Source organism: Diadema antillarum, unplaced genomic scaffold (assembly GCF_040938485.1).
Source record: "Diadema antillarum isolate AM-2024a unplaced genomic scaffold, OU_Dant_1.0 seq00000533_RagTag, whole genome shotgun sequence".
In the NCBI taxonomy this organism is placed as follows: Eukaryota; Metazoa; Echinodermata; class Echinoidea; order Diadematoida; family Diadematidae; genus Diadema; species Diadema antillarum.
In genome coordinates, this window is record NW_027271484.1 from 1,886,217 (window position 1) to 2,030,395 (window position 144,179).

At 38.9% G+C, this 144,179-nt stretch overlaps 3 protein-coding genes across 3 annotated transcripts; 1 reads left to right on the forward strand and 2 right to left on the reverse strand.

The window, feature by feature from the left end:
- Nucleotides 1–4,914: 4,914 nt before the first annotated feature.
- Nucleotides 4,915–22,691, reverse strand: LOC139734593 (uncharacterized). Its single transcript, XM_071645379.1, has 11 exons — nucleotides 22,182–22,691; nucleotides 21,628–21,933; nucleotides 20,890–20,953; nucleotides 16,915–17,169; nucleotides 13,083–13,137; nucleotides 12,048–12,178; nucleotides 11,656–11,813; nucleotides 11,065–11,275; nucleotides 9,853–10,915; nucleotides 8,451–8,511; nucleotides 4,915–5,795 (listed from the first exon to the last, which is right to left on the reverse strand). The coding sequence occupies exons 1-11, from the start codon at nucleotides 22,245–22,247 to the stop codon at nucleotides 5,790–5,792; spliced, it is 2,376 nt and encodes a 791-aa protein (XP_071501480.1). The 5' UTR covers nucleotides 22,248–22,691; the 3' UTR covers nucleotides 4,915–5,789.
- Nucleotides 22,692–62,859: 40,168 nt separating this feature from the next.
- LOC139734575 (constitutive coactivator of peroxisome proliferator-activated receptor gamma-like) lies at nucleotides 62,860–117,490 on the forward strand. The gene is made up of 6 exons (XM_071645351.1): nucleotides 62,860–62,976; nucleotides 65,390–66,787; nucleotides 67,689–67,969; nucleotides 69,209–69,415; nucleotides 80,576–80,708; nucleotides 117,213–117,490. The coding sequence occupies exons 2-5, from the start codon at nucleotides 65,440–65,442 to the stop codon at nucleotides 80,672–80,674; spliced, it is 1,935 nt and encodes a 644-aa protein (XP_071501452.1). The 5' UTR covers nucleotides 62,860–62,976; nucleotides 65,390–65,439; the 3' UTR covers nucleotides 80,675–80,708; nucleotides 117,213–117,490.
- A 13,219-nt stretch (nucleotides 117,491–130,709) lies between these two features.
- LOC139734621 (mitochondrial import inner membrane translocase subunit TIM50-like) lies at nucleotides 130,710–140,673 on the reverse strand. Its single transcript, XM_071645405.1, has 9 exons — nucleotides 140,277–140,673; nucleotides 138,794–138,825; nucleotides 138,574–138,654; nucleotides 137,801–137,920; nucleotides 137,048–137,155; nucleotides 135,299–135,397; nucleotides 133,265–133,421; nucleotides 132,081–132,217; nucleotides 130,710–130,811 (listed from the first exon to the last, which is right to left on the reverse strand). Exons 1-9 carry the CDS (start codon nucleotides 140,671–140,673, stop codon nucleotides 130,710–130,712), a joined length of 1,233 nt encoding a protein of 410 aa, XP_071501506.1.
- Between the last annotated feature and the right edge of the window lie 3,506 nt (nucleotides 140,674–144,179).

The following is a 144,179-nucleotide window of genomic DNA, read 5'->3' on the forward strand; positions in this document are numbered from 1 at the left end:
AGTTGAACACCTATATCTTCTCTGAAGAAGGGATATTCAAAGTCAACTCGGCTAAAAAAAAAAAAAAAGTCCTCTTGAGATAAAAACGTAGGCATCGTTTGCCAATCTTTAAATATTTCTTTGAAATGTTTATTTCTCACCAAGGAGTGTGCTCAGTAAAATAAAAATTCAACTTCACTAGTAATATACAGGTCCGCCAACTTCGGCTCTTACATTGTATTTCAGGGATGAGCTGAGTAGAAATCTTATAAAGGGCAATTTCGGACCAGTTTAATGTTCATCTAAAAAGAAATAGCAAAATTTCAGAAGCCCAACAGGGTAAAGTTGATTAAAATCTTTTAAAAATTAGGGAAGTTGTGAAATGATAAATTTCGCGAAAATTTTCAAAACAGTTCTCGAACAGTTGATATATGAATATGCAAGAGAGTAGCTGATTATGACATCACCTCCCAGTTTCTACGTTGATCGTGTGCATAAGTATAAAACATGCTGTGTTATTCCTAAATATATATATTCACAATAATTAAAAGGCATGCAGATGTATTAGGATTTGAGACTGGGAAATAATTGCATTTGAACCAAAAAATGAAAGTTTCAAGATTTTATGTTCAAATCATATGGCAAATCGAGTGGGGATGACGTCATCAACTCATTCATTTGCGTATTCTACTTGACTATTCAAAAAGCATTTTCTGAAAATTAATAAAACTCATCAAAGTCATAACTTTCTTAATTTTTATCCGATTTTGATCAAACTTTCACTATTGTGCTCATAGAATTTTAGTCTTTCTTATGAGACCAACTTTTGACTGCTCCAGAGTTACCTATTATTGCCCAGCGTGTGGAACTGAAGAAGAGCCCAGATCTGATGAGAACATGATCTCATGTCCAGTGTGAGACTGTGATCCCAGACTAGCCCCCTGACTAACCCTCTCCCTTCCGCTACATTCCGCGCGCGCTGTCGCCCTTCGTGATCGTCCTATCATCTGAGGAGGGATGAAGGGCGGGCTCTGTGATTTATCGCGCGCGATAGAAATTGAAATTACCCGGCTTTGCGACCCAATTTCCGGTGCTCGGACAGCAGGAATAAACCTGCAAGTTTATGATACACCTTGCTGTTGGACTGATGGAGGGATGAAACGCGAAAATGATGTCTGTTCTTCCGATTTGGCGTGAAGTCATCTGGTTCCTCGACGCTGATCTCTCACAAACACCCGTCTTGCGACAGCTTTATAATGTAAACACGCCTGCTATATTTAATCAAAAATCATGCGGTTTCTATCTTTGCAAGCTACATGAGAGTTTTCACAGATTCAAATGTAGGAACCAGCAGCAATGACATGGTTCGTTCAAGAATGTGAAATGGAAAGTATAATCATTAACTCAAAGTATATTGCTACGCTGTCCAACTTTGGACCAAGAGCTTTATCAGTAGCTTCATCTTTTGACATAGTAGTACCAAAGAGTGTGAAGTAGCTCTTTGGTAGCACCTACCCTTATAGAATCGCAGAGTTCAAAAGCAAGAAAAAATGGCAATGTAGATGAATGTGGTGAAAAAAGGGGAAAATGTCATGGGCCGTTGTTTCTCCATCAGAAGCCTATTCCGACATTGTATTCGCATGACTGTTCTCAGAGCATGTTCATTAGGATTATTCTGGTGTGCAGACGATCTAATGACATTTGGAGCGTTCTTTGAAAACAGAAAAGTTTGCGCTGGAGCATGATGCAGATCTGGTGATGTAGTGCAACATGGTGGTAGTATATGTGCAAGATTTAAGGATTTTTTTTTTCATCTGCACAGATGTAACATAATATGATACAACAAAGAATCCTGTTTTTGATCATTGAAAAAAAAAATTGCTTCCTGGAATTACCCCTTTTTCAGGAAGTCTGTAGTAAATGAATATCATAAAGATTTCAATTTTACTCCATGATCGGACTGTATATAATTTGTGAAGGCAAGAGCTGAATTAGATGTCGTTAGGGTGGTGCGTGTTGATGACATTTATAATTCTTACCGAAAAGAAAGAAAATAGTCGTTAGATCTTGTCCCACGATACGTAATTACGTTGGGGCCTTTTACATTGTCTCTCGTTAGAACGACTTTATGATTTACTTAATTTCACTTAGCTTTGGATTCTCTGAATTTGAATTTCATCCAAGTGTTATGATAATGTAACATCTGTAAACATCTCTTCCGAACAAATTAAACGTGTCAATGTAAAAGATACTATCGATTCACCACTAAGCATGCTTCATATAGACCCCAAGCTGAAACAATCCGAACTCTGTGTCTTGTTAGGGATTGATATAATTGTTTTACAGTATTGTCATACAGTATTGTTTTACAGTAGTTTTGATGATGCAAATCTTATGATGTAATTCTGTTAACTGCAATGGCATTATTTGATTTGGCAAAGGAATCACAGGGGCATTGTGCGTCCATTTAAATCCATTTAGATTTCATATTTTGGCGATAAAACTGATGGAGCAAAGATTGTTGCCGGTTTAAAAGTTACCTGCTATGTGAGATGTGAGATGTGAGATGGATGTATTATGTTAAAATCGAATGCATTCTGTCGATTTTATGACTCGAGGCACAGACAACGAACGAAACAAAAAGGAAGAAACAAAGAAAGACAGAGAGAGAGAAGCACAGGTAGTACAGGTATCCTTGGCCTACGACGTGGTATAGTGTTAGATCTTTTATTACTAACGTCGCTTTCGATTTTGTATTGAGCGTCGTTCGGCAACCCGCTCTTCCTACAGGATAATGGTAATGAGTCGTGTCAGAGTATCTGACTTCAATGTTTCTTCTTCTCTGTCGATAATTAATTGCCTATGGTTCGGTTCAATGCAAACGATTACAGGCACTAAGCAGGTAGCATGGTACCGGACAGTTTGTTTGAAAGGTCTTCAAAGGCCCTGTCTTTCTCCGTCACAGTCATAATTGTTAGGTTGATGGATTCCTCCCCCCCCCCCTCCCCCGCCACCCATTCCTTCATAAACTAGTGAAGAAGCGTGGGAAATTTCTCCAGAAAACATCCCTTAGACTTTGCCATCAAATCAAGACTTTTTCTTTTGAAAAGCGTTCCGCCATTGCCCGCAGAAAAAGTTGTATCCTCCTTTGTGTCTCCTGCTATAGGATAATGGGGTATCGAAGACTGGCAGGACATAAACACACAAAGGGGGTAGGAGAGGTTTGCCTGGGCCCTCGGAGGGTGTAAAGCTATTCATAATGACCAATTGACAACTTGGAGGAGAGGGATACGGGCAATTTGAGTCGGATTGGAAACGGGAGATAATCGCCTTTTGTGACTGCCAAAGCACAGTGTTTCTCTTTTCTTCTTCTTCTTCGCATAGGCCTGTGAACAATCCCAAGATACGAGCTATTTTATGCAGCTCTCTCGGACGATAACCATAATTGAGGCAGGACTGAGATCTCTGCCCTGTGGATTGACCTGAAGTGTATTTTTCAAGTTGTATAGATGTTTGCAAACGCAAGTTGTGATACGAATGATAATATAACATGTTAACTGATCTTAAGACTAATCTCGACCCTATCTCTCTCTCTCTCTAGAGTTTCATATTTCTATTAAATTTTCTCAATTTTCATTCTCTTGCTCTTCAATTCCATTCCTCTCCAAAACCTATTTCGTTGACCGTGTATTGTATTGACACAGAGTATGTTACTGGCAAACAGACGTAAGTGGTATCATCAGCAGTCATTAAATCATTATTATACATGTATCATAATTATCTTAGTCCTGTCTTCCAGGAGGCCAATATATCTTTCTGCTAGTTCTCTTCCGCTCTTTCTCTCTCTGTCATAAACTTACAGTAAACACACACTTATATAATGTGTTTTATATATATATATATATATATATATATATATATATATATATACAGCTGTATATATATATTATATATATGTATATATATACATATATATATATATATTATATGTATTATATATATATATGTAACACACGCATACACACACACACATCAATTCACGTTCCCACTTTTACTATGTGATCATTCCAATGCGCTTAACATATGCGATTATTATACAGAGACGAAATCCACACTATTCTTGTTTTCGGCGGTAACTTTTTTGCGTTTTCTTTATTCGATTTATCCAATGGCAACAACAGTACCAAGAATAAGTGTTCAACGTACGACAAGAGTTGTTTGAAGTTGAATTAATTTGTTGTTTATCCACATTATGTACAAACTGTACACTGTCTGAGCTATAGAAATATACATAGCATATACAAAAACGACTTTAACAATGTGTATTAAAATTGGCCAAGAGCGTGAACACTTTTTTTTTCCAATCAGAGTGAGATTGAATTAACCTCTGAAACATTTAAATAGTTATTTGAAATGATGAGTTGTATTTGATAAATCCGTAAAGCTAACAATAACACGACTGCTCGAAATATGAGCACAATAAATTACATTTTGGTCCCTCTGCATAGCAAAAATGTTAAGTTACAAAGTGAATAAGTATAAGAAAACCTTCTGATTTTCTTATCAGTTTCGAACAGAAGCCTATCGTTAGTCAGTTTTGAGTTAAGTTGCCACATGTTGGTAGCGGGCACTTGGTTTTGCTTCACTTCTATAAACTGAATAATGATAAGTTGCTATAGAAACCGCACATCTAAATCATACGTCACAAAAGTACGATTAAACGTATGCTTCACATCATAACTTTTGCTTTAAATAACAGAATCAAACGAAAATTCCGAACTCACAAAAATATATAAAATATCTCAAGAAAACTTTATATCTCAATAATTTAACACATCAGTAGTAGTAAATAGTAGAAGTAGTACATTTTCTACATCGTGTACTTTAAAAAAACTTTTCTTATTAAATCTTTTTTTTTTCATTTTCTTTCTCATATTTAATAAATATAAGTAGCAAATTTGGAATACAAAACAAGACTGCTACTTCTGCTGACCTATACAATGAGTGAACGTCTGTCCTGACGGCATTGAATTGAGTCCAACATAACAATGAATCTTTCTACACTGGAGTTATGAATGAAATTGGCAAGAACATTGCCCCCATATGTCAATTCCACGAGACAGCTCAACGCACGGAATGCTAATATTCTAGCCTACTTTGTATGAACTTTTTTTTTTGCAGATTGTACATTGTGTGTAAATGTACATTTTTTTTTCAGATACAGCACAGAAGTGTGAAACTTTGTACAATATTATGTGATATTGACTGAAATCGTGAAATTCATCCTTTTGGTTTGGATCGTTGACGTCGGTCTGGTCTATATGGTCTGAGAAGATTGGGTGATCTACGCGCCTTGTTTGTCCAGTTATGAGAGTACCATTGTAGTTATCATCGATTGTGATTGACAAGTAACAATAACAATCAATTAAATATTGCTGCTTGTAAAAGAACACAATAATTTAAATTTTATCATAGCTCTCCTATTTTCTTTCCAAAAAGGCACACAATGGCTTTTTATCTCCAAAAATTGTAGACAAATGGATAAGAGCTGCTACAGCCAAGTGCATGGCTTGGCATGAAAGATTAAACGATGCATAGAATTTGGTGGCGATAATTTTTTAAAGATCTTTATTTAGATTCATTTAGATTACGGCGCCCTTCATATTACTATTAAGTCTCTCTCTCTTCCGCTCCTCTCTCTTCCCCGGCTTGGGCGTACATCTCGGGTGGCGCTGTACCAATGGCAGTGGGCGATAGCGTTGAATACATAGCGCATGAAGAAATAATATTGCAACATCTCCATCCTCTTTTCATACCTGCACATGGAAGACAAACGATGAAATATCGGTGAAAATTAACTGATATCCTCTAGAATGATGCATTCACAATGTGCTTGCGAATGTGTTTACGAAAACAGAAACCAATAAAAATCAGACTTCGCACTTGACATCTTTACTTAGCAAAAAATGGTAAATACAGAAGCGAAAATGGTAAATACAGTGTAGTGTGTGATAAAGAGTGCCCCGTGGTATGTGTATTTCACTAGTGTATGCAGAAACAGACGGTACTGCGAACCCGGGAGATGATTTATCAGCCTATGGTGGCCTCAAGTACAGGATAACGCGGGGGCAATGTCCGCTTGAGTCCAGCTTCACAGAAGTCAACTGTGTTTGTGATGAAGCAATCACATCATGTCATATCGCTTTGATAACTCGCAGTCTCGCTCGATGTCAGCCGTGGGTTCACGAGCTGAATAAATTGCGGGTAACAGTGAGCACACGCTGGGCGGTGTGCGGGGAGGGGGAAGGGGTGATAGATGGGCACAATTTGTGCATTTCTTATAGTGCACCTTCGCGCTAAAGTCACAGACAGCGGAGAATTAAGACACATGTATTATGCGAGAAACACTCTTACCAGATGTGGCTGCCTTCATGATAGCAGTTTTACTAAAATTGCGTGTAAGTTAATTCACAGATTTGTCGCTAAACTTTCAACAGGCCTACGAAGACTTAGATTGCTATTCATTCCAACAGATACACACCATGCCAAACTGAAATACATTTGGTCGAATTCAAGTGCTCATGGACTGTGATTATAATCATATTGTAGGATGACACGGGGGGGGGGGGGGGGGGCGTGACAATACATATCTCATGTGAAATCACTTTTTGAACAATTTTGGCGATCCTGCTGATACTGTTTGTTTCGCGCGGATTCATCAGTCTACTAGCCGGTGGGGGAAAAATATGGGGGGAAAGGGGAGGGGGTAGAGGGGATTCGTTCCTTTTATGGGCGTATGAATGTTGAGAAAACAAACAAGCGTGCCGCGCCTGCAATCGTCTGTGTATCAAGCAACGTGATTGGTCGAGAGCGCTTGCACCTGCATTTGTAAAACCACGTGATCAAAACAGTCTAGTTTCATTGTGCTGCTCGGCACATTCACAATAGTTGCCCATGACACATCTCCCTTTGGTCGCGCCTACCCCTCGCTATTTAAATAGCACGGCTCTTTTTCGTAGCATCTTGATGAAAGCCCTACCATTATGAAGCCGCGCATATTATGAAATATCAAGTTTTCTGTGGGCGGAAATAGCGTACAATACGTGAAGTTGGTGGATTAACTCCCTGTAAAAAGGCAAAAATGCTGCAGCGATTTGAATTCTGGGCTGATTCGTTGCAAAGAGTAACTTGACCTCCTCGCATGGTTGCTTTACTCTTCTGTGTGTTTGTTTTTTTTTTCGCATAATATATAACCAGTTATGAGCCCCTTGATAAAGAAGAAACAAAACGAGTTTTGAAGGCTGAACGATGTCGCTCATTTCACAAATTTTTGTGTCTTTTGACGACTTATTAAGAAATGCGTCGCACAAATTTCTGAACGTCACTGGCATACCCTATCTACCCCAACCCCTTTCTCCCCCCCCCCAAAAAAAAGAAAGAAAATAATCTTATATAACATTGAACACACATGAGAAGTTCATTCTGATGACTATCTGTCCTACCAAATTACAGAACATTTCGTATCGAATAGAAATGAATATCGGTATGATCTCAAAGTTTGTTCGTTTTTGTTTTGTTTGTTTTCGTTTTGCTTTTTTCTATAGATTAATGATTTATGTTAAACGCTGTCTAAACAACCCAATCGGAGAACCCATTTCCCCAAATCCCTGAGTATCCCGTCGGGTCGCTGCCATCTCAGCGACCCGCATTCCCCGCGTGCCGCGAAAACTGTTCTCGCTATGAACGGCGCTTCTCAAGTGCAATCCCACACGACTCGAAAATATCTATACCGTATTCCTCACGACATGGAGTCGCTGCGCTATCTAAACGCACATGGATATACACCAGTCTCAATGGCAGTCATACATGACCGTATCTACAGCTCCGTCCATGCACAATATATCATAATCACGTGACGTTTTTAAGCGACACTAAACCTCCACAAAGGAGAATCTTGGTAGTCGACACCGCCAACATACACTAGTGAGATACACTAACACTAATTGGGTCACAATTCATAATGGTGTACCTGCAACCATCACTTAATTATATTAACCCCATCTAATATATCCGACACCACGGGGCAGATCATATCACATACACACTACATTGTAGTTACCTGCATACATCCCAAATCCAGTATTACTGTAACATCGTTTTCCAATTAAGATGAAAATATATTTGTTGAAAAGCTCTGTGATTAAATATATATGGAGGACTGGTTATTTCTTTTCTATGAATGAACGTTGTTTTGGAAGTACAGAGGCAATCGAGGGCATGACCAACATGTAATATTTACCCCTTACCAGCGACAACCCAGCCCTAAGAATACGTGGTGTTGTGACATCCTCACCCGTTCTCCACCCCACCCAAACCGTCTGAACTGAAGCTAGCTATAACCCAACCTAATGGAATCGTATTGATTGTTAAAATGGCAAGATCAATTGCGGCAAGAAATGGATGATAATTACCTCAGTTGCGTGTAACGTGACAGGCTTCTGTGGCGTCAGGCCCCTGTCTTCTACCACAGCTCTGCATGCCGCAAGAGAAGAGAAAAGAAATGGAAAGATGGGAGAACGTGATATTAGATCACAGTATTGACACCGCTTCAAACCAAGGGAGAATAGCGTTGCGATATGGGTACACAAATCACCGCGATGAGTCACTTAGGTTGTAGGCTGCCACTATAATTTTATTCAGTGTGTACTACAGTTAATATACTGTACCTCTCATATCGTGTTTTGGTGGGAATTCACCGACTGTGATATCAAGAGCCAGATAACTTTCGGCATTGTCCAAATCACATGCACATAGACAAAGTCACATGCGAGTAACATTAACTACGTTTCTTCAACTGGATCGATGACTGACAATGATTATTGACCCACAATGGATGCTTCTTACAATCATGAAATGATAACACAACATCACACAGACATGACGTGCATCGCCATCAAAGTCACTCTGCTTTTATCACTCATCAGCATCTACACGTTTGCAAGTACATGTAGAGTTATATTTTACTACCAAATAGATTCACAGAGCACCATTCCACAGTGTATTGGTAATGGGTAATGACGACATTGCAATCTCCATTATTTGAAATGTGTGTGGAGCTCAATGTTTCTCCCTCTCTCACTCTCCTTCTTCCCAAAGAGCACTCTAAAAATGCATCTCTGGAGGAATACTCAGCCTTGCCGCTACTCGAGGGATAACGATAGAAACAAATGCCTGGAGCGGGCACTGAAATTAACAGCCTTCACTATAATTGAAAATTTCGATAAATCTACGTCTGAAACAACAACCCTTGCAATGGAAATGTGGTCTATAATCGCGTTTCGTTTCTGTGGTTACAGTGGTTACATCAACAAATTGTCTGACGGTGATGATCACAGGCTTTCATTCAGAAATTAGTGCGCTAAAGCTGCAGGGCCCCCAGCTGGTTCAAGGGATACATTCAGACAAAATCGCATTTGTTCAAAGAACAGTTACTCCAAAGTGGATTACTACTATAATTGGTTAGCCTGTCTATTACACTTATAGTGAAACCTCATCAAGGCCAGAAAAAAAATTCTCCCCTATCATGTCTACTTGGGAAATGATTAAGCTCTGTGGATTACCATGTACCTTGCAGTCGACTCAAGGGCCTTCTGCCTAAATACTTGCTCACCTCATCACACATGCCCTCATCACACATAACAACATTCTTCGTCCTATTCACTTAGAATGCATTTCAACGATCAGTCCAATCGAGTGCATCCACGATGTAACGGCAAGGTGACAATAGCAACAGAGTAACGCGGGACACAACTGGAGATAGAATGAAAAGGACAGGCAAATAAACAAACATTTAAAAACAAATGTAATACTTACGATATTGGTAAAACAGGGTAGTTTCCCGAATGCCTCGGTGTACTTTGTGACGATGAAGTTTGACTAGGTGTTTGCAAAGAGTCTGTTCTCTTAAGTTGCACTGGATTTTCCTCATAATAATAATATCCTTCAGAGTCATGCCTCGGGTATGAATGTCTTGCTTGAGGCATATTATGCATACTTGCTGATGATGTAGGAATCACCATCAGTTGGTTCATTGAAGGCGGACCTTCAAAGTCTTTAATAGGATAGTCTTTGTGGTGATTTGTTTTATGTTGTGATGCTGTATTAGCTTTGCTAAATGTGTCCTGCTCTTTGTTGCACACTTTTTCACTAATGCTCAACAGAGGCAGCACTTTTTCCTCCTGCGAGAAATTGTCTTTATATGTGAGCTTATTCCTGTTATTAGGCGTTGACGTTGTATTTGATTCCAAATCCTTTTGTCTCGGTTCCGGATGGTGCTGTTTCCTGTACACGACAATTATCAAAATGATCACTAGCGAAATCACGAGGAATCCGAACGCGACGTAGATCACCAACTGCGTGGTATCCGATAATCCGAAGTTTGTGGAAGGCGATTTGGTCCCCCTGCTTGGCTGCTGCAACTCCGTTGAAGGTTTTGGTGTCTGCTGATCTACCAAGGAGACGCTGCATGTCGTGCCTCTCCATCCCTCCGTACACTCGCAGCGGAATCCTCCCATGACATCCTGTAGGCAGGAGCCTCCGTTCTCGCAAGGGTTGTCTCCATCGCACGGCCTGAAGTGGTCACTGCAGTTGCGTCCGCCGAAGCCGAAGGCGCACTCGCAGCGGTAGTCGTTCAGCAGGTCGATGCACGTCCCACCATTTTTACAAGGCTTTGCGAGGCAGTCGTTGATGTTGTTCTGACAGTGATCTCCATTATATCCCAGGGGACAGTCGCAGTGGACAGAGTCGGATTCCGCGCGGCAGGTACCGCCGTTTTCGCACCCATGAGCCGCACAGAGGTCTTCCTGGCACTGGTCACCTCGGAAGCCATCAGGGCACTTGCATTGGTAGCCCACATTGTTGTTGATGCAGGTTGCTCCTGTGGAATATAAAAAGGCAAAAATTATGAACTATGGTGTACTCCTTACAACCTGCACATAAATATCTGTCTATTTAAATTTTGGTGCATGGGACTGTTGTAACAATTGTTTTCCATAAGTTTTTCATAATGCGTTGAGGGATTCTTACCGTTTTGGCAAGGAGAGTTGAAGCAGTGGTCGAAAATCTCGCAATGGATGCCGCTGTATCCGACAGGACACGTACAGCGGTAGCCATCATTAGCGTCCTGGCAGGTTCCTCCATTCATGCATCTCTGGACATCGCATCGAGGCACTGGGTCGTCGCAGGTCTCGCCCGTGTATCCTGCTGGGCACAGGCAGGTGTTACCATTCGGACCATTCTGAGCGGGAAAAAGACGAAATTATTGACATTACAGACCAGAGGTTAAACCAATCTTCGTACATATTATTGACCTCTGTTAACATACAAAATTGGATGCGAATAGTGATAGTCACAGCCCCAACTGCAAGAAACTCCAGCTCATTGAAGGAGGCAGACTTAAGTAGAAGAAGAAGAAGGAGAAAAAGAGGATGACGAAGAAGATTGGGGGGGGGGGGGGTAACTTAAGTTACGTGCTTAATAGCAGTGATAATTTTACAGAAATAAAAGCATACTGATCTTTGAACCTGACTGACGATTCCAACACGATGAACTTTGCTACGGTTGTTTAAACCTTGTAGCACATTACTTGTAGGATAACCACTAGGTAGAAATACTCACTCGGCAGGTTCCACCGTTTCGGCATGGACAAGCTTCGGCCGTTTCGCAGTGAGTCCCGGTGAAGCCTGGCTTACAATAACAGCGGAAGCCCAGAGGTCTCTCGTTGCGGCACGTAGCACCGTTCTGGCACGGTTGGTTGTTTGTGCAATAGTTGAGATCTGAAGACAATTGAGACACACAAGAAAAGAGACGTGACGTGAAGAATCATACCAACTCACACCAGCACAGATGCATCACAAATTATTGCACTTGGGAATGATATTTCTACAAGAATGAAAACTTGTAATAACTTTGAAGTTCAGGCATCAATGCGCTCTGAATAGAAATAGCCCCATACGTCTACGTCAACTGAAGTCTTCACCCCATCTCGGGTTATCTCAGTTTCATCTTACCTGTGTCGCAGAGCAGGCCTCCCCAGCCGGGTAGGCAATTGCATTCGCCAGGAGCATTACATGTCCCGTGGTCGCATCCTTCGTAAAGGTCGCATTCGTCACAAGCGGTTCCCCCGTAGCCAGTGTCACAACTGCATCAAGGAAAGTTAATGATAACGATGTATTTTGATACACTGCAATACAAGTAACGATGAAAACATGTACACGAAAGTTGTCATTCTGTGTTATATGCAGAGTGAGGGGGGGGGGGCGATCCCTTTACAATTCGTTATCGAGTGCTTAACAATTTTGAGGTGAATTTTGAGGTGAATATCGAGTGACGTACGCCACATGTATCGAATTACCCACGTTTAGTCTCAATTCATTAACTCTGAACAGGATTTCCACTCACTTAATAAGTGCATATTACTATATCATGCGTGACAAGATCATTTAGGGCTCCTAGCAAAGAAAGCCCTGAGATTCCAATCCGCACTTCTTGAGTGTTTAATGAAACAAGGCACAGAGCTTTCGGCCAACACCACGGTCTTGCTTGTACCTTGTAATTTAATCAACAGCGACGCATCACCGTGGCACGCGTGTACAATCTTTCGTCTTAACGGGGTAGAGGCGTTCGCATTTCACGGATTTTATATTCGTTTTCCAGAGCTCAACCCTACAAAGCTGCTAACTGTGATTCGTAAAGGCAAGAAGGTCATGTGTGGAATATCTTTCCTGGCTTGTCATCAACAGAATAGTATAAACAATCCTTTCGGGACCTGCATGCATTTTGCCATCTGACTGAAATTTTACCTTGTTGATGATTAATACACTTTTTTTTCATCATAATCAGGATAACAATGAAAACATGTTTAAATAACATTTCTCCATAAAATGATATAAAATATGACGACAGTAAGAATTGAAGCCAATAAATCAAAAACACATGTCATTTATTTTCTCATGATATGAATCATTCATTAAAACGAGAGAAATGAGGGAGGGAGGGTGGAAGAGATAGATAGAGAGAGAGAGGGGGAGATATTTTGCAATTACCTGCACTTGTTGGGGGCAATACACGTGCCATGCACACATCCCTCTGGACACTGGGCTGTTGGAGATAACGAGAAAGAGAGATGGGCGAATGAGATGAGAGACAAGCATTTCGAGTTGATGAATGAAATAAATTGCGAGATCAATTGTGCATTAGCGATACTGAACGCCATCAAGCGAGCAAAGGGTTTTGCGCAGAAAATTTACTGCGCATGCGCTGATGTAACAGCTACCGACCCTTGCCTCTTGCCTAGCTACCCTGGTAGTCAAATAGAGAGGTTATGCAAGTTAGATGTATGCAAGGAAAGACTCGCGCTCCCGATGCCATGTTTGTCTGCGGATCATGTTCACTGAAAGCTGGCTCTCTGGGTGCGCATGCTCTTCGCATACTCTCGGGATGCCATGTTACATTAAAAGGGACACCATTCACACTTAGGACTATTTGAATTCGTCGCTTTTCTCGATGTGCGATCCCCCCCCCCCAATAAAGGCACCCTACCAAGGAGGTATCACGACGTAGAGCTGTCATCCTAACGTTTCCCTAAAGACTGAGTTACTCGGATAGGCAATACGACATCCGCATGTCAAGGAAGACAAGAGACGGGTAGCCCTCTTGCGATATCCAACCCTATGGATTTCAGCTCTTCCTGTTAAAAAGCGATAACCTTCTCGTCACTTTTATGCTCAGCTGAATTGGAATCGCGACAGTAAGATAGGTTTTCGCGGTTCTCAAGCTCGAAAGCAGCTCCCCTGATTTACACATACACACACACACACACACACGCACGCACCCTCTCTCTCTCTTTCTCAAGAGTGTCCCTTTATATCCAGCTGCAGGGGGTTTATATGTTAATAAGGCTAGGATTCTCGCCTTTCCCATCAATGAATCAACTCCCACACATCGCGTGGAGAACGTGTGTACACGTTTTCTCCTTACAAATACAAACACCAGCTCAACACAGCTTGCACGATCCCTTGTTGCTTACCGAGGCATCCCGGTCCTAAGAAGGGTAACATAATTTTCTTTCATGACGCAGGGCTTTGGTGTCAAGGGAAAAAAAGTTTTAGTCCAATAGTAGTAATTAATGGTGTGAATTCACTAATCTATTGGAAATTTGTGGATCAGTTCTATCAAATCAGAGTTTTTGACGACATTCGATCACGTCGTAAAGCGAAGAAAACAACATGACAAAAATAATAATGGAAAGTTACAACGCCTCATTATGCTAATAATATGTAGGCGGCAAAGCCGTGAGAATGGCGGAGTTGAAATGAGCATACAAGCGAGCTGCGCGTGCCGCTCCGACACGGGTCGCGAGCCCATTTCGCGCCACGCGGGTTTCTGGTACCCCGTGCGTCCTTTTGATTATCATATACATGCTGCCACGAACCTGGACGTATGGAGGTGTTAGTGTTCAAGGTCCACTTGAAGAAATTGTTCTCAACTGAACACAATCTTTATTGGCATGTGGTAAGGTAAAGTGAGTTTCTCTCGTGTTGACGACTACATTATCCTACCTCCCGTAGACCATTTCCTTCACTCAGCATCGGCACACAAAATCATACAACACTTACTCTTTTCAGGCAAAGCGCTTTATCTTCTATGTAGCATAAAACTCCTATCAGGCAGTTTCATGGTTGATTTATCTTTTCCTTCTCTTTTTTTTTTCATGGTTGATCCCAGCGTGAGGGTACATTCTGAATTTCTGGCACGGTGATCATTATCATTTATTACCAAACTCCGTTTATCAGCGTTACAGGGGGTAGCTGTCTGGAAAGACTGGTTTAGCTCATGTCTCCGGCTCTCATTACTTATTTGCTACCACGATCTGGCTCTTCAACGAACATGATACGCATGATCAACCATAAAAGGGATTCATGCCACACGAACCGTTCTCCTCAACTGAGGAGATATACGATTGATGGATGAGCAGAGTTTGTGCCATTTAAGAAGGCTGTCTCATGCTGGCCACTACAGCATCCACCAAACAATACCATTCATCAGCATTACCCGCTTGTGTCAAAACGAATCTAGAGGGACTCCATGAAAGAAATAAGTTGGTAGTGGAAAATTATGGCACATTCTGGCAGAGCCCCGACCCATACACTGGATGACAATTACCTGAGTGATACACTGTATGCTTCAATGTAATCGCCCTGACCTGTCCCTTGAAGCTAATAAAATGTACACTCGGCAAATGCGACTATTCAGCTCGTGAATGGCAAAATTGCTTTATACCCGCCACGACGCCACAAGTTTCCCCCTCCCCCACCCCTCTACCCCCAGCACCTCATTCACATGCCCGTCACTCGCTTGTAAATATCACAAAGGCGAGAGGGTCCAGGTGTTTCGGCGCAGCAGCGCAGATGCGCCCTTACAACTCACGACATTGAATGAAGATTCGAGCACACACACACACACACATACACACACACATACACTACTACCCAGTCATAATTGCTGTGAATGATAAAACCGCTCAGCGACTGATGTCAAAAGCACAGCTATTATGAGGGGAAAATGATGGGTAATATTCTGACAAACACATATACACACACATAAGCGAGCTTTTACTGCCTGCGGCGATGGCAAACCGGGTAGCGATGCATTGAGTAGCGGCATTTTATTTGAGCGCTTTTTTTTTCACGATTTGTACGATGCCTAATCGATAAGACTTATCCCATTTCATCACTGGCTTAACATGGAGCGACATGTGTGGAAGGCATACACAGAACCTGAAAATGTAAACAGTGGACTAGTGAAAGTCAGCGCTGAACGATTTGTTAAGATATCATTGCTGCTGCGTTTTAAAACATGTCTTGGTATGCCCACGTGAAATATTAATTTCAGGGATTCCAAAACGAAATATCACTGCGCTGATGATTTGTTACTATATGCGCTTAACAGTTAAAAGACTCTTTTTGCTGATGATTACCACCTAACTTGACATTCATCAGCAATCTAGTTGTAAGCGTGTATTTCAAAACACGATCATGTCATACACCGTGTCGATGACGCTTGTTTTATGTCACTCGTGTGCCCCTGTTGGTCTGGATGGGCCGGTTTGAGATGGGATGCGCTGGTAAATTGACTTTGGCAGTTCGCGGATAGAACTCGTGATAGGAAAGCGGTATGGCTATGCACTGGAATCCTACCTACGATCGGCGATTTTATTTCAATCTTCCTTGACATCCGCCCAATACCCCTTGAGATTTGGACAAGGATGGCATCCCACCGTGATTGGGGATAGGAAGAAAATAATCTTCCTGAGGAGAAAGGAGTGGTGAGAGCAGTCGCCTCTGCGAGTGGATATGGTCTTAAAAGTACGATGTCATGTTTTCCGTACTATTAGTAATAACATGAAAGACTCGGTTGAAGATTTTGCACTACCACCACCACCACCATCACCACATCATGACAAAAACGAAGTAGCAATCCTTCCTCGCCAAGACAAAACAATAATACAGTCAAAATTACAAAGTCTCGTATGGTGATTGTATGGTGGTGTCATCTCAACGTCTGTGAACAGCCTGGGACGCTTTATCTCTTTCACATAAACTTTTCCATAAAACAAAACAATTATTTTCCGACAAGACCCATGATACTAGATAAGAGAAGCGATGACCAGTGATTGTCACTTTCACTATCATTGACATGTCTGTAGCTTGCCCTCCCCCATGTTTGCTTTGATAATGATAATCAACGAAGTGACTGAATGATTGTCCCACCCTTAAACAAAAATAAAAAGTCGATTTGGTTTGATTGCAGTTGTGTAAGCAGTTTCATCAACATCTTAAGAATGAGAGTGCATGGAAGGACTCCTATGATTCTTACCTTGGGTACACCAGTCCCCTCTCCAGCCCTCAAGGCACACCCTCTCTCCCTGGTTATTGCACCTGTAGTGGCCGAAGCTGTCGTTTCGTGGTATACACTCCCGCTCGCACTTCGACCCGTAGAAGTTCTGCGCGCAGACGACCCGGTACGAGTAGTCCAGGGTATGGCTTGGTGTGGTGTAGGTGAAGTTGGACCACACCGTGCTGACGTTCAGCGACCGGTGAGTGCGCAGTCTGGCAAGAAGGCGACGATTTTCTGTCAAAATCGATGAAAGTACATTCCAAAAATTTTCAGTTAAAACCAGGTTAATAATATAAAGGTAATTTGCCTATGACATTTCGTCTTCGTGACGGTTCATATTCTGAGGTCATCTGTCAATTCAATCGTATATACACGTAGACGTCAAAAGTACACGGACAGAGTGCATACAAAAGTGCAGGTATAATACTAGACTACTATAAGCTTGTGATATGCACATGATGATGGGCATGAAGATAGGGGAAAAATACTTTAAATGATCACTGTATCATCCTTGTTTACTTCCATTGATTTATTTTCCCAGCTATGTGCTGGGGAGGAGGCAGGGCGGTGAGCTTTGTTTGAAGAAAAAAAAAATAAAAAGCATAAGACACTGGATGGAGACAAGCCACGAACGTGTTGTATTGGTGGTACGTGACAATATCATTCTCATCCCATGGGGGTCGGAGAGCTATATCTTCGAGAGTGTTTACCGATGACGGCGATAGGCTGTATCGACTACAGTGTATACCCGTAGAGCAATACAACTGTAGCAAGGACGACTGTGCAAGAGTTACTCCATGTATCGGGTGGGGCGCGTGGCTGTCGCGTGGTATACGTGCTGCATTTTACACCTGTCTTCTCATATAACCCCGGTCCCACCATCTCGATAACCTTGACCTCTGTTTGACCTCATTCCACTTGTCCGCTCACGATTCAATACAATGTACTTGGATCTCGACGAACAAAGCAACTTCTGTCCATTATCATTAGGTTGGATCAGAAAAGGAGTCTCTAAACAAATCGTAGACTAGGAGGCTTCATTATATTTCAGTACCATAAAATCCGATTTCTATTCTTAGCTCTGTCGCAGAAATTGCCTTATATGAAGAGAAGGCTCGTGGAGGGCAGGCAGTGAATGTATTTTCATTACAAATAGGCGGCATTCCAGCACAAGCGACCCAGTAGCAGTAACCAATCATACCAAGACCAGCTGCTTCGCATTGGTCGACTAGAGGGCCGTAAATCTAGCAGCTTCAGGATCGGACTGCATCTTGCCTCCATACTCACTCGTAAGGGATAAAAAAAAAGTGAAATCGGACCGAACGCAGCCATCCCCAGGCCGCAAGAGTAGTACCTGGCATGGGGGCTATCGCTGGCCAACCATGCAGAGATGACAGGCGATAGATACGTAATGCCGAAGTGTCGCTAATAACACGTTCCCACGGTTTTCCTACGAATTTTGATTACCGCGTTTTTGCCTCGAAATTTTCCCATGTCCTTCATTTCAGCCATTCGACACCGTAATTTATCGAGTAGCGCCATTTTCTCCCCCCATTCGTTTATGATGTGGCAAAACGAGTTCATGGGGGTGAAGGATAGAGGGAGCACATAGCAAATAATTCTATCAGCTCAAAAAATGTGGCTGTCCGAAGCAGATGGTCTCATTCCCATGAACAATAACAACTTGAGTACTGCGCATACGACCAGTCCCCTCCATTATTTATGGATGCATTTGCTGTATAGCTACAGACAAACTGCTGAGGATAATTGATCCGTCGAAATTAATGGATAATGCATTATTTGCTGGTAATTCGATTCTGTCCTTACGGAATTCTCTTTTCAGGATCCTTCTGACTGAAGAAAGGCATTTTCTCCAAAACAGTCCGATATTTATGACAGATGGATTACACCATGCAGCATGTAGCTGAGAGAATTAACCCCCCCCCCCCAAAAAAAAAGAAACAACTCTCGTGAATAATAGTTGCACACAAAAGAATAAAATCAATCATAAATAATGGATGATAAAACCTCCCTTTTTTATCTACAATTGTAGTTCATAGTTGTATATAGAAGGTCAACATTGGGGGCATATTACAATAATGTGATGCTTGGAAATGGTCTTTAATTAACGTGGTTGTTTGAATAACAATTCGAAGTTCGTAATGCCTTTAACCAGTCCCTTTCTATTCTAACACAGATACACTGCCCACTGCCCAAAATCCACATGTTCCCCTCTGCTTCCAACTGCGTTACAAGCTTCTATAGTATTTGGCTAGTTAACCATTGTGAATGCCCATCAGTACACACCTTGACTAGAACTTTTTTCCGTCTTCTACAGCAAATTGCTCAACGTCTTAATCATTTCACAGAACAAAATCAACAAATCCATGTGGTAGGATGAAGAAGTCAAACATCCGGTAAATTCCCACTGCAACAAGTTTGGACATGATGGTGGGGCTGGGGGTCAACCGGGGGGTACCCGCCATGTGTTACCAGAAGTATTACCCCTCGCAAAAGGGGTGACCAACCCCACCACTCGTATCACCGCAGGCGGAAGTTGTCCATAAACGTTGCGAAGAGCTTAGTGTTGAGAAGGAAATACGAGGGGTCATTTTACGAGAGGAATTACTTGTAAATTGCCCACCCTCTCCCCATGAATAGGGAGGAAACGAACCAACTACTGGAAGACAATTGGAAGGCTGGAAACACTGGATTTCCTTGTACATTCTAGTCATATCAGAGATCTTTTCTGGCTCGTAAGCATCCAGTTGGAATGCGAGTGATGCGAGGTGTGATTCCTCCTAGCTAGTGCAATTTTAATGGCGTATTAATCCAATCATACTCCACGTGTGCTCCTATTCAAAGGGAATGCTCTCCTCTGTATGGTGCTACATAATGTACAATGCTGATCTAATGATGACAGTGATGATAATCCAAAAGTGGGGGTACGTGTGATGCTGTGGCCGTGTCTCTGACATGATGGCCACTGAAAAACTCAAGACTCCATTATACATGAACTGCGGTCGCCTCAAGGCAGGGACTTCCCACGTTGCACAATATCCCCATTGGCATAGCACAGAAATAGACGGGCATTCATGTATTCCAGGATGGCGTATGGATCCACTGATGAATGGTGAAGTGTATGACTCCTCCTGTTGTACACACTCTCAGGTATGGAAAGGCGACGAGACCGCGGCCATATACATGTGGTACGATGCAAGGTGTATCGGATATCCGACAGATCCCAGAGTATTGCGATCAGACTGTAACAATTATGTTATGGACTATGAATGATATTCCATTAGTGCCGTGAGTCAGATCAATATAATCCAGGGGTTGAAAAACAAGATTAAAAAAAAAAAGAAGTTCGCTGAGCATACACTGATGCTGCACATACGCGTTAAATCCATTTGAGTAAACTGAATGCATAAAATACGCTCATTGCGTCTTTCATACAGTATTACAACTGCATTGTAGATTCACAAGGACACAGACATACCAAATGCAAAAATGAGTATAAACAAACAATATTCGACTATCACTGAGACAATAGCTTGGGATAATTCATAAAATGTGCATTAAGGCTACTATACAGTTAAAAACCATGTAATATTTGGAGAAAAGAAACACATACAATGTAATAATGTCATGTTTAAAATGTCACAGATATTCATTATGTCACATTAACAATCATTTTACGATGAATAAAAAACGTTGCTGCTAATGAAGGTTAAAAATGTAAACACTGAACATTGTCAATAATTAGTAACTGAATAATGTGAATAATGATTTATATCAATTCAATGGGTACATCAATTCAATGGGTACAACGTTGTAACACTAAAACATCGAAACAGATCTACTTCTTCAAACATACTCGAAGGGGGTGTGTCTTGAGTATTGGGTGTTGCGTACTATTTACATTGTGATACAGTAGAAGTGTATCATGCTCACCATCATCAGGAAGCCCCGTGTCGCTATCACTATGCCAAACATCCAACGCAAGAGAAAAGTCTCCCTGTATGCAAGAGATACAAATCGTCATCACCTTGTTACAAGACCACTGATTAAATGTGATAAGTGGCGAGAATCTGCTTTTCCAAAATAAACACTGATGTCGACAATATAACACCATTATATTCCTTATGCAATGTACACATTCCATTCACTTCGTCAATCAACGCTCTGTCACATAGTTAGGCAATTCTATACAATAACATTTTCAGAATAGTCAGATTTAGTCGACGTATTTCATTAAAGGGGGGGGGGGGGCTGTTTAAAATTAAATGGGATTTTGCAATGAACGAACGCGTGTGTTATTGAGGACCTACCACGCCACTACTCGTAGGGGAGAAGGCAGCCTTTCCTGCCCGTCGCACACGGGTTGCGCCCAGCAATAAACGCCTCTATCTCTCCATTCACATATCATCGTCGCGGTTAGCAACGTAACGGTGAACATCATAATGAATCAAACATTTACAACATCTGCATATCATTCAAGTTTCACGCAATTTATACAACTGAATACCAGGTGAATGATTAAAGTAACCAATTTCCTTCAAAATTGAACAGCTTTATCGTCAAACACCAAGACTATAACTGTCTAAACTAAAGACACGCTCACAGCAACACTCGAAATGTAATAAATATTTGAAAATTTGAAGGTGTAGCGAGTGGAACTTCAGTACTTACCGGCCAGTCGATATCAAATGAGACACTTATTAATCCATTGGGCACATCAAATGAATTTTCTCCCAAAATTGACGTGAATTCATAGTCAAAATTTGACAATGTACACTGTCCGGGTGGGAGTTCGTCAGGGATATCGCGAAGAAACTGAAGGAGGCACAAGGAGAAGAAGGTTCTACATGGTCCAACACACTGATAAGTACTTCCACTTGAAGTGGTATTTCCACAACATTGTCCACTGAAATCCACGGCTCGGTCGTTACTGAAGGAGTTCAGACGGAGTTCGTAGGTACCTGCGGCTGACGTAACCTGTATAAAAGTACAAGAAAAGTTACATTAATCGTCACTATTACCGTATATTATCAGTAAAAAGAAACTATAGTTTACATGTAACGACATAACAGTGCAATGATCGAACATCCCGCCCGCCTGGTCAGGTAGCGGAGAGGCGTCCGTTACTCTACTACCTCCGATTTGTTTACAACGACATCAGTACTTCCAATTTCATTTCCACGCAACAAAATTATTTTAAATTCCTAAGAGTCTTTTCAACTTACCTTAGAAATAATTCCTATCAAATGCAGGGTATATATCACCGTGTTACTCCACGTAAAACGCCCCATAGTTGTCACAGAAAACGTAGCACGCCAAGACGGCAGTGCAGCACAGACTTCGCCGTTTCCCTTTCTTTTCCAGTCACGCCGAATCTGCGCAGATTACACCAACTGCCGAGCAGACACAACTTTGGCCGATTCCAGTCCCTTTGTGCAGCTCAGTGAGCTTTTTCTCTCCTAGGCTCCGCCTCCAAAGAAAAAGCTCCAATCAAAATGAACCTCGCTTTGATAACGCGATACCACTAAGGCGAGAGCACTGTGGATACTACAACCACATGAGGGCGATAGACTACTTCTAGTGACGATGGTCAAGAGCAGCACGGAACTGTGGAACACGTGCACGATGTTCTCGGACTGATGTTCGACCCAGTTTTCTGCGATTCACAGTGCACGAATGTATCACAACGATTTAACTAGACAAAAATCATGGTCGGTCATCCATAGTGTATGTATATTTAGTAGATCGTCCTACGTGAGTTAAAACTGATATTTTGCAGTCGCGGCCCCGTTTAACTTTTACTACGAAGCGTCGGGATCGGGGCGATTCGTGACGGTGGGTTTTCAGAGGTATACTACTCGTTGACTGAAAGACGCTCCGCTTTTATACCAAAATCGTGGCTCGTGCCGCTGTTTAGCATATGCATAGATTAACGACCCTCCACGCGCGGAACAGGTTGTTCTTGTGTGTTTTAATCCGGATTATCTGCGGGGCACGGTCCAATGTGCTTCTTCGCCTTGCCTCCTGCAAACAAACCAGGCTTATTTCAAGGTCTTTATATTCGAGTAAACTCAGTTTTCATGCTAATTGCAAGCCAGCGAGGCTGTTTTTCTTTTTCGTTGTTTGCTCGAGCGAGGGACAAGAAGAAGATTAGTTCGCGTGCCTCTTAGCAAGCATACGATCGATGAAACGATTTTCAATTTTCGCGTGGGTTTCATCTGACCCTTGTTCTTAAAGTCAGGGGAAAGAAAGAACAATCTGAATGATCATGATATTTATTATACTGAAGGGAATTTCGATCCTCACAAGCACATTGAAATGTAATCATTTCATTTTCACCTTGCGGAACGATTGCAGATAGATTATATTCTTGTTCAATATTCTTATAAGAATTCCATCAGTCTCTTGGACTTTGTAACAAAGACTAGGTATGGCAACGACACACGCTAGCAGTTGCCGAGTCTTTATTCAACTCAGCCAGTCTTTGCCTACATTGGCCCCCCTCCACTCGAGCCACTCTTTTGTTTGGTCAGACCCTACCCGAACAGCAAGTGTGCGGCTATTGTGTGCGACGCGTGCCCCATGTCAATGGGAACAATAGCTCCACGAGAGCTCCTTTCTTAGCGCCTTCTTTCACTCTATTCAAACTATGTGGTCAGCTGTGTGCTGGCAACTTGCTTGCACCTGCGCACGTCGCTATTGTTTGTCGTGTTTTTATTCCCGCTACCCTCCCCCCCCCCCTTCTCCCCCCCCCCCTCTCTCTCTCTCTCTCTCTCTCCCTCTTGCTTGCTTCCTCCCTCCCTCTCTCTTCTTTTCTCCATCTCAATGTCTGGGTTTATCATTGACTAAAGCCCCTGACCCAACATTTTATATGCACGTGTGTGTGTATTTTCGTGTGTATGTGGCAGGTCGGTGGGTAATACTACGTGCTTCATTGACGCCTCATCTGTCCAATCAACGAGCCGGCATGGTAGTCGCGCGGTAAAAGCCGGAAACCCGCGTTGCTACGAATGGCAACTTCCTCAGACCATGACACAAACACAAATGTGTAGTAGCTCACACGTAGGTTTTCAAAAGTTGTCGTAACAGTTGCAGCAGTTGTTGTAGTAGTTGCAGTAATACAGTAGTAGATACCGCAGCAATCCTGTAGCAGAGTATTGATTGTTGTTGCAGCAGAAATGCTATGAATAGCAGTTATAGTCGTAGTAGGGGTAGAAGTGATAGTATTATTCTTAATATAGTACAATGTAATTGTGATGTTTGCATTGCCGTTTTTAGCAGTACGTATAGCTATATTGATAGTTACTGGGATCTGTCGGCATTACAAGCCGAAGAGGGAGGCATTTAGATAGGCTAAGGCAGCTCTAATGGTGTGACAACAACAATCACGACAGAATTAAAGGAAGAAGCAAGGCAGATATAACATAATGGGAGTATACGGGGGAAGGGGGGACCCGATAACATGGCTAGATACTATATCTAGTATGAGATGACGCGTGACAACTGAAGCTCATTTGGCAAGTTCAAAGTGCGCCAAACAAAATGAAATATTCAATATCATTCACTGTGAATATCCAGTTGTGGAGAGAATGCATTTAAAACGCAATGTACATAATGCACTTAAGAACAAACACGTGACCCTCTTAATATGCAAACTTCGAACTTCAGTTGACTTCGAGTGAAGACAGACATAGAGAGAGGGGGGGGGGGGCGGAGGGATGTACGATATAGCTCCTGTCTGATAAAGTCGTTGTCTATCGTCATACCACTAGCCTTGTGTATTGCGTACTGTAAATAATCATGATTATGCACCAACCCATGTTATTGGCAATAACTACATACATGTATGAATATTGGACTCTTTATCATAACCACTAATCCCATAATTGTAAACTTGATTTATTTATATAGGCCCTATTCCCTTGATTTTTTTGATCAGCGAATGATCAGCCAATCAAAGCAAAGAAAATGAACGTTAAATGTGGTAGTATCGAGCCTGGGTTTGAAGGGTGTCACAACAAGGACAGAGAAATTACAATAACAACAATGAAAATACCATTTCAAGGCGTCACAGTTTGCTGTTCTTGCATTCATCTTGATGTCATACATTACCCCCTTTACACAAATTTGTTCACCATTGACGTTGCCTTGTATGACAGATGTGCAGGTTAAAGACCCCGGTAAGGGAGAGAACGTTGACCCGATTGAACCGGTCATCATTCGCTGCCCGTCGGGATAATTTCGAAAACCACGACTAGCGCATAGGCCTGCTAGAATAGAATTGTCCCTCAGCGAATAATGTGCATAGATGCGTATGCTCATCAGAATGTCCAAAATAATTGTAAACGAGAACGTAGTTAATGGTAATATATTTAGATGTATAGATGTTGTAGTTGCTGCATTTTTTACAGAACTGGGAAGTTTATATAAAAAGAAATTTTTATAAGCAAACCAACATGAGAACTGCGGTAAGATGACATCGATAAAATTTTATTTTCATGGCTGGTTGCTATTGAGAAAAGTATTACTACTAGTATTCCGTGAAAATTACTATTGAAAAAAAATAAAATTGGTACTGTTCCCCTTGTTTGATCTCAGTTTGTCTGCACACCCAATATCTTTTGAATGTGTTTGTGTGTGTGTGTGTGTGTGTGTGTGTGTGTGTGTGTATGTGTGTGTGTGTGTGTGTGTGTGTGTGTGTGTGTGTGTGTGTGTGTGTGTGTGTGTGGTTCGTCGGCATTTACAGAGGTACGCCTTTGTGGTATTTTAGAGCGGCCACGCGCCAGGGAAACAAGTGCCTCGTTCTCCCTCATAGCTATATCCTAAACTGAAGAAATTTAAATGACAATTAGGGGTCTCCCTGCCCCTTATTGGTAGACGGAGCGGGTAGTAGAATATAATGTCGGTCGTCGGTCTCTTTGATGTTATTCTTATATGGAGGGGGTATCATCTAACCCTCCGCCTTTGTTATGAATCATGAATCGCAAGCACCAGATCCCCGTTGCATAGAAAAAACAACAACAGCAACTAATAGAACTTGCTGTAATTACAACTCCCACACCAAAAGCCAATCAGAACCCTTATTTTTAGTTTTCCACGCGAATGAAATATATCATTATGTTGCATTATTATGAATTAACACAAATGAACAGCGTTTCTCAAACTTGCGAATGATCATTATTGTATCGTTAACAACATGTCTGGAAGTGTTCAATGCGACCCAATAGTCATTGGCATATCTATGCTCTGGTATTAATTATTATTCTCTGATTTAAAAGATACGAGTTGTTTCCTCGTGCAAGCCCTTTTGTGTCTACCCAGAGGTAATTTTAGCACCCGATTTCTATCTGTCGTTTCTTGGCTGTAACAAATGTGTATGTATGTTTGTATGTATGTGTGCGTGTGTTGTGATGAATTTGAAATTTTAGTATCTATATTATTTTCATCCAATTAACGAGGGGAATCCCTATGGACCGAGAGTCCTAATAGTCCGATGATCCGACAGACTGTATATAAAAAAGGGTCCGACCCGAGGGTTCTATATAAAATAAGGAACAGCCCCTGATGGACAATGTATGTATTACATCAGGTTTGTTTCACATCACTGATATTAATTTGTATAGATGACAATTGGACAGTTTGCAAGAGAAACTGCAGCAATGTAAACGTGGTGACTAAAAGTGTGTATGCACAATATCATTATTGATATTGCTTCTTGTCAACTTACCTGGAGGGTACATGATGAACTGTCAGAGAAATTTTAAAATGATGCCGATGTCTAAACTTTGTTAGTTTAATTCTACATGCGTTTTCACTTTTATGATGTCTCAAATATTATATACACTTATTGAACCCTGTATCTAAAATTGTGCCCCAGTTACCGCGTTTTCGTCACGTAATCTTTATTTCTTTCATACAGAGTTAGCGATTCAGAGTTTTAAAGTAAAAACTATAAACAAAACAAGTAAACATAGGGCGTGTTTATTTTTCAAGAGCCATTTCAATGTTGACATTCTCTATGTAAACGCGTGGTCTACTTTTGTGAGTCATTCACATTAGGGAACAGGGGTCAGATTCTATCGTAATATCCGTTTTATGGACCTGGTGGCCTTTGACCGTTAACCTTATTTGCACAATTTCAGACTCGATAAGTCCGTAAATTGAAGCAGAAAAAAAAAAGAGAGAGAGAGAGAGAGGGGGGAGAGCCAAGGAATGATTTACAATCCATCGACAAACAAACATTAAAATTTCAGTCATAGTTTTGGGTGTTGAGTTTGTAGTGAAACTATCCTTATATGGTCGATATAAGGGGGGAAACACTAACAAACATTCAGAATACGGGGATAACAGCATAGCTCCCCATAGCGTTGGGTTTTATCGTGTTGGAGGTTACTAATACTGTAAGAGAAGTCCTAAAGCTATGGAAATGGGGCAGGATGCAAGACTGTTATAATTGTCCAATTTGTTACACGCACTTTGAAATATGGTTTGTTTCAGCTGTTCATGGAAACTATCACTTCAAGTTGTTAAGGGTCCTGCTCGCCCGTAGACATGGTTTAAGTTCAAGTTGCTTATTTCATCTCAAACAAAATATAGATACAATTGAACATTTGAATATGAAACGAAAGCAGCACAACAGTGTAATGAAAAAAGGCAAAGAAATCTAAACTGAGATACAAATATCATGTAGTAAGTTTTGTGACAAATTCTGAAACAACATTATTGGGAATGGAGGGGACTGCTAAAAAGCAGTGTTTGTAGTATGCAGTTCCCTCATTAAAAAACAAACAAACCTAATTGCAAATATCTAATTGCAAAACTAACAGAACTGGGCAAATTTATGCACGTGCTGTAGCTCCATGGTGTTTGTTACTAGTTTACTTCCGACTCCCCATTTCGTCATCATTTCATCCAGTTTTTAAATTGTGTTTTCAAAATCTGAACGGACTCTCCGGATTGAGCGAATGCTCTTATGAAAAAAAAAAAGTGTCATTCATTTTCGTTCAATGTCACCCGTTTTCGCCAGTTGCAACTCCAACCTGTCATTGGTATCAATTTTCGTCAAAATTTCACTGAAAGATTTATGCGGTATAATGCAGCAATCATTGCCTTAATCGAACTGTTTATTCTCATCACTCAATGGAGTCGCTTTAATCATACATCAAACACATTTGGCTTTCACAGCACTCACCTTCCGATCGACACACAGACTTATGTTCACATACTATTGACACAACAACGTAATTGAAGCAAAGTGACAAGAGAGGAAAATAAACACTAAAGGTCTGGTTTATCCTCAGTATAAAGGCCCATATCATCATTTTGACGAATTTGAATGACAAAACAATGAATTTGTTTGAAACAACATAGCTTTTGATCCCAGCTTTTCTAACTAATCGCTACGCGGCAAAAACAATTAATGTCACTGACAATATCTAAGAGTATGAACGCTTGTTTAATTTCATATTCGATTGAAAAAAAAAAGAATGTGAATGTAAATTTGACGAAATGAAGCCTAGGATTTTAACGCAGTGCTCTCTTCCAGACAAAATTGAATTGAAAGTCGATGAAATTGAATGACAAGGTGACGAAAAATGGATGGAAAACTTGTGCTGAGTTGGGTTTCTTGTACCGGTTATCTCTTACTAGTATTCCCTGTGGTAAAGTCCTGTCAGAATAACACGTTTCAAGCTTAACGTGTACAATATAATTGGCATCTGTTCCAGAGGGATTATGGCACCTTTTCGAGCTGTGTGTTGTCAACATTATCAGACATCATGTTGGGCGTGTATGTGCAAACAACAACAACAACAACAACAGCCATCCCATTGTATCTGTCGGCCATTTTGGTTCGCACCTTGGTCTACGGATCATCCGCCCTGTTGTAGAAGTTCTTCAATTTAGACACAACAAGACCACCGGAAGTCTATTGTCATGCGAAGAGGGACAAACGAAACACCCAGCCGCCACCATCTGGCGCGTGCGGAAAATAATGGCAGCCCATAATAGGCGCACTAGAAGACCCCAAAAGAGAAGGTAAACACAATGAAAGAGTAATTATTAGCAAGAGGAGAAACGGTGCAGTCAGTCGTTGTGAAGTGGAGTGGAGTAGTGTGCTAAAAAGAGATGAACACTTTGAGGTATACCTCATGAAGGCATTTGGCAACAGGTCTGATGCCGTGAAACAAAGTGGAGAAATAAAAGGTTTTCTGATGAAACGACTTCAATTAAGCAGATTTTCTTTGGTTCCAATGTCAATCACACATCATCAGATTGAATGATAATCTAAAGAAGAAAATACTAACGCAACAAAATGAATCATAAAAGATAAACCATCAAGCCCAGACATCACGAATTATATGATATCAATATACCCCACCCCACCCCGGCTTTCAGCTATATCAACGTTTTCTTATTTTTCTTTTAGATGTCATTTCGCTTCGACGCGGTACACCCGTATATCTTACCCCCGCGCACAGCGTGTGACAACAGGAGTAGAAGGTAATTAAAATGCGAGTTTGAGTGTGCCGTTTACCAGTAGATGGATCATAAAATATTGAACGCTACCCCGCAGTCCCTCGGTGTAAATTTCACATCGGCACGCGACATGCGCTTGCCGTTACCAACGAGAAATTTACGATCACCGCCTCGACCGAACTGTCTAGTGGATAAGTTGCTCCCATTCCTTGCTTGTATATTGTTTAGAGGGCGTAATAAACGTAAGCTAGTACTGGCGTTTCTCTCGCATGTATGGAAATATTTCAGAAGTGTGGCCTTTTGTACATGTGGTATAATCGTCTTTGACCGATGGTTAAAAAAGCAAAAACAACAACAACAACAACAACAACAATAGAAAAGAGCAACATGCAGGAAAAGGTAAATGATGACGATAGGTATGATGACGAAAACGATGATGACGTCGGAGTATCGCTATAACTAAAACAAAGGATCATTGTTTTAAATTTGTATTGTTCACCTTGACAAATGACTTTCGGAATCAGTGAAATAAATCGATGCTTGGGCTATTTTACACAATTTTGTCTGAAAGTCCGAAGCTAGTTTAGTACTTAAGGTATTAAGGAGAAATATGAGGATTTCATCATGATTCATGGATATATTGATGGACTCATCGACCCTACGGTAACTTTGAGAAAGGATTTACAAATCATTTATTGTACTAGTTAAAAAGCCGCTAGGAGTATGTTCAGATGTATCATTACTTTTATTTGGATTTCCCGAGTCCGTTGATGTCTTGTGCCACTGTGCCTCTGACCCTTCCTTCATTCTCCCTTTAACATAATCTCCTTCTTTCTTTTCTTTGTTTAGATGGCAATCCTCTGTTGTTGTTATTGTTTTGTGTTTGTCTTTGCATTACTATCTCTCCCTAATGGTGCAGTGATGCTCTCTTCTGGTGTCTGTCCACGAAAGGCGCAATTCACTGCAAATTTGGGCGGGAACTTCAAAACTCGGATTTCGGTTCTTCTCGCAATGCATTCCTTCACAATAACAAATGGGCGGAATTAAGAGTCATACTCCATGGCTTCAACACCATGCCGGTTTTTTTTTAAGGGCTTCAAACAACATCATAGTCTTTAACACCATTTGCAACCACGCAGCTGCCCTTGCTCAGAATTTTTATTTTTTTTCTCCGAGTTATCCTTCTTCAACTGCAGCGGAAAATTCCTGACCAAAAACATTATCATCATGTACGGATTCTCATTGTAGCGAACACAATCGGCTTTTAGAGGATGAGCAGGGTATGTCACGCTGAGATGACTTCGGTGCTTGAAATGTCCTGTTTTTATCTGTCATGAGCATTCAATGATGCGCATCGCGAGCGTAGCGAAACTAATTCACTGATTAAGAGAAAGGGGGGGGGGGTGTCATTCTATCTTTCTCTCTTTATTTTCGTTCATATCCAGCTGTCACTTTTACGAGTCAAAGAAATAAAAGCCCGTTTACGATTTTCCCGCCATCTCAAAAACTCTGATATCTGTTCTTCTCTGTCTACTCTGGTGTAAACTTCTTCAGTTGAAACTCTGTAAATTTGTAACAGTAACTTTGGACAGAAAGAGGTATAGAAATACCCACGAGGGAGGGAGTGACGAGTAAGAGAGAGGGGGAGAAGTACAAAGAGAGCGGTTATATTAAGAACAAAGTAACATATTATGTAACGTATGTACCCTTGTCTATCTAGAACATAAGTATACATACATATATATATATATATATATATATATATATATATATATATATATGAATACATATACTATATATATATATATATATATATGTATATATACTATATATATATATATAATATATCCATTACAACAACAAAAGGTTGATATCAGCACTTGTCTCTCAAGAAAAGGAGTCATCTCTGCTGATAATAGTACAACACGAACACACACACACACACACACACACACACACACATACACATACGTTAAGCATTCATTTGTTTGTTGTCTTTTTCCCCTTGGCATTCCGTATACATGCGGTAATAATGATGATGATGATAATAACAATAATAATAATAATAATAATAATAATAATAATTACGATAATTTTTATTATTATTATTATTATTATTATTATTATTATTATTATTATTGTCATTATCATCATTTAAAATAATAATAATGATAATAATAATACTGATAATAATAACGTTGATACGCTCCTGATTTCGGGTGAACGAATTAATGTTAAATTGTTACCATACATACATTATTATTATTAATATTTTATTACGTATGCCTGCCATGGCTATGATAGGTTCCTATTACATATTGAAGCTCTATCACACTTAAAACTCATCATGACTATGGGGCAAAGATGGCTGAATTCTTGAATGCAGACATAAATACGTATGAATGAATGAATAGATATATAAATAAATAAAATGAATAAATGAATGAATAAATAAATAAGTAAATGAATTGTCCCATCAAAGTCAGTTTGCGTCACAAGACTGTAAGGTTATTGTCGAGAACATTAAATAAATAATTAACAACATTAATATTAAAAAATAAAAAAATGACAACTTGGGAACAGGCTGAATCAGAAGAAAGAATGAGAAGAGGTTAAAGCAGAAGGCAAAAAGAAGGAGGAGAATAGAAGAAGAAGATGAAGAAGGAGAAGAAGAAGAAGAGGAAGAAAGAGATGGACAATTTGACAGCAACAATGATAGCAAGGGGGACGCGGTGATGGTAAAAGAAAGGAGGTGATTATATTTCTTGTTTCGATTGATAAAAAATGACAAAGGTTTGTGCGTTCCTCTGCAGCAATGTGTAGGACTCTATAGGAGCCTTACACAGACAAAGGGTATCAATTCCACAACAAAGACATTTCGTTCTCGCGTCAGAAAATCTTTCCTATACCAAGCCCTCCTTTTTTTTTTCTTTTTCTTTCCTCCATTGCCCTTTCTCCAAATCCGTCTTCACTTGTAAGCCCCCAGCCAGACGCGGCAGAGCTTTATTTGGCCAAGAACAGGTTGTACTCACAGAAAGTTTGCAAAGATTTTGTTTAGGGTATTGTTCGTGTGTCGCGTGCAGCTGGACCTCGGGTAACCATGCATTAACTTAACCCATGGACCTACCATGCTTAACCCCACCAGTCCAGCGAACTCAACGTTCTACCCTTAGTCTTTCCTCAAGGGATGCTTACCATTTAGAACTAGGTAGTCCTCTCTTATTCTGAATCTAAAGATTCAGAACAAGTTTGGACCACCCTATTCTACTTTTTATTGTTTGTTTTTACTTTTCTGGTACATTTCAATAAATCGATGGATTTTCTATGTTAACTGTTTTTAAAAAAGATGCATTCGAAAAGGCTAATCACCCATTCACTTGCGATCGTATACTCGCCAGTGATAAAAGCCCTTTTGTCAAAGGAGAACATATTTGGTTTCAGAGGCAAGCGTGCCACTACATAAAGAAAATTCCTGCGCACCATCGACTGCGTGCACCTTGTGTATTTTCTGCTTTGTGTTGTTTCGTCGGAATTGTCCGGCATACTCGTCCTTTCAGTCCAGATTTTTCTTTGTCTCGCTGAGGACCACGTTAGCCATAGCAACATACTACAAGAGGACTGAACCCTGTATTACAACATTATGATTTTGTTCAATAACCACTTGCCATTAAGCTTATGCCGGAAATAAATCTTAAAAGAATGTACATTTTCAGTGATATATTCAGATCATAATCCAATATACACATACCCATATAACGGAGTTTTAAACTATGAAAACCGGTTGTTGCAGCAGCCGAAGCGCGTAAGAGATTCCAAGTAGGTCTTATACTAAAATGTATTTCCAGATGAATAGAAACTTCAATTGCTATAGGCCTATAGTTCCTCTTGGCAAAAACATCTAGTGTAGTTACAGGCCTACACCGGTTCGCTGTTTCGGAGGACGTTGAAATAAAAACATGTACCTGACACAGATGGTTAAAAATGTTATGTTCATACGCACCATTACCAAGATTATTTTGAGATTTAGGGACACCCGTCCTTTGAACCAAGTCATTTTTTTTTTTTACAATAACTTTCAATTATTTTGTGGAGTTAAATAGATTTAATGTCAGAATTATATCGCTCAGAATTAAGCTAGTTACCAAGTGACAAAGGACAGAAAAATGAGCACAAGATCGTGATTGTGCTCCTGCGCTAGAAAAAAAAACACAACTTATACATATAAGATAGCTATATAAAAATGTTACATTCTTATTTTTGCTTTTATCGTCAACATCACTACCATCATCCTCATCAACACCGCTCATCCTCATCCACATTTCACTTCTTCCGTTTTTCTTATTCTCCCTTCGTCTCTATATGGTCTTCATCCTTCTTCAGGTTGTCATCATCTTCTCCATCTCTGTATGAGAGGGGGTATGATCCGGTGTCCGAGCAACATCACCCCATTCTATCTATTCCTCCCTCTCTGTTTCCTCATCAGAAACTTGCTCGCAGGAGGATACGTACATGTACAATGCTCTCATTGCTCCTGATAGCATTTTAAAGGGTAAAATGCTATATCCTCATACTCTTTATGTCCATTTTAAATTTATGAAATGGAGTAAAATTAAAATGTAAAGGAGCGGTGAAAGTTTATTTAAAATCTAACCTGAAACATGCACTCAACACACACTTGCAGATAAGCACAACCAAATTGCAAATTATGAAACATATAAATGCAAACTGCCTCACAAATCTTCCACCAGCGCAGCGCTCCACCACTGGCGCCCCACAGTAAGCCGAAGGAGATGAGAGGTGCAGACCGGAAGGGGAAAACCAGCGGCTGACACCAATCAGGCAGTCATAAAAGTATATGGATTTCTTTTGCCACTACTACCACCGTCAAGGCCTCTATTTAGTATGGTAAGGCAAGCGATAATGATTGTCTTGGGAACGCGCGGGAATACTGGTCAACTATAGCCATCACCGATCGAGGCCTTATATTACAACCATATTTATCTGCATTATGACATGGCTACGTGTGATTTTCGCCTGAAACCACACTCCATCCTATAGCATGCTCCATTATCGAATTCGAATGTAAATTTCACTCTTGCTTTATGCATGACATTTACATTTCTACATCCCACAATGTACCCCTTTCGTCTTGTGTTGTACTGCTGATGCCTGATTTATATATATGTGTATATATAATATATATATATATATAAATATATATATATATATATATATATATATATATATATATATATATCAGGGCTCGACACTAACTATATTTTTCGGTGGCCCGATGGGGCCACCAAAATCATCAATTTCAAATTTTTGGTGGCCCGAAAAAAAATTGATAAAAGTCTTTTTTTTTTTTGATAAGTCGCCACTCACTGCATGCATTTATGCATTTTCGGCGCAAAAAGTTACGAATTTATTGACACACTTTTCAAAAAATTTTGGTGGCCCGAGGTGGGCCACCAAATTTGCCCTTTTCTGAAATTTGGTGACCCGACTTTCATTTTTGGTGGCCCCGGGCCACCGGGCCACCGTTAGTGTCGAGCCCTGTATATATATATATATATATATATATATATATATATATATATATACATTTATATACCCTTCATATCGTAGCCCATCCAAACGAGTATATGGGGCAACTGAAAACCACTTACTGGTATAAACGGTAATTGTATACAAATCCAAGCAAGTTAACTGTGAACAAGCGCGTTTAATTTCTTCCTCTCGTCTTTGTGTTTATTCATGAATTTTATAACTATGAAATTACTCCTGTGATTATTCACTCTTTCATCTACATAAACTGGCTATCTCTCTATCTGTAGCTCTATCCATGCCTGCATCTATCTATACTGTTCTCGTTTCTTCTTTTTTTCTGTTGTTGTTTAAAGGAAATGTAACCCAAATATATTTTGATATTTTATCGAATGCAGAAATAGTAGAACACATCAGTTAAAATTTGAGGAAACTTGAACAATCCATTTAAAAGTTCTGAATTGTTAAAATTTTAGTGCCGCCATCGTTAGCTCGTTTTGTGATAAAACTCTTCAAATGTGATTTTTAATGAAAAGTGCACATCACTTTTAGTTGTTACTGACATAATTATATTTATTACGTTGAGGGTAGTATCTCCCCCCCCCCTTAATATGAAAGCGGTAAGCCAATTAAGTGCTCCTTCATTATGCCAGAAAACTATAAAAATGTTGAATTCTCTCTTTATTTGATGTTCTTGGTGTTCAGTGCGTTCACAAAATGTTAACAGTGCGTCCACAAGTCGACTCTGTGAATACACTATGGGACCTACACTGTGGATGTTGTGTGCTCATTTATCTTTATAAATCATATTCTTATGAAGAATGAATAAGAAAAAAAGTGAAGAAACCGCACTCTTTGCCACGTTTGCATCAACTGTAGAATTGCGATGATCAAGCAATGTCGATTTTATAGGACAAAAAGACACCTAAAAAATTCATGACTTTCTCCTTCCGTGCTTAATTGTTGTGATGAAACTTTCATTGAACCAGCTGTTGTAGAACTCATAGTCTTACTTTTTTTTTTTCGCGGACATCATAAATTATTTACTACATCGCTTCCGTAGTCACATAGTCATCATGTAGTACGTTTGGATGAACGCACCAAAATATAAGTAAAGCAAATAAAATGACAAACCCCCAAAACTCGTAATAACTCTTGATAATTATCACTCATCTTCACTAAATGACAGATTTGGACCATTGAAAATAGCTTTCAATTTGATTTTCCATAATCATTTTTGTTTCCATTTCGAATGAAAATGAGACAACATCTCATATTACTTTGAATGTCAATGCAGTCGTTTGTTCCGTGAAACCAGGGGTCTCAGTTTGCATGAAGTCAATTACTAGTACTCCTTTGGATGAATAGCAGGGGGCAAAACCGTCCATGAAGTTGATTTTTTTTTCTTCTTTCGCTGTGGGACATAGACGACCACAAAATAATTCAAACCCTTTTCAATAACATAGACACGAATATAGAACAAATTGGTATCCACACTGGATAAACATTGATTATTTTGTGGATGTAAGTTGACTGAAAGGATTCCTCTGTCTTACATTCTCATGCCATCACCTCGTGTACAAAAACAATATAGAAATCCCAGATTCTAAATCTTATATGAAGAAACAGATGACAGCCGATACATGGCCATCATGATTAGAAAAAAAGGGATTCTTCCGATAATATACAACTGATCAATTATTTGATTAATTCGTCAATTGATTAATTCATCTATTGATTAATTGATTAGTTAATTCATTCAACTATTCGTCCGTTCTTTAGTTCATTCATTCATTGATTCATTGATTCATTGATTCATTCATTCATTCATTTGCGTGACTCAAAACCGTCTCAAGAGGGCAAGTTATGTTGTAAGGTTAGATTAACTCTTTGTATTCTGCAGATGTGACAGAATTTCTGAGCTGAAGGGAACTGCAGCACTATTTGCGTTTGGAGAGAGAGAGTATGTCTGTGCGTGTGTATTCTGTATGTATACATGTTAAAATGAGATTCTTCAGTACGTGAATGTCTCACAACTCTCTGCTAAATCAAACAAGCAATGGACATTTTTTATTCTAATATCAAGTGCATTTATTCAGAAAAAGACAATTGGTGGATATTCATTTAGCGTGTCGTGTCTAGAAGATGTCTGACATTCTATGACCTTAATCATAATTGATAACTCAGAGTCAAACGGACGATACATGTGCAATAATCGGAACATTGGATGATCTATTAGTGGTCCATTCTCTCTCTGCAGTTTTAAGCATCTTCCATGCGCCTTCATCAGACATCGCAAGATAATTTCTGATACCATTCATAAATTCGAGGACAACTATAAAATATGTTATTGTGAAAATATTTTCCGCACAATGCCTCGATATTGATAAGCTATAACGAGCCCCTGTATATAAGCAGTTTCCCGTTTCTCAAATCAAAGCCCCCCACCCCCACGTGTAATTATTTGCCACAAATTGAAGCCACCACCTTCAGAGGGTTCAAGAGTGACCAAACGTGTTGCGGACGTGGTAGGAGAGCAATTACTGGTGATAGCCCGCAGCCAGTGCTGTGTTGCTCCCGCTGGCACGGAGAGGGACATCCGGCGACACGCAGTCGTTCTACCTTCAGGTAACACAAACCTTTTCTTATTTGACACCAACTAGGGCGAACTAACACACCTGAGAAAAATATGAAACTTGTCGGAGCTTTATGTGCACCCCTCCCTTCGTCCTCTTTTTCTTTATTAACAATATCTCACTTACATTTGGAGTGAAGTGGTCGCAGATTTATTTATAGAGCCATGGGAAATGATTATAATGCGTCATGCTGAGCATAATTTGCCAGAGTAAATGGTCTCTTTGAGGAAAATCTGCCGATGGTAGAGTTGGCGGTCTGAAATTCGTTTAGTATCACTATCGGACCTGGAGATTTTTTCCATGCACGAGCTTGGCCCATCTGATTCCCTTTCGCACGTACCTTCGGGGTGTTGTGGTCCCGATGTTGTTCGCAACTCTCATTCCTTTCTCGCTCTCTTTTTTCTTGTTTATTTTCACGCAAACTTCAAGTATTGCTTGCATGTGCTGATGTGAGGCGGCTTCAGTATCATGCATTACTGTTGCTGTAACCAATAGAGCATAATTTTGGACAGTTTGTGTATATGTGCAAAGTTATGACTTGAGGGGACATTTGAGCGCACTAGCATGTTCCATTTTTCGAATATATACTTTCTGTGCGGAAAGTCTTGCTATTTCGTCGTGCCAAGGAGGTATCATACCTCCTTGGTTTTGCTATGGCAACTGATATATTTAGAACTAGCTTATACAGCTACAGTCGTGGAAATTCATTTCAGTTCACTTCAATTCAATGCAAACTTTATGTTCTTCTTTTTCTTTTCTTTTTCAACCGAACGTACAAAGTGATGATTGAAATCGCGGTCGATGGTGCTCTATGGCACACAATCAGGTACATTCACAGTTTTGCTTGGGTTTTTACAAGTTGACCCCGCACGTGCATTATTTTGTCCCAATGACCGACAAATAATACAGTTAAAAACTTATTAATTACCATAAAGATGATGGAGTACAGGGAAGAAGAAAAAAAAAGAAGAAAGACGAATAGGCGGAGAGGAATGAATGGACGGCGGGAGGGAAGGGGAGAGAGGGGGGATTAATTTATTACTAGGTTTTCATTTTTTACCACTAAAATGCAACTCGAGTGTCGCCATTTCAATGCGTTGTAATCCCCACGTCCGTCTTTTGGAGCGCCGTAAAACTGTGTTTGGACTTGGTTGAGCGAACATGAAATTGTTTATTCCTAAAAGGAGTAAAGTCTGAAAGGAGGGAGTAAAAAAACGAGGGTCCTTTATGCCCCGAGTTAGCTCAAGCGGCAGGTGCTCCGACGCGCGCCTTTTGTTTGCTAGCCTCATTCACAGCGACAATAGGCAGCCAGGGGTCAGAGGTCATAAGTTAACCTCGGGAGTTGCGCCACGCGCACGGAGGACTTCACTACGTACGAATACGCATGGCTTTACAATCCAAATTCTTTCCGTGCCAAACGATGAAGGAACGTACACCTGTACAATATAAATATATGATAAAAATGTAACTAATATACTAGTAACTCTCCAGGAACCACTATCTTAAAACACCGACAGCATAAGACATGCATGCTGCCAATGGTCATGATGTATAAGTCAAACTACTACCCCTCAAACACCCAGGACCAGTCGAGACAATAATTATCAAACACACGCGCACGTCATATTTGTTGTATGATAAACCAAGTACGTGTACATGTATTTAAACAATGTACGACATCTTACAGATACGATGTGCTGATTAACACAGCTGAAATTCTGCTGAATCAAGAATTGGATAGCCCGACGCTTTGATGCTGTCCCTACAGTGATTTTAGCTACAATCTGATTGATTTGATTTGATTTGATTTATTCTCTGTATGGCATTTCTTTACATGACCATAAATTCTTAGGAATTTCGTGAACATCGTATAAAAATTAACATAATATGGCATTTCCCACAATATATTACTGTGGGAGGCAGTTACCGTTGAAAGGGTAAGGGAAACTAATACTTAAGTTGAGAAAATACTGTTTATGGTATATTCATGACACAGCCAGTTAGGCTGATGAAAGATGGAAGCGGAATAAAGAATACTTTGATTGTGCAGAACATTCCATGTAAATATTTAAATCATAGTCGGTTCCTGACTGACATCAACATCTACTTTTTTTTAACATTCATTTTACAATACAATTCCACGAATACGCTCCCTCTTCTGTTGCTTTTGGTTTCATTTAAAATAACTTTTTGTTTGCAAAATATTCTTGTCAATATTAATTGACTATGACCGTAGTATATATGGTGTTCACTAACCCACGAATCTGGTTTCCCGTGTATATACATCCAACATCAAACGACAATTTACCATTGCCAAGTACATTTAGAAATCATACTCAGTGACTCTGCTTACTTTTACGTAACATATAGTCATATTAGACGTGGTTTGCTACAATTGTAACTCAACAAGGTGGAAGATGGATATTTTTTGAATTTCAAGTGTGGCTCGTAGATTTTACCAATAACCTGGGAAGGATAAAAAACTACGAGGGGGGGGGTGGCTACCGGGAAGAGAGGAAGAGAGGTGATTCGCGAAGAGAGAGAAAGAGAGAGAGAGAGAGAGAGAGAGAGAGAGAGAGAGAGAGGGGGGGGGGGCTTAGTTGAGGTATATTAATCATGCATATTGTGCGATAAAAGAAATATTGGCATACAAACCGTCACACAAATTGTCGCTGTTGAGGTGCCTTCCTTGAATCAAAAGCTGATACATGTGCTTTTATTTGCAAAACATTGAGCCCAATAATGTCGTTACTAAGTATTATTTAGGTATATGCTTATCTAACGGTTTTGGTTATGGTATCCGAAGTACTTAATGGACGGACGGGCTTGTATGGGACCCGCGTACAGAAAGAAATATTATCATATTCTTTCGTGAAATAAAATTATTATGAAGCATTCGCGAAATGGTAAGGATAAAACGGCTTGTCAACAAATTCAGTCCCTTCCTCGTATCAACGTGTCGCAGCAGTCACGCGACAATAGCTATGTAGAGCATTGAGAGAAGAATATACACACGCTCAAACAAAAATTGGTTTTATCGCGAGGTTGATTTAACAATCGGCCTGCACTGGATATTATTCCTTTCTTTTTTTTTTCCAGCGATCAGCAGCCCAACCCACGTTCAAACCTTGTCCTCTTTGATATATCGTTATCAGCGTGCAAACATGGGCCTAATGACTCTCGTGTAAATAATCATATCAAAACCCGCGGAATCGGCGTAGACATTTCGGCAATTTGAAGAAAGGAACTGGCGAACCAATGACAAGTGACAATAAAGAGTAGACAGGTGCTCGCAACTTCGGACAGGTAGTTAACTTCGTCTCAGGACAAACAAGGAGTCAAGCTGTACTATCATTTTCCATATAACCTGAATCAAGAGAAGGAAAGAGAATGTAACCTATATAAAATTCGCTGACTGCAGTAAGGGCAACACCTGTTACTATTAAACGCGACCTTGACATTCATAATACGTGAATAGTCACAGTTTTATCACAGTGATGCCATGCATGCTGCTTGGTGAAAATGTAACAAGTTCCAGTTCGTTTTTAATTGAGATGATATGGACACCTATGAAAAAGTTTGATGTCGAGTCGTATTTTCATGTTCGGTTTTACATCAAGTTCGACCTTTCCAACCCTGCATGTTCTTCAATGAAATCGAATAGAATATACAAGCATAATAAAGGTGCTGTCAGAAAAGCCTTTGCCAAGCAAGGCTTGAAAAGGTTTTATCTTCTTCGATAGTAATCGAATTTATTGACTCAGCACAACCAAGAGAAAATGAGAGAAGATGTAAACGCTCTTCCTACGAGACATAATAACATACGGAGCTGGTCACATTCATGAGCAATATACAACGTTGTTGGTTTTCTCTATCCCAAACGTACAATTTAAAGAAGATAAGGGGATACCCTTGTTACAGTCGTCAAAATTTTTCAACTGCCAAATCAATCTTACAAGGTTGTCATAAATATCGTCTTTTTCATTAAAACTTTTCAGCTTTTGCGCGGATAGGTGCGCAGCGACTGTCACTCGTGTCATATTTTTTTAAAGAGACTGACTTATCACGGTTAAAACGAGGTTCGAGGGTCAGGAAAAGAAAGTAAATGATCACGATTAATGCATGCACACAGCGGTTATTCCTACAATCATTATAAACTGGTTGTATAACCGGAAGTATCACATTGGTCTGATATGAGCGAAGCTGTGATCAAATTGTTTATTGTCATGATCACTTTATGAATGATCTCAAGTGACGCCGGTTGTTTTTCCACTTGCGGATTTATCTTCTTTTTTTTTTTGGTAAAGATTCAAAGTCATGTGCACATAGTGATGTCTCAATTATGACGAGTTCTTACTGGCAAAAAAGAAGGCGTCGTTGGGACATAATACTAGTTTGACCCTACCAGGCAGGAATCGGCATTTCACGTGCAAAAATGTTCGTCATTCCACTTTGTTGTTTCCGCTATACATGTTTGTTGAACAGTGATACCAATGCATGGTGTTGCCTCTGTGGCGGTAACAGCGCTGATGTGTGCGGTGACGATGTTGGGTTGTTGGCGATGGTATAAACCATGCATAAGTGGTGGTGGTGGTGGTGGCTGTATTATTGGCAGCAGCAATGTTTTCCATCACAGATCGTTTTGGCCGTGAGGTGTTGTCTTGGTGGCGGTAGGTGTGCACCTATACCGGTGATTTGATGATCAAGTCATTCATATAATGATATATTGACTGTCCAGGAGCGGTTTTGTGAAAACAATATCTTAACTTACCTCATTTTATATCCGATATTGATCAAATGCTCACTGTTATGCTTATCAGATTTCTTTTCCTTAAGTGGCTCTCGCGAAGTACTGATGAATAAATTAAGCTGTGCATTCACTTCGTCTTTCCTCGACTTATGGAGTAGCTATACTTGGTGCGTCGTACCAGGGAGGTATAGAGAGGAATAATGCACGCACTAATAGAGGTACCAAGGGAGACCCATCCAGGAAAGTATTACGGAAACAGTAGCCTAGGTATGACTTCCGCAGACACCTTTTCACATTTCCTCTAACAAAACAAGAATCCTTCATGATTGAAACATAACAGTCTTGAGATGCAGAGGCCTTTTTTAACATTTAAGGAATAAAAGACGACTAAACTGCATAAGATAATATATATATATATATATATATATATATATATATATATATATATATGTGTGTGTGTGTGTGTGTGTGTGTGTGTGTGTGTGTGTGTGTGTGTGTGTGTGTGTGTGTGTGTGTGTGTGTGTGTGTATAAATACATACATACATACATGTGAGCAAGCACATAGGCAGCTCATCTTTAAAACCACACAAATCATACGCGGTTTTTTTTTTAAAGACGTATTGGCCTTAAAGTCGCCAGACCACGTGCAAAGGCAGAAACCTATCAATCTTGGCAAACAGCACGTTTTTACATCGCATTCCTGTCCCCAGCAGCCAGACAGCGCGTGGCTATTGTGTGGACAGTACAGTTCACATAATCGAATTGGCGCTATCCATCACTCCCCTTATTCATCACGCAGAAGATGTTCATTAACGTTATTTCGAGCAAGCAAAGGCGCACTGATAAATTTAATGTCACTTTAGCCCACATCCAGCGCAGTCTGCGCGGTCTACCAGTGGCCCGGCTCGGATAGAGCAGCGAGACCGAGGCCGAGGGAAGAAAAATGGCCGGGTCATTTTTCATTTCTTGAGGTATGGTCCACAAAAGAATTAGACCAGGGGATATAATTCATCAACAGGCGATGTGATGAGAGAAAGAGAGGAGAGAGAGAGAGAGAGAGAGAGAGAGAGAGGGGGGGGGGGGGTAGGGGCACAGAAAACAAACGAGAGAAAAGCGATCTTTGATGTCGGAGAACGTTGACATTATGATATGGGAGATCAAAATTGAATGAACTTCAGTCATATTTTTATATTTTCTTCTCCCGAATCATTCATTGCAATCAAAAGAAAGAAAAAGAAGAAGAAGGAGAAGGAAAAGAAAAGAAGAAAAAGAACCCGCTGAAGTCATCCCAAAGGTATTATGTGGTAGACGAAATTTCAGGTAAAGTTCCCATTAATTCTATTTTTATGTATCAAATTGTCCTTATGAAAGCAAGTCATTTCCCATAAAAATAGACACATTAATGATACATCATTTAGGAATGAGTATATTATACCAAATAGATTCGTAACTACTGTCGTAAAATCTGTCACTCAATGTTTTATCCTCACTATACTCCGCCCTACCGCGGAGTTTCAATAGTAGTTCCAAAAGGACATAGATATTAGTTTTCACTTTCTTTGGTAACAGATGATAAGGTTTCGCAAGCAAATCAAAGTAAACTAAGAAGAGTATAAAATAATTGTGGAACATTGTAGTGATTGTAAGTTGTCCTGAAAACTGAAGTGATGAAAATGAAATTACAATACGCAAGCTTCGAAAAAATGTAGGGACCCACTAAAAAGACAAAGCTTGAAGAACGTTGGCCCCTCGGGTACAGAATGTCAATGGAAAAAAAAAAAACAAAGTTAATGCACAAAGAAAAAAAAAAGGTCTGAAAAACGATCTGAAACCCCACTAAGAAGACAGAGTAACAAACACACACATACACACACATATGAAACAAGACTGGAACAACACTGAAACTAATAAATTAGGGAGACTAAGAGACAAGGCAGAATGAGACGAGACTAACATGACAGGAAGACAACACAATAGACAGACAGGCACAACAGATCCTGCGATCCTTGACAGAAGTACATAGTTATGTGTTTCGAAAAAAGAATATGGGACGCGTAAAAAGGACACGGAAATATAGAGAAATAGATGAAGATATAATATTGATATTAATAAAAACGAATCCTAGCCCTGTAAGGACAATAGGGACGAGAAAATAATATATAGTATAATTATGATCTGTATCGCAAATTCTTCAAAAGGGTAACAGTTCGTAGCCCCCAGGGTTCGAAGGGTAACAGCTTCGTAGCTCCTCATCATTTCCCTGGCTACAAGGATCATGTGACCATGATGGAAATATCTGTAGCTATGCTAAAACCAAGGAGGTGTCTGATATCGCCTTGCTAAAACTAAAACTAAACTCAACTTGTTAGATACTGGGCTACGCGGGGTCTTGTGCTCCTGTACGCCATGCTATCAGTCACCCCCATCTCAAAGCTCGAGTGGAGGATCACGTTCATACACAGAAAAGGATGTGTGTGTACACTAAACACACCCTCCCCGCGATTTCTACACAGCTTCCGTGCTGAGCAGAAGTTCTTTTACCCCCACAACAGGTGCAGATAACGTTCACTGATAAGGACTGAATACCGCTGCACTAAATTAAGGACCTTTGATATTGAGGCCATGCATGGCCGGAACGATTATTTTAGGATATACATGATATGTATACGCAGAATTTGAAGAGGTGACCCCCCCCCCCCCCCCTTCTGTAAGGATCATACTATAAGGATCAAATGAGGTGTGAATTCGGCACGCGACGAATTGATATCAGGGGGGGGGGGGGGTGAGGGATAACGTCACATTATACACACATTATCCAAGCTTAGGCTATTGGAATTCAAATGACAGTTGGTCATAGATGCATGGTGTTATGTCGGTTGGCAAGGTTTGGCGCGCGTGGTGTACCTCAAGCTTTGTGAATATGTAATCAAGCTGAGGATACACAAGGCACCCTTGCTCTGGACACGCGACAGCACGCGCGCTACCCTTTGTCTTTCTTTAACCAACCCCGATCAACCCCCCCCCCCCCCCCAACGCTCTAACTGGCTTAGCTAACACCATATAGGTTGGACCAGTAATTAGGAAAGCTTGATGACTAGAGACCGAAAGGACTATGTTTACGCAATGGGACGAGTCCGTTAACAAGGAGTGTCCATGAAAGCGCCTACGGTAATCCTCCCTGCAGGCGTTGATACATCAACATAACAAAACCTCTTTGGAGGGGGGGGGGGGGGGGGTGAGGGTCATCGGCGTTGTGAAGAGTGTACAGGAGGGCAGCCAGCACGCGACTTCAAACGATTATCGATCACAACTGTTTGTCAATGGTCTTTTGAATTTTAGGGAAAAAGAATGGGTGAAACCACAAAACTCGTGGAACATTAACAGCCAGTCAGCGAAGCCAACCAAACAAGAATAATCCTAGCCAGGTTATAAGCAGCAGGATGGTACCATCTGCACACGTTCCCGGGATACTACTAAGCTCCTCATAGACATGTCGATGAATAGAACAAGCCTTCGCAAAAGAAAGGAAAAAAGATGGACCATAAAGAATAGGCACGCGAAGATTGTCAACGGGACATAATTGTTTAGCCTTGAATAGCCCTGTCTTATTGTTTGAGTGACTTCTTCGACAAAAGCGACTTTTGTTGGAGCCACGAGCCGGGCGAAGAGTAGCGAGCGGGGCACGCGAGGCCGATACGAGTCGCGCGTGCCGGCCTTTGTTTCTCAACATTTGACAGTAATTAGCTTTGTTCGGAGCTCAAGTCTCGCCTGCCTCGGAACTAGGCACGAATGCGAAAGAGACAAAGCCCCCTAGCCCGCCCTGTCACTCTTCGCTCGCCCCTCTGCCCGCTGGAGTGTTTGAAAGCAGCCGCTATACCCTCAAACATCTAATCGCATAGACGTCTCCCACCCTTCCAAAAATCCCTAAGGTTTCCTTACCTAAACTGTGGTAGACTTAAAAAAAAAGTCTTATTCACAAAGCAAACCTTCAGCCAGACTTCACGAGGGAATCACAAAATTATTGCCCAAGCGTCAAATAATGTTATGCAGCGACTTCTGACCCATCTTACAGCTCCATCCCATGGAATTCTCAAGGTACAATCATGAACAATCTACTCGGCATGGTCTGCTCCACTAATGTCAAATGTGGGGATGAAAATTTACTGCAGTGTGGGTACGACTGTATCATGTCCACCCCCACCTTTTCTCATGATCTCCCTATTCCTCCTCTATGTACTATCCGAGACTTGATTTTTTACTGTTTTCACGTGTTTATCATAATTCTTTCATTTTAGTCAGCTGATGTATTGTGCACATCGTATTGTCAGTCCGAACAGTGGTATATGAAACGGACTTCTTTCAGCAAGGAGCCAAAACCTTCTCAGTGAACTGTTTGGTACTTTCTACCAGTACCTGGGTAGTAATTGAAGTCACGCTTCTTATTCATATACAAACGTAATTTTCGGACAAAGCACTGCAAATTCGACGACCACAAAGTATGACTGGAACCAAGCGATTTACCAACCCAAGCAAGTGTGTTCGACGGCTAGTCAATTTAATTCTAATTGTTGAGAGTTTACCGTACCCGACGTCTGCAAAACGCCACACGAGCCTCCTCGATAACAAGTGGTTTCAGAGCCATGCACGAAAACCACCTGTTCCGCCCAACCACGCGGGCAAAACTCTGTGAGCGAAAAGAAATACCAAGACATGGTCTTTCCATCAAATAAAGGGACAACAATTCCTCATCCGAACATTAAATGTCTATTCGGTAAATTGATCTGCCAAAATGTGGGCCCCGATGATAAGACAGCCGATCGCCGCTGGAGGTTATGACCTCATGATGGAGATTTTTGGGGTGGGGGAAGAAGAACATGCGCGCATGCGCAAAGTGAATGATTCTCCTGCAGTCATGACATCGTACTTGACTTTTGACCCTGTGCTCTCTAATCTTGATTATCAGCTCCCATCTCTGACCTCCTACGGGCTTCCACCCCCACCCCACCACCACCGCCACCCTATAGTCTCCTAGCTTTTCAAGTCTTTTGACTTTATTTCCTTCATCCTTCGTGGTATATATACGCATTCGAAATGACCACTTCACGTGGACAAGCAATTCGTGAGTGTATTTCTTACAGAGGCAGTGTGTGGAATTCATTGGACAAATTTTCCACGCTCTCAAAAAAAAAAAAAAACAAGACAAAAAACTGAGAAAAATTCCCTCACGACGCAGAGCGTGCGAGCTTGTGATGAACGGCTGAACAATCTATCGTAATCTCAGTTAGTACTCTTATTTATAACATTCCCTCATTTTGATGGTGATTTTTCATAATGATCTATATTTTGTACAAGTGCATGGAGAAATAAAACAAACTGAAACAGTTTCGAACAAATTGGGTTTATAGGTTTGTCAGTGGAATCATATTTATTCATTTTTGTCATCGACAGATGTTTATTTCTTATTTCTCCGTCCATCATCTAAGTTAATTTTGGTGATGATTTAGTCAGAACAAGCACAATCATCAATAAGAACAGTATTTTCACTCATGTGTATAACAGCAGCACACAAGAGCGTCGAAATGCTGCCACAGCCGAGTAGGAACACTTTGATTTCTGTGATTACTGTGATTAGAGTCATGTACTTTGTCCCGTACTTTTAGGCTAAAATGAAATAAAACGAATTACCTGACAATGAGTCAGAGTCCTAAAATGACAACAACAACAATAACGACGACAACAACAAAAGTCTATTGTAAAGTAGGCTGTGTAAAGTACCTTATCAGGGTCTCAATCTCAGTATAAGTTATTGTTTCTTGTTTATATTTTACTCTTCATTTACATTTATTTTGTTCCTTTTTTGTTTGTTTGTTTGTTTGTTGTTGTTGTTGTTGTTGTTGTTGTTAAAACGATGATTCATGGCACTATGGATGATGGGAAACGGATTTTATAAATCGTACGTTTCCCTCGCATGGCTACAAGACCATGCAGAGTATTATACAGAAAAAAAAGCAACATAATATTCACAGAAAACCATAGCTTCTCACTGCTAAGTTCGTCAGCACCATTGCTGGTCTGATTTCGATGAGTTTCCTATTATGAAATCTGATTGATTTTTTTAAAAGGCTTCAAAACATTCGCTGGCTTCACCGATGGTATGATTTTTGGATGCGATAAGAATGAAGACTATATATCCGTCTCATATTGCACGATGTAACAAAATTCGCGAATGTACTGGACTTCAATTATAATGATTAAACTTTCTGTAAGATGACATCCCCAATGTGGTTATCCCATAGCATCTAATGCACACAGATGCACACAACTCATTATCAAAATGATCATTATTGCACGAGAAATAGATACTTGAGGTACCAAGCATCGCGAGATCTGTCGGCGAACAAAGCGTTTTCCGAACAAAGTTATTGGGCCCTCTCGGGTTTTCTCTTGAGGATTATATAGTCATGCTTGTCTCATAATTGTAATCAAATGCACTCCTTGTCATGTTATACACAGCCTGGTCGATAGCTTACAATAATTGCCCACGCGGTCAACAATCCTCTGAGTATATCGATCACCGGGTGTGCGAATCGATCCGTTATAGTTTACAGTGGTTATACGGCTTACGCGATGATGTCCAGCGTGCATCTACAACAGGGGTCATCATCGTCAACGGACAAAAACAATGTGAGTAACCAAAGGAAAAAGTCCAAGTTTGACCATCTGCCACCTTTTCTACTAGTCCCATTACGGGGAAACTCGACAGGGAAATGTAGGGTGCAAAGAAACGGAATCAGGATTTGGTGATGGGCTTATACATTTATAGCATGGAGGTGGGAAGAGACCACCTCCCTGATTATAGCGAGCTGCTCGAACTTTCGCATGAAGTTCGCGAATGCAGGTACATGTGTATCTCCGTTTCACTCTTTTGGATGTACACGTATAGAGAAATTGAATTTTAAAAGAACTAGTGACATCTCGATTCTTGATTTATATTACGTTTTCCTTACGTCCATCCTGAAACATATAGGCCTACAGATGCAGTTTGGCATAACTGTTCATGTTCTCCGAGTTAACCCAAGTATTTTTTTAAAAACCCTTTCTGTGCCAGTGAGTTAGATATGCACAAATTTCACACACGTACAACGACAGGAAGTTTATGTGGCACGCAGATTAGTGGAGATCTTCCGAATTTTGTTCTTAATCCATATTGCTTGTGCTTCGTGCTGTCCTGCAGTCAGATCAGGCAATGTTACAGCGCGTTAATTTGAAAATGTGAAGTCAATAGTAATATTCATGACCTCCAGGCTATAGTTTTTCCACATCGATTCTATATACCTCTTTATGAATCTATGTGTTGTCACTGCGTGACTTATATACATAATTCATTCATTCATTCATTCATTCATTCATTCATTCATTCATTCATTCATTCATTCATTTTATTTCAGCACGGCACAATTAAGCTTGAACCAGGGCTATTCTTCCGCATGTGCGTGCACATTATATATATCAAAATGATAAAATCTATTCACATTTTTGTTTTTGTCATGCATATTTTAAAGTAAATGTTCAATATTTTGACATTACTTTTCTGCTCTCCTCCTGTCTTTTGAATACTTTCCATTTTACTATCCTCCTCGTAATCCAATGGATTTAATGAACAGTGAACAAGGCAGGAAAAAAAGTGTCAACATCTTATACTAGTATGCCAAGTACATTGCTATAAATAAAGGCGAATTGATAAAGCCAGGAGAATATTCAAAACAAGACTGACATCGCAGCGTTGCCTGCCACGTCCTGTCGAACAAAGATATGACAATCCCGTCCCAAGAGGGGTCATGGGTCAGGGACTGTACCGGAAATGAGGTCAATCTCGTCGTACTGGCGAGGAACGTGGTTCGTGGCTATCAGCCATCAACAGAGGACTGTTACTTGCCCCCAGAGGAGAGGCAGGTACAAGACTTTCGCAGTGTTTGTGTAGAGAAGACTTTTTATCAGAAGAAGTCCCTCTCGAAAAAGTCGTCCTAATCCTAATCAAACCTGATTTAAAGGTGATATATACTGTAAAAAGTGTATCACATATAAAGCAATTTGTTAAGATCACAACTTAACAAATTTAATTTGTAGAGGGAGACAAATTGAAGAAACACCTGAACCTTTACCCCTCTGAATAATATCTTTCTTTCATCTGACAAACAGTTTATTCGTCATTTCATCAAAATCGGATCCAATTCGAGACAGCTTCGCATAGTATCACTCAACAGAATATAACATTCCCTCAAAAATATATACAAACTATATGAGGTGATGACTTCACATCTTAATTCATTAACCTGCACACATTTTTTTTTTTGGTCAAACTCTAATCTTTTATTAATTTCCTTCCTGTCTTTTCTCAACAAAAGAAGAAGGCTTTATGTCCTTCGCTTCAGAATCATTGTTGTGCTGTGGTAACCAAGTATTGATGACTGGTAGGGTAATGGACCTTTTCGGTTTTAAAACACTGCATGCAACTTATGTCAGCTTTAACTGGTGGTGGTGGGGGGGGGGGGCTTTCAAAATGAAAAAGATTATTCAATGGATTATGCAATAATAAGTCAGGTACATTGTTATTGCGTATCCGGGCAATTACCCCCAGAGGGCAATTACCCCCCGGCCAAATACTGGTTGGTGGTAAGGTTAGAGTAAAGATTAGGGTTAGGGTTAGGTTTAGGGTTAGGAGTTTGGGTTAGGGTTAGGGTTAGGTTCACGATTAGGATTAGGATTAGGGCCAGGGGAAGGGTGCGGGGTAATTGCCCAGGGGGTAATTGCCCTAGACCCTGTTATTGTGCATGTCTTAACTATCTATTTTTAGACATAGAGAACCCCCACCCCCTCCCCGTTATGGCCAAAATATACATTATCATTTAAAACAAAACACAATAAAAAGGGCCCATAAATGCCGAACAGGACTATGCATGTATCTTCTAACTGCGTGACTGGTGAACTGAATACACCCACGCCACCACAAAACAAGACAAAAAAAAAAAATCCGGCGATTGGGATGTCTTCCCTTTGCGGTACTTTGTTCTCAAATAAAGAAATATTACGTAACCTCTCCGAGTCCCTCCCCCTGGCCATCTGTCGTTTTCCCTCTTTCAGTAAGCAGAGAGCAGACTTGCCCGTTGGTGTAGGACCGTGATTAAATTCATTGTTCTTCGCCGACACACTATAGGTCTCTTGATTAGCCGGAGTGAGGATTGTGGTTATACACTGTTTGCTGCTGTTTTATTTCTTTGTCTTTCATTGACCCTCGGTTTTTGAGAGGTGTACAACGTACTATGAGTAGCTGATTGCTGGTATGTTTTCCAAATGCAATTTTCGCTGGGTTTTGCAATCGACGAGATACACGTATTTAAGATACTGCGTTAAAAGCGCGCACATTGAGAAACCACATCCTTTCATTGTTATTGTTGTATGATCAGTTGGTATTATTTTTTCCTTGAAACGGTATTCCCATCCTATTGACCAAATATTGTGCTGTGGTCAAATTCCAACTCTTTCAAAGTGGGGAAAAAATGTCTTTGTACATGCCCCTGTATTGATGCCGGCGAAACGGCTCCAGCCACGCGAAACCGGTCCCGCTCTGCCGTGGCATGTGTTCGGCACGCGACTGGATTGCGCCCGCCAAGATTTGATCAAGTGATCGCTTACCAATGTGTGGAACCAGGGAGTGAAATGCCAACACACCGCCACTCTTGGAACCTGGCTGGATTACAGATAAGCCGTCTAAGCGACTTATTTTCTTTGCTGACCGTCTTTTCCAATCTATCCTCTTACTGTTTGTATTATATTCGTACAGATTTCGAAAAGACTTTACCAAAAAATATAAAGTAATGTTGGTTCTATTCAGTAAAAAAAAAAAAATCCAATCAACCCAATTTTAAACAGTTATGCAAACTTATAATCGTTTTGTTGTGGGGTGCCTACTGGACAGAGAATTCATGATACACACCATGTACTGTGGTATCGTACCAATAAAACACTGCTGATAGGCACGCACGAACGAGCTTCAGGCAAGTAAACATAAAACACAAGAAGATGAGTACGCAAAATGAATGAACGACAACGGCAGCAACAAGAGATAAACAATCTCGCGCCCGGTATATCATGATTTGTATCCCTGCTCATCTATTCATGCGGCTATTTCTCGAATTCATGTACTTGGCACATACAGTACAATGTGTAGGCCTAGAAGTCAAACAAGCAGACGCGTGTGCGCCGCCATCGCTTGCATTCCGAAAGAAGGCAAGACTTACTAATACCATGGAGGTAGAAAACTACCTCCATGCTAATACTAATGCGTCCTTCGATCCTAACTATGGTCGAAGCTAATGCCTCTACCGCTACGCCTTTTACAAACAGGGATGGAGAGGGCGACAGCAGTGTTTGACAGTCTCCCAAATCGAACGTTACGCCTGGGACAGTAGGCCATCAGTGCTCGGGTGGAATGAACAACTTCCTGGAACGGTAATCGCGAGGCTGTATAATTACTTCACAAAACAGAAGGGGGAAGGGGAGTCCAGGAACTATAGAGAGGAGCGATAAAACGAGGGATATATGTTAGGGCATTGGGATATTGTGGAGGAGAAGTGAACACTCATGGGGGGTCAAAAAAAAATTCAGGATATATTGTAATGGCGATGAAGGAGTAATCACTTCGCACCACAGACGTAAAAGCGCGCGAGGTTTTGCGGCAGGCGGTCGTGTGACACGGACTCGGGTCTGCGGACACGCGATAAGGGTACACTCGCCTCACCAGCTTTCCCAGGCCAGTTCAATCCATCAAGCTACCATCTCTTCCTCTTACCAACCGTGGGAAAGTTGTCCTGTTTGTGCTTTTTGCACGTGTGTTTTTTATACATATTTCAGCGGAAGGTAATCACGACAAGCGTGGACAACATGGCTAACCAGCGCAGCCTGTTGATTTTTGAAATCAATTTCCTTGTTGTTGCCTCGCGTAATTTCTTATCACGCGTATCGTTTGTTTCAGGTGATGGAAAGCATTAGCTCCACGTCCCTCATTGTAGAGAGCAAACCCCCCTTGCCATGAGATTGTAGTTGTAAGTAGCCCTTCGTATCCATGGCACTCGACGAAGTCTGCCTACCATTATCTTCTACAGGATGTAACAATCATGAATATTCCTCAATATTTCTCTGACAGTGAAAGACAGTGATCACAACAGACTTTCCCATAAATTTGAGACTTTAAAATATCTTACAAAGATGCCAGAAAAGGTTACAGCTCGTTGTTCCGAAGGCTCTTTAATCCGAAGATTCGTTTTTCCGAAGGTCCATTTTTCCGAATTTCATTTTCAGATTAACGAATCTTCGGAATAACGAACCTTCGGAATAACGCCACAAATGTTCGGATTAACGAACCCTTTTTCATTTTTGGATTAACGAACCTCTAGGTATATAGGGAATTTGTGTGTTTCTGATTAACGACCCTTCGGAGTAACGAACCTTCGGAATAGCGAACAGCACCCCCAGAAAAAGACAGCATTAAAATCTATTATGCCAATGAAGTTGTTACCCAGGGGCATTAATTGTTAGCTGAAAGGAAAACAGCAAAGAGCCGATATCGCATTTTCAGTGACAATGGTATCACACAAATGCAAGTGATGGATATGATATTATTGTTCATTGTCGGTTTGGACTGGCAATTAAAGTTAAACTTAATGAATCAAATATCATCCAATTAACCAGACGGTTAACCAGAAGTTTCATTAAAATCGGACAAACACGAGGAATATGAATACCAAGGTATTACATGTTTTGACGAGAAATAGTCTTTTTCATTCCAACACTTTTATAAATGATATTCAATATACAGCAGGCCTATGTCGTAATTATGATATCAAAACTGCTGTAGGTATTTCTTCTCTTATAGGCGCGCATTGAGATCACATGAATTCGAACTTGATGACATAAACTACGCACGCGCAAAACCCTAATTTGATACAAAGATAATAAGACCCAAGGATCACCAAGTCAAGCATATCACTGACCCAAATCGATAATTGTATTTCATTGCTTGTAATTCCACAGAAACTAGTTGAGCTGCAAAACTCAGCGGGGTGGCATAAATTGTGGCACTCGCGCACGTGCACGAAATATGCGGCGAGTTGGTCACTCCGCATGCATGAGGTTACCAGTTGCTCGGTCCGAAGCAGAAGTTGAAAACAAAAGTATAGCCTATGTAGGCCTTGAACGGGTACATGGATAGAAAACATCCCATCAAAGAGATAAAAGAGTTCAACGATTTTTTATTCGTTCTAGAATTCATTGATAAGGGTAATCTGTGTAAAAATTATTTCAAAAAGCAGTAAAGCGTGTTACGAGTCATCTGCGAACGAATCATTGTCGCATTCGGTATCAGTAAGTGTGCGTATGTTTGTGCATAGTGTGTGTGCTCTTCCGGTGTTGACAGTGCACGGGGTAGTGTAGTTATCACATTCCTAAAGATAACGGATGATCGCCGTAAACTTATACAGTCTAGGATGTCAATGACCTTGTGAAATGGTGGTCTTGAGAACATTAGCCTACTATAAATCTGCATCTTTTTTCTTTTTTTTCAACTCAAAGGCTTTGTAGTCTCATAGCATTAGCCAGCCTTACGGATTGCGAAGTGAAAAGGCCTGATAAGTGAGCTCCAGCACAATCGCCGTTACTCAACCCCGGTACTCAACATTGTACTGAACATTATCTCTAAGTTCAAGAATCATTCTCTGGCAACACCGCCTTAACACCAGAGCGAGGCACTTCTGCCTCCCTATACTAACACAGGTAGTAGATGAACTGTGGACTACGAAAGCATTTCAATATGCTGACATAAGAATTCAGCAGATATGATCCATGCATATACTCGGCATCTCAATCTGAAAAAAAGGACGCAGTTCCAAGCCTGATTACACCAGGGAGGTGAGACCTTCCTGACTACACAACACACCACCCGTAAGTGTGAACGCGGTTTGCCTCACTTGAAGACCCCATCCACCTCCCTCATGCCTCACTCCTAGTCGGGGTTCAAGGCAGTTACCCGGCCTTTGAACAAAAGCAAAATGAATGCGATTTAAATGGCGGAGGCAAGAATAAAGAGAGAACGAGTTTGGTCCAACCGATGCAAAGAAAAAAAAAAGCAAAAACACTGCAGGATGTGGTTTACCGCTGAGCTATTGAGAGGAGAAGAAATCGCCACTACTTTTGATATTGCATTTTTTCTACCCCCCCACCCCCCCCCCCCTCTCTCTCTCTCTATTTGTCTCTCTCCTTTCTTGGGGTGCCAGTTCCACAAACATCGAGGCAGCATGAAGTTGAGTCTTTCTGCTTCTCATGACTTTGTGGTGAGTGCCTCAAAGGTCGGAATCTAGACAACCACGCAGACAAAGTGCAAAATTAATTGTGGTCTCAAACAACTTCTTATAAAAACCAGAGAAGCGGAGAAAGGGGAGGTCTAGGTCTCTCCTTTAGAAAACCTGAACGATAAAGATAAAATAATGACTTGAACAGCAATTATGATAATTGTCGTACTGAGAAAACTCCATCTCCACCTATAAGAAAAAAAATATCAATTTCGACACAGATACATAGAATGGGAAAATGGTTGCTTGCACATTATGTAGTTGAAGGGTATGGATTTAACATTGTATTATGGTAATTTCTATAAATAAGACATGTATCATAAAATAGTAGGCCTATCATATGGATGGGGGAACTGAGCAAATTCCACATAGAGAAGTATCTTCTTGTGATAGGGCATGTTAACTTATCCATTGATTATGGTATATTTTACAAAATGTTTGTGCATGTCCTGTTTGGTATCCCTCATCATCAAGCAACCATTTCAAGTACTATCATATCGCTTGATCAACCCCCCCCCCCCCCCATAAAAAAGGACAGAAATATCTGTTTACTAAGAACGAAAATACTCATTTCCACAGTCAATAGTGGATTTTCTGGCATTCTGAGCTGAAGAAAGCGCACGTAGGCATAATAGGTCCTATCATGGAGGTAGAAAGCTACCTCCATAGTTCTATATAGCTCGACACTCCCGGCTTGCCGCATGAGAAGAGCATTTGCCAGGTGCTCGAGAACAGCAAGCCATACTACTGACTCCAAAATATCTTTGCCGCCGCGCTTCTGACAAGAAGGACTGGAAGAAAAAGAAAACCGAGGGGGTGGGGTGCCAGAACCCACGAAATCGTGCTGTGGAGGGGAAAAAAAAGGACCAGGAAATCTTTGAGCGTCGAAATGCTTCTATACCATGACCTCATAATCAAGAGGTGTGCCCCCGTGACGTACGGAACGTGCCACGGAGACCCTGGCACGCGACCAAAAGAGAGCAAACGCGCCAAAACTTTGGGCGTCTCTCGTGCTCAGCACTGCAGAGAGGGACGCGGTCCTCGAGGGATCGGAGTCCGTAGTAAAGTGCATGCTTGCAGACTTGCTCCTCTCTTTCTGTTTGGCCGTCTGTTTATTTGTATGTCTGTATCCGACTACTAGCATCTGTCGGGTTGGCTATGTTTGTTTGTCTGTCTGTCTGTCTCTTCCCTCGCCCTTCCCCTCCCTGTGTTTCTGTCGTTTTCTTCATACTCTAGTATTATTCCATGATAACACAACATTGAATACTACAGAATTTGATGACAACATACGGTTGTAATATGTAAGAAATGCCTCAGGAGATGTGTTTTTTTCCTCACTATAATATATGAGACATTCTCTTTTCCTCTGTTTTCATATTTAAACTAAATCTACCTTTCAAAGCTAGGAGCGTTCGTTCAAGTAATGAGCAATCATAAAATCAGTGTAACAATGGCCTACTATCAAAGATGTTTGAAGAGCCGAAATCAAAGTCCAGTTTGGATGTGCTCTTTATCTCCCTAACACCTCATCATCTTCCCAGGGGTGGACAGGTGTTCGGACGTTTTTCTTGTTTTTTTTTTAAATCCCTTTCAGTTATTTAGTCCCAGCCTCCTTACCCTCCATCATCATAATATTCAATGTGAAATTCGGGGTTACAGTTTTTCTTTTACTGGCAGGTGCGTTGCCGCGTTCCCGCCAAAACTTCAGCCCCTCGCGCCATTCAATGGGACTCCCAGGGTTTTCCGCGCGAGAGCAGCGCGTGCACACAAACACTCAATGGGACCTGCGTTTGATTTAGTTGTTGTCTGGAATCAAAGGGTCGCCAAAATCTGACCCCTCCACTAGGATTGGAGTTTATATTGTGCATCACTCGTAAATCTTTTCATGTCTCCTTTCTTTATTTCTCTCCCCCCCCCCCTTCTCTCTGTTTGTCTCCCCCGTGGACATTCTCCCCTCTTGCTACACCTCTCTTTCTCTTCATTTTTTTTTCTCTCTGGATGCAATTATCACAGACGAGTACAATGATGTTTGCTCCGTTTACAACGTAAAATTTAGCCTCCAGGTTTTTTTTAAAAAGAGAAGTCTTGGATGAAACGAGAGAATATAGATATAATTCGTACAATGTATTGCCCCTCTTTGGTTTCGCTCCAGACACTAATGTGGCATGCTGTTTTATTTCTTTATTCTACAGGTACCTATACTTCTATGCTCATATTGTATTCGATTATGTTTGTTTGTTTGTTTGTTGTTGTTTATTTCAAACTTGAAGCAAAAAATGAAGTTTTGTTTGTCAAGAAATGTGTTCTTAGATGGAATGTTCTTTACAGCGTATAGTCCAAAAAAAGTGTATTGCACGCGTTTGGTTTGTTCGTCTGTTTGTTTGTTTGCTGCTCACTTGAAGTGGGAACTCTTGTTGCAACTTGGATGAGGAAAAGAAAGGAGATGAAGAAAAGAATGAATATGATATAGGAAGAGTAGGCATATTAAGTCCTCGATCGGTTGGTTTAATACTTCTGAGGTAGTAGTATAGTGTATCAAGTCAAGAAAAAGATTTACAACTTGTGTCTTGGTTTATTTTTGTGATGTGAGAGACCCCAAGTTACTTTTTGACGCCTTTTAAAAAAAGAACTTAAGAAAAAAAAAAACTAGAGTGAGTGACTATTGTGTCTGGAAAAAAATAATGTGTAGCGCTTAGAAGAGAGCTTCAAGAAACGACACTGCACCATCAGTCCCCCGCCTCCACCTCTTTTTCAAACTATGGCTTGAGCTTTGAGTTGCTATATTATGTTAATCAAGCAACTATAATTGGAAAAATGGTAAATGCACCCACTGCGTGTTGTTATGGAGCTTCGTTGCCCCACATTTTATCCATGAACTGTGGTGTTTTCTCCCCTTTAAAAAAACGGATACTGGTCTTGATGAGATATCTCTTCTTCTTGATAACAACGGGACACCTCAACAAAAACACGATATTTAAAACAAAAGCTTCTTTCCTTTTCATTCAGAAAAAAAAGACAAGAACGACACGAGCGAGACTAGCGATCGTATCAAAGAGAGCTCACACAAACACACGCTCACACAGAAAAAAAGAGAAAAATAATAATCTATGCTGAGATATCATTGAGCAACATGAAATCATATAATCAATTTGATAATATTAAAACAAAAAATTAATACTTCTCGCATTGATGCTGCCGAATAAAACACATGGATAACAATAAAGGTAAACACTATACACTGCATGTATAACGAAGTAGGGCACCTAACTTTGGAAAAAAAGAGACAAATGTCTCGTATGTATATGCTCCAAAAGAATAAAAATGAAATCCATTTTCACTCGCGATGATACACTCGTGTAAACCCAGTGGAACAGAATCCAATACATTTCTTTACTGCTTCCACCCAGAGCTAAGGCTATATCTGCAGGCTGTTAAAGTCGTGAAGAGAATGCAAATCTTTTCTGTGTTAACCACCCCATAATGATGCGCCTTTCCTAAAAGTACGATAAGAATAAAACGAAGCAGAAGAAAGGAATGAAATTGTCGAAACCCAAACCCAATCCACAGCCACACATCTCTTATATCAGCCACACCCAAGACATGTCACCCACCACCCCGCTTCCTCCCCCAATTCACACACACACACACACATCATCATCATCATCATCAACATCAACATCACCATCGACATCATCATCATCATCATCAACATCACCATCGACGACATCATCATCATCATCATCATCATCGTCGTCATCATTGTAGTCATCGTCACCATCGTCACCACCATCATCATCATCATCATCATCATCGTCATCATCGTCACCATCATCATCATCGTCATCATCGTCACTATCATCATCATCATCATCGTCGTCGTCGTCATCATCGTCATCATCGTCACCATCGTCACCATCATCATCATCATCATCACATGAATTCGCAAACATTCACCCAGGACTCGGATTCATTTGCACGTACATAATTATGGATACCTCACATCCTTCCCGATTACCTGTAAGATAAGATTACAAACACATCAGTACATTAGAAAACAATACACACATTTTAAACAACGGTTTGTAAGAATTGGGGAAGCTTGGAATTTACTCTTGTTTAATATTGTTTGCTTCTTGTCTTTATTGATAAATGCTTATATGTAAAATTGTCACTGCGAAAGATTGGTACTACTAGACAACTGTTACGATTAATTTTTTTCAGAGGTAGTTCTATAACTTCTTGTTAGAAGCTAGATTCTGCATTTAATATTATGGCAGGTGCAACTGTCCCAAAGAATGAACAGCCGATATACCAATCTTTTGTTTCTTTGCTGTTAATGTAGCCTTCTTGCCGTTGTTGTTGTTGTTGTTGTCAATGATGTCAACTGTTGCAATCTTGTTCGGGTCCAATAATGGAAATGATTGTATACAATTCGCAGTTTCTACTCAGCAGCAGTCCATTATAATGTAGTCTACACTATTATTGTTAAAAGAGGCATGGACCAATGTTTTCATGCTTGTACAATGTACTGTGGTTAGGTGTTTTCGACTGTGACGAAGGTTGAATAGATTATAGCAGTCTGCATTTCAGGTTTGGGACCATTCTGTATTCGTCATGCTCAGCTGACAGTCAAACCAGACATTTGTTTGCTTGTTTGTTTGTTTGTTTGTTTGTTTGTTTTGCAACCGCGGACTGCTTGACTTAATTCATTGTTTCTTTACCCGTATAACATATTTGAAATTTAATTTTGACACTTGTCTTGATGTTCCAATAATAAGAAATTCATTTTTACAATCGTCAAGTTTCAAACTGCCGCCTATACATCCACACACGAAAATCTCTAACAGTGTTCAAGATCCCTGCTCAGGATCTGAAACACAGCTCTGCTCTTGTTTCCTATAACGACCGGGGCTAAATGAGATTATTACATAATTGTATGCTAGTAGGCCTATATTGACTATATCAGCTGCATAGCATTTATGGCAAGATATATTATGAGAATATAGATGCATCAGTTATTGCATAGAGTCGACTGGAAGTGAAAAAACTAAAACAAAAAGAGGACTAGCCTGGAACTTTCATGAATGCCTAATTCAACATCAAATTAATTTGAGGTGTTGTCACCGACTGATACTTGCTTTTTCCAATCAGACAAGTTCAAGACTGCAAGCAAGACAGAATCTGCTTATAATCCCGAAATCACATTGCAGTATATTCCTAGTAAGAATATGATGTGTAGGGCGCTGTGGCATGTAGTGGATAAGACTCCCGACTCCCGATCGGAGGACCCGAGTTCAAATCCCGCTCAGTGCTTACGTCCTTGGACAAAATGTTTTACCCACCATGTCCCTCTCGCCCAGGTGTATATATGAGTACCTGGCAATGTTAGGGTAATATTAATGACAGGGTCCTCTGGTAGAGCAGTGGCAACACTAAAGAGGCTATACCCTGGCTAAATAGGACCCTATTTTATTATTATCATTATCATTATAATTGTTATTATCATTATTATTATTATTATTATCATTATTATCATTAATATCATTATTATTATTATCATTATTATCATTATTATTTTTATTAGTAGTAGTAGTAGTAGTAGTAGTATCATCATTAACATTATTATTATTACTATTGTTATTATTATCATTATTATTATTATTATCATTATTATTATTATTATAAACAGTGTAAAAGGCGGCATTGAGATTTTATGGAGTATACCAGATTAGAGCAGAAATGTGATTATCGTCATTATGTAGGTTGTTGTTTTTTTTTTTAACTCGTAGTAGATAGCGGTTTCTGTACAGTTTGATAAGCATGTCCTATAATCCGACTGTGTTGCAGGGAAAATGTATACGAATTGGGTGTGCCTGAATTTGGATTATAGCTGACCATTTAACCAACTTGGACACTTACCAAATGCTTACTGGAGATCACTTATTGGACTGAAGTTACTTGTACTTAAGTTCACGTCGGAACTGGATTTCTTGGGCACAGGTGTATGGCCAAGGCCAGTTTCATGGCTGAATAGAACTTGCCAGTTTGTACTGACAAATCATGTCAATTTTGTAAACACAGGTAATAAAGTATATAAGCATTCAACCACCAATCTTAATCATCCGTCATGTAATTGAGTCAAGGGAACGTGCTTTCTGACTGAGATTCGTCACGAATTTCTGGACATCATTTTGAGATGGCAGCGTGAAATTTATATGCACATCTAAATTGGAAACAGAAGAATACTTAGGAGAAATCAACACAGACATCCTCTTTATGTATGCAAGACTGATTCCACATCGCAGTGGATTTTGACTACCTTTTGTTCGAAGAAATTAATAAGTCCATTGACAAATTCATGTTTTTCTTCACTAGGAGGTATTACAAAGTCATGTTCGATTATGTTGTATCAAAGAATTTCTTTTGATTTCAACTATCATCAGCAGTACAGTCAGTACAATCTTTCGTAAGACCACCGTATTCGTTACAAAAAATGTCTCGTTATTAACTGGTTTGTGTGATGCATTGTCGTCGGAAACAGACCGATATTTCCTCCACATCCTTTCTGGGTTTTTTCCCTTCTTCCTCTTTTCCGTTCTTGCATCATCAGTAAGCCATGACAATCTGGGACTATCTTTTTCTTTCTAAGCGGAAAAAAAGGTGCATGTTTAATGAGAAAAGACAATGAGGTATAAAGAAGCAAAATATTGAATTGTATTGAACTGAATTACTAAAACTGCATCGGTCTTACACTCGAGACTCAGTGGATCGTTCTAGCACATTTATTTTTTATTTCTATTCACATTGATACAATACATATACACGTACTAAATAAAAAGAAAAGGATAAAAAAAGATACAACATAAATAGTAATAGGTCAGCCTACTCCTCTGTTGTGAAGCTCTACAACACACCGGAAGTAAGTGACAAACGCCGTGAATCGCGTACAAGTCATTGTGGCCCCGAAACAACAGAGCTGGGGAATCCCCCTATGCGTTGTGTAGTGCCCTCCGCAACTACCGATGTGTTACCCGCAACGAATCGAGCTTTATGTACGATATACTAGCACATTTGTACATTGTAGTAGCATTTTGTGTGCTTGTCTACACTTGTTTGCATATGTGCATGTGTCAATCTACCGCAGCATGTAAATTAAATCCTTACGATCTGTGATTGATCTACACACCAGGAGCAGTTAAGCCCAAGGTAATAAGTGCATGATGGATGTGAATCTATATTTTCGATGTTCAAAAAAGCGTAGGTTCACGTCGTTCAGTGATGTACCGATAGTGGAAACCTGTCTTCCTCGCTTAGTCCCATGCGTTGTAATTATTGTGTGTTCTACTTAAAGGGGACCTCCGGATGATTTTCAGACTTTTACATTTGAACAGCTATAAATCAGTTAAACTGAGTACAGAGTTTCAGAATTTTTAGTGATTGGGATAAGGAATGAGAATGTTTTCAAAATTTATAACAAATTGCAATGAACAAGAAGGATGATGACATGCCAGCCTCACCATAAGCATGATAAGAATGCATGAGTTGGGGCTCAAGGAAGCAGAACAAAAGAAGAAGGCATGCATAGATTTTTCACAGGTGAACTTGTTGAGCAAATGGTATTGTAATTATTATTATTATTATTATTTCGTTTTATTCATACAGGGTGGCCCCGTCAGTAATCAAGTACTGTTTTCCAGGGGGCCCTGTAAACACATACATACAAGGTGACAATCACAACAAATGGAATTGGAATTACATTGCTACATTTATGAAATATGAGGCTCTGATGTCATCAACACTGTTCAGTGTAATTTGTTTAAGATTTTCAATTTATTGGTTTCTCTGCTCAAGGACCACAATAAATTCCACGAATCTATACATGGAGCTGTTGATTTATGTATTTCGTGATGTAAAATTATGAAAATCATCCGGAATGCCCCTTTAAGTACATGTAGGCCTATATTGACTATTGCAAGCAAACAATCGCAATTCGCAAACAACACTCAACAGAACCATTTGATAAAGTATCTCCCGCATGACTCCATGTGCATGGGATACGAAAATGAGTGGGATAGTATACAAAAACTTAAGGTATTTCTTAAGGTATTACTTAAGGTCTGGTGCTGGGCTGGGGTGTGTGATATTAAGCTGTAAATGGGTGGTCAAAACAGCGGAATCAAGTACTGGTAGTGAGTAGACACTAGTAATTTTACTCTAGAGTACGTAGACCTAGCTAGACTAGAGTAAACAACCCAGTTTGCAGCAGGCTGCCTATTTCCGGCAGGGGCACCTTCATTTATCAATAGAACAGCTAATGAACATCTTTTGTGCTTAGTCCCACTTTAAAACACAAGCAGGAGTTACTCGCAAGTGTTGCTGTTATGGGAAGTGACACTCAATTGGGCCTTTTCATCAAATTCAATGAATGAAACGGCCCCCACTGCAAGTAGTCTAGGCACCTAACTATACATAGCCCTATCGTTGTACACAAGTGTCACACGGCATCTGGCCGGGCTAGTAGGCACCCTGTACAAAGCCTGCTGCAAACAGGGTGTTTTACTCTAGAGTAAATTACTAGATGTGTAGAACTTTGATCTAGGCCTATGTTTGAGTGTTAATGATGGAGCATGAAATAGATTACTGGCTGAAAACAAATCAGGTTTCAGGAGAGAGTGAAAGAAAATATCCACATAATGGTGATGAGACAGGAAATTTAGAGGATGCAATTTTCCAGTCTGGTTATGCATGATTTCTGCAATACTTAGCCTATATTCTAGCATGCTGTTACCTAACTGTGACCAGCCCGAATGCTCACACGTCACAGTTTACAACTGTACGATGGAGTGCCCTGGGGTTAGCTGTTACCAAACATAACTGGAAGAAGCTGTCCCTTAAGGCATCTGCTTTGCGTTTTCAACAGGAAGCCAAGTACATCTTTTGTTTGTGGCATGCTTGACAACATTTTATTATAAACACCTGATAAAGGCTGTTATTTTTGTGAGGGTTTATTGTTTGCAAATCTCATGAATCACTGTTGGGCTGCAAATTTAACAACACACCAAAATACTGCCACCTGATCTTGATTGCATTAAACTTGCGGCGCGAAAATACCAACATGCTCATTTCATGGCATTTGGCGCCTTCCCGGCTTGGGCAAAATGATGGCTATGGCTGGTCGTAACTAACTATACACAGCCCTGTCGCTGTACTGGTCGGGCTAGCCGGAAACATGCATGCTAGTATGTGTAATGTTATGCACATTCCACCAAAAGAACAAAAAGCAAAAACAAACAAAACGAAACAGAAATTTAAGAAAGATCTGTGAACATGTAATTTGGAGATTAGTGAGGTGATAGGCCTGTATCATCAACTTCCACACGATTAACTTTCTCACAATGTGACACTTCAAAATTAACTGCACAGCATTCTTTATTTCATTCCAATTGTTTGTCTGATTTTACTCTATTAAAGTCAATATGAGCATGGGGAATTTTGTCTCCCCAAACTGAAGATTGAGAGCATATTGTATATTGGATATTACCTACATAGGTGATACTGGACATACCGTACTATATGATACGTTACATCACATCTCTGTCAAAATGTTCTCTGTCTACAGGTTCTGTGTGCTACCTTCCCCTGCCCCAGTGCCACATCCTCATTTCTGAAATGGGGGTCAGGGGACTGTTGTCATTTGTTGAGAGGCAGTGTCCAGAGGCATTTGTGGACGTCAATCTCCGCAGACTGGCTGACCATTACCGGAGAACCCACAACGCTAGACCTGTCCTCCTGTTTGACTGCAATAATTTTATCCGCAACATCTATGGGGATCTGGAGTATGCATATGGAGGCCAGTGGGTGCAGTACATTGAAAACTTGAAACATCTCTTGGCTGCGTTCCAAGGGGCTGGTTTTGACCTCGTCATAATCTTTGATGCTGTGATAGAGAAGAAGAAGCTGAAGGTGTGGGTGGATAGAAGGAAGAACGAACGTAAGCTTGTGTCAAAGATTTTTGCAGAGATCAAATGCTCAGGGAAGCATCCTCCTCATCAGCTACTTCATATCCCACCTGGCCTAAGCTCCTTCACTAGCCAGGCTCTGAAGAGCCTTGGTGCATCAGTGTACTTTTCTACCATGGAGGTTGATCGAGAGTTTTATCTGTACTGTAAGAAGCACAAGTGTTTTGGCATCGCTGGCAGGGACACAGATTTTATGATCTACGATTTCCCACAGTTCCTGTTTATGAAATGTTACAGGGGAAAGATACAGCGCATCCAGCAATTTAGGAAGGATGTTCTGTGTCAGTACCTCGGACTTCCTCCCCAACATCTACCTCTTCTTGCTTGCCTTGTCGGTAATGATACAGTGCCACCCGAGAGATTGTCTGAGTTTCATAATTGGGTGACACGAGGAGGGCGGGACCCACTGATTCCCTGTGTGGCAGGATTCATCAATTCACTGCAGCTGAGAGACCTGTCAGCACACAGCCTGAACTGGGTCGCCAGTCAAGTTGGACAATTTTTAGGCGATGGATACCTCTATGAGTGCGTGCAGGACTATACCTGCCAGTGGCAAGATTATGGGCCAGCCCAAGCAAGGCCAGGAGCTCAGCAACCGCATGTTGAGATGGGAGAGGCTCACAGTGCTGACACCTGTGGACATAGCACACAGGTGGACGAGAGTATCATACAGAGAATCAAAACCTGCCATCAGGAGGTGCAAATTTCAGACTTTGTCTTGAGGAGCCTGATTCTGAGACAGAACCTCTCAAATATGTCCTTTGAAGATGACACTGATGAGAGTATGCCCTCTGCATCACAGGTTTTAAAACCTCTCAGGCAACGTATGTATGGCATTATGCTACCACAAGAATCGTCTCTGGCATCAGAGACATTTTCTGGATCTGCAGACTCGGGTGCGGTCAACTCAGACTTTGGAACAGTGGAAGAAATCTATGCACATGCTGGATATTCAATGGATCATCCTGAGATTGTCAAAGGAATGCCTCTTGATTTCTGTAAGTTCAAACTTGCATTCTGGTAGAAAATTTATATTTTGAAGATTACATGCTCAGAAATTATTTCTTACTATTCATTTATTTATCTTTTTTGTTGGTTATATGACAATTCATTTTGGTCTATTTGGCTTACAGCATGATTTCTCCAAAGCTGCACAGTAGCATGTTTAGTAATATGTTTGAGAAGATGTCATTCACTTTTTTTAATCATTTAACCTTTACAGTATATATACCTTGAATGTTTTCTTCTTTGAATATCCATAAGTTCTGTTTAAGATGATATTATCAATCAAAATATTATCCCAAAAGTGTTTTTCCCCTGGATGTTGCTGCATATTCTTTCATTGTTCTTGTAAATCAGTCTCTAGCCATTCTTTACACAAATTATTTAAAATAATGATAATAATAATAATAATAATAATAATAATAATAATAATAATATATATATATATATGTTTTTACATCAATTACAGTATAAGTGATGATAAGTGATAGTGTTCGTGGTAATGATAGCCATCATCATCACTGTTGTCATTATCATGAAAACAATAAAATTGACAATGAGATTTTGCAGGACAACCGTGGCAACTTTTACAAAGTGTTCAAGGCACCTTCACTTAAAAAAGGAAATGATTCCATTTGGTTATGATGATAAAGGGATGCCGCATAAGAAAAGTTTAAATATGTATGTTAATTCCTCCTCCTCTCCATCCCCACCTTCCAGTGCTGCTGCTGAAAATAGAAGATGCATGTCCTGGAGATTTAGGATTTTTCTTTTTGGCAGTGCTCTTGATGGGAAGGTGGTAGACATTCTGGATTCTCTATCCTTAATTGTACACAAAGATGACATGGCATGTCTGCATGGCATGTTAATTCTTTTGTCTACATCCTCTTCTCGCAGCTCCTCAGCCGAGACTGGAAAACCTGTGGTCCAGATCTGTGGATGCATCAACAAAACGGCTCCGTCTCCAGGCCTTCTTCTCCATCATGCACTGCAGCCATCTCTGGACAGAGGGCATTGTGGACTCTGTTGCTGACCACTACATCCTTCTGTGCTGCATCCTTCATTTCTTGCTCCTTGAGGCCCCACCATCCACTCTGAGGTCTTGTGATGTGGATGCCTTTGTCTCTCAAGCTGTCTGTCTTCAGGGCAACCATCCACAATCCCTTGCTAAACTTAAGGTACCCCAAACCATGTGTGATGATTGGATTGAATTATTGCATACTCCCATTCTAAATTTACTATCAGTTGCCATTGTCCATTGATCATATTGCAACATGGTTGACTCTAAATATTAATAAGATTTTGAAGGTATGATATATGACTTAAAGCCTTAGTGAAACTATTACTCGATTTCTTCATAACTTGGCAAGAACTTCCAGAGAACTTGTTTTCCACCTGAGTCGCCAGAGCATGTAGTAAGAATGCTTTTTGATAACATACAAACGAAGTCAGATGATTATGAACACCATTCATATTTTAGAGCAGAGTTCAATGGCGGGTCATTAGCCTTGGCTGATTATATTTTGATTTACATCAACTGAAGTGTAATGACTGTTTAATCCACTCATGAGACTTCACAACAAATGTTAAGATAGTACCTTCATTTGCATATTTCACAATTCTGTATAACATGAGTAGATTTGCCAAATTCTATGTGGTACATAGCTGGAATGTAATATTGGTGTGATTGTTAGTTGATGTTGTTGTTGTTTTTTTCATGTCAGTCTCTCAGAAAATGTTGTCCTGACCGAATGTAAACAAAAGAAACTGCAGGTGATATCTTTATTCTCTTCCATCAAACCAGATTGAGTTTGACTTAAATACAGTTTATGTCATACCAATGCCATCACTTGTTGGTGAATTTGCAGGGAAGTGTTGTCAGTGTAAAAATAATAGATCTGAAATTGTGCTGAGGAAATCAGTGACCACCATTCAAACCATATGACAATGGTGGTGTTGTCATGTATATATGCTGACTATTCTTTAGGCCTGTATAATGACCTCAGTTCAGTGGTATTTATATGTAATATTTCCTGCACTTTGTGACTAACAGTTTTGTGATGTATTATGATGATACCTTTTTAAAGAACAAACAATTTTAAACATTGGCCTCTGTTTTTGGCAATCATCTATATGCAACAACAAGCAAGATAGACAGAGTATTCTTTTCCCACCATACTTATCATTGCAAATCGTGAGTTTGTTCTTGCTAGTACCTAGCAACACCTTGAAAACAAGGCTGTGCCAGTGTTGAAATCAAAGGAAATAGGTAATAGTACCATGAAATATTGTGTTTATGGTAAGCCAGACTTGCCAAAGAAGTGAAATTTGTAAAGCAAATGTCATTATTTCGATTGAATGAAACAATATCCTACTGTCGGTCCCTACTAGATAACACTGTTCTCTCTCTTTTAAAGGTGCCCAGGGTGAGTCCAAGGGCAGTCCACATGGCGACCATTTTCATGCGTGGCGTTAGCCATGGCTGCGCAGCTAACTCAGTCTGCTGCCTTCCATTCAAGATGGACGCCCTGTTGCCCTGGGGCTTCTTTGATGGCAAACTCTTCCATGTCAAGTACCTTGCCGCAGAGGAGGGCCACACTTTGGAGCAGCTCTGTGATCACATGGTACTATTCTCTCTTAGTATGGGCTTGATGATTGCACGTTCATTTCTGTAGCTGAGATCAAATTGTCTGGGGTCAAAGTTCCTTGCTACTCCACGACCTCAACTTTGATCTTTACCCCTCTCAGACTGAACTACATAGCCCTGTGCAATGTGAGATACATGAAAAGGGTAATCAAATCAAATCAAGTCAAGTCAAATCAAGTGTGAGTGAGATTTCACATATGTCCACAAGATACTACGGACATAATCGCAGGATTTATTAAATTCATTATTTCTTCATGTAATGAAACAGAAATGGCTTGCTATCTTTAAAATCTGAAGAAACCCAGAGTGTTTTGTATCCCGTCTTTGTGCAGAAAAGATCGATGCAAAGAAAATACTTCTAAAAAGGTCAATGGTTACTAAAATGTAGCTAAAGTTCTGATTTTCTGCAGTTGAATCATTCCATCTTTTTGTAAGACTGAGAATACACATTGTTAATCCAGTGTTCACGTAGAATGAACGTAAGTGTGGAGTGATGAACAATGGGCAGTGTACCATTGCTTGTTTATGAATCCCTAGTTTATTCCCCTTGCCAATAATTTTGCATGAAATCAAGGGAATATGAATGGCAGTGCTGCTAACTAACATTAACTGGTTTAGCCAGGGTGATAGTACACTTACGATAGCCAAGGTTTCTATTTGCGAAAACAACATCTCGTGAAAATGTCCGAGACCTCCTCATTCGCGAAAATATCTGTACACAAAAATAACAGCTTATACAGTATGCTGAAAGCAAGAAAACAAATGACTCAAATAATCCCACAATCTTACTTTAAATCTGGTTGAAACTTTGATCCTTCTGTCACAGCTCACTCACCATCATCTCATGTTAGGAATAAGGCTAAGACAGCACCAAAGCACATCTAGGACCCTGGAGCTTCCAGGGTCCTTGAGTGGTCCCTGGATCCTGGCTTAAAGGGACTTTGTACTTTGTGCTTGATATACAAACTTCAGGCAAATTATTCATGCACAGCATCAGGTCCATGCAACATGATAACATTTCAAGTTGCAAACCACCCTTTGTAATATTGTATGATTTTTGACTACATGTGAACACATTGTCATAATGACATGGACATCCATGCACAACTAGAGATATGATCAAAACCGGTGTCCTCAGTATTAACCCGTTGAGGATGAGTTCTGATTATACTCGGGCAGGTATCTATGGGAAATGCGTGTTGTAGCAAAATCAGTCCGTCCTCAACAGGTTAAGCACCAGTGTCTTTCTCCAGGGGCCGAAAAAACACCGAAAAACGTTCCACGGCCCCTGTTTTTCCCTTTCCGTCTCTGAGCTTGAATGTTGAATCAATGATAGTTGAGAATGTGTGTCCTCCTGGAGTCTCCTCTTGTCCAACCTGAGAAGAAATGAGAAGCACTTTGGTGGGGTATGATGTGATATGAGGTGTATCATAGTATTGTGGTATTATATGGTATGATGTGGTATGATGTGGTATGATGTGGTATGATGTAGTATGATGTGGTATGATGTAGTATGGTATGGTATGACATGATATGGTATAATGATGTGATGTGATGTGCTGTGATATGGTATGATGTGGTAAGATGAAGTTGGATATTATGTGATATGGTATAAGGTGATATAATGTTGCATGATGTAGTAAGATTTGGTGTAATGTGGTTTGATGTGATATAATGTGTTATGACAAGGTTTGATGCAGTTTGCTGTACGATGATGTGGTATGATTTAGTTTGATGAGGTATAATGCAGTATGGTGAGTTGATATGATGTGATGTAGTTTGAAAATCTTCATTTATGTTGCTGGTAAAATATAACCAACTCCTCATTTCTGTGATTGACATATTTCTGCACGACTGTACTCACCATTTAAAATGTGTCTATTTTGTTTTTATTTTTTCAAACGTGCCAAGAGAGAGGAAGTTGATTCCATTGCCCCTTTTTTTAGTGAAATGTTTAGATTATGTATAAAATGAATGGATTCCCTTTAACACCATGTATATCCCAACTGTTGCAAATCTTGAAACAGGTTAAATTGTGTAACTTTTCCAGCAGATCTGTTGCTTTAATTTCCCAAATTTCCTTCAATTCAACTTCTGTTTTTTTTTTAAAGATACTAAATTCTCCTTTGATTTTTTGATACATTCTGTCTTGCCATTTTTTTTTGTTGTTGCTCTCATTAGTGATAAATAAGAGTTAAAGAGGAAATGCTCCCTAAAAATAAATAAACTTCAAAAGGAAGAGAAAATTATTCCCTACAGAACAATACAAAAATGACAAAATTGGATGAGAAATAAGGAAGATATGAGATTTTGAAATTTCAAATTTTTTCTTGACCAGTCCTTATAAATATTCAAATGAGCAAGTTGATAATGTCATACCCTCACAGTTTTTCGTGATGTTTTATATGAAGTTCTGAAAATTGTTATTTTTAGTTAATACAAGTAAAAACATATTCCCATACCAAGATATATCAGAGTTGACATTTGTTCCTTTTTATTTTGGATGGTTTTAAGCAAATGTTATGTTTATACAGCTGAAATATGAGATTTTTGTCATTTTTGTATATGAAATGAATAAGAAATTGACATTGTCAACTTGCTGATTTGAATATTCATAAGTACTGGTCGAGAAATGTTTAAAAAATGAAATTTCAAAATGGTATATCTTCTGTATTTTTCATCATTCTGTGGGGAATATTTTTTTCTTTCCTTTGAAGTTAATTTCTTTTTGGGTAGATTTCCTCTTTAACACATTAAATCTTGCAGAGATATTGATGCAACATAATGTTGTTATCATTAAATGGGTACCTTCAAATTTCACTGCATATCTTGCGTTAGATGAGAGATGGATTTTTTTTTCAGTTCCTTAAAGTCTGCACATATCAGAAAGACATTTTACAAATTTTGATGAAAGAAATAGGTACTTTGATCTTCCGAAACATCTTGCCAAGTTGAGAATGAATTATAAGTGAAACAGTTTAGTTTTAGAAAAATGTGCATCTGAAACAAACAATGATATATGAACAACAAAAGGTTCAAAAGCCCCCCCCCCAAAAAAAAAAAGAACAAAAACTACCTCATGAAGCACTGATAATGAGTATTTCAGATTATGATAAAAAGATAAGAAACAAAGACTCAAAAAGTTACACAATGCAAAGCTAGGCTACTGTGCTTCCTGTTTTCTTGACCTTCAACATTTTATTTGTATGTGCAGCCTAAAATTTGAGCTGCCGGGAACCAATTCGAAAGCTGCTCTGGAAAAGGAAATTCATCCATTTATTCTGCCTGGAGAATGTTTTGGAAGCATTTCTATTGTTTTAGCAGCTAAATTTTGTATAATCATGTATGATCTCTGAAAGCTCCAGCTCTTAGCTCTTGGTCCTTGCAGCACTTATGTCTCATAAGCTCAAGACACGCTCAGGACAGATGACATGCACATGTTTTGCATGCGCATAATTTTTGCACCCATAAGGCAAATATAATTTTTAATTTGCATGGAATCTGTTTCTTACTTCATTGAGAATATTTTCACTGAATTTCAAGTCTATCCGACTTGATATGACGTCATACGGGCCCATCAAAGTTAAAATTCCATGTGTACGTCAGTGGCAATATACAGTGCAAATGTGCAGAGAAAAAGATGTATATTTTGAATCTGTTGTAGCTCATAAGGATGGACAGTGATGCCCTCATTTTGCTACATATTCTCAGAGCTGATGAGTAGTAGATGTCAATGCCTGGAGAATGTTTTGGAAGCATTTCTATTGTTTTAGCAGCTAAATTTTGTATAATCATGTATGATCTCTGAAAGCTCCAGCTCTTAGCTCTTGGTCCTTGCAGCACTTATGTCTCATAAGCTCAAGACACGCTCAGGACAGATGACATGCACATGTTTTGCATGCGCATAATTTTTGCACCCATAAGGCAAATATAATTTTTAATTTGCATGGAATCTGTTTCTTACTTCATTGAGAATATTTTCACTGAATTTCAAGTCTATCCGACTTGATATGACGTCATACGGGCCCATCAAAGTTAAAATTCCATGTGTACGTCAGTGGCAATATACAGTGCAAATGTGCAGAGAAAAAGATGTATATTTTGAATCTGTTGTAGCTCATAAGGATGGACAGTGATGCCCTCATTTTGCTACATATTCTCAGAGCTGATGAGTAGTAGATGTCAGCTAATAGGTCTGTAAGTTTTGCAAAATGATTTCAAGTTATCAAATTCCTGCATGAAATGAAGAAAAAGAAATGCAATTTCATAGTGATGTCATCCGATTTCATATTAATTCGAGTGTATTTCACTAATCCTTGACCACTTTGTACCCACACTTTATTTTGTTGTAGCTTATCAAATTCTCTATCAAATTGGGCCAACTTTTCTGATTTTAGTCTTTCAAATTAGGGCAAGACCATTTTGAAACAATAGGACACATAATGTACACATGAAAAATCACAAACAAACAAACAAACAAACAAACACATGACTGATGGGATGATGAGGGCATTTTGGGATAGTAGTGCAGAGTTCAGATGCAGACTTAAATACTATTCATTGGATGTCATTCATCATTCCCACAATTTTTATTTCTGCTGTCACTTTCCCCCATCCTTGTCAGGAAAGTTCGCCAATTTATTCCTGGGATCCATGAAGTGGGGTGAAGTCATGTCCAGTGACCAGAAGTGCCTCCTTACCCCCTCAGTTTGGTCTTTAGCAGACAGACATCATGCCATTGTCTATCGTTGTTATACTTTAATGCCAATTGAATATTTTGAGAACTTGGAAGTAGCATGTGGATCAGTTAAACATTAAACTTAGTGTTTGTTTCACTCTCAACTCATGTGCAGAACCTTTTTCATCTTTTTTTCCCCTTTCATCATTCTGTTTTGTGTGCATTCAAAAATGTGAAAGGTAGTGTTGTTGTTTTTTTGTGTTGGTTGATGTTTTAAGGGTTGTTTGTTTCACAATGGCCAGATGGAGCCCTTTTCAAAATTTGATGAGACATTTGTAAATGATAGATAGCATTCAGACGGCAGGAAAGGGATGTTTGCGTCACAATTGCAGTCATTAATATTCACAACCTGCATGTGCTAGTTGCTGAGAGCTCTGCAAACACGCACAGCGCACATGCAGACTCTTGAGTTTGAGTGCTTCTGCAAAAATTATCACCACTAAAACATGAATGATGTTCCTTTTGGAGTAGCTGGAAGCTTATAAGCCTCATGAAACGTTTATTTTCCACTTTTTTCTTCTTTGCCATGTGCCTTCTCATTCTGAATGGTTTTGTTTTGCTTTTGTTTTTGTTTTTTTTCACAAAGGGAAAGTATGACTACAGAGTTCTGTGAACAATAAGTACTGCAGGCTTTTTCTGAAGTTCACATTTGGAAAGAATACTGGTATTCAAAGGTAAATCAATATTCACTGAATATTGCTGTCAAGAACAATAGAGAAAAACTTTAGGGGAATGTCACAATATAAAATTCCATCAAACCTTTAGCATTGCAATTCAGTCAGTTTTGAATTATTCTTTGATTTCACATCATGTGAGAAACAATGATAGCAGAGGTTTATTTATGGCCCCAGTGTAATGTTACACAAGGCACTTAAGTGTGTGCATTTGCATGTGAGACATAATTATGAAAAAGGCTGAAATTTCAAAACCAAGGATCTGTGGCAAAATCCAAAAATATTCAAACCCCATTTTTCTCTAGACTCGGATCTTACATTTGAAAAAAAGATTCAGAAAATCATGCAGCAATCAAAGAATTTAGTTTGCTTTAATGCTGTTCATGACCATTGTTTCTATGTTTTCACTTCTTTTCTCACTAATTTGACCAAAAATTTACCAAATATTCCACCCAAAGTGTGCACCAAATCATTAAATTTCATTTCTAAAAATGCAAAAGCTAACTTGTGTAAGAGGGGGATGCACCATTGCCCCACTCCATCAATGTACTCCCTCACTTGTGTATACATTTACCTAAATATTGAACATATTCCTGACTCTCAAGGAATACATTCCTGTGCACAGCTCAACATTCAACACATCTTCTACTCATTTAGGGATGCTTCTTTCATGTGTCATCATTTCCACAGCAAATTAGAAAGACAGAATAGCATATTAAAACTACAATGCTCTGCTTTGTGAAATTTGTGTTCCAAAATGAAACAGTGGAGTTTCAGTTTTCTTTTCTGGTTTAACCTGAAATTTCATAGAAATTGGAAAGGTCTGCTCTGCAGACTAAATGTTTTAGGTGTGTTGATATAAGGTACATGTAGGTGGGCAAATTTTAAGTCAGTCTGTCATGGCAAAGAACATTTCACAATTTTTTTCAGGCCAAATGCCACATTTCTGTTACATGATATAATGTAACAGGCAGTCGAAAGCAATAAACTGATCCCTGAATTGAGTTAGATAAGAGCACATCCCCACCCATCTACATTTTTACACTAATGAACACTAGTACTCGCACACATTCAATGTCCTCGTTATGAGCATGGATGTTTTACTTTGTATGTTTTGTTTTGCTCTCAGAACAGCTGATGCTTTTTTTTTTCTCTCAATGTCCGTTCAAGGCATGGTGTCGTGTGGCTTTGGTCACAGAAAGAAGCTTCTGCCCTTACCTTATCTGCGGAGGAGGAAGTTGTTGGCGAGTTGATGGAGTTCAATAACAAAAATAAAACGAGACCATGGGAAAGTACCAGCGCGTCTGATCACTTAATCACATGACTCAGACCGGTTGCGGAACAGTGTTTGAAGTGACAATGCTGGGAATTTCGGGTACACCGTCATGAAATGGCGTGACCCAGAGAGGGAGGGAAGAGACAGTAAAAGAAGTAGAGTGGAAGATTGATGGACACCATAAATAGAAATCCAGACCAAGGCAACCAGTGCTGGTTATCAAAATGAAATTGACAAGAGGAATGAAAGAAAGAAAAGATCAGGGGACTTTAATCAAATATGCTGGTTTCATAAAGTTGGCAGGTGGGAAAATGTAAGTGTGAAGTTTTGAAGTCACAGTATACAAGGAAGAAAAGGTGATATGCTACATATGCTGGTCACAGAGTTTCAGAATTAATAGTGATTGGGATGAGGAATAAGAACGTTTTTAAAATTTGTAACAAATCACAATGAACATGGAAGATGACATGGCAGCTTCACCGTAAGAATGCTTGAGTGGGGGCTCAAGGAAGCAGAACAAAAGAACTAAGCATGCATACATGTAAATTCTGCACAGGTGAACTTGTTATGCAAGCGGTATAAATGGAATTACATCAGTTACATTCAGACAGTGATCCGTAACCTCGAGGATAAGCCAACTTTGAGGAAAAGCTCTGTTGGGCACCAAGTGTTGCACGGTTGATTTTGTCATGAAATCGATGAGATGATCAATGAAATGGATCATTTCGTCAACAAAATGGCTGATTTTGTACTAAAATTGACCGTGAGACACTGGAAAGGTATTGTTCTATTTGATGATGGACTTCATTTAAAATGTTTAACAACAGCGTTTAGCCAATTTTGCAATTAAACTCTTCATTTCAAGACCATTCCCATACAAATAAAGAGTGGTATCTGTTTGAAGACTCCAAGAAGCATTTCAGCATGACACAAAAGCTTGGCATGATAGACGTTAGTGAGACATTTTAAGACTGTACAAAGTTTGCATATGTTCTGATTTTATTGACTCCTGATGATCATGTTCAAATGCATTTAACATTGTACACAAACATTTTGCCAACAGGACAGAAAGGGTTAGCCTACATCCATTGGATAATTTTGAAGCATGTATGAGCCCGTGATATCTTTTTATGTACTTTCAAAACTTTGGAATTGCTTCAAGAAAAGCTTTAGGTTTTAGCCTTTGGAATGAACAGGAATGATATCCACATTGAGTGTGTGCATCACTTTACACTGCCAGGTGCATCCCATCTCTCAAAAATCAGTGAATTTTAGTTTAGAGAGTACACTGCCCTCTAAGAGTAGGTTACCCCCCATCTGCTCATTGACAACTTGTAGCTATACATAAGATTAATTACTGAGATCCCTACATTGTTCAAATTCATGGGAATCCATCGGGGCCATGGGAGATGTGTGCTGTGGTGGGGTACCTGAATAGTTCCCCCTTTTTTTCTAAACAGGATGTGGAAAACCTACTGATTTTCTTATTTGTTGTTATAAAAGATCCTAATGTTGGGTCAGTCTTGCATAGTTGACCTAGAACTATTAAAGTTGCCATCATTATTTTGGTTCTCAGGGAAGATTTGCTTTTTTTTTGTAGCTCATGATAGTTTTCATTGACTCTCTTTCTAAACATCTTAATGGAAATATTGAATATGATTAAGCATATATATTTGAAAGAACTATGATTTCAGGTTTTTCAGATATTTTTTAGATTCTTTTTTATCTTTTTATTTTTTTATAACATTGCAGCTGAGTCTATTCACTCTCTTATTGAAATTATTTGCTTCTTTAGCACTCGACTCCTTTCTCATAGTTAATTCAGTGCGACGTAAGAGAGTTGCTGAGAAGCATTCATATTTTTAGGTAAATTCCCTTCTCCTGGAGTTACCACATGTTCCTTGCCAGAACTGGTCGTTTGTTCATTGTTGTTTTTTTCTAGATTCCTGCAATCACTTTTTCTGTGCTAAAGAGTGGCTCCAGAGATTTTTTTTTTTGATAGTCAAAAAATAGCAGTAAGATCATCCAGAATGCTTTCAGTCAGTGTTTCTGATTCTTTATTCTATTTCTTTACATTTTTTTTTTTAAATTTCTGATTCTTTTTCCTTGATCATACTATGCTTCTATTTGCAACCTACATTACTTCTCGCCATACTGTGATGTTATACATCAGTGAGCAAGGCATTCGCCGAAAGCTCCGATAGCTCCCGTGATTCGTTCAATCACTGTTTTTATTGTCTCCTGATAACTTCCTCCTGAGATTCAGCAAATAATATTTCCTTTCACACCCGGTCGAGTGTTTGGAAAGCAAACAGCGACAGCCTATGCGTTCTCATCATTGGTATAGGCATTCAGGGTGACGTGATTTGTTCATTTTCACATTCTGTCATCCAGCCAGCTCTACCATGGGATAGAGGACCCCATGCTTTTGTTTTCTCATCTGATGTTTGGAAAAATTCCCATACACAGTGCTTGTTGAATCTGATGAGTGGGGCTTGTAAGATAAAAACCACAATATTTAAGTGTGTGAAGAAGTTGTGGACAATGTCAAACTGCACTATTTGTCATTATTTGCATAGAGTATGCACCATGTGCAAAGGATCGTGGGAGACCAGCATCATAGACATGTTCTTAGCAGCTTGTAACAATGGCACAGTGCATTAAAATCACGAAGTGCACGTACCAGTACATTGTATTTTATTTGTGGTCAAATGTTGAAAACAAAGGTTGAAGAAATTGATAATTTATCTTGTGAGAACTTGATGGCATTTGATGAACATTTTCTAAATGCTTATGCTCATTATTTTATTCCATGATATTCATTGCACTTTTTGATGTGATAGCAGTACATCTATTGTCAAACTTTGTAAATGAAGGATACTACCTTACATTTTTTCTTTAAATCCTGTCACAGTAAAATGAAATCAGAAGAAATTTAACATTTTCTCTAGAGAACCAACTACTTAGTATTAAGCTCTATTAAAGTGATGTTCTGTAGCATCAGGTGATAACAATGTTCATAATGATAATGATAAATAACACTTATATAGCACTTAATACTGGCATTTCTAGGTTCATGAAAGGTTCTGTTTACCTTTGCGAGCAGTGATTTAAAAATTTTTCAAGATATCACTTTTGATGCATATAGGTCAGTTGTATCACAAAACATCCTACCATATTAAATTTTTGCAATAAAGCCTAAGATATATGGAGATATCACTATTTTTCTCATGAAACCATAACTGTAGACAGTTTAGTCTAAAAACATTTTATTATAACTATTGTTCACATTTTGTATATCTAACAATACTTACCATTGATTTTACTTGTTCAAATTTTTACATAGGTTGTTTCTATCCCTAACTCACATTTTAGAACTATTTTGAAGCACTAATGCTGGGTTTTTGTTTCATCTATAAATAGTAAATTATACCTATAATATTAAACAAAAAACTTAGATGAGAATACAGTATATAATTATAGGACTATATAAAAGAAAAAAAAACACAATTTATCAAATTGATTAAGTTTTAAGCAATGGTTTGGACTTGTCTACAGTTTCAGAATTTTGAATATGAAAAGGGAGTTTGTTCCAAAGAGATGGAGCAATGACAGAAAATACCCTATCACCATAATGAGTATACAAGTGCAAGGACCATTATGGTAATTGTAGAGGGGAGGAAGAATGGAAAGATCGGGTTGAAGTTGAAGAGCCAAAAGAAATCAAGTCTTTGAGTTAAGATGGGGCAACACTGTTCCGTATCTTGTAAAATGACAATATAGTAGATGTGGTATAGGCCTAACAATTGTGTAAATCCAACAAGTTGAATATTGATCAAAGTTCGGTGTTTTGCCTCGATCACACTGTTTTCGCAGTATCCTTTCAACAAGATTTTGCTAAGTATATCTGAAAAACAGAAGATTACACCAGACCCAATGATGACTGAAAGAAATTTAGTTAAGTCTGGATGTAGCAGTCTGTGAAATTAAAAGTGTGTGAAATTGTGTACTGTAAAACCGGAAATTTTCTCGTGCACAGAATCTTTTGTGAATTTCACAAGGATCCATAGCAATGCTACCGAACTTGACGTGACAAATTCAACAATCCCTATGGACTGGTATAAACCTGTAGGGGAAAACATGTAAATCGCCAACAGGAAGAGAGCGGTGGAGCTCTGTTCAGCAGACAACATTCAACTCTTACACTGGGCCCAAAACTAGCTGCTGGAACTACAAGTGTACGTAATAATTCTAAGGTCAACCTGCTAATGCCAACGGATTTCAAGTTCAGGATTATCGCTGGTGCCAGTGTTCAGGTGGCAGTGAATAACAAGCACGAACACCGAACTTGGAGCCACCCTTTGAGAGTTTTTACAGTAGAAGAAACCCACTGCTGTTACTGAAAGTTGTTCATCGTTATAGTTCAAATCTTTTATCTGTCTGGTCTAGCCGAGAGCAGTTGACGTGTGCAAGAATCTGAGACGCTGGATCGTCATGGGAACAAGACTTGATGCAGCTGTGGATGCTGGAGCGGAAGAGAGACCTTGAGGTAGCTTCATCAGATGGACTGAGGGAATGACTGGTAAGTTATCACATAATATTTGTCTTGCTTGTGTTTACCATAGAGCAAATTTGGGTGGTATTCGTTATTCCACAGGTTCATTAATCTGAAAGTGAAGTGAGGCTCAATATTCTAAAGGTTTATTATTTCTAAACACACAAATTCATTATACCTAGATGTTCGTTAATCCGAAAATGATATAGGATTTGTTAATCCAAACATTGGTAGCATTCTGAAGGTTTATTCATATAAAAGTGAAGTAAGGAAAATGAAATAAGGGTCCATTCATCCAGAAATGAAATAGGTTAGTTTTCCAAAGCTTTAGTAATAAAAAAAAAAAGGTTCATCAATCAAAAAAAAAAGAAAAAAAGAAAGAAAGAAAGAAAGTGTGAGCAAAGGAGCCTTCAGAGTAACAAACTGAACGAACTGTAAATGATGATTCAACCATCCAGAGTGTATGATAGAGGAATAATGAGCAAGTTAGTAGCTTGTTTGTGTTTTTTTTTTTTTATTCTGGTGATGACATTAAGGAAAATGAAACCCAAATATGTATGTGGATTGAGTGAATGCAGAGATATTAGAACACATTAGTGAATTTTGACCTTTGTAATTACATAACTTTATGCCCATTTCACGCTTAAAACTAAAGCAGACTGAAAGTCAGTTTTGACAAAACATGACAGAACATTGATTTTTATGCCTCCGCCACGAAGTGGTGCCGGAGGCATAATGTTTTCGGGTTGTCCGTCCGTCCGTCCGTCCGTCCGTCCGTCCTTCCGTCCGTCCGTCCTTCCGTCCGTCCATCCGTCCGTCCTTCCGTCCGTCCGTAATGAATTTTGTGGACAGGGTAACTACCAAAACCTTTTGAGGTATCCTAATGAAACTTGGCATGTATGTGTATTAGAGGGTGAAGTTGTGCCTCTCAACTTTTGGGTGCACATGCTCAAGGGCAAAGGTCAAAAGGTCAAGGACAACTGCTGAAAATTTTACTATTTCCCCCATATCTATGCAATGCCTGAAGACATTTTCTTGAAACTTAGTGTATACATGTACTACTTAATTAAGATTCTCTGGTGAAAGTTTGGGGTCATGAGGTCAAAAGGTCAAAGGTCAAAAGGTCAAGTAAAATGTTAAAATTTCACTTTTTTCTCTGTATCTTGGAAATTGTTCAAGGTATCTTCATGGAACATAGTGTATATGCATTTACTGACTGGCAGTGGTTATCTAGGGAATTTAGGGATTATGGGGTCAAAGGTCAGGGGTCAAAGGTCAAGGGCAATACTTCAAAATCTTACTATTTTCCTTATATTTATGCAATGCCAGCAGGATATTTTTTTTAAAACTTGGTGTATGCATGTCTAACCCAATAGAGATTCTCTGGGATTTTTTTTTTTGCCAAGAAGGTCAAAGGTCAAAAGGTCAAAGATCAAGTGAAAGTGCTGAACTTACTTTTTTCTCCATATCTCGGAAGTGGCTCAAGTTATCTTGAAACTTAGTACATGCTGAATTTATGTATGTTCTGCCTGACAATGCTTCTCTTATAAATCAAAGGCCAGATGAAAATGATAACAATTTACTGTTCAATACAGAAATTGCGCTTTTTCTCCATACCTTGAAAATTACTCAGTGCATAAACTTATGAAATGGTCAAAGTCAAGTTAAAGTTCTTAAATCCCCAAATACATGCTCTCCTATTCATCCAACTAAACATAGGTCAAGGAAGGTAAACATTCAATACATTTGTGACAAACATGTCATTTTGATATTTTGCCAATTTTGTGAAAATGTAATCACACATTGTCCACATGTACTATAGACCTATTAGGAGAATCATGCATTATGGCGGAGGCATACCAGTCGCCATAGGGACATTTCTAGTTCACTTCTTGATTGAATGAAGCTAAGATGCCTTTTTGCTGCAGGAACAGAGGAGAAACAACATTAATGCTCAAAGCTGAAATGTATCTTAAAACAGCGCATTTTATTATTTACTTAATGTCAAGTGTGGCTTCTTTCTGCGCAGAAGCAGTCTTAGTAAGCTAGCTGTGTTGTATATATACTCATTTGATACAGACATGGTTAATATGTGATGGGACTTAAGAACAAAGTGATAATATCGTTTGGTGACCACAAAAACAATAGGATTAAAACTAATACTCCACAACTAAACATTTCTCTTTTCAAGGAAACATGAATGCTTTCTGGCTAACAGAAATGAGAGGAACAGTACGTGATATTTAACCTTTCAGTGTGCCTTTCTCTTCTTGTTTTTCACACCAAAGATAAGCAGACTGACAGCATATTAATAATCATGTTTCCAAAATGCTTCCCTGCTTTGAGTAATAGTAGCCACAGAACTCTTGCATTGAGTTCACTTTACTGGGACTCTGCACGGAAATGGTCCACTACTGTGAATGCATAGATTATCGCTGTACATTAATTTTCGCGTATATCGTGCTACTCCTGGCTAGCGGGAATTCTAAAACCTGCGAAAATATCTTCACAATTTTCTCTGCACATTGTGAATGGGTTGGCAATTGCGCTGCGTGAATTCAAGAACCTGCGAATATGTTTTTGAGCCGCTCAGCGCGAAAGAAAAATTAATCATGCAAAAATATTGTTGTTTACAGTAGTAAGTTCAGACTAAAGCATCACATACAGAAAGAGCTGCACATACTGCTTTTAATTCTTTGCCCAGTCTGAATGGGTTATGATATGACCATAACCATCCCATGCGCTGAGAGTCGAAGACAGTTATGTGATGGGACTTCTAATTCCTCAGCCCCTCCGCCCAACTCTGTCATGCTTTCATACCAAACACATCCCATTAAAAAAACATTCCTGTGCATAGTCCTAGACTCCCTTTGGAATTCCAAAACTGCTTTATTGGTACCAAGAGAGCTAGAATTAAATCCACAAGAATCAGGGCTGGGGCTTCTGGTACTACAAATGACAGTGACCCACTTTACATGTTACAGAAGCAACGCATTCCACGCAAAGATCTTCTTTGTCTAATCCACGTTAAGCTCTTTGGAAAGCTTATCACTGGGAAAAGTTCATCAAAATTATGTTGGGGGTATTGTCTTGACAGCAATGAATCACAAACAAATAGGTTTACACAACCTTTGTTCTTTCACAGTAAAAACAAGTAATTGGACTACCGGTATGTCTAAAATGTTGCTTTTGTAAATATCTACTCAAAGTTTGGTGCATGTGAGGGATTGATTTCACAGAATTAATATATCCATGTGAAATGGTCACAGAGTCAGTTGGCAGTGGACCGCCAAAAATCCAACTTCACTCCAGGGGCCAATAAACTCATAACAAGATTGATGCTCCCCAAGTTTTGTCTTGTCTTTCCAGTTAAAGGCAGCATCTCATCCAAAACCAATGTATGCATTTTCATATAAAATATACTGGTACATGTATCATCTTGTTTGCTTTTGGTCCCCCTTGTCTTTTGATGAAGTAAACAAATTGTGGTGCTTTCTGTAGTTTAATTGTTGTGTGCTTGGCACATTGTTTAGCTCACATATATGGGTGAAGTTCATGTGTGATTCTCAAGTAATATCAAATAATCTTTGCATTGCCAGATTAATAGTGTCTTGTTGCATTTGATGTTGCCATTGATACACTTACATCTCTGTCACAATGATTTATCAGATATAAGAAGAGTTCAGATAGGGAATCAGATTGATGTCAACCAAACGGTGAACATCAATTGTCACATTAACCCTGAATGTGGTTTGTTTTGCCGTTTTGCCTGTCCGCTGGAGTGCCATCTTTTGCCTGTTGGGACAGATTTCTGCAAACTAACTGGCGATGGATTTGGATTACCTAATCCCAATAGATAATCCTTATTGTGTTACCATGGGCTTCTTGCTGGACAGAGGCACATCGTTATACCTTAGTGGGCTGGGTAGCTTACCATTAGATCAAGTTTGGAGGAATTATCTGAATGGTGATGAAAAAGCATCACGAGCTACAGCTAAAGTGCCATGGCTGTCGAAGGTATAAGAGCAGTTCACAGCTACTTTAAAAGCATTAGGAACTCACACCTTTCATTTTGATAGTACAAAGGAAATGTTGATAGAAATAATTTGCCCTTTCTACAACTATTGTGAATTTTGAGGCTATCGTGAATGTCTTCTGTCTCAAATACATTTTACATGTCTATCTATAATCTATTCTATGTATATGTTTATGTATGGTGTTGCAGAGGTGATGAATTTCTCATCTGTTCCTTTAACCATTTAACTCATTTAAGCAAGCACACTTAGATTACTACGTTGACCAATAATTTGCCTCCATTAGGAAAATACTAATTGCAGATGTTGTACAATTGATGCGTAGAAGACGCTGTCTATGATATATTTGAATTGTGAAATGTTACATTTCAGATATCAAAGGAGTGCTTGATTCAAAATGTATATGATGATGTCTTATTGATCCTTCATAGGTCCCCTGGAACATGTCACTGAAGATTTCGCATGAAATGCATGCATGTGATCACTCATTTGGAGTTGTAGTCTGACGTCTCTGAATAGTCTTTGGTAGAAATGCAGCTTCCCCCGCTCCCTGTCAATGATGTCATGGTATTGCTGGAATGATGTCGAAAATTTTTAAAATTATCTCACGTAGAGGCTTTGGGGGCATTTTCTCTGCACTTTCATCCCTCCCTTCTTTTATTTTTTATCGTCTTGTCCAATAAAGAGGGATGAGCAGAGATTATGTGCGGTGGAGAGAACTAACTGTCTTCCAGGGTGGAAAGTCCTTGGATTCCTTTCTCTATTTCTGGTGGGGCGACTGAGTTGGATACACTTCATCAGGAGCCTTCGCCAGGAGCCCCCCTGCTCTGTTTTCCAGTCCCAGGTCTTGCAACGGAGAAGAGACGCTGGATTAAAGTTGGGTTTCTGGTTCGTTCATGTCCTTGCAAAAGTGCAATTTAAAGAGATGGCAGCTAGTAGGTGCAGTGGCATTGGTAACATCACAATTTTAAAAATTGTGATATTTTGATTTTACTATTAACACTTACATACGCAAAAAAAGAAAAAAGCGAAGTGTGAATTTCACAAAGCATTGTAATTGTGGGGTTGCTAGTGTGCACGTGCAATCACCTTGTTTCCTCTTCCCGTTCAGATGGTAGATAATACCAGTACAGTTACAGTCTTTGCACCGCAGTAGATGTATTTAGAAGCCAAGGATAGATATGATATGAGTTTTAAAGAAGACATGTAAACTTGCTAAATCAGGAAACATCAACAGTCACGTGATGAAACGTCACAGTATTTCCGAGGGTAGCGTTTACAGTTGCTAACTTTGCTTGAAACTTTGCAAAGTTTCAGAAATATTGCACTGCGGCTTGGAGTTATTCTGGTGATGTTTCAAGTGAGTTTTGGCATGGTTGCTAAGCATCTTGCACGGAAATGTCACAATTTTTCTGACATCACAAATTTTTCCAACGAAGTGTAAATGACCCTTGTCTTAGATGGCTGGTGAATAGTGCATCTAGGATGCTGGGTCTCTCATATGGACAGTGGGACAAGTTTCCAGAACAGTATTTAGACCAGTCATAAGTTAATGGACATCTTTCATCTTAAAGATGAAACAAGGCCATCACATCAAAAGTCTTTATCCATAAATAAGCTCTGATATTGTCTTTGAAGATACTTTGTTTGATGATATAGTGTATTGATAAAAAACCCAAACAAACTCTTATTCAAGAAAGCAGTGATAATAATTTGTTTTTCTGTATGATGGTGTTGACATGATATCATTCAACTTCATCTTACTAAATTCTTCTCTCAAATAGTTTGAAATATTAAGCAGTGTAATGTTAACCTTTTTAAAAATTCATTATCATCAAATAAATTCAGAACAAATTGTGTCAAAAACCTATACTTAGTTTTGAGAAATTATGTAAATGTTGAGCAACTAGTAAATGAGGGAAAGGACTCAACAGCTATGTGGTATGCTGACAGTTTTTTGAGCAGACTCTACAGTCTTTTGTTTAATTCTAATTCTATTGTCAAGCTCAGAATATTTAAGTACCCTGAGAGATACCGTTATAGTCAACAAAGCCTTCTGCCCAAATACCCGGTAATGGTAACATTTCATTTCTGAACTGACTGAAAGGAGGGTTTATGTGATTCTAAGACAGCTGAAAGATACAAAAATTTGATGTGAGTTCTGCAACGCAAGAAGAAGCAATGGGATCTGTGATTTCTCCTTTAACTCCCAGGAATTGGGCGCTTGGGGTGGGACTAGGGATTTCAAATTGGGGGCGATGCACAGTTGCCGACGATCACAGCAAGGTGACATGGTTGGTCTCCAGGCATCATGCTTGGGCCTTCATACCAACGCCGCACGAGACAGCCAAGAGTGGTTGTCTGGGCAACCATATGGTTACGAACCTAGTAGCCGTCGTACTGGTTGTGAGGTTGCTTGGAGCTTCAGGGAAGACGAGAGCCATTCTCACTCTCGATGTTAGGTTAGAATGCTCTCCCCTTGCAGTCTTTCAGATGAGAGATCCAGCAGTCAGGAAAGTGGTCAGATTGAGTGCTTTATGGACATGCTGCCACTCTATAAGGACTGAGGTGCTTCCTTGAGGCTTTGCCCATGTATGAGTTGGGACATTGATAAGTAGTATCGCAATACTGCAGTCAGTGCTTACATAGTACATAGTACATAGATGGTAGAAAACAGTGTAAATATTTGTGATAATATATGGGAATTTAGAGTTAAGTTAGGAGGTTTAAGAAGCAGGAAAGAAAATGAGATCTTGAATGTGGAAGCAGGGGGCATGGGAGGGGTCATGGTCAATGCAAATGTACAATAATTGATAATGTGGACCTTTAGATCATTTGTTAGTTGTGAATTTCCTTTGCCAGGGAGAGCAGGTACTCTCATGAATTCATAATTCCATCAGTAGGTATACTAGGCTGAATGAACCATCTGTCTCAGTTGATATTTTACTCTCTCTGTCTTTTTTGTACCATTTGCCAGATTTAAGGCCTATATGTAAGCTCATATTTTGATTTTAAAAGAAATGTAAATGCCCAGTAACATAGAAACACATCCTTGGAATTTGTAATTTATTAAAGGTACAATTTACCTTTGGGAGCAGTGATTTAAAAAAAATGTTTGAGATATCACATTTGATGCATATGTGTAGGTCAGTTGTATCACAAAACATCCTATCATGTAAAAATTTTGCAATAAAACCTGAAATATAAGGAGATATCACTATTATTCTTAATAAACCATAAGTATAGACGGTGTAGTTTAGAAACATTTTTATAATAACTATTGTTCACATTTTTTATCTTTAACAATGCTTAACATTAATTATATTGATTCAAATTCTTTGCATTGGTTGTTCTATCCCTAACTCACATTTTAGAACTACTTTGAAGCACAAAAGCTGGGTTTTTGTTTCATCTGCAAATGGGCAATTCCACGGTAACGGAAGGACATTCAGACAGAATTTTCACAGTTTAAAAAAGTACTCTAAGAAAAGTTTGATGGATACAGCATTTTAAACTTTAGAGATGTATTACCAGAGCCAAAGACTATAATTTCCACCAAAATTTTTTTCGTACCTGCTAAAGAGTAATGAAATATGCATATTAATGAGGTCGGTAACGGAAGGACATCAAAATGGACATGGGTTTTCAGGCAAATTAGTTTTTATCAAAACTCTGTGAAGTTTATGGAACTATCTTAATTTATTGGTATACAGTTTAATTGCCATAGTTTTAGCTATAATGGAATATATTTGACTTTCAAATATGTTTACTTATTTTTTAATTAGACCACATAATGTCCATGTGTGTTTGGTAACGGAAGGACGGTAACGGAAGGACATGCAGATTGTCTGTGCAAAGTGTATGGGGAAGATAGGTTATGGTTAGTTTTTATCAAACCTCTCTAAGGTTAATAATTTTTTCATATGTGGCAGGTATACAGTTTGATCCAAATAGTTTTAGCTTTACTTTTATGTATTCAACTTTGAAACATGTCAACTGGTTTGTTAATTACAACACATTGTTTTCATTAATGTATGGTAACGGAAGGACAAAGAGCTTTGTGTGCATACAGTGAAGGATGTTATTTCCAACTTTAACGTTAATCCTTGTAGTCCAATGTGATATTTTTTCTTTCTTTTGCTTAATCCCCCAAATAGCCAAATCTTATGGACCCATTTCACGGCAGGGGGTGGGGGGTCTTGGGGGCTTATCCCCAGCCCCCCCCCCCCCCCCCCCCCCAATCTCTTACACTGTTTGCATAATCATGACAGACCAGCTGAAGAACAGCCATTGACTGAAGCCGGTTCCGTACGAAAATAAAATAAACTGAACTGAACTGAACTGATTAAAATCTGCACACATCACCCTGGAGAGTAATCTACACGAGACCATAGTTAGATTGTTCAAAATACTGCTAATTCCTAATTATATGAATTGATTATGCAAATTTATTCAATAAATTATATCTTAGCCCATAGAATACTAATGTGAAGCAATTTACAGACATTTTTTGGTGTGGATCTTCATTTTGAGGTATTTAACAATGTAGTGATAAAAATTGCAAAATCAATCTCAATTCTTTTACTTTTTATTGTTTCTTGAATTTCTTTTGTATTTCTTTGTTTTTTCCTTTTGTTTTTTTTTCAAAGAAAATTGTCACAGACCACTTTTTAACCATAGTTAGGCAAAAGTCAAATAATCAAAGTGATCAAAAGAAAAAAAATATCAGATGTTTATGAGTTTTATGAAAGTTTCCCATAGGGTTTGTACACAAAATTACAAAATTGAGCCAATTTTGGGTCGACCTGCATTCAGGAAAGAGGTGTGGTTTCATTTGTTATTTGAATTTAGTCAAGGGTACTTAGAGTAGGTTCTGACACATTTGTGTTCTCATCTTAGGGACATTAAATAGCTAAAAACAGACTCTAAATCCTTCCGTTACCACAACTTTGTCCTTCCGTTACCAGCTTCGGTAACAGAAGGACATTTTTAATTTATTTATAATAATTCAAAGAGGAGGGGTTTCATGGATGGATGGGTGCCAAGTAATAGGCCTACCTAAACTTGCTTTGCACTGAAAATTTTATAGTTTTTATATTACTATTTTTGATAAAATATTAAAAAGACCTCTTCTTGTGGTAACGGAAGGACAAAATACAAGGTCACCTTTAGGAAGTCACTGAAGCGTAACAAATCATGGAAACTGTAAAAATATTAAATAAACTGTTTCTTTCATATTTACTAAGTTCTAAATATAACAATTCATAACATTTATTTCTCAAATATTGAATACAGGCCATGCTACGTTTGTATTATAATTTATGCATTTTTGAAAATTAATAAGGTTAGTTAAACAATTGAAAAATTGACCCTGAATGTGACATAAAACTAAATATTTTTACTCAAATCCATAAAATTCAAACTTTAAGCTTTCATTTGATACCAAAATTGCGTGGGAAATATGAATTTGAAATCTTAGATGTCATGTCCACTTTGGCGTGGAATTGCCTAAATGGAAAATTATGCCTTTAAAAACTGGCAGGCAGAATGCAGACATGCAGACAGACACACAGATACATACACACATACACAAAATATGCACAGCAAGGTGGAGAAAAAACAAACAAACATGCACAGGAAATGTGTGACTTGCAAGAAATGAATTTGTATTCTTGCGGTCGGCTACACGTCACTTCCGGTTGACTGGAGTGAAAACAAACAGCTCGCAAGCGCTAAGCCTGCATAGCGCATAATGCGCATACTGCATGCTGTGCATGTGCGATGCGTATAATTTACGTGCAACTCTAGCTCTACGCAGAACTAGACATGGGGACTGTTTTTCATTATTCATTTTGTCATTTGTGCCATCATTCATGAGATACACGCATCATGTCTTGCCAGCAATATTCGGCTAAAATCTGGATCCTGTCGATCGATCGGTCCCGGTATTTTGCCAAGTTGAAGGCAGCCGGACTGGACCTGTGCCCGTATGAAATCGCGGCAGGACTCTGGATCAACGACCCGACAAAATGGCCAGATGTGCAGTAGAACCTCTTTGAGTAGCTAGCCCTACCCCGATATCTACGCTTACTTAGCACCTCATAGAAACTTCAGGTAGGTCTATAGGCCTAACGTTAGTACTGTAGTAGGCTTAGGGTAGGGCCTAATTTAGGGTAGGCCTAGGGCCTAATCCTGCCGCCCGCACAGCTACAGTAATACAGCTTGTGCTAGCGCTATGCTCGCGGGGCGCCCCGGCAGAAAACACGTACAGCGTTACCACTCCAGGCTCACGCGACTAGACTATGGTTTGTTTTCACTCCACCGCTATCCATGACCCCGTGACACGCAAAATACCCGGATGTCCGACCATGAGAATTGGTATGTCTGTGCTTACTTGAAATACGCACACACGCACACACATACACACAAAAGCAATTCTGTGAAGCAATGCTGTGGGGCAAGAAAACTTCCTTTACAACAACATCATGCCATCCAAAATAATTGAGTGAAATGGGTGGAATTCATAGAATTTACTGGACAAGTGTAAGAGTTTTTGATGTCAATCAAGAGATTGAAGATTCATGCTGTGATTTCAAGCACTCAGCATCTTTTCACAGGAATTAAAAGATATTGCATCATGGTGAAGTCTTTCCAACTATCCAATAAGATGCAACATGGATGAGTGTTTAAATTATTCTTTCCAGGGGTGGCTGTGAAATAACAGTTTGATACCAAGAGCCAGAGTTCTTGAAACCCAGTTCACACTCACAGGATAAGACCATTGTGGCACAGTAAGCTGGTTAGTCTAGACCCTGAAAAGGCACCCCAGGTTTGGTAGTGATTACACATACCGGTAGCTCTTGCTGAAACAAAAGATCACTCAAGACCAGCTTCTAATTTGTCAAGACATCTTTTGAGGCAGCCCCAGGGCCCAGCCTCTGGATAGCCATTTGTGTGTGTGTCACAGGGTTCATGTTCTTCCCTGGAACAATCCTGCTTAGAGCCATCATATGTTTTCAAATGTGATTAGTGTCTGAAGATGCCACAAATTCATGCAAGGCTTGAAATGCCTTTTACCACTTATGAGCAGCAGGATGCTTATCCCAGAAAGACAACTATGAGTTTGAACTGCACACCTGGGACTTAGAGTGGTATTTTGTTTTTGTTTTTTGTTTTTGTTTCCCTTCTAATATGATGTCTACTCTTCCTCTCATTGAGGGTCATAATTGCACATGTTATGGTAGAGAGTCCATCTCCTCCCAAATTACAAAATAACATGTGAGAGTACTCTATCGTAAGTTTGAAGTTAGGTAATGTAGGCAGTCTGATTTAGAGCATGAAGTGCACTCTGCACAGATCCTGTGAGACCATGAAATCATCTTAGACCTACTTGTTGTCAGGTTGTGTGTCAAAACCAAGATGAAGACACACACACACACACACACACACACTTGTAAATACTAGGTGTTACAAAAAACATAAGTTAAGTTCCAGATTTTGGTCAAATTTTAACCCTCTGTACAAAATTGAACTTTACACAAGAACCAATGATGTGTATGTGAGTGTGTGCTGACAATGACCCTTGACAATAGACATGAATACCACAAATACCACCTTTTCAGAGCTCTGCTGACTAGGCTTCTGGAATGGCACATAAATGTTTTATTAATAATTCATGATGGATTGCCCTGGGCACTGCTAGTCTGAATTTATGGTAAAACATGGAATAATTTTCCTTCTCGAAATTGAATAGCAATTTTAGTTGATAGTAGGCGTTTTCACATCAGCCCGATAAAAATCCAAGCTCGAGATATTTTTTAATGTCCCAAGTCAGAAAATTAGCACGCTATTTCAAAACATCGGGCTGATGTGAAAACGCCTAGTGATACATTTTTAACAAAATGGTGTACAAGTCTATGCAATGAAATTGCTATGCGAATGAAATTTTGCATAGCAGTCATACGAAAATGCATAGCAAACTGCTACGCGATACCAGGAAAATTATTCCCTGTAAAATATGAAATGCATGCACATGAGAAAAAAAAAATAAGCAAATTTTTTCATGAATATGTAATAGAGCATTCCAATCCTGGCCATTGTTCAGGACCATTGTCAGGGTGTTAACCACACACTCCCATACACACCAATTGACCCCTGTGCGAAATAACAATTTTGTTCAGAGGGTTGAAAACGGAGCAAAATCTCAAACCTAACTTAAAAATAAATCTTGAATTTTATGAAACTGATTTATGCTATCATTTTTAAATTACCTCCAACAAAATTGTACACTGTTCAGCTATTACTCATATCAATGTCAGTGTTATCTGAAGTATAGTTTTTGACCTATGAAGGATCAAAAGTGGGAAATGTTTTTTGTAACACCGAGTATAAGGAGCAAATTTTCAGAGTGGTTTCACTGAAAAACAAGTTGTCATATTCTAGTATGATTGGTGCCATGCTATGTTTCTAAAGAGATTTTAGCCCTTTTCGTGCCAGGTGTATGTTTTTCTTCACAGAATTACCTGAATGAAATGCAGGATGACCCATGCCAGAGAGCTAGGAGCACTTGAGAGAGTCATCTCCACTAACCCTCCCTGTGGGGTGTTTAAATTTTAACCCGTTGAGGACCAGTCCCGAGTTTACTCGGGCAAGCACCTATGGGAAATGCGTGTTGTAGCAAAATCAAATCGTCCTCAACGGGTTAAGATCAACTTAGAATTATGGTAGGCTCTGTGTGACTACAATAACATTCTAACTTTCCCATAAGAATGAAAATTTTTGAGACTTTTTCATTTAGGCATTAATTAGCAATATGAAGTTAGGAACAAATGATTTTTTTCCTGTAAATTTCAATAACAATTTGAAGTGGATTCTGAAAACATTAGATAAAACTGAAAAGAGAAACCAATGGCATACCATGATTTTAAGTCAATCTTAACTTTTACGTTTGACTTAAATTCTTTGCGAACCCCCCCCCCTCCCGACCATCATGTCAAACTATCATTATGATTATAGGCAAACAAATAACTGGTGGCAGTAACAGAGTTAAACAGGAATGAAACCCAAAATATATGTGTGGATTTAGTGAACATGGCAACATTAGTATAACACATCAGTGAAAGTTGGAGGAAAATCTTACAATCCGTTGAAAAGTTATGAATTTTCAAAGCTTCCCTGTTGCCATCGCTTGATGAGAAGACTACCAAATGGTACTACAATTTGTGATATCACGCATGGACAATGATGTAAAGAGAATTCCACAAAATCATTTTTTCATGAAAAGAACACATTCCTTTCTCATGATACCAAAGTTTTTTATGAGCAATATAGTTCCGCCCTGTTTTCTGAAAGAAGTAAGTCAAGTGCTTTGTCATGCTAGAAAAAGGAAAATATGTGGAATTCACTTTATATAATCGTCCATGCGCAACATCACAAAATGTTGACCTTCTCAATCAGATATGGCAACACCAAAACTTTAAAATATTATAAATTTTTGAATGGATTGTACAATTTTCATTATGTGTTCTACTGATGTTGCTTCATTCAATTAATCCATACATATTTGGATTTTATTCTCCCTTAAGTAGATTCCGAGAACTTTGTTACAGTGAGTGATGTCCCAATTATGTGTCATGGACTATGGAGAGAGATTGAAATAAATTGAAATATTACCAGGATGATATCACAAATAGAAACTCTACAAAATAGTAAAAATATGCCAAAATATTCCAAAGGTATTTCAAGAGATTTGATTGTGATAGGAGTCTTAACAGCACATGTGAACTTTAAATTCAGATTTGAACAACCTGAAGTAAACTTTGGTCTTTTGGGTACTCGATAATCTCTGGGCCAAATATTAGAACTTAATAGCTTCCGCTGTATGAATGAGAAATGTTTTGATCACTGTCGTAAATCACCGTCTAGCTAAGAGAACCCATGCATACCGGAACCATTAGATAAACATCAATGTTTCACATAATTGATTGTAGAGACTACACGAGGATGTGCAACTTTGTGTGTTTTTGTTTTATGTTTGTCATCATAGTCATCTATTCATTCACTTTGCATTCTGGCAAACAGGATATGATTTATACGCATTACAAAGTAAACTTGATTAATACTGTGGAAGTGTGAGACAAAAGAAAAAAATGGCGTAGGCTTGAAATTTGTCTTGATATCCAGTAAAAGGACCGTCCATGGCTTATCTCATGATGTGTTTTAATCTAATGAGTGTGCTTCATTAAATTGATCTCATTTTGTTCATAGGGCATTGATGTCAAGTGCTAAACCCACTATTGTTAACTTGTTTTTTGGGGGCTCATTAAGCACAGTATCTATTAGAAAGTCTGTGCTCTTGACTTTTATGACCCCCACTGATGAATTGCCCTATGGTCTGTTTATTCTGCCTCCATTAGGTCACTCATTCAGGGAGTGATCACGTGCCGTGATGGCTATCAATGGCGCCAGCTACCCCCTCCTAATCAAAAATTTTCCCCAAGAGTGATCATCTCCACCCAATTACAACTATCTTTTGGTCTGGGGTGGAGTGCAACAAGTGGAGTTATGATTCCTAGTCCCACGCAAAGAATAATTCTGCTGGCTTTAAGGTTATCAGAAGGTGAATGATGATATTTAAAACAACCAAACAAAAAGAAAGAGAGAATGCTTCCACTTGCTTGTATGACTCTGACAGATGCTTTTAAATACTGTAAAAGTGGATATTTTCACGCGACTAATTTTTCGCGCTCTGCCGAGCAAGAAGAGGTTCGCGTGTTCCTTTTAATTCCGTGGAATCGAGACATCAACTACTGGAATGTACAGCAAGCCAAAATATTTGCGTGCTTTTATTTTAGCGCTAGTTTTTGGTTGCGCGAAATGCGCGAAAATATCAACACTGTGAAAATTTCCACTTTTACGATACCGATACAAGGTAAAATCCTTCACTCTTTTACTTTCAAAGCCATAAAAGATGGGTAAGCTTGAAAGAAGCCCAATGTACTGTATAAGCTGTTATTTTCGCGAGGGTTTAATTTTTGCGAATTTTGCGAATCACAGTTGGATCGCAAATTTAACAACACGCGAAAATGTCTCAATGCGCTTTGTTAATAGTGCATTGACGTAAGCGTCCGGGTCGATTCGCGAAAACATCTCGCGAAAATGTCTCTGACCTCGTCAATCACAAAAATGTCTGTACGCGAAAATAACAGCGTATACAGTATGCAATGTCAACACATTCCTCTGTTGTTTCCCCCTCAGGGTGACAAAATGGACGGAAAGTCGTTGCTTGTATTCAAGATGTACCGTACTACATGGGGGGGGGGGGGATAAGTTTGAGGATGTCCTGCAACATCACTATCTGTAGTTTGCAATAATGATGTCACGTTACACTGGAATGGCTGATTAACTTTTCTTCTCTAGCATATATGCTGCGTTTAGAGCACACATATGATATCAGATGTTTGGAATATTATCATGTGCTCACATAATAAAGACAGTGCAACAGTCAGGGTTGCATCTATAATTCTCAAACTTTTGCAATGTGACAGAAATGGAATATAGGAACAGCTTATCATGGCAATAGTGGTTTTTTTTTTCTCCAAAGCTTTATCTTTTAATGATGTATGAGTTTTTGTCAGAGATCAGAACATTTATGAGTGAATGATAAAACTTGTGTGGGAACAGTTTTGAAAACCACAGATAAGGAGAGAATAAAGAAGACCAAGATTCTTTCCGTTATGACTGATATCGAAATTAACAATATTTCATTGAACATTAGGTGTGCAAGGCCCAATCCTCTTTCTTTCTTTCCTTTCTTCCTTCCCCTTCCCTTATACCCCTTCCTGTTCCATCCTTACCTTATTCCTATCCATTCATTCTCTCCTTTCTCATCTTTTCCTTCAGTTTTTTCCTTCTTTTCCTTCCATCTTTCCTTCCTTCCTCTACCTCTTTTCCCCTTCATTTCTCTTCTTCAGTTCTCTCCTCTTCTTTCTATCCTTCTTCCCCTTCCTCCTCTTTCACCTTCTTTTTGCCTTTTCTTTTCCTTCTTTCTCTCCTTTTTTTCTATTCCATTTCTGCTTCCTTTAACCTTTCTTTCCCCCTTTCCTCTTCTTCCTATTTCTCATTTCTCTTCCTCCACTTTCTACTCTCACCTTCCTTTGCTTTGGTCTTTTCCCTTCTTTCCTACTTCTCTGTTCTCTCTGAAGAGCACCTTCTACTTGATGTGAGAATGTGTTAGTAGAAGGATTAATGTAGCATTGAAATGAGTAGATGGATGCAAGTGATGATATACGATTGCAAGGGATATTGTGTGATCAAAGACAATGGAGTGACACCGCATGATTTAGATCAACAACCATATATTAGAAGTTTGCCATTAAAGCATTTAGACAGCTAAGGTCATCATCTCCCATTTAAGTTTGTTGATTACCTCTTTTTTTAATGAGGAATTTCATTAACTCGTCACCGTTTTGGCTTTCTTCAGGAGCTGACTCCCAGACCCCCATTTACGTTTTCTCATGAACGTACTGTCGTTGTGACATTGCAAACAGGCTTATTGTCTAATATTGTATGACATTGATCAGTAGTTGGATGTTAATGATCACCATTAGCAAGGCATTGTTTGAGAGAGGAGAAAGAAAGAGACAGGGGTCATTGTACTCTGGACATGATGATTCATCAGAAAGACATCCGACAGTGTCCACTTCAAATGTCCTTTCAACAGAAGTGAACCAGTCTGCTCCTGGAACATTCTGTGATAATGTTTGTTTCCTTTTTCGTTCTGACAGTGAAGGAACTTCTGGGCTGAAGGAACACTAATACACTGCATAGGTACTATGTCATACTCTTTGCAGGAATTGTAGCCACATAGAATAAAATTCTTTGATAATGAAGAGAGACGACAGAATTAGTGTAAACAGACACCTTTTTGTTTGTTTCTTTTTGGGTTTTTTTGACAGTGGAGGAACGTATGGGGCTGGAGGAAGACTAATACAATGCGTAGGTACTGCATTTGTATGTCATACTCTTTGCGGGAATAGGAGCCACATAGAATCAAATTGTATTTAGGGGTGGAGATCCTTGATAACGATTACACAACTCAATTACAGAATATCTAATATGTAGGTAGTGTCTTCCCAAGCCACCATACATTAGTATGACTTGGCAATGACTGAAATTGTCATTTTCAGATGTCCGGAAAAGTCATTGAGTGAATGGAAATTGTTGCAAGGTGGTGTTTGTGACCAGGTGCACATTGTTGCATCTGACCTATTTGCAGTTAAGCTGACTAATTCATTATGAAATCTTGTGATTTCGGACAAAAAAATGGTGTTGTTTTTTAGAAAGTAACAAGGGGGAGATAGATGAAGAGCTTATTTTAATGTTCACATCATGGTTTTGTTTTTCATAACTTTGAATATTTGTTACTGTTTTGCATGCATTGCTAGTGAAGTGTGTTCCAAGCTCAGCACATTGAGCTCGCACTGATGCTACAAAATTATGTTTTTATCTTTTTTCTTTTACTATGATTACCTGTTTGTGTATTGTGTGGGGGGGGGGGAGATCTCATTATTTTGTTTCACTAAATTGTCTACTTCAGGTCTTACACAAGACAAACCTACAACACTCATTTGTAGCAGATGATGTCGAGATAAAAAAAATCTTCCAGAACGTAAGTGGTGCTCACTCTATCTTCCTGGATCAACGGGCAGTCTTGTCTTACTTGACTTTAAAAGAAGCCGCTTCTGTAGTTACCATGGCAACCAGGGCTGCTTGAGTTGATGGCACACAATTTAGATAATTAATGCTGATGATGATTGAATCCAGTAATGGGAGTACATCTTGTCTCGTGCCAAGAAGACGGCAGAACAGTGCCTCCAGTACGCACTCGTAAAATGCAGTCTCCTGTATTAAAGATGATTAGTTCTGCTCATTGGGCCTGAGAATTATTGGCAATATAAACTTTCCATGCACAATTGAATGATGAAGTAGAAAGAGAAATATAACAGGATAAAGTGTGTTTCTGTTCTGTCAACAATGTCTTTCTTTCCTTTTCTTTTTTTAGTAATCACTGATAAACTTGTGAACTGACTTTCCGTAGTATTCCCATCTGAATCATGACAGTGTTTGATCAGGGCCCTGTTGCATAAAAAGTTGCAATCAAACATATTAGTCTCTTTATACTCAATTCTGATTGACTGATACCTGACATATGTTTGATTTTCTGACTTATGTTTGATTGCATCTCATTTTGCAACAGGGTCCAAATGCAGTGCTTTAATTTGTCAAACATTGACCACATCCTGAAAGCTAGTTCAAGGTTTTAAAGTAATCAGATGATACAAACCCATGAGGAGAGGGTTTAGATGTGGTTGGCTAAGCTCAGTGTTGTTCAGGTAAAAAAAAAAAAGAAGATTGTGTTGTTGTTGTTGTTGTTGCTGCTGCTGTTATTGTTATTGTTATGGACACTTTTTTCTATTCAACTTTTTTAGAAATAGATTGTTTCACCTATTGACTTCAATGTGGGGAGTGAAACAAGGCTAACAAAATGGTAGTAGGTTCCATCAGAGTTAGAGCTGAAATAGAAAAGTGATGAAATTTTAAGCTATCCATATCTTCACAAGACAGTCATATCAGCAACAACATACTGTAAAAAATGAAAATTTTTGCAGTGTGGAAATTTTCTACCAGAAACTAGTGCGAAAATAAAAGCACACAAATAGTTTTGCTTGTTATTTATGTTCAACTAATTAATGTCTCGATTCCATGGAATTAAAAACATGCAAAATTCATCTTAATTGGCCAAGCGCGAAAAATTACTTGTGTGAAATCATCCACTTTTACAGTATATGTCAATCAGATAAGGTGATGATATTCTAGCCTCACAAGTATCCAGTTGATCAGCTAACAAATTTGTGTTCTAGAATTTCTTCTTTTGGAAATGAAATGAGAAAGAAAGCTGTTGTCTGTAATGTAAAGTATTGGTGTATTGCAATAAAACCAACAGTACTGATGTCAAGGAGAGAAAGGGCTGTTGTTGCTACATCAACTTCCAAACACATGATTTTTATATTTTTGGGTGCAAACAAACAAATAATAGAATTGTGAGGCATTAAAACACCACCACCTCAACAAATTTACATAAATTATGAAATGATTGTAACAAATATGGTTATTCGTTAAAAACATATAAAACTTGAAATTCTATAAGTTTATTATTTTAGTTCTCATTTTGATGAATTTTTTACCTTTATGTTAGACTCATTTTACTCAATTAACAGGGACTGGAAAGATCATTTTATTTATCTGTTTTGCTTTCAAAACACATGCCAATGGAATATCCATAGCATGGTTATGATTTCTGTGAAGAGAAACCATGAAATAATAACAGCATTTATAGAATGTATCGAGCGTGTAAATTCCCTTAGCGATTTTGTCTTTTTTGTGCACTTTGTGCATATACATTCAGTGCTTACTGCATTAAAATTATCATGTCCACCATATCAATAATAGTAAAAGCAACAGCTGCATGCACACAAGTACAAACACTACATTAGGTATAGACTGTACTATGCTGTCTATACCATCACGTATGCACAATGGTGGTTGTGACTGGGTGCGTGTAGGGGCAAGCAATACATCACTGTATTTTCATCATTTGCATCAGGTAATGCATCGTTACAGAGCGTCAATATTTGTGTAAAATCTTACACAAAAGTTGATAGGACTTTTTGAGATCAAAATAGTTGTGATTTGCATTATGAGTTATAGCGAAAAAACTAAAAAAGTAAGACGTAGTACCCCATATGACTGCAGAAACTGTCGATTTTTGCTCTGAAATAGAGACAAATGCAATTTTGTACCAGGTATGCAATTAAAGACTATGCAAAATTGACAATAACAAGGCCAATTTATCCACTTGTGGTACAATAAAGAAATGCATCGTGAGTTTTTGCATGTCAAATGAGGCTTAATGTGGTTTAATGTATCATGTCCTCTTTGAATTTGAAGCCTGTCAAATGCAGGGGACATATTTTATAGTAGCAAGAGAATACTGTATATGCCATATATATGTTTAGCGAGTCTAAATTTTTGCGAATCTGGACTTCCTGACGATTTCGCGAGTGGTTAAATTCACGATCATGGAGTACTGTACTGAATGGAGAAATGTATATGTGTGCGTCACATTTATATTGGGATCAGAGTCATTATTTTTGCGTGTCTTTAATTTTGCAAATGGCACCAGTCTCACGAAATTCATGAAAATAAAAACATCACGAAATATTCGGCACATACACAGAACTCCATCAAAGAGGATGGCAAAAAGTCATAGCAGAAGGGAGTGAGATACATCAACTGTATGGCATCCTAGCCCTCATGAACAGGTAATTGTGTTCGTCCTGATAATCACACGCTGCACCGATCATTAATTCCTTTGAAGCATGTTTGCACAAAGAAATTCAAAAGAATCAACTTTTGCCACAAATGTGAAAAATCCATACACACACACAGCTGCATGCTACACAATTAGTGAAGCCAGATAGAAACAGCAAGTATTAACATAACAAGAACTGAGCAGAGAATATTAAGAGAGAGAGAGAGAGAAAGGGAGAGAACACTGAAGGGTGTGGCTTTATACTCTTCTTGTAACCATAATTAATATTCCATCATTAAACCTCACACAATGTAATGTCAACGACCTGTGCATCGTACAAAGGCTTTTTACAGCTGTTGGCACGCTGCCAAACTTGCGATTCAACCAGTTTTCAAGGAGGAATCCCTATCAATGAATCATGATTCGTTTTGAAGTAAATCCGGTGGACGGAGAAAACCAACAAATTTCTGGCCTTTTGCTTAATTGTCGGAGAAGCCGCGTTAGGTGTGTCGCTTCTACGAAGCCCGGACTGTCATTTGAAGTCTTTTAATTCAGCACACATCAAGCTTTATGGTGGTTTATTACAACAGAATCTGAAATGGGGGCTGCATGACAACCCCACGTGGGTGGATGTTGTTATCTAAATTTTCCGTCAGTGCATGCCCACAGGATATGTCTGCTTCTGAATCCCAGTGGATGGCGTTTTGTCGCCGAAACTTACTCTGCAAAGGCATTTTTTTGGGCAGGAAGGGGCGGAAAGTAAATGCCTTTCAGAGGTCACCCAGTACTTATCCCTCACTTACCCATTCATGATCATGAGGGAAATTTCACATTTTTCATCTATTTATTTATTTATATTTTTGGTAAGCTTATGCCCCTTTCATGCTTGGTAAAATTCACCCGAGGTTACCCAAGAGATAACCAAGAACTCTCAGGTGAAGCTGTAGCATGAAAGGCTTTATGGGTAAACTCTCTGGTAAAATGCGGGATGACTTTTCAGAAGAGAAATCTCACCCTTGAACAGTCCCTGGTAAACTTGTGGGTGTTCCCGAGAACCCTCAGGTAAAAGTGTAGCGTGAAAGGCATCACGATGAAACTCTCAGGTGAAAGCGAAGGTCATCACAACAACGATGTCTTGTGGGCCATTTGGCACATGCGCCATAATGCGTACTTGCACCGCCGGAGAGCGGGTGTAGAGAAATCCAAGCAGGAGCTTATTCGCTAGTATGAAATACATTTTTTCCTATTAGATTTCTCTGTTGAATCTTCTGGGTGATCACTCGAGTGACTAGTCTGAAAGGGGCATTACCGGGTGCTGTATACGCCAAATATTTTGCGAGGTTTTTATTTTCACGGATTTTGCGAGTCAGGTGCTATTCGCAAAATTAAAGACATGTGAAAATAATGACTATGATCCCATGTGAATGTGACGCAGACGTATACATTTCTCCGTTCAGCACAGTACTCCATGATCGCAAATTTAACCACTGACAAAATTGTCCTGAAGTCCCGATATGCGAAAATTTAGACTCGCTAAATATATGGCGTATACAGCATTACTCAAGCACCACCCACAGTTTGCCCTGTTCTTCTGAGGTTTCCAGGAGGTTTAATGATGATAATGATGGTGTGGTTGTCTTTACTGGAGGTAGCCTGTGGAGCATCATCACTGCTCTTCTTCCTGAGGGCCTTGACATTTTCACTATAGACCAATATCAAGTGCTCATTTATACACCTTGGTCACATGGAACAACGTGGGTAAAAAGTCTCATCCCAGGACATAATATAGTCGAGCACCACTTAGGCAGGATTTGAACCTAGAACTTGCCACTTGAGTCTCTGGCCCAATGTGTTGACTTTGGCAAACATATCACATCTCATATTACATCTTAAAATAAAGCATAAATTTCAATCAACCTCATATTTGACTTGAGCTTTTGATACATTTGATGATCCAGTGTGATTTCCATTGTGTGTACGTGTGTGTGTGTATGTGTGTGTGTGTGTGTGTGTGTGTGTGTGCTTGTGTTCTTCCATGTGACTACAGACTCAAAACTGGTCTCTGACGATCTTTCCATACAATGGAGATAGAATTTAAGTAATTTGCTTTCAATAAAAAAAAAGAAGCAAAGAGACTCCACATGTCTTTGCATTAAAGCATTCAATCAATTTCTCACTATAAATGTGACTCATCGCTGTCATCATGGGACGACATGTATGAATTTTCATACTGCACTTCCACCCGTATTAATCCCACGCTCATGGTTTCCTAGGAAATGAACATTTCCAGATATGTAGAGCGACTGTCAATATTTGAGGATACACTTCAGAGAAATTCAGCATTACATAACCAGTAACGAGGTCGCCAATGCTAGGGTAGGCTCTGCCCATTTTCATTCTTATAACTCACATCTGGATTGCAGCGTACTCGGAAGTCAACGTGCCACAACCCCATCAACCACTTTCATTATTAATTAATCAAGATGGGTTTGCAGAGGTAGTTTTATCGCTGCTACTCTCGTGTAATTTCAGGGAAACCGGAATTGCAGCAAATTAAAACAATCAATTCTTTAAAATGCTGAATGAAAATGACTACCTCATGCATGTAAGTGTTGTTCATCAGTACCATGCAAGGTTTCCAAAGATCATGTAAGGTGGTTTACTGTATGTTGCCTTCAAATGTTGGTTTGTTTGTTTGACTGGCATTTAGTTTGTGCAGAAGATGTGATGCACAAACATCAAGAGAGGAATGATTTACATTATGTGGCAGTTGTTGTTTTTTAAAATCCCCATATATGAGCATTCAATAATGTTTTTCCTTAAATTTGCCAAACTGTAGTAAGGGTTTCCAAATACTCCTTTATCACGAAAGGATAATTATTGTAGGAGTGTCATAGATACAGTGGCGTATCTAGGGGGGGGGCAAGGGGGGCACGTGCCCCGGGCGCCACTACTTGGGGGCGCAAAAAAAAAAAAACGAAGAAGAAGAAAAAAAAAATGAAGAAGAAGAAAAAAAAAACGAAGAAAAAAAGAAAAAAAAGAAAAAAGAAAAGAAGAAGAAGAAGAAACTCACCGGAAGGGGGGGGGGGGGGGGGGGCAGAAAACCAAATCAAAAAAAGATAAAAACAAAACATAACGATGACTCGGACAAAATGACAATGTTTATTGTGTTCACACAAGAATTCCATGTTATGTAAGCTGAAATACAATTTTCGGCTCGCTCGCTGCGCTCGCTCTCTAAATTTTATATAGAAGAAGAAGGTAAGAACAAAATGTGATGAGGAAGCGGACAAAATGACAATTTCTATTGTGTTCACACATGTCATTTTATATTTAGCAGGCAAAATGTTTCACTGAGCAGCGGCTGCAATTTCTTTCGTTCTGAAGCGATCGCCAATTGGATCAAAAGAAGGCGCCAACGGTTTCGAACATACGGGGGGGGGGGGGGGGGGGGGGGGGGGCGCCGAAAAAATCAAACAAGATAAGAACAAAACGTAATGATGACGTGGAAATATACAAATTTCGGCTCACTCGCTCGTACTAATTTAGAGTATTTCTTCAAGCCCTCAGTTTGTTGGTAAAAATCGTTATCTATAAGGCCGTCACTATATCTTGATTAGAATTGTAAGATTTGATAAGCAAAAAATGACAAGAGTTCCATGTTTTGTAAGCTGAAATACAAAAATTTTCGGCTCGCTCACTGCGCTCGCTCGCCAAAATTTATCAAAACAAAAAGGAGATAAGAACAAAACGTGATGATGACGCGGAAATATACAAATTTCGGCTCACTCGCTCGTACTAATTCAGAGTATTTTTTCAAGTCTTCAGTTTGTTGGTAAAAATTGTTATCTATAAGACCGTCACTATACATTGTATCTTGATTAGAATTGTAAGATTTGATAAGCAAAAAATGACAAGAGTTCCATGTTTTGTAAGCTGAAATACAAAAATTTTCGGCTCGCTCGCTGCGCTCGCTCGCCAAAATTTATCAAAATTAAAAAGGAGATAAGAACAAAACGTGATGATGACGCGGAAATATACAAATTTCGGCTCACTCGCGCGTACATGGGGGGGGGGGGGGGCATTTCATGAAGCAATTCGTCAGATATTTCGTCTGACAAACTGTTAAAAGCTACGGAAATCCTTGCTTCTGATTGGCTGAAAGCAAATTTTGTCCGACAAGTTGTCGGACAAAATGCTTCATGAAATGCCCCTCTGATTTAGAATATTTTTTAAAGTACTCAGTTTGTTGGTATAGATAAATCGTTATCTATAAGGCCGTCACTATCTTGATTAGAATTGTAAGATTTGGTAAGCAAAAAATGACAAGAATTCCATGTTTTGTCAGCTGAAATACACAAATTTTCGGCTCGCTCGCTGCGCTCGCTCGCCAAAATTTATCAAAATTCATTACATTTAAATCACCCTCAAAAGACCCCTTTTAAGGGCTTGAAAAGCATATCATGTGGACTTTGCTTAAAGTCCCTACCGGGATGGGGTTGGGGTTGAACAATAGTCTTTTTCAGAAATTAGGGGCGCAATTTTCGCGCTTGCCCCGGGCGCCGTTTTCCCTAGATATGCCACTGCATAGATAAGAGTCATAAAACATGCATGATATTTAGAAAAACCATTAGTTTCTCATTTGGTTTTATTTATTTCCTTGGTGGAGAAAACATTCACGTGAGTGGTACCAACTCATGCTGTAGAATACTTAAATTCTCACCCTCGTGATCTATGCAGGAGAACTATTTCGGAGGTTTACTTTGCCGGCACAAACAAGAGCAAGATCAGTTCAGTTGTTGGTCCATAATTACAAGTGTCAAGTAGGGAAATCCATTGGGATGATGGAAGCTGGGACAGACTTGCATGTTGTATTGCATGTATCACAACATTTGGTTTAGTTTGGTTTGGTTTATTTCTGCATTGTCTTTCTCCACGTATAATGACAAATCAATACAAGTTGATACAGAGTATGCAAAAAAAAAAGAAGGTAAAACATGCAAATCAATACAGAAATTCTCAATTTTATAACAACACTGTTCCCTAATTATACATATAAATTTAATGCAACCTCACATAATGCATACTGTAGTCGTATGCAATATCGTATCAGGGCAATTACCCCCCAAGGGCAATTGTCCCCCCCCCCCCCCCACCCGCAGCTAAATACTGGTTACTGATGAGGTAAGAGTGAAGATTAGGATTAGGGTTAGGTTTAGGGTATGGAGTTTGGGTTATGGTTAGGATTAGGTTCAGGATTAGGATTAGGGTCAGGAGAAGGGTCTGGGGTTATTGCCCAGGGGGTAATTGCCCTAAAACCCAAAAAAGAGAAAGCAATACAGGGGACCTTCTTCATACCCCGCGTTCACATTGGTCCCCGCGACGCGGGGAAAGTCCCGAGCTGTGGGACTTTCTCCTCCAAAACCATAATGTGAACGCTCGCTGGGACTTGTCCCCTCGTCCCCGCGAAGCAAGTCGGGTACGGGGACAAGATTTGGAGGGGAGAGTGACCTTGGGGCGCAATTGATAGCGTCCAGCTGTGGTCATCAATTGTGCGCATGCGCTATGCCTGGATTCAAGTGGCAGAGCTCGCTCCAAGCCCCAAAATGCCCCCACAGCTCGGGGACAGATGAGATACCAATGTGAACGGTCAGTCGTAAAAAAGATAAGATCTCTTGTGGCTGTCCCCGCGTCGCGGGGACCAATGTGAACGCGGGGATAAGCAGAGCTTGACATGGATGAGGCCCTATTAGAAACAATTACATGAAAACACCAATAGACCTTCACACACAATTAAATTCACTGTTATATATTATTTGACTATCATGTCAAAGATACAATCACTTGGAAAAAGTAGACCCTCTCCAAGGTTACAGTTAAACCCCGTCAGCATTCAGCAAAAAATAAAGGGAAATTCAACAGTTACTCCCAAATCCCAGTACAGAGTGATAGGGTAAGTTAGGCTGAAATCATGCACATGAGATTCTGACAATCAAACCTGCCATTTTTAGTATGATTTATAGTCTATATTTGTAAAACTTTCAGAAAAAGTGGTATGGCCCTGCAGATCAACACCATGATTCTGATGTGGAACATGTAGTAGGTAAATCATTCTTATTGTGAGATCAATTCATTGATCAGGTCTTTAAGATGTTGTTGTTGTTGTTGTTGTTGTTGTTGTTGTTGTTGTTGTTGTTGTTGTTGTTGTTGTTGTTGTTGTTGTTGTTGTTGTTGTTGTTGTTGTTGTTGTTGTTGTTGTTGTTGTTGTTGTTGTTAAGTCTTTGAAATAATTTGAAATCTACAGGGTGTATCAGAAGTCCATGTAATGCATCTCTCTATCACCCATTTCATGATCATAGCTAATAAGTGGAAGCTGTAACTGTGGAGTCCCTGCCCCAAATTACCGGCAACTACCATCCTCGCCATTAAATTAGTTGCTTGGTGCTAAAACTAAATGGTATGGACAGCTAATGCCTCTAAAGAGGTTCTAAGCTGCATCTAAACCATTAGAAAAGGAGTAAATTTAAGGAAAATTGCCCCCCCCCCCACCCCGAGTCCAAGTGCTCAAGTTCCAAGTGCGGCACTATGCCTCTGGCTAATTAGTTGCCCGTGTCATTAATGTCATTACCGTGACCGATGCTGGTTTGTACCAATTACTGGCTGACGGAGATTTAATCAGAGGTTACCATCAAGCTCGACCCAGCCAGTACAATTTCTTTTTAAAAGAGGGATCAACAGTTTCGTTTGTGCAAATGGCCAGCATAATTAAGGGGGACTCATTTTTTTTTTTCCTTTCTTGTCTCGGTCCTTGTTGAAAGAGAGGGATCTAAAATGGGTCTGTAATGTGGCGTAAAAGCCTGGGTCTTAATTGAATCTCAGAGGATGGGCTGGTATAGTTCATTTTGGTTTTAGTGTGTACATCAGTCTTAATTTTCCCAAACCCTGCTGGGGAAGGTGAATCACGCCTGCGTTAGCAGCTGGTCCATTCGGGCCTGAATTGTTTGCACTAAAAATTGAATTGCTCCTCATACCTGCTGTTGCTTGGACGCCTTGCGTAATTGACTTAAAGCTGCACTCTGTCGTGTTTTGGTCTTCTTCCATACAGATAGAAGCATCATAGGTGTACATTATAATGACCAGCCACCCATTCAGTGTTTCAGAGTGAAAAGACTTATCCATTGCAACTGATGGACAAATTGCCCTACATCGATATAAAGTTGTCAATCAGTTGCAATGAAAACAACAGGGTGGAAGAATTTCATGAATTTGAAGACTTCAGTACATCACAAATGTGATGTATTGAAAAAGAGAATGGACTTTTAAGGAGGGTAATGACCACTCAAGTGGTCAGTAGGTCAGCCCAGAACAGCCTCCACAGCTATAGAAGTGTAACACCATTTTCACAGTTTTCAATCTTATACCCCTTTCAGTGACTCATGCATTTTTGGCCAGCTTCTGGCCCGAGCTAAATTGGCCTGCACCAAGTAGTAAAAATTGCGTTCAGTAGTTATAGCGAAGCCGCGCTACTTTTACAATGACCCATTCATGAACTCGGCCACGTAAGGGATAACTACTATGGTAACTGAACGCGCCCTCCGCCGGAGGCATGGCCAGGTAATTGTGACCTTTGACTGTGCGAGGAATTTTGGCCCGAGCCTGGCACTGCTACTGTTCATAAACTCTCTGATCAGCGCCAGACCCGAGCCAGGTCCGTGCCTTGTGCTAGCTTACGGCAGCGCCAAAATAGCCCGAGCCTGGTGTGGGCCACTTTGGCCTGACCCATTCATAAACTCAAAATGCTACGACTTAGCGTGGGCCTGGCCTGAGCCAGGAGAGTTACTGAAAGGGGTTTGTATGTGCACATGAAGTATTTCTGATTTGACTTAATCAGAAAGGATCAATGTTCTCCTTGACATTGTGCAAGGTATGTGATGTGATGTGAGTTGGTTGTGTCTTCTTACCCATCTTTCCTTAAAAAACAAAGGAAGACAATATTTATAATTCAATTATTCATACATACTCACATACATGAACACATACTTGCATGCACAATACATACTGTAAAAGAGCATATTTTCGTGTGAGTGATTTTTAGCGCTCGGCCGGGTATGATCAGTTTTGCTTGTTTTAATTCCGCGGAATTAAGACATCAACTACAGAAACATATGGCATGCAAGAATATTTGTGTGCTTTTATTTTTGCGCCAGTTTCTGATTGCGTGAAATGCATGAAAATGTCAACACTGCGAAAATTTCCACTTTTACAGTACATACATTTCCAATTAGATGAGTAAAGAATGGGAAGGGCGTAATACTTATGATAATAGACCACTCAACATTTGATAGTGTGAATAATTCAGACAATACAGAAATGAATGCAGGAAGAAGGAAAGTTGCTCATGAGCCCAGATTAACACACAAGACTCTAGACTCTTAACATCCCTTGCACTAATGATATGTGCAGGAGTGGACAATCAGAGAGCAGATGAGGAATGTTTTTTATCCACAAATGCCATCAAATTTAAGCAAGGACCAAACTTTGATGTCAATTGTTGTACTGCGAAAGAGGAATGACGAATTACATTTCCGTTTTTGATCTAGTTTGCCTATTGATTGGTTCTCTATCGTTTCCGATGAAAAAGAAAGAGAAATAATAGAGAGCAGATAAGGTCGGAAGAAGATTTAAAGAGGCAAAAAAAAAAAAAGAGAATAGCTGTTCTTGAAATGTTAAATGCATCATGCCCCAATTGTTTTTGTGACATGATTAGAAACGTTTCCTTGAAATTACGTCAGACCTGTCTCATCCATGGAAGAAATTAATCGATGTGCTGGGGCGGCATCTAGGAATGCACTGACATGTTTGCAGTTTAATAAAGCTGATTCTGTGGATTAAAAAATGGCATGCTGGCATTCATTATTACCTCTTCCAAGGAAGTTTATGTTTTTGTCAGTGTTGGTTTGTCTGTCTGTCTGTCTGTTTGCAAAATAACTCAAAAAGTTGTAAACGGATTTGGATGAAACTTACAGGGGAAGTCGATGATGACCCAAGAAACAGATGTTTACATTTTGGTAGTGATGCGGGATTTTTGTCGTTGTTGAAATTATTGAAGGATTCTTTACCTTTGGCAAAAAGGGTCAACGAACGTGAGAGTTCAAGCTGCACATACTGTATGTGAGGTTTGCATTTTTGCACTAAGTGTGCGCACTGCTCGAGGCACAGCAGGATAAGCTATCAATACAGTAGTCTTCACATAATTGGGTACCGGTAAATTGGGTACCTACTCTACTTAATCGATATACAAAGTGAACAGACAGTTCCGCTGCGTGTTATATTTACTGGATAATCGGGTAGACATTTCAATTAAATGGGTAGAAATTTTCCAGACAATTAAGCCTCATCTATTCTCATTGTTCCCACAGAAAATCTTTCAAATGTGTCAAAATATTCTGAAGAAATTTTGAGGTGCTGAGAGGCGCTAGAGTGCTGTGGTTTACCTTTTAACATCTTATTAACACTTTTTTGTTTTTTGTTTTTAGGAAACTACTGGTATATGAATGAAAGAAAAATGGAATTAAAAACAACCTTTTTCAAAAGCATAATCTTTCGAAACTACAAGCTGTTATTCTGTTTTTGTTTTTGGTTTGTTTGTTTTTTGTCAGTGCAAACGCTCGCTCTTGGCTCACCAATTTTTTTGGGTCACGTGACATCTGTCCTCAGCGCGGGGAATCTCCCGCCCTCAGTTGCTGCATTCAAAGACAGCTGCAAGTTGGGCATGGCACTGCTTACCCCCAAAAACCTGAATATATTCAGGTTTTTCTTGAGCATGCACATTTTCTTGTCAAAACAGCAGAAAGTTTCAGTTTGTTTTGGCAGTGTAAATGGTACATCAAACAATTCCAGTTTTTTTTTTTGCAATGTAAATGCCCCTACTGTTGCTAACACAACTGGAAAAGAGGGGGGGGGGGGGGAGCAACATGATCATTGCATTCCCAGAAATACCTACAAACAAATGTCATGCCTGCAGGGTATATTTATCACAGAACCACTGAATCATTCATAACCACAGCAGAGATTCTGTGAAATTGACTTGCTACATCTTTATGCCAGCTGTCAGACAGATATTACTTTTATATATATATATATATATATATATATTTTTTTTTTTTTTTTTTTTAAGGCTACATATCCACATATTATCTCCACTTGATACATCTCCATCTTCACCTTCATAATTAGAAGTGGAAAAATTACATTGAAAATGTAGTCTATCAGATATTAAACAAAACTTTCTGCTAGTTTGGTGAGGAAAAACAAAGTTCTTCCTTGATACTCTGCCATTTTCTCTGAATGCTTAAAACATTTTCCATTTATATTCAGATTGCAAAGAAAGGCAGACAGTGAGCTATGATTTTGAATCTTTAATTATCACTTTTCTATGGTGCTCTTAAGATATAATATTGTTTGAGTGTCTGGATGTAGCAGGATGCTGCAAAATGTATATGAATTATCTCAAATTACCAAGGCATGTCAATTGTTGCTCATGTAAGATGTTGAAAAGTGGTTTGTTTGTTTGATTGTTTGTTATTTCTCTTATTCCACAATCAAGCAATTATGATATTAATTTTCATGACGACTCCCACACATTGTCATCAATTATGTATTCCCCTACACCCATTCATGAAAATTGCACACACCCAGTCATACATGTCCCATCTCCTCATTTATAATGATTGCTCCCACACAGAGCCATACAAAATCCCACCCACTCATTCATAAATATTCATAAATTCAAAAAACCCTCAAAAACAAATATGATGGCCTTGCTCATTAAGTTTTTATGAAGTACATGTACTGTTATCAATCAACCAGTAAAGCATCTCTTCCACTAACAAAAGACAAATTGATTAATTAGATTAGAGAAGACTCCCTTTGCAGAAGTTTTGAATGCACTAAAGTGAGATTTTTTTTCTTCTGTGTTTACTGTAAAACCGGAAATGTTCATGTGCATTTCAAATTTTGCGAGAGCAAGGATTAGCAAATTAGAATGCACACGGAAGTTCTTGTCTACACTTCACTTTATGCGATGAATGCCAGTGGCAATTCGTGTAAATTTTGTGCCATGAAAAAGGCAATCGGCTCCAATTCGTGAAAATTTCATGCTGTGAAAATATCTTGCTTTGCAGTAATGCAAATTGCCTTTAATGACTCCTGTCGTAAATTCATCTGTTTCACCAAAATGTCCCTCCAAATTTAACTGTCTCTGACCTGAATTCATAAAGGTAGTTAAATTAAATCAGTGGTTTAAAGTTAATCCATGGACTGAACAGGCATCAAATATGGGGTGATGTTCATTTTTCTGAAGATTTGTTAATCCAAAAATGAAATACGAATCGTTATTCCAACAGTTCATTATTCCAAAACACACAAATTCCCTGTACCCAGATGTATGTTAATCTGAAAATGGACAAGATTTTGCTAATCCAAACATTTGTGGTGTTTTTTTCCGAAGGCTTGTTGTTCTGAAGGTCCATTACTTCAAAATTGAAATAAGGCTCATTATTATGAACGTTTGTTGATATGACAATAAAATATGGTTTGTTATTCTGAAGGTTCGTTAATATGAAAAAAAAATGCTTTTCCAAAAGTGTGTTAATCCGAAAATGAACCTTATTTCATTTTTGGAATTACAAACCTTCAGAATAATGAACCGTCGGAATAACGAACTGTAACCAAAATATGAATACCTTGCATGTGATGTGACAGCATACATTCATTCATTATTGGATGTTTCTTGGCAATGACCTATTGTAATGTGCCGTACAGACAGTCATTGTCATCAGACTTTGCATTTATAATCCATCAACTATACTCAAACTACTTCTGTGAAATTCTGACTCATATATTTATATGTATATATAAATGTGTATCTTAATGATTACCAGCGATATACTGAAACAGGATGTGACTGCGGTAAATCAACAATCGGTTTTGAGCAAAGACAATCGATTAGTTCTCACCATTCTCTTATTACATTCTCTATTTTTTTTCTTCTTTTACGTCAGTGCTTCCTGTTTTGGTTTTTACAGCTAAGCTCCAAATAGTTATGTGTATTTGCCTTTGCTTTTATAGTAGAAAAACAGGAGAAGAAAGAAAACCAAGCATTCACTGACAGTTTACCAACTTATCTACTACCACAAGTCCTCTTCTGTAGCCATTGTTTATCAAGAAATGCCTGCATACAGTTAGTAGCTTTTTGTATGTGAATATCTTAATCTGGTGGGAATTTGTTTTCTTTGTGTGTGTGTGCGTATGTGTGTGTGTGTGTGTGTGTGTGTGTGCGTGCTTAAATCTAAATTCATGATATTTTATGTTGCAAACTAAAAGAAATTTGCTGTACTGATGTCAGTCATAGAGAAAAGGGTTTGATTACCTAACAAACCACATCATTAGCAAGTGGTTAGAGTGGCTTATAATGTCAAGGAGCTTGTTGAAGCTCCTTGATAATGTGTATGCATGCCTTTCTGTGTGGAATACGTCCTGTCTATCAATGTACATAACTAACTGGGAGAGCACTATAAAGGTGTACATCCTGGTAGTACAAATGGGTAGCGGGCAATGTTGGTCTAAGAGAAATGGCAGGGTCCTCATGCAGGGAAAATAGAGGAAACCCAAGGATATCAAGAGTAAACAAAGCCATATACTTGGCTTGTTGACTCTTTATTTTCTGTGTATCTTTTCTGGACTAACTAAAATGTATCATAATTATATGTGTATGTAGTAATAGATAAAGTACATATATATTTTTATATGTTTGTATGTGTGTGTGTGTGTGTTTTGTGTATGTATATATGTATATGTATATCTTTGTGTGTCTGCACACCAATGTATGTGTGTAAATGTATGTATATATATATATATTTTTTTTTTTTTTTTTTTTTGGGGGGGGAAGATGTCTTGTCAAGGGGGCTGTTGGTTACTGTGGAACTACAAGTAATATAACTTCTAAAGCTAGAACCATTATCTGACACGTTTACAAATATGACGTAACCAGTATGAAGAGGAACAACAGAAATTAAGTGGCAGATGTGCATAGCCATACGTAATATCAGAGGGGCTAATGAGAATGATACATACAGGACAATAGATCAACTAGCAACATTCCTTATACAAATGAACACACACCTACCTGAACGTGCTTAAGTATGACCTGGTCCCATGGAATTAGAGGGTTGCACATTGGTTTGTTTGGGTTTTTTTTTTCCATCACAAACAATGAAACAAGTACTAGTAACTCTGGTTGTGTGGTGTTGACACATTCCTAACACAGATGGCGCTCTTTTGCATTCGCTAGTGGCACATGGCTGTTGCCTCTGATGGTAATAGTCGAGTTTTACTTGGCCTGTGAGTTTCAGCATCCACTTTGTTGTGGCTACAAGTGAGATAGGCATTCATGCGTTTCCTATGTCTCTCTGACCTCCACCATTACCCCATCTGAGGGAAATTGGTGGATCTCGTACAATGTTTATGAAGATTTCACATTAGGGAAACCTGAAAGGGATAGTATAGTTTTGGTTTGGGTGGGGCTTCTAGTCTCCAGCTTTTTTCGTGAGATAATGAGAAACCTTTTATGAAATATGAAAGAGCATACACTTCTAAGCCGAATTCAAAGTTTATTTGACGGAAATTGGTTGTGAGTGGCTGAAATATCCAAAACATAGCAGTCATAATAATAGGTGGGACCCACCTTTTATCAGGACCACTTTGTTTTACTTTGTTTTTGGATATCTCAGCCATTTCAAAACTGATTTGCAGCAAAGAAACTATGAATTCCTCTTAGAATTGTATGCTCTTTAATATTTCATTAGTGGGTTCTAATCATTTTTGGCTGCGTTTATCATCTTTCCCATGTCTGAAACATGTTTCAATACCCACTATCAAAACGTGTTTTCAAAGGCCTTTTGGATTGCATTTCGCAAGTTGTTGTTTTTATCATCTCTATCATGAGTCGAGAGGGAGGCCTTGTCACTGCACAGCTCTATTGCGCAGTTTGACCTGAGGAGCAGAGCTGTGTATTTGGCAGTGGTTGGCGTTGGCATGTCCAAGCTGTAAACACATTTCAAAATGACTTTGCTTCGTCAACTGACAGGAACATGTTTCTAGCTCAAAAGCATTTGCGATTGCACTTCTTTAAACGTTTCAGAAAATCATTTCCAATCGCATAATCTAAACAGCTTTACATTATCAACTGCTCAAATATCTCTGAGAGTTGTTTGGAAACCTTAGTTCTACCCCAAAAGTGAGTTTATAAACTGAGTTTGTAATGAGTTTGTAATGACCCCTCTTACCCTCAGTAGCCGAGAGATTGTGAGAACTGTTCAGTTAAGACCCTTTTTATTATCATTTCATTGGCCAATACTCATTTGTAAAGACTGATTAGTTGGGGACTTTGTAGGTGAAACATCTTGTCTGAGGATTCCAGGCACCAGATGGGATTTGAACTTGGGTGATATTTTAGAGTTTAATAGTCCTCAATAATAAATCACTCTCTCCTTCTCTATCTATCTGTCTGTCTGTCTGTCTGTCTGTCTGTCTGTCTGTCTATCTATCTATCTATCTATCTCTTTCTTTCTATCTATCTATCTATCTATCTATCTATCTATCTATCTATCTATCTATCTATCTATCTATCTATCTATCTATCTATCAATCTCTATCTATCTGTCTGTCTGTCTGTCTGTCTGTCTGTCTATCTATCTATCTATCTATCTCTATCTCTCCTTCTTTTTCTCTTGTGTTATACTTGATATGCCCTTGTACCTTTAAGGACTGTGGCACCATGCTTCAAACATTCTCATGGGTTGTGATGATTAACCGTAACTCATAAAGAATAATGCATGTCATTGCAACAATCAGCTATGGAATGCCAACTGCGTCACAGAGGATCCAGTTTTTATTGGCTGGTTTCGACTGCTTCCTTCACAAATCTAGTAATGGCCAGACATAAGTGTTTATGTATCCTTGTGTCATTTTCTTTCCAAACTCACAAGCCTTTGTTTTAACATCTTCCTTCTGACCGATTTTTAAAGGGGGGGGGGGGGAAACAAGACAAACTTCCTTGTAAAATACAATTAGTCAGATTTTTGCAAACCATGAAAAGTTTTCAAATGCCTTTGGGAGAGTTCAGAAGGAAGTTGATTGCATCTGCTCAGGATGAAGATTTAATGAGATAAAGTCTTTATTACCAGCAGAAAGAGATGATACTACTAAGGTTTCGGTTTTGTGAGCTAATTGGGAGAAGTCTGCATATATATGTTAGTGATTTACACAAGGGTGTGCCAGTTTTTCCCACTAAGATATACTCACAGAAAGCAGAAGAGGAACAAAAAGATTAACTTACTTATACACCTAGAAACCAAGTAAGGAAATAAAAGTCTATTGAATTTTGCAATGGCAATGTCAATTAGTTTGAAATAAGGTTCATGACTTCCTTCTCTGACTAAAAGAGGTGTTTGCACAATCCCAGTATGTTTCATTTATCTCTGAGCATTTATCAATTGATTCAGATCAGGTTTCAATAAGATGATATAACATATAACAAGCAAAACATTATATACACCTTTATTTTCATGCTAGAATCATGTCACTCAAAATGCATGAAAATGTCCACTTTTTCAGTAAACTATTACTACCAGTACTGCACCTATTACTTCACTGAAGCTAATGTACATACATGTCGAACAGTGTTCATTATGCATGATGCAGTGAATGTGTGTCGGTGCCAAAAAGTGGACTTATGTGATTAGGATGGTTGGGGGTCATTGCAGGTCATTTAAGTGCATCATTTGAATGTTATGAGGGACACTGACCCTCCTGACCAGACAGTAAATCCACACAAATGAGTGGATCACTGTCATTGTGTCATCATTTCAATGTATTCATGTTATGCCAACGCATAATGTATATTACTCATTTTCCCATTGCCGTATGGGTGGTACCTCAATATAGCATTGTTTTATCTTACTACTGTTGTTGTTGTTGTTGTTGTTGTCATTGTTCCTTGGATATGTGCCAATTGTGTCTCACACTGGTATCTGTAGAAGTATTTTTTGTTCTGCTTGTTTTCAGGCTTCACCTGGAGTGAACAGAGGACAGTAGCAGTTTAGATACTCTGTGATGAGAAGACGGCAAAGTGATTCCGGATACAAGGGTTCCGAGTCTCAGTTGATTATGTTGGAACTGTTTGATGTTGGTAGGTGTCTGATACTGCAATGTGAAATCATGGACCTACTGCACATGGGCATACATCGCTCGTTAATTAATTCAAACACCTGTTTCTATCAAAAGCGTCACAATAACATTTTATACATGCTTTCGTGCTTTTATCTCATCACGACCGCCGACTGTCAGCCTGGATGAAAACAAAATGGCGCTTTGAGAAATCTAAAAACTGTATGTGCAGAAGATAATTACTCAATAAAAATCAAGAAAAATGTAAGTACAGTTGTAGAGTGAATTTGGAAATCATCGCTCAGCCAATTTCATTTGCGAAGTGCACGTAGTTTATGAAAGAAAGCAAATATTTTGGCAAGTTCATTGTGATTTGTAATCTAATTTTTCCTATTTTTCGCACATTGTTTCAAAGAAAACATGGACAGTAACGGTAGATAACATCTATGTCTCACCATTAAGTAATGTTAAATGCGTGTCCACAAGCGTCCACTTCCATAATTACTCATTTTGTGACATTAAATTTGACATATTATGACGTTTGCTGCTCCCATCATTGGTGTTTGTTCAAAGGCAGTAGAGTCTGAAAAGGCACCTCAGCCAAATAAGGCCGAAATGAAGGAAACGGTTCTTTTGTCAGTGACGATGCGTAATTACACAATTGTCATTGTCCAAACGTCTGAATGTACTCTAATTAAGATGCACATAATCAGGTGGTGGCAGTGATGATGGGATCAAAGAAAGACCTCCGTTCATAGTCTATGTGTGTAGTAGATTCATGGTGAAATGAATATGAAGCAATCACCTAACAAGGGTAGACTTTAGAAACTGTATCTGTATACAGTTGAACCTCTCTTATCCGGCCTCCCTTTATCCGGATCTCTCTATTATACGGACGCAATCTCGCCGTGATTTTTTTAAAATAATTACGGGAGGAAAGGGGGATTCCCCAACTCCTTGAGAACTCCTACACAAACACACATGAATTACATATTACTTCCAACATGATTAACATACATTACATCAAATTTCCTTCCAAATTGCTTACCCTCAGACATTTTAACATCCCCAAACATCCCCAAATGTAACAATAAAAAGGTTGCAGTATACACATTACTACATGTGGTACTACAATGGGCTACATCAGTACATTGTACATGTGTATGTATATGTACATGTATAAAGCATTGAGTCTCCCGTATCCGGCCAAATCCCTTATCCGGATGAGCCCCGGTCCCGACTTGTCCGGATACGAGAGGTTCAACTGTATTCTCAACTATGATTGTATATCACATTGTGACATTTGTGTAGTACCTTTTCCAAAGGCTACAAAGCACTTTATGCGTGAATAATGATATGTCACTCTCTCAATATCAGTCATGATAAACTTGTACATTAAAGGCATAATTTACCATTTGCAGGTGAAGCAAAAACCCAGCATTACTGTTTCAAAATAGTTCTAAAATGTGAGTTAGGGATAGAAACAACCAATTTAAACATTTGAACCAGTATAATTGATGTTAAGTATTGTTAAATATACAAAATGTGAACAATGGTTACAATAAAAATGTTTCCAGACTAAGACGTCTACAGTTAGTTTAATGAGAAAAACACTGATATCTTCTTATATTTTATGCTTAATTGCAAAAATTCTATATGTTCGGATGTTTTGTGATGCAACTGACATATACATATGCATCAAAAGTGATATCTTGAACATTTTTCAAATCACTGCTCCCAAAGATAAACAGGACCTTTAATATACAATAAACAGAAATTACAGTGTGAGACATTATACAGCATTACTGAAATGATTTTTTAAATAATTTTGACACAGAGTGCTAGTCCTGCTGGATTTTGTTGTTGATGGTGCCAAATTGCACTTAAATTCTATGGGAAAGGGGAAGATTTCATCGCAGATCAACAAAGGCTTTGTAATTGATTAGTGATGTATGCAATGCTGAATTAATTGCCTAACCCAAGTAAAGTGTAAAAGTAATATATGCAGACATATACTGAGATATGATCCTGTGAAGGATAGATTTAAAGAAATTTTTATCTTTGAAGCCTCTGCAAAATGAACATGAAATTTTGAAGAAAAAAAAAAACCAACTCAACAATTTAGTTCACGGCTCTGTGAGGTCAGTCAGTTTTATTTCTGCATTCCATTGTCAATACAATATAACAAAATTTCAGTGTAATAATCTGTATTATATGCATCAATATAATCTATATTATTTGTAGCACAGTCATAGGAAAAATGTATAAAGTGAAGATGTGGCAGCAAATCAAACAGATGTAGAAATTCTTTTGCACAGATATCGCTTTGAGCATATTTCAGGCCTAAAATATGTGTGTTTTCTTCTAAAATGAGAGAAGCATAGTCCACAAATCTTGGACTCATACAAAGGGATATGAGCTTCGTTTTTTAAACCATGTCCATGAAGAAAAACATGTATCATTTGATGATGAGTAATCAAAAATAGTTAGTCACATAGAGCTTCCCAACTGGATATTTTTGTACAGTCATTATGTAATTTCATATCCTCCTGGTCAAGCAGATTGACCATTCAGCTGGACAATCAAGTGAATGAGCTTATATTGCACAACAACACATCCAGAAAACAATGTACTGGTAAGGACTTTGGCACGAATCCAAAGTTACTGTGTTGGTAGTGTGCCCTAGGAGATTTTAGCTCAGAAGTGCTAATGAAGTCATTTTAATGATTCCTGGTATGGAGACCAGTTCAGAGTACTTTCTTTTGTTCCCCTTGGCATTATTACCTGGCGCTATCTCCTGGCTTCATTTCTTTGTTATGATTGTTGTTACAGTGTAATTGATCACTCCACAGTTTGGTCTTGGGAAGAAGAATCTAATTTGTATAATAGTGGCCCAGTCTCAATGGGAAGGACTAAATGTTGTTTAAAAAGAAAAACCCTCAATGAAAGTGTAACCATATTGTGATAGCTGAAATATCAACATTGGTAGCTATGCATTGTATCAGAGATGAATGTCATTATTTTGAAAAAACTTTGGCCAACATTTCTCTCAGTCCCACACATGAGAGGAAGTTGAGGGATTGATGGAGGAGCTTGCTTGCTTACCGAAGGAAAAAAAGAAATTACCTTTATCTTTCATCTCTATTTTCTTCTCTTTTTATTGCATGGAATGAATGAGACAGAAGAAAATCTTTAATCTCCATTTTTAACTCTACCCCCTTTTTTTTTCATTGCATGGAATGAATGATGCACAATTTATATTCAGTATAAACTGAAGGAGGTTTTTTATGTTTCCATGGCAAAGATGTTTGTATGTGATATGTACCAAATGTCATCACCCAGATATACACTGTCACACGGATATGATAAGAGCAGTGATGTGTTCCTTTTGTATTATGGGAATTGTTGCATGTTGTCACAATTCTTGACAGTCAAATTATCCCCTCTTCTTGGTCTGTGTTTACCTTCTTGCTGTGTGTTTTCTTTGCTAATGATACCCTGGGGATGAATGGCATGTATGGTTCAAAGCACTCTTGATTTGTTACGAGAGTTTTTCCCTTCATTACACCAGTCTTCAGTTTTCAATTAGTGCTCATTAATATGTCGTAGCTTGCCCAGGGCTCACGAGACTTTCAAGGAGTCTTTATTGGAAGAGACGTTTTGATCGAAGCCACACAAATTATTGCTTCTTGGATGGCATGGAAAAATTGTCAGTCCATTCCATTCAAAATGGAGGAAAAGTGTCTGTGCTTGCTGTTGTGGTAGAAATTTGAAAGATATTTTCATCAGTTATATGTTTGTTAGCTAATGGATTAATTACAATGCAATTCTACAACTGCCATATATATCTATATATATCTGTATCATATGCATAGTAGCTGTCATTGCAATTTTGTTGGACATTGGCTAAATTAGTGTTATCTCTACCAATTTTGAATATAGGCAGTAACTTGATTAAAAACAAGACTTAACAATATAGCAACAAGGATTGTTTTTACTCACATGGTAATACATGCTATTGCTTTTTGATGATGTGTTGATCAAGAGTACATTATTATCAAAATGAAGAAAAGTTCTTGTAGTAGTAGTAGTAGTAGTAGTGGTAGTAGCAGTAGTAGTAGTAGTAGTAGTAGTAGTAGCAAAAGTAGTAGTAGTAGTAGTAGTAGTAGTAGTAGCAGTAGTAGTAGTAGTAAAAGTAGTAGTAGTAGTAGTAGTAGTAATAGTAGTAGTAGTAGTAGCAGTAGTAGTAGTAGTAGCAGTAGTAGTAGTAGTAGCAGTAGTAGTAGTAGTAAAAGTAGTAGTAGTAGTAGTAGTAGTAGTAGTAGCAAAAGTAGTAGTAGTAGTAGTAGTAGTAGTAGTAGTAGTAGTAGTAGTAGCAGTAGAATATCCATTACTGGTAATCATGCAAACATTTTCACCCATACATTGACTATGAGGTAAGAAACAGCACATATTGGAGGTCAAATGCAACATCTTTGGATAAAGAAGTGTACTATAACAATAAATCCTGCATAATCCTGTCAAAATTGCCAGGTTAGATTTTGGGGTCATGAGATTATACAGGTCAGAGGTCATATTATGCAAAATTTTGTGTCATATAAGCCATAGATTATTGAAAATTTCAGAAATTTTAAACTTTTACAGACTTGCAGATTCATGGAAAAGTATCACTGGTATCAGTATCATAGCTTAGGTATTTCCGTTTAATGTTACTTGTCAAAAGTTTACATTTATATGATAGATCAATAGATCAGGTCAAGCTCATTCCGTGGGTCTGCTATGCCCACAGAAACTAGTCATATGAGATCATGCTGAAAACAAATTGCAATACTGTATAAGCTGTTATTTTAGCGAGGGTTTAATTTTTGCGAATTTCGCGAATCCCAGTTGGAGCGCAAATTTAAGAACACGCGAAAATGCCACCATACGCTAAGGTAGTAGTGCGCTTACATAGGCCTCTGTGTCAATTCGCGAAAACAACATCTCGCGAATATGTCCGTGACCTCCTCATTCGCGAAAATATCTGTACGCGAAAATAACAGTGTATACAGTAGTTATCTCATAATTGGTGTCACAAGGGCAGGACAGTAAAACAAGATTCTGCTCTTGATGTATTAAAGGACAAGTTCACCTTCAGAGACATGTGGGTTGAGTGAATGCAGCAATATTAGTAGAACACATCAATGAGGGTTTGAGGAAAATCGGACAATCCGTTCAAAAGTTATGAATTTTTGAAGTTTCTGCCCATTCACGGCTGGATGAGAAGACTACTATACCTTGTGATGTCATATGAGTACAACTATATAAAGAAAGTATAGAGAAAATTCAAGATATTCTCACTTTTCTCACATAATAAAAGAACACTCGACTTCTCTCTTTTAGAAGTCAGGGGGAATAATATTACCCCTAACATAAGTCAGTAACAAGTCGAGGAAATGTGCACTCTATTCAAAAAGTCAAGTTTTGTGAAATTCTCTTTTTATTTTCCTTATATCGTTGTACGCATGTGACATCATACACTGTAGTAGTCTTCTCCTCCAGCAGTGATTGTACAGATATTTTAAAAATTCATAACTTTTGAACGGATTGTCGGATTTTCCCCAAACTTTCACTGATGTGTTCTACTAACATTGTTGCCTTCACTCAATCCACATGTATATGAAGGTGAACTTGTCCTTTAAATGTCAGAGGTCAAAGGTACATTGGTAGCCATTTTTAAAGGTGAAGCAAGAAACTGTCTGTTTTCAGATGCCATGGAAAACTACATTCAGGGACCTGCTGTGTACATTCAGCTTGTGATAACTACTATATACATCAATATGAAACATCATATGTGGTGTGCAATTCATGGTATCCTGAAATGAAATTGTATGAGTAGATGCAATCAAGCCCAAGCTACTTGATTTTCAGGAATTATGGTAATGCACAGTTTGCAACTTTAAATTTGGCATCAAAGTTGTACTCAACAGTGTCAAGATCACAAAAAAAGTTGTTGTTGTTTTTTGAATGAAGATGGTCATGAAGAAGTTCTCCTGACAACTCAATTTCATATCTAGCATTGTAGTGCATGTACCACATTTTGTTGTCTCAATATTTCCTGCGAAATGTTGAGTTTGCATGTCAATCCTGTTGTTAGTACACATAAAGATGCTACTGTAAAAGTGGAAATTTATGTGGTGTTTAAATTTTTGTGCATTTTGCGCAGACGGAAACCAGCACAAAAATAAAAGCATGCGAATATTCTTTTGCTTGCTATATATTCAAGTAGTTCATGTCTTGATTCTGTGGAATTAAAACACGTGAAACTTATCTTAACCAGCCAAGCAAGAAAAATTACTTGTGTTAAAATATCCACTTTTACCGTGTCCATCTCATTTCTCTCCATCTCCTATTGAATTAATCTGATCTTCCGGTAGCCAGGTAACATTTTAAAGTTGTATGCGTACAACCTTACCTACCGACATGGTATGTAGTGTATGTGCAAAGGGGAAGATGTGTATCACTCATCATAATGATTACTGCCAGGTTTTCTCATGCCAAATGTATACCTGATGATTCTAATAAAGTTCATTTTTGCAGAAAAAATATATGTTAATGTTTATACCGAGTTCATCACAGCCAGAAGGATGAGAGAGAGAGCGAGGAGAGAGAAGTAGACAGAAGTAGATATTGAGAAGATGAAGAGAGAAATGAGGTGGGATGGTCACCCCAAGAGAGTGAATGTATGTGAATCGTTAATGAGGAAAGAGGTGGTTTGTGCAATTCACTCGAAGTGAGGTCGATTCAGGATTTTACATTTGAAATGGTGAGGTGTGTTGTGTGTCGAGAACTGCTGGAAAAAAGAAGCAATGGATATTACCGAAAACATCAAGTGTAAAATCCTTGTTTAGGGATGACACTTTTCATGAGAGTGCAATGCCTAGAGAAGGACCACTGCTATTGGGGTCGTAATTCCATGCAGATAATGAGAACCCCCAAATCTCACTTTTGATGTCCCATTACCTGGAAGGCTACAACCATTTTACAGAAAAAGCAAGCATGACAAGAGACGTGGTCACACTACCATACGTGTAGTTTCACTACCTGGTATTTTGTTTCACATAGTTTGGGCAGTGTGACCGCAAACTTTTCGAGAAGTTGCCAGCAAAACTTCCCACAAAACTTCCTGCATACACTGTGGAGGTTTCTCACTTCTTGCGAAACTATGAGTAGCTTTGATGGAGTTTGACCACACAGGGCTGAGACTTTGAGAAGTTTGTGATGTGATCATATAGATCCATTCATGTCGTTTATGCACATCGTGCATTCTTTTGTACTGTGTTACGTGATTACTTCTTTTAAAAATATATTCAAGGAGGGCGCACAGTTTTTTCCTGTGAAGAGCATGCCTGTTGTAGGCTAAAACTACAGGTAGTTTCATATCACAAAAACTATGAATAATTTTGTCTGTGGTGTGACGGTGTGCTCAAACTTCTGGAAGGAAGTAAACTATGCATAGTTTTGCACAGTGTGCGACGGCGGCTATAGTTAGATCTTATTCATTTAACTCCCACAATATGTTGTGAATTCTAATGTGATACAAGCTAGAAGTGCAGAGAATGACATATGTCTCTGGGAGTACAAGTTGTTCAGTTACAAACAATGAAGTCCATCTTTTCAAAAGGGTTTGGCAGGATGTGTCCTCTGTCTTCATTCTTCACTACATTGTAAAGACACCCTAGCATACTTATTTGGGGCAGAATGTGAAAATTTCATGAATCTGGCAGATAGATATAGCAAAGTAGGAGAGGATAGATTTGTATTTCGCACATCTCGCATTGTATGGCAGACTCTGCCAGTGCCAGTGCATTGAATTGCATTTAGTTGTGATATTGCAGCCAGTAAGGCAGGCAGTACGACAGCAGAGCGTTCATCTTTCCTTTGCTTTGGCAGTTTGAGGAACTTCAAAAACAACAAGCAGCCCATTGTTTCAGAAGAATCAAGATATTGTGTGTGTAGTAGAAGGTAAACGAGGTGTGTCACCATGTTCACTCTGTATGACTAATGTTGCAAACTGAAACCATGGTAGGTCTGTGGAATTGCTGAATTACGACCATAATTTCCTTGCATCCTGATGAAAAGTCCACCCCCATGACACAATATTTGTCATTATTAACTACTAACAGCCATATTCACTCAGAAAACAAAAGAACAATTATACTGCTTCAGGGATAAGTATGATGAACTCTTCACATTTATTTCACAGACGTCACTGATCTGATGTATGTACATGTTAATAGTGGTTTTAGTACATTTCTTAAACATAACAAGAATGCAGTCATCTTGACCAATACAAATTATCAAAAAATAATATATACAAAATAATGCATATCATATCACCCCATGGTTATCTTCGGTATCAATGTTAGCAGAATGGTCTAAAAATTGCTTACTTTTATGTAAATGCAAGCCAGATGAGGTTCAAGTACATAGCTGCATTTTAGTAGTATAATTGCCATTACCATGAATATCAATTTGCACTCAACAACTCTGCCCTAATAAGAAGAGAAGAAGTGAGGTGATGGTTCCTGGTGAATGTAATGATATGTATTAACTAGAGATAATCCAGCAGTCTCAAAAATTCAATACAAGCATAAAACAAAGAATTTGACAAAAAATGTTCCACTTTAAACAAACTTCGAGGAAAACACAAAACAATAACAAAATAAATGAAGTTATTACATATAAGTTACATAAATTGACCTGGGAGGTTGAAGTGGGAGGTTGGACTTCGCTTGGACTAAAGTGGTTAAAGGTTACATAGGACTTGCAATCTACAGGGGAACCCTGTTATAACACACATGGGTTGAACAAGATTGTAACACTTTGAGAAGGTTTTCACGGTACAGCTTTTTCAACAAGCATGTACATATGGTAGAACTCACTCAATTCTGTGGGCCAATATTGAAAACTCATAAAATGATTTCATTAGTGTAAGATGATTAAAGCAGTAAAACGGTCATTATTTTCCTCAATCTTTTTTGCTCTCTAAACGATTGACAAATCCAAGGAAAATGGTGGACTCCCAATACATGCTTCTAAGATTAACAACTATGCACACATCTTGTGCATTTTATATCACACGCACATAAACGTGTAGCACATCTGGTCACACTCAACACAGAGGGGTGCAGTGTGCAAGAGGCGCAGCATGTACTGCAGTGTACGAAAGGTTTGTGTTTGTAGCAAGCAGAACACTACATACTTGTAAAACGAGGAATGTTCGCATGCATTTCAATTTCGCGAGCGCCAAGATTCACGAAATTAGAATGCACGAGAAAGTTCTTGTCTACACTATGTGCATTGAATACCAGTGGCAGTTCGCAAAAATTTCATGCCGCAAAAAAGGCCATAGGCTCCAATTCGTGAAAAATTCATGCCGCGAATATATCATGTTTTAAAGTATTATATACCAATCTATGCACATGGTATTAGGAAAGGGTGCAACTTATTCTTGGGCTGATTTAACGAATGCTGCCACTCCCATATGGAAGGTAGAAGTCCATGAAAAAAGTGGAATGTCCTTCCCACCCGCCCTGATATGACATCCATACTCGCAGACCCACAAATAAACTGAATATTCATACTGAACAGTCAAGATGATTTCACCATTAGTTTATGAATGCATGTTTACAAATCTACCTTTCAAAATACTCTGTATTTGACATAGATATGAGGAAAAGACGACTTTCTCACATGAAGTCACGGCAGTCTGTAGTCCTTTATGTGTGTGTGTATTTGGTGTCTGTTTTAACAATATGTAGAATAACAAGAAAACTTGCATGGTCTCAACTACCTCATTACAAGATTCACTTGTATATTCACTGGCGTATCCATCAGGATTCTCACGTAGTGCCACAAACATATTCCTCATACCTCATATACCACATATTGCCAAAGCTCTTTTTACGTCTACGAATGTCTATCTCTTTGTGCATTTTTGTACCTGTCAGCATATTTTGTTGTTGTTGTTATTTCTTTGAAAGTCTGAGAAATGTAGTGGCTGTGAATGGCACAGAGCTGAAATGCATGATGCTCTACATGAGGAAACCACTGCCACTCTCATTACACAAAGCTGTTCGTAAAGTTACGAACAACTTACGAGCGACTGGTGATCAGTTCTGATGTGCTATACGTATCAGAATTTCCACAATTCAGCAAAAGAACTGATCACCAGTCGCTCGTATGTTATTCATAACTTTACGAACAGCTTTATGAAACACCCCCCAGATGCTGTGTCAGCACATCTTACAAATTCATTAGTGGAAAATGGGAGTAAAAACTCAATACTTAGTACTGGTAGGTGTGAGTTAAAATGAGCCCTATCAATGGGTGCCAGTGCAACAGCATGTATCCTCATTGTTTATTATTTTTTCTGTTACAAAAGCCAGAAATAAGGGGACTGTGCAAAACATTAAACGTCTGATCACTGTTCGTGGGAAATGAACCTGGTCTACGTCCACATAAGATCCACATGCTCACAAGAGTAAGCCTGAACAGCTTTGGAGACTACTCTGTTCATTCCCACGATAGTCTAGCAGATTAAAAACAAAAACAAAAACAAAAACAACCACCGCCACTTCCATTTCAACCAAGTTGTACAACATTGTGTGACTGTTTGGCAAAGACACCATCAAGAGTACAGACGAGGGGTCATTCCACTTTCACTCATTCTACACAAAAACTCTGCATTTAGTGCAACATGGCAGCGTTTAAAAGACACAGTAGCATGATTCTTGGGTGGCTTGATTCATTCGCTGCCCACCAGGGTAGATTTTAAAACCATGAATTGATCCGGTCAGCGAATATGTGCATGAAAGCGTATACTCATTGGTAGCGGTTGGCTCAAGTTGAGGTTCTTCTCTGTGTGTAGTTACATAGAGATCAGTGATAAAGCTGTACACAATTCGGTCCGGGGATTCTCGAATATATTCGAGCCGGGCATGCCTTCCCACTCCATGGCATCCACAAGCTACCGGGTCTTTATGTACACTGTTACTTAACCCATTGAAGATGAGTCCCAAGTATACTCGGGCAGGTGTCAATGGGAAATGCATGTTGTAGCAATATCAGCCCGTCCTCAATGGGTTAATAGGAAGGAAGACACAAAGGCACCAAAGCATGAATGTCAACCCGAGATTTAAACAAAAAAGATAGACGGTGATATTACAGCATTACATTCTCTCCTTCAAAAAACATTCTCACAGTGTATAGACGCAACTTGTGTCATAACACAACTTCTGACATCTCACATTCATACCACCGTGATGCAGTGTTTCAATTGACATGACTCTTGCAGAGAGCTCTGTGATGCATTCCTGCTGAGTGCCTTTCCTTCAGAAGACAACTTGTGTATTACATGTCACCTTCAAAAAACTCATGTGGATATAAAGTGAATCATTTTAAATGTCCAAAGTTCGCTTGCTAAGAAATGACCCACCTGGCACCATAGTGTGCAGCTTTATTACAGTGCATTCCCATTATAACAAACACGGTTATAACGAAATTCTGGTTACAATGAAGTAAAAATCAAGGCCGCAACCTTATCTGCTCTATGTATTTTTATTGTTTATTTGTTCGGTTATAACGGGAGTCCACTGTATAAAGGTTTTTATGAGTGTTTCAAAAAAGAAAAAAAAAAGAAGGACTGATATTGGCAGTGCAATGCGGGGCAAAATACTTAATGATTTTTTTATTCTTATTCAAATTAATGGTTTGTGTATCGTGTTGCAAAACTGACCTTAAAAAAACAAAAATTTGATGTGTCTGAATGGGACTAATGAGAAGACTTTGATAAGACATATAAGACAAGACGTTGAAGGAGGTAATGTGTTCTTTTTGCTCAATCTCTTGACTTTTCATGTCTCGTCACAAGCATTAAACATGTTGGGTGTTCTTAGAATACCCATCACTTTCCATCACTGAGAAGTGAGAGTAGCAACCCAGATAAGACAGCACCAAAAGTACACAGAATGCCATGTAGAATTGTAATGAAGTTCAGCAAAGAGAAATACTAGTCACCTGGTGCCACTTGTGCAGGAATAAATATTAGCCACTTGCAAATATTAGCTGGAAAACTGAACAAAGTAATAAGGCATGGTAACTGGCACAGGCTACAGTTTACAAGTGCTGATGCAAACAAGCGCAGGGTCACTGTGCAGGTTTGAAGGATGTTTTTAGAATGTCAAGTGCTGGTGATGGCAATTTCACAAAGGCATATTTCTCTCCATTGTTTTGAATGAAGTACAGCCTGCCTCTTCAATCATATAGCCTTGCACGGTGTCTTTCAACAAATAACTGCTTAACTCATACAAATGTAGATTGCTCTCACATAAGGCCCAAGACTTCACCTGCTCTCTCAGAAGTATTGAAAAAAAGCATTGAAGCGAACCTGCAATAGTGAGACTACTTTTGAGTTGCAAAGTCTTTCCCAAATCTTAAAGTTATCCTCCATTTGCATGCATGGAACAACAGGCCAGAATATCTGATATCTGCGCCACAGAGGTATATCCAGTCCACCCCATCTCTCCACTCCAAATACTGCTTCCCCTTCAACATCCTGCCTAAAGGGAACAATCTATTGCCCCTTTCAAGCTTAGCACATTTCATCCAGGTGCATTTGAAGATCTTGCGGACGAAATCTTGGGTAATATGCCAGGTGACTCTCACATAAATATATCAGGACGTATAAGGAACTCATTCATCAATTCTAGACTGGGCAGGCCTTTGAAAAGCTTTTGGGTTGTGAGGGTAATCTTTGCGATGGAAATATGCATGTGGCGTGCATACAGTGTGACAATGTTACATTCTATTACATCATTTCATTGAACATTCTGTAATACAGGAGTAAACTCATTTTACATTTCATCTGCCATTTCTTTTCAACATCACCTCGCAGAAATAAAAAAGTATGACTTGAAGTCCACACTTATATATCTCTCAGATCACAGTCTGTTTGATATGTGCTCTTGCAGGCGGCTAAAATTTGATAAGAATTTGATATCAATCTTGGAATTACAGTTCTCTCTAAACCAAGGGAAATACTACTTGTGGGTATAATTCATAAACAAGAGCTAATAAAAATATTTGGACACATACGATAAGAGCAGAGAGGGTATAATAGAACCTGATACCAGGAAGAACTGAATAATCCAATGCTGATAGAGAGATTAGCTCACGTCCACCATTTTGAAGGGAGAACCAGGAAAGTCCATCTATGTGAGTTTGGTTCTTGACCTCAAGAACGAGGTGATGGCCTTCAAAGCGTCTGACCGAGAAACAAGAAATTGTGCCAGAGTCTCCTCCCGGAGCTCTGACCTCCGACCTCCGACCTCTGAGCTGTAGGTAGGGTGTGTTTCATCTCCTTCCCATCATTCCGCGGGACCAGTTTCCGACGAGGGAGGATCCCTTCTTCTCCTTGGCTGCGGCCTGTCTTTGTAACTCCTCCTCCTGTTCTTTCTGCAGAGAAAATTGCCCAGAATTTCACTGAATGACATAGCTTCGAACTAAGAGCTGAGTAGTTGATATTTCATGCAACATTCACAAACTGTATAAGAGGAAGCATGAGTAGAAATCTACCAAGTGCAGCATGACACATACACTGTAACAACTGAGAAAGGATCAATTTGCAGCCACCATTTTTTCTTTTCAAGTTATTAGTACTTATCTATGGTTGCGATAACTAAATTTCAAAGGCAAGCAATGTCCACTTTCTTCTAGAAGTTCCCTCTCGTCCCTCCAAACTGCGATAAATTGCACATTAAGAGCTCCTCTTCTGACACCATTCCAACACGGCTGTCAGTGTATTATGTTTGGGGGAGAGCAGCCGGCTGTATAATTGCTAACTGGGAATGAAACACAAACCTAATGGCCAAGAGTAAGTTTCTTTTCCTCCCTCAGTCAGGCTGAAGAAATGTTCAAGAAATTACAAGCCTTCATGATCTGATATCCACAAAAATCTTCCGTAAACAACCAAAAGATTACTAGATTTTATCATCAGTGTTGTTGTTGGAATACCACCCCCTAAAAAGAATTCATATATTATGTAAGTGTTGCCAAGCAACAAATGTTGTTCAACTGTTTTTACGAATGAGTGGCTGGTATTAGATTACAGAACACTGGACAGAATGCTTCCATCTTTTTAAGCTCTTCTGAGTGCATAGTGTCACCCAGCTGAGTAGAGAGAGCTTTAGGAACAGGGCAATTGGCTTTGGACATCCAAGTTGGTTCAGGACAGCATTTCATGAAACTTGTCAGTTAAAGGGACTGTACAGTACTGGTTGAGGTAGGGATTCACGTTTTGAACATTCCTAAGTGAGATAATGAAAAGCCTCTTATGAAATATGAAAGAGCATGTAATTTTAAGAAGGATTCAACGTTTATTTGATGAAAATTGGTTTTCAAATGGCTGAGATATCCAAAAAAGTGCTAATAATAAAAGGCGACATGCCCCAACTTTATTAGGATCTCTTTGTTTCACCTTGTTTTTGGATATCTCAGCCATTTCAAAACCGATTTTCATCGAATAAACTTTTGATACCCCTTAGAACTGCATGCTCTTTGACATCTCATAGAGTGGTTTCTGAATATCTTGCAAAATGTTAAAAGCTAAATCTACACCTCGACCAGAACTGTACACACCCTTTAATGACTGACAAGTGTTTTAATCTACTGAAATCCTTGCATCTGATTGGCTGAGAGAAAAATCTGTCAGTGAAAATTACTGACAAAACACTTGATGAAATGCTCCTCAGTTTTCACCTGTAACCTGGCCTGATTGAGTCTGAAGGCTTCCATGGGGTCGTCGTACTGTTGGTAGAACTCCAAAACCGTCCTCACATCATCCACGTTGCTCACGGCAATAGCTGGTTGGAAGGTAAGAATGCAGGACAAAGCATCACTGTTTAATTGATGGGCAAAACATGCTAGAAAGCAATGCTACTCCAAAATCTTCTGAATGATGCTGGTGATATTCTGATTTGTAAAAGTGTACGCATTTTATCTTTGACCTGAACATGGAATTCAGATGAGATGAATTAGGCTAGTAATCATTATGTCTTGACAATCATCATTTTACAAAGCACTGTCATAATGCCTGCACACTGCTGTAAAGCACTAGATATTATAATCCTACGCTCCTAATCTGTTTGTTGCAAAGATGCTGGTGACTACAGCTGCAGCTGATAACCTACAAAATGACTGAAAACATTATGCAATATCCAATCTTACAAACAAGCACTATATTCTATGGTTTCATGACTTTCATATGATATTCACTTTCAGGTAAATATTTGTCTCAAGCATTGATAATCCACACGTATCTCGAAACACTTCACAGTAATTTACATAATTACACTGACATGCAATCATTACAAGACCTAAAATGTGAAGAAAGCATGGTTAACAAATCCTAGTTTGCTTTATCTAGAATATCCTCTTTGTCTTGCTTTTTCTTTGCCTCATCACTTCAAACCTTATCAAAATTTATACAGCTTGGGGAAAAAACAATCAAATTTTCTGCTCAGACTGCTAGATCTGGTGCAGCCACTAACCAATACAATGTTTGTGATAACATAAATTGTCATGGATTAGAGAAGGAAATTACCAAGAAAAGGTATCTTCAAAGCCATTTCCTTCATGAAGACAAAAATACAGAGAGGGATTGGGCTACCGTCACATATCTGCTTCTAAAATTCATGTCATCTGAATTCCATGTTCGGACCCAAAACATGCATTCTAAAATAAATGCTCCACACTATCCAGCGGGGAAAAAATTAACAGACGGAAAAATTAACAGACGGAAACTTTCTATACAACTGATTGCATGGCAGAGGCTTCTGGAAAAGTAATGATTCCAGGGCAATGCTACCAATCAGCAATAATGCGGTAGGTCATGTGACAACGAGACTCACTTCTGAGGAAGGCTGCCAGCTCAAAGAGGGTCCTGTCATCGTCGTTCCCCTCCCACTTCTTGAGGCCCACAGCATTCTTGGGCTGCAGCTGATAAGACTTGGCATGGCAGTCAACGATGATTACTTTGGACAGATCACGGTTGAGGCTAGACAGATCCTAAAAACGTGGAATGGGAATATCACATTTAAAAACTTTAATCATCTTCGAGAGTAAAATACAAATGGCCTAAAGTAATGGCCATAACATTTGCTGAAGATGCAACAATTCAATCAGATAAGAATGAGCAAAATTGTTCATGTTCTTGTTAAAATACTTACAGAAACTAGAAAAGGTTAATGATTGAGGCAGATGTGTGAATCAACCAAGTGAGAGCACTATGCCATTATTATTGCTGCAATTTCCAGGGAGATTCCTGTACAGTTTGGGAACAGCGTGTGCACACAGCCATCTTCCATCAAACTTCTCTAAAAGTTAGAGGACTAGTACAGCACAAACACATTGCAAACATTAAAACAGCAAGTACGAGTATAAAAGTGAAATGGACAATGCTTATATGATGGAAACTATTCACATTGCCTTTGAAGCAGCATAATGTGCAGCTACCCAATGGTAGTGACTGCCTCAATGGAAATATACTAAAGTTATCACTGTCCTACTGTACAAATTTAGTGAAATCAATTACATTTATACCAACATTTAGCGTGCCGGTTGAATCATGTTTATAAGATACCTCTGCACTGAAAAACAGTTTAACAACTGATGATTTTACATGCACACTATTTACCTCTTCTTTGGGAATTAGTTTTGAAGAAACCCTAAATAATTCTGCATAGAACAGCACATATATAACAGTTTTAAACATGCAGTCAAATGGCATCATTTGTTTGTATGATTATTCCAAGAGTCAATGCCAACTTCAAGGTATGCATCTGCTCCTGTGCCAAGTAATTGGAGGCACGGTACATGGACACAAACAGAATTATTTCATAAAGCCATACATCGCCTGTTCTGTGGCTGCATTTCTAACGTAGTACTCTACCATATGCTCTTCTAGGATGCTTGTGTGTTGTATGGCTGTGAGTAAAGACCTTTACCTCGTCACAAACAAGATACCAGCAGAGTTCATTTTTCTCGTAAACAACCCCTGCCCAATGAAAAATTGCACTACAGTTACAATAATTTTGTTCAGCCAGCCAAGACTCACCTGTACTACAAGTATTCATTTTACTGTGTGGTTAGAAATAGCACAGAATGTGCTCATCTTGGGGTATGAAACATTACAATTTAGGAATATGAGGAACTCTTTCATCATATCTATGCATCATGATACACAAATTACAGATATCACTTTAGATTCCCACATGTCATATATTTAATGACATCCCTTTCTTCCTAATAGGCATCTGAAACTATATCAAAGCCAAAACATAGTTCTCTGCAGGGCTTAAATTTCAACTCCCACCAAATATACTTGCTATACATCAAAAGGGTCTACCACGAAACTTATCTGGCTGACAGGGTTTGCTAGGATAATGGGCTGTCTTGCAGTGTTTTGAGATCAAAATTGTGGAATAATTTTGATCATATGCATATGGCTTTTATACCTGAAATGCCCTCCCCATTCAGTAGTACCCGTGGGTAGGAGCATGTCACATGATGTTCAGTAGTGCCTTAGCAATCACAATTTCAAACAAGCAATACAAGCAATTCACACAATTCACTCTGGCCAGCGCAGAAGATCGGTGGACACTGCTGTGGGCTGATGAGTCAATTATCAATAATCGATTACAAGAAAATAAGTAGCAACCATGACTTGGTATGCTCTGAGACTGTTGTACTTCAGGCAAGCCTTTTTGGCTAATATTTTGCATTTTTGCCACTATCTAACTGAAATGTTGTTATTACAGCGTTGTTCGACACATTTCTTAATGCACAGGTATACATTCTAGAGCAAAATTGACAGTTTTGCAGGCATATGAGAACTATGTTTTGGCTCTAAACGAAGAGAGTGGCTTGGGTTCACTTCAGCTGACCTTGACATGGTGTCCATTGACGTACTTGGTGGCATCCCTGAAGAGTCTGTACATGATGTATCCCTTGGGGTCAAGACTATCAAGCAGAGGGAAGGCAGTCTGAGAAAAGAGGACACAAGACTCAAATGTCAGCTACATGTAGTATCTTTCTCTCTCTATCTCTCTCAACAATTAAAGGGATGGTACAGTTTTGGTTTAGATGGGGCTGCAGGTTTCCAACTTTGAGTGTGGGTTTGTGAGATAATGAGAAACCTCTCACTAAATATGAAAGAACATGTAATGCTTAGAAGAATTCACAGTTTGTTTGATGAAAATTGGTCTTGAAATGGCTGAGATATATAAAAATGTGATCCTAATAAAATGCGACAGGCCACATCTTTTAACAGGATCTCTTTGTTTAACTATGTTTTTGAAAATCTCAGTCATTTCAAAACCAATTTTCATCAAATAAACTTTCAGTTCCCGTTGGGGTTTCTAAATATCTCGCAAAATGTTAAAAGCTGAATCCTCACCTCAACCAATACTATACCATCTCTTTAAAGTGAGCCCCAATAAAGATGTTTATTCTGCAGCTGAAATTCACTGGGTGACATCACCGAAGGTGGAAATTGATCCAGGACTTATATGCCTTACAGCAATACTGAAAGTACAGCAGGTGCAGGTAAAAGAAGACATGAACCTCTCACCTCTTCAAGCATGAAGAGCATGACCACGAAAAGCACACATGATTGCACATCAGACTTTTCTCACGGAGGTATGTTTTTGATTACTGAAAGGCAAATGATAGAGCTACAACTATCCACAATGGCTAATTCCTGAGCATTTGATTGACAGAAGAATACTGAACTCTTGTCAGGGAAATACCGTGTTGTTTTCTTCTTGGTAAAACCTTCAGCATTCTAATACAGATGTTGCATGAACAAACTCAGTCACTACATAAATGTATTTAAATGACTGCACTGAGAAATAATGCAGAGTTTCCTAACTATAATTACTTTTTTGCAACTGATATATAAAAACATAATATACCGCGCACTCCTGTTATAACAAACGCAGTAATAGCAATATTTCATTACAATGAAGTAAAAATTAAGGTCCTTCAAATGATTATCTATATATCTTTGTATACTTTATATGTTCCATTATAACAAAATTTCAATGCTGACAAAAGCAAACTGCCCGTCCTGAGAACTTTGTTATTTATAATGGAAGTTGCCTCTATCTCATCTTCAGCACCTTATTCATGAGAAGTGATTGTGAGCCGCTGACAGCATTTTTACCTGTCAAGTGAACATTTAGCACAGTGTTAACATGACAAATGAAGATCTGATTTTGCACAGGGTTGCTTTCATACAATGAAATCAACATTTTGCAATGTTAATCTCATTAATCTTTCTGATTAGCCCTTGTCCTGAAAGTTCAGTGTGACATAAAAAGAACACATGGCTTGTACCAAAGATGCCGTTATCTTTTAAATTTTCTTTCTTGCAAGATCAAAAACATGCATTCAAAAGCAATTTTCAATCTATTTGTTCTATTTGTCATGTGCTTCAATGAGGACAACTGATTTCCTGCTTACTGGTGTTCTACACTTTATAACATCTCAGTCACTCCTGTGAATAAATCGTAAATTTGCCTTACATAGACATACTATACAATTTGATGTGCCCTGACAATTGACCCAATATCAAATAAAAAAACAACAACAACCAACAACAACAGAAAGTTACACTGAAAATGAACACTCACAAATCCTTGCTCCGAGGTGTAAATAACAATTTCAAAAAGTGGTGGCCCAACTTGCTGTAGGAAGTATTCTACACCCGGGCGCTTCTTGAACCGCCAGCCATTGGCGTACTGCAGAGAAAATTTGAGAAATCCATCAGAGATTATGATAAACAAGCTTAATCTCTATTCACAAGAAACTACTACAAGGCATGTCAAAAGTACAACAACCGTATTATGGAATGTTAGAATATCAAAGTGAAATCAAATAAACAGAAAAATACTGGTGGGCTTAGTTTCTTCCCGGGAAATTAATGTTTTTCACATATATTCAGAAGTGACAGAATAAAGTTTTAATCACCTGACACAAAATTTTCTATTAAGTAAGATACACTTGTATTAATCATGATTTTTTTTTGTGCAGTCTCAGTTCATTGCGGCTTGAATATCCAAATGAATGTTAACAGTGACATAGAACTGGGACTCTTTCTCCTAGTTCAAACTGAGTGAAATAGGCACATGGGTGACGGCAAATATAATAACCTCTGGCCGAAGCCATAAGAATAAAACCCCATCCCTGAATATCAAGGAATAAAAGGATGATTCTAGTTAATCATCTGTGTGCTGCATTAATTTCTTGCACATAGGTATTTGTGTGAAACTTTTGGACATTTGTCTCATTGGTACACAAAGGGTTAATCAGAGTGAGTGATCAACTCTAGTGGGTCATACTACTCAAAGGTCCTAAGATGTCAAGAAAAGAACTGAAACACTCACTGTCCACTCTGGATGGACCAAGACATCCTTCATCTCAAGGACCAGAGTGTAGGGAGGCTGGTAGTACGGTTCCGTCAGAGGGTCTGGTAGAAGCTTCTCAGCCGACGGTTCAACTATCATCTGATACAAACACATCAAGGAGTGAGAACAATTTAGTGATTGAGTTAGCACAACACATCTACACATAGTACCAATTTCACACCTTGGAAGGAGAACACTAGTATAAGCTTCACAGTCACACTTATGCTGGAGCAAAACAAACTTTTACAAGATCATACAACTGTATTTCATTTGCTATTCCAAGTGTACTTGCTAGTTGTCATGTAGTCACATATTTGCACTGGAGCTTGGTTACTTCTCTCATCACAGAGTGGAATTCCACATGATATATTATATGTGACAGTTATTTCTTTATCCTATAATGAACAGTGTACTGAATAAAGATGTACAAGCAAAACTGACATTATTAGGACAATGCAGTGAACCTTACTGTTAATTCACAAGGACGATATATCAATTCTCTCATATAAGTTGAAGTTCTATAACAAGTTTGAAAGGTGCAAGAACTTTAGACATTTCACAACATGACACAGGGAGATGCATTATAAGGTTTATATCAGATGATCTGAAATGATAATCCATATTCCTGTGAGAATCTATATCAGAGGCACATCATCACAATGCCACATGAATTGGATTAAGTGTGTGCATCAAAGTTAGACCGTCAAAAAAGAAGAAAATAAATACATATATATTATGTGTGTGCAACGTACCGTCCTGTAATTCTTCACTTCTGTGTATGCTCTCTGAAGATATGCCCACACTATGAAGTCTTTATGAAATTCGTCTTCTATCTAGAATATGAAAAGAAAGTATGAAGTTAGTTGATATACACAGTATCAAATAGATAATAATGTTCACACCTGTTGACACAATAACCATTATCTTTAACACAGTCTTCATAACATGAACAGTCAACATAAGTATACTCACTTCTTTGCCATGTTCATCGAGTTGAGGTTGACCTGAAAAATTGAAAAACACATTAAAAACCAATCAAAGAAATGTAGACATTTTATTCTAATATGCACACTACATTCATCTTTTATTCTGAGGTTCAGATCAAAACAGATTCAAACATTTGTTGCGCCAGGATGTGTAATGACAAGCTAATCAAAGAGCAGAGCACAATACAGAAATGAAGGCTGTTACATGCTTCTACACATTAAAGCTGGGAAAGCTGCTAAACGGGCTTGTAAGTGATCAACCTTTCCATAAAAAGATTTCAGGTGAAACACCTGTGATGTAATCAAATTCTATACATTGTACAACGCAATATCTTGACGTAACTACATTGTACATTTGTAGCTACTGTATGTAATCGAACGACTGACGCCAGTGTACAGATGGGGAACAGACTTAAAAACGAACAAACAAACAAACAAACAAACAAAAACTGAGTTGGATCATGCAAAAAGCCCATTTGCCTGAATATATGTATATATGAATATGTATATGATATATGATATATGATGTATATGATATATGATATATGATATATATATATATATATATATATATATATATACATATATATATATATATATATATATATATATATATTCCCCAAGTAGAAGTCAGAAAATCAAACATTATAGTCTTTGATTACTCAATCATGATAGGTTTAAGTTTACTCCAGTTTGATTGCAGCCTTTTATTACCTCCAAGGGAGGAGGTTATGTTTTCATTACCGCTGGTTTGTCGGATTGTTTGTTTGTCTATGTGCAAAATAACTAAAAAAGTATTTAACAAATTTGGATGAAACTTATAGAAGAGGTCGAGAATGACACAAGTAACAGATGATTGAAGTTTCGTTGTGATATTGGAATTTATGAAGGATTTTTTATATTTTGGCAGGTAGGGTCCACGAACTTGGGAGTTCAGGCTGCGCATATTTGAGGTTTGCATGCGAGCACTTGAGTGCATGCTCTAGTAGTATCTAGTTTCTGCTAAGGCTAAAGCCATGTTGCGCAGCTGGAAGTTCATGACGTAACAAAAGGCTTCGGGAAATCTGACAACTTTCAGCACGCAGACATATGGTATGGGTGGAAATCACTGATCTCTATGACTATGGAAGAACAAGATCAGTGGTGGAAATGAGCTGCATGCCTAGCAGAGGTCTGCGGTCTCGTCTCAGCCCAGAGTGCTTCTGTGTACCGTAGTTATGGGTAAACTCGGCCTAGCGGGTAAAGTCGGCCGCCAGCGCGCACAGTACAATTTTATGTACTGTGCGCGCTGGCGGCCGACTTTACCCGCTAGGCCGAGTTTACCCATAACTACGGTAGTTTACTTTAAAGCAACGCCAACAACAGAATGGCTCAGATTTAGGCCCTAACCAAAATGATAGACTAATGGCAATTCCGGCAATGCTTGAGAGGCCTTGGATAATATTACATAGAATCTACAGAAACTCTACCTAATTCATAAATGCTTAGTAGAGAAGCTCCGGCAAGCATCCCTCCCGTGATACGCATTGCCCATTTTTGTATCCGTGCCGTCCGTTTTTTCCTCTCCTCTTTTCGCTTCTTGTCATCCTCCGTTTCGTTTCTCGCCTTCTCCTCAGCCTCACGTAACATTGCAGCAAGAGGCAAGGTTGATGCAGTTTCGCCATCCCGACTCGAAGCAGACAATTTATCTTCATTCCTTAGCGATGCTGAGACGGAGAAAAGACTGGTTCTATTTACTCTGTATACGTAAGATCCTGGTATAGTTCTTGAGAAAACATGATTTGATCTCCTCGTCGTCCTGCAAGCGTTCGATCCAAGGACTCGCAGGCCGTGCCTCACTACACATGTACCACAGAGCGCTGCCATGTTGTTTGCCCAATGTGGATGTGTGTGCCTGAGATGAAACGGGAGAGGGCGACATTTCCGAAATGAGTCCGGTAGATCATGTCGTCAAGATGATGAAATACTTGTAGTAATTTTCATCGTACAGAATGCGCGTCTATACTTGTAAAGGTTATTTATAAATAACATTAACAAGCTAATATCATTTACTTTTGTTTCACTTATTCTTGTAAACTTGTCTAATGATTTATTCATAAACACATTTTGCACATGGTAAATTAAACTCGACCACTTGCTTCCACGGAATCTATTATTATCAGATAATTTCTCACCATCACTCCAGCAACATACCACCAAGGACACCTTCTCTGCAAGACTGCAACACTAAAATGCATACAAATTCTCATACTTTGTAAGAACAGTGATGATCTTTAACCACTTTCCTGAATATACACTACAGGAATCAAGGTTAGTCCTTCAGGAGGTTGTTCTGCCTCCATGCATAATCATGTATAATTTCCATGGGCCCACCGAACTCAAATTGTTGCTATAATCCCACCAAAGGGGTAAATTTTGCTGTATTTTTTTGCTTAATTGTACTATAATAATAGTATTATACCAACTCATGGCACTCCCGTATTGACCTATGGCACCCCAATATAATACTACTAGGCTATAAGCGACAAAGGTTATCATCTCATAAAGTATCAATTAAACTCTTTCTTTTTCTTTCTTTCTTTCTTTCTTTCTTTATAATCAGGGTATATGTTTATCCATCTATTTATCTGCATTTTCTTTATTAGGCCCTATTTCTGTGTCCATTTTGTGCGGACTCTGGTTCTTGAAATCTAGCAGGAAATTACAATCACTGTCTTGTCATCTGTCTTTTATTTCATAAGAAAAGTCTACAATAATCCGTCAACAGAAATGAACAAGGAAAAGAAAGAAATGAAAGCGGATTCTTAATTTTAACTTCACAATGTCCCTCCTGATTTTCATTCTATGGAAATTTTGAAGTGTTTATACAAGTGAACCTTTCACAAGGATCCGACCCACCGCCTGTAACAGTTAGATCTTCGCAGGGGGGGGGGGGGGGGTCTCTTTTGATTGGAAATGCCCCCCTAATGGATCAGCGTGCCTGGTTTTTTTTTGTTTTTTTTTTACTATAGTACTTCATTCTATTTCGATTTAGTTCCCATAAGTATTTATTCAAATGTTCGTTATATATATAAAACAGTACGTTAGAGTTCCTTTTGTAATGTGTATGTTGAGATTTTAATAAATTTTTTGAGTGAGTGTCAATATGTTGGTAGATTGTGAGTTGAAGTAAGAGAATGGATTAATGTTAACACATGGTTAGAAATAACATTTATGATGGAAAAAAATTATTTGGTTTTTGGGGTATTAACAATACGGCAATGAATTGTATTACTATGCTTGTGAGATATGAAATTTATGTTTGTAAAATAGAAAAAAATAATACCTCGTTTTGATTTATGTAAAGATAGTATAAGGGAATAATATTCCCTTATACTATCTTCGATAACATGTCATAATAATATCGTAATGTTATCATGAGAAAGAAAAATTAATTGCAAGAAATAATCATAAGTTGCAAAAGTGTTTCAGAAAAATGGTGTCTGTTAAGACACCAGTTTTCTTGATATGTTATGATGGCATGAGTCACGATATTTTTATTGGTTGTTTTGTTTTCAAAGTATTGCATTTGAAATATTATGATGTTATTTGAAATATTACGATGTATTTCGTGTACAGATGAATGTCTGATGTAGAATAATAGATATGGGGGAATATATATATATATATATATATATATATCATATATCATATATCATATACATATTCATATATACATATATTCAGGCAAATGGGCTTTTTGCATGATCCAACTCAGTTTTTGTTTGTTTGTTTGTTTGTTTGTTTGTTCGTTTTTAAGTCTGTTCCCCATCTGTACACTGGCGTCAGTCGTTCGATTACATACAGTAGCTACAAATGTACAATGTAGTTACGTCAAGATATTGCGTTGTACAATGTATAGAATTTGATTACATCACAGGTGTTTCACGTGTCTACCCTGGCCGTCGATATTTCGGTAAGTCAGATTTGCCATTCTTTACGTACATTAGCAATTTCTTTCGGGGGTTGGACAACTCGACCGCGGGATAAGTCGTCCCTGGACAAGTCGTCCCTACCCCTGGACAGCTCGACCGGGTCGAGTTGTCCAGGGTCAGGTTTGCGATTGGACAACTCGACCCAACTTTATTTGTGCCAGATTTTTGCAGAATGAAACACATTTTAGTCATTAAAATGGCATAGGTTAGTGGAATGATGTATGAAAAAATGTTTTATCGCATTTTTAAGGCAATTCCTATTTATTTTCTGATGCTGCGAAGCAATATTTCACGGTATCTTCCCTGCTCTGAGAATCTCGGTGACTGAGCTTTTTCTTGTGACGACAGCCTGTATGGTAAGGTGACATTTGTTGAGAAATTTCCATTAAATGCTTATAACCAGCAATAAAATATAGTATTTTACATAGTTATACGTGTTTTCTATCCTTAGTGACATTTTCATGAGCAGAGGAATCATTTCAGTATGAAAAATGAAACAAATGTCTACAGTATGTCGATTCGTCTTCGTTCGTACTTGTTCGGTTTCCATATCGTGGGACGCGCGCTGCTAGCTAGCTGCTAGCTGAGAGGCTAGGCTGAGCGTGGCGCTCGCTCGCTCCCTGGCCACCAGACCCCCTCCCACCGATAACAGCCCAACTTGTGACGACATCCTGTTTGGTAAGGTGAAATTTGTTGAGAAATTTCCCTAAGATGCTCATAACCAACAATAAAATATAGTATTTCATATAGGTGCATGTGTTTTCTATCCTTGGTGACATTTTATGGGCAAAGGAATAATTTCAGTAAGAAAAATGAAACAAATATATCTATGTCGAATCGTCTTCGTTCGATAGGTGTCCACACCGCGGCACGCTGCTGAGAGTGGCTCACGCTACCACCGATACCAGCAGAACGGGATACCGGCCCGCGGGCCCCGCGGGCCGTAGGGCTGGCAGTCGTGGTGCTCGCTCGATGGGTGGAGCGAGCTGTGTCGCTGCGTAGCTACGAAGTCGACCGTGATCTTTTCTTCGACATTTGGACTAAATTCCAGTCAATGAAACTATTTCATACCTTTCTCTTAACTTTGAACGATGTTATACTGACTAAATGGTTTGAAAAGTGTCTGGAATTCACCGGCACTGTATTGATTCATAAGTAAGTCATCAACAACATGACGACCAGTCTTATCTTGCAATCCCAAATTCTCTGTACTACCACACTACCCACAAGCTAGTATGGAGAACCCGACTCCATATTGATACACTTATTGTTTTACTGTACTGTCAACAAATAATGGGGAAAAAATATAGTGACAAATAAAGGAAATAAAATTTCTCACTCTTTTTCTTTTACTTTTTTGTGGTTGGTTTGTTTATGTTTTTGCCAAAAAAAAGGAGA

Excerpts from the sequence above, each read along its gene's own strand:
- LOC139734593 (XM_071645379.1), bottom strand. The coding sequence starts at position 22,247 with ATGGGGCGTTTTACGTGGAGTAACACGGTGATATATACCCTGCATTTG. Across the intron at positions 21,934-22,181 it reads TGATAGGAATTATTTCTAAG|GTTACGTCAGCCGCAGGTAC; the intron begins GTAAGTTGAAAA and ends ACTTTTATACAG. Across the intron at positions 11,814-12,047 it reads AGGCCTGCTCTGCGACACAG|ATCTCAACTATTGCACAAAC; the intron begins GTAAGATGAAAC and ends AATTGTCTTCAG.
- LOC139734575 (XM_071645351.1), top strand. The coding sequence starts at position 65,440 with ATGGGGGTCAGGGGACTGTTGTCATTTGTTGAGAGGCAGTGTCCAGAG. Across the intron at positions 67,970-69,208 it reads AATCCCTTGCTAAACTTAAG|GTGCCCAGGGTGAGTCCAAG; the intron begins GTACCCCAAACC and ends TCTCTTTTAAAG. Across the intron at positions 69,416-80,575 it reads AGCAGCTCTGTGATCACATG|CCGAGAGCAGTTGACGTGTG; the intron begins GTACTATTCTCT and ends TGTCTGGTCTAG.
- LOC139734621 (XM_071645405.1), bottom strand. The coding sequence starts at position 140,673 with ATGGCAGCGCTCTGTGGTACATGTGTAGTGAGGCACGGCCTGCGAGTC. Across the intron at positions 137,921-138,573 it reads AAGTGAAGAATTACAGGACG|ATGATAGTTGAACCGTCGGC; the intron begins GTACGTTGCACA and ends TGTTTGTATCAG. Across the intron at positions 132,218-133,264 it reads GCTGGCAGCCTTCCTCAGAA|CTATTGCCGTGAGCAACGTG; the intron begins GTGAGTCTCGTT and ends CCTTCCAACCAG.